The 103635-nt window shown below is 33.1% G+C and overlaps 8 protein-coding genes across 16 annotated transcripts; 4 read left to right on the top strand and 4 right to left on the bottom strand.

Moving 5' to 3' along the window:
* Window positions 1-21523: 21523 nt before the first annotated feature.
* LOC117932556 lies at window positions 21524-22852 on the bottom strand. The gene is made up of 2 exons (XM_034853833.1): window positions 22429-22852; window positions 21524-22365 (listed from the first exon to the last, which is right to left on the bottom strand). Exons 1-2 carry the CDS (start codon window positions 22850-22852, stop codon window positions 21524-21526), a joined length of 1266 nt encoding a protein of 421 aa, XP_034709724.1.
* Window positions 22853-23940: 1088 nt separating this feature from the next.
* LOC117932555 lies at window positions 23941-25200 on the bottom strand. The gene is made up of 2 exons (XM_034853832.1): window positions 24519-25200; window positions 23941-24443 (listed from the first exon to the last, which is right to left on the bottom strand). Exons 1-2 carry the CDS (start codon window positions 25198-25200, stop codon window positions 23941-23943), a joined length of 1185 nt encoding a protein of 394 aa, XP_034709723.1.
* Window positions 25201-42318: 17118 nt separating this feature from the next.
* Window positions 42319-51484, top strand: LOC117932221 (putative disease resistance protein At1g50180). Its single transcript, XM_034853347.1, has 2 exons — window positions 42319-42435; window positions 48544-51484. The coding sequence occupies exon 2, from the start codon at window positions 48612-48614 to the stop codon at window positions 49215-49217; it is 606 nt and encodes a 201-aa protein (XP_034709238.1). The 5' UTR covers window positions 42319-42435; window positions 48544-48611; the 3' UTR covers window positions 49218-51484.
* LOC117932219 (putative disease resistance RPP13-like protein 3) lies at window positions 44398-86017 on the top strand. Of its 5 annotated transcripts, none has more exons than XM_034853342.1 (4): window positions 44398-45342; window positions 79827-79987; window positions 80136-80197; window positions 83065-86017. In XM_034853342.1, the coding sequence occupies exon 4, from the start codon at window positions 83134-83136 to the stop codon at window positions 85945-85947; it is 2814 nt and encodes a 937-aa protein (XP_034709233.1). In that variant the 5' UTR covers window positions 44398-45342; window positions 79827-79987; window positions 80136-80197; window positions 83065-83133; the 3' UTR covers window positions 85948-86017. The 5 variants fall into 5 exon arrangements, with proteins under 5 accessions (XP_034709233.1, XP_034709228.1, XP_034709231.1 ...); XM_034853341.1 differs by lacking the exon at window positions 44398-45342 and adding an exon at window positions 79670-79740; XM_034853337.1 differs by lacking the exons at window positions 44398-45342; window positions 79827-79987 and adding an exon at window positions 79668-79740.
* On the top strand, window positions 45271-64847 carry LOC117932220 (putative disease resistance RPP13-like protein 3). Of its 3 annotated transcripts, XM_034853345.1 has the most exons (3): window positions 59040-59132; window positions 59521-59582; window positions 63481-64847. In XM_034853345.1, exon 3 carries the CDS (start codon window positions 63494-63496, stop codon window positions 64355-64357), a length of 864 nt encoding a protein of 287 aa, XP_034709236.1. In that variant the 5' UTR covers window positions 59040-59132; window positions 59521-59582; window positions 63481-63493; the 3' UTR covers window positions 64358-64847. The 3 variants fall into 3 exon arrangements, with proteins under 3 accessions (XP_034709235.1, XP_034709237.1, XP_034709236.1); XM_034853344.1 differs by lacking the exons at window positions 59040-59132; window positions 59521-59582 and adding an exon at window positions 45271-45346; XM_034853346.1 differs by lacking the exons at window positions 59040-59132; window positions 59521-59582 and adding an exon at window positions 45276-45346 and having other exon boundaries at window positions 63484-64847.
* LOC117932554 (disease susceptibility protein LOV1-like) lies at window positions 49235-51399 on the top strand. The gene is made up of 2 exons (XM_034853830.1): window positions 49235-50305; window positions 50761-51399. The coding sequence occupies exons 1-2, from the start codon at window positions 49235-49237 to the stop codon at window positions 51397-51399; spliced, it is 1710 nt and encodes a 569-aa protein (XP_034709721.1).
* Window positions 54118-56982, bottom strand: LOC117932222. Of its 2 annotated transcripts, XM_034853348.1 has the most exons (3): window positions 56614-56982; window positions 55964-56035; window positions 54118-54585 (listed from the first exon to the last, which is right to left on the bottom strand). In XM_034853348.1, exons 1-3 carry the CDS (start codon window positions 56810-56812, stop codon window positions 54383-54385), a joined length of 474 nt encoding a protein of 157 aa, XP_034709239.1. In that variant the 5' UTR covers window positions 56813-56982; the 3' UTR covers window positions 54118-54382. The 2 variants fall into 2 exon arrangements, with proteins under 2 accessions (XP_034709239.1, XP_034709240.1); XM_034853349.1 differs by lacking the exon at window positions 55964-56035 and having other exon boundaries at window positions 56614-56979.
* A 2554-nt stretch (window positions 86018-88571) lies between the features above and the next one.
* On the bottom strand, window positions 88572-91519 carry LOC117932395. 2 transcript variants are annotated; one of them, XM_034853639.1, is made up of 3 exons: window positions 91152-91519; window positions 90487-90558; window positions 88572-89041 (listed from the first exon to the last, which is right to left on the bottom strand). In XM_034853639.1, exons 1-3 carry the CDS (start codon window positions 91390-91392, stop codon window positions 88842-88844), a joined length of 513 nt encoding a protein of 170 aa, XP_034709530.1. In that variant the 5' UTR covers window positions 91393-91519; the 3' UTR covers window positions 88572-88841. The 2 variants fall into 2 exon arrangements, with proteins under 2 accessions (XP_034709530.1, XP_034709531.1); XM_034853640.1 differs by lacking the exon at window positions 90487-90558 and having other exon boundaries at window positions 91152-91516.
* Between the last annotated feature and the right edge of the window lie 12116 nt (window positions 91520-103635).

The raw sequence follows: 103635 nt of genomic DNA, 5'->3' as shown, positions 1-103635 counted from the left end.
AATTTCTAGTATAATCTTATTATCTAACCTATAAATTAATTTCACCCAATTACACTTCATTTTCTAGATTAGCATTGTTTATATACGTTAGTTATAACCCCATTGATTTCATTTATTCATTTACATTAAAATTTTGAGAGCTCCATTTATCATATTGTTAGGAGAAATAATCCTACTATTAAATTTGGATTTGACAATTTCTATAAATATTAATCAAATACAAACAAATATCAATAAAATAATATTTAAAAGAATCAGCTGGGTCAATCCTTTTAATATGTATAATTTTATTTTAATATATTTTTATATATTATTTTATTTGATTTTAGTACAATGAGGAGAAAAACAAGTTTCAATAACAAAGTGCTTGCAAGGTTAAAATATAGTAAAATGTGAAAAAATCAAAACAGTAATTATTATTTGTGATTGTGTAATTGTTAAGTAAATAATTTTCCTAAAAATTTAAGCTGTGAAAATACAAATTGATAACATATAACAAACCATCCAAATGTTATTGGGACATGGGAGCAACCAAGCAATAGTGAGGGACCAATGCATAGCCATACTTGGGATTGAGGAAGAGCAGCACGAGGCGGGGATGAATTTGTTGTTAAAAGGTATCCTCTTTAAGCAATTAAAGAATCATAAATAGATGGTTGGTTAATTGTTTAAAAGATCATGTCATTCAATAAATCTATTTATTCACTTTTATTTTAAATATTTCAATTATTGAATTAAATAACTAGATCTAGAGCACTGAATGATAGATCGAATTTAGATTATAAGTGAGAAGCCTTCATTTCTTCATCCACCAAACTTATTCTAATGTTATAATGTGCATGTATATAGTTTAGGCCAAGAATTTTAATCACCAAAAAAGTAAAAGAAGAAAGAATATATGTGTGGACCTCGCATTTCTGTACATGCGTTTCCACTCGATGACATGACTTATTTTTATTTTTTTTTGAAAACTTTTTGAAGTTGTCACTTATTTTTGTTTTATTTTTAAAGGGAAAAATAAAATAAGAAAGAAAAATCATAAATGTGACTCCTAAAGGAAAAGTAAGTCTGTGAAAAACCGAGTTTAGGTCCGGGATTCAAGTTACCTATTTGGAAAAGTACAGTGATAAGGCATAGCACCCCTTTAAGCCCCTAAAAATTGGTCTCTACTAATTAGTTAGGGCAAACATGACAATTGATTGGGAAATCGTGGATACCAAATAATGATCAAATAATAAAACAAGTCATGCATGATAATGGATAAATAAATAAATATGATTGGGTACAAGGCGTACCTTAGTTGCAAGTTGAATGCTATCATGGGAGATAAGGTTAGTGCACAAATATAGAATAATCGCATGCATGTTAGAGTAGGGCAAAGTCAATCAAGCAATCAATCACATATGTCGGGCCCCACCAATGCTTGATTTATTTTAACATGAATTAACTCCATAAATTTTATTACTTGAAATTATAGAATTATTCATACTTATTAAAAACGTGAAAATAAAAAAAATATTAAAAATCAAGGAGAAACTGTGAAAGGTGCTTGTCGGAAATAAATGGGACAACAAATTTTATTAAAAATGGAAAATATTTAAAATCAAGGAAAAAAAGAAAAAGAAAAAGTGCATGCCTAGTGGAAAATGGTAGCAATTAATTTATTAAAATTGGATTTTTAGTGACTTAAGACTTTAAGGATGAAAGAAAAAGTCATGGAATCAAAACAAAATTTTTGAAAATCAATTTTTGAAGGCATGCGTGAAAGTGAGGAAAGAGAGGAAGTACGTGGGCTTTGACAATGAGTATGGGAGGATGGCCACACAAGGGATCGTTTGCACTGGTGGTCAGATATGAGGTGCCAACAACAGAGAGAGCCAAGGTGACTATTGTGGGTTCAGATGGTGCATCAAATAGAGTGTGAAGCATTGAAGCAAATGAGTAGGCAAGGCATCTATTCAGTAGGATATTGGTGTGGTTCTGATAAGCCATAGCGCATGGTACCCATGGCACATAAGTTAAAAAAATCCAGGCTCTTCATTATATTCTCCTTCTTTAAGACATATGCTTCCATCCCAAGCCTTATAATGTTCTGCTTTGAAAACCTTTTCAAACTCAGTAGATTTTCTAAATCTCTCAGCAAATACAAGCCCATTCCTACTATAATGAGTCATGCTCAGCCTGAATCCGGAGTGAAACACCTTGTTTTTTATAGACATTGCTTTGAGCCAAGCCCTCATCTATTTGACTGTCATAAACATGAACACTGTCGGATTCAAAAGGGTTATGTGCTCTTGGGTGGCGCTTCGAAAGATAACCGTGCATGCAGAAACTTCATGCACGTGGGGCCATTCTCAGTCTCACAACTTATTGAAATTGTGTCACCTTGGATCGTCCTCCAGGCTTTCTGGATGTTGGGAAAGAGAAGAACTAGATGACATTACAGCCTCAACTGAAGGTGGCATCCAACCTTGTGCTTCTTCTTCAAGTGGTGGACTGCAAGTTCTTGGAGAGGTGTTTGTAGGGGCTTCCCCCATGTGGCAGGCTACTCCTGGCCTAAGTAGCACCCTTCTGTCTCTACCCGGACGATCATCATCAAACCCGAAGAACTCTATCTGGTCTATGTATATTAACAATTGGCAATATTGCGCTCCTCTAAACTACATGATGCATTCCGGATAGATAATCTGACCCACTCCTACAAACAATCATTCCCTTTTGTCAGGAGTATGAATGATAGGATGTTACCCTGTCTTCACAAGCAAATTGCCACACGCTGCACCATACCTTCTGTAGATCGAGGTGACAAGAGAACCATCATGACATCCCCATTGGTAGCCTCTGTCAGTCGCCTAAATAGTGTTGATGACCCTGCCACATACTATGCTGCCATCATGACTGCGAAAGTCAAGATGCCAACTCAGCACAGATGTGACTTCGCTCCAGACATTATAAAAACCCTCCAAAAACCAGAGCCTAGGTACGCAATATAAAGACTTTCCTTGTTGCGCTTAAAAATGCAACTCTTCTTGAGGAGATGGGATTTTCTCTGTGTCCGACTCTTCCAATGAGCCATGATACATACATTTTTCTCTTCGTTAAATCATTCTTGCTTCACCGTGCTTTGTTCGGCTAACTTTTGTAAAGAACAATTTTTCATCAATGAATGCAAGTGCAACATTTCACTATCCTTTGTGCTTACTTTACTCCTTTTATTTTATTGGTAGTATTGCTTTAAATTAGATACATTCCATGGGTAGAGCAGGGGTGTTCCGTCCAGCATTTGCAAATGGTAAGCCCCAGACTCTCCGGCCTTTGAGACAATATAGGGTCATTTCCAGTTCGCTTGGAGTTTCCCGACTCCCTTCTTGGTCGTGTTTTCAAAGACCTGTCTGAGGACTAGAGTCCCAACCTTAAAGGCACGAGGTCGGGCTTTTTGATTGTAGTGGGTAGCAACTCTTTGCTGATATGAGGCCATCCAAATAGTCGCACTTCCTCTCACCTCGTCTGCCCAATTCAAGTGTTTTTCAAGTTTTTGACTCTCGTCCATCTGGCCTTGAACGACGGTTCAGGCTATGGGCATGCCTATTTCTATTAGGATAACTGCATCTATTCCATAGGCGAAAACGAAGAGAGTGTTTCCTGTTGGTCGCCCGGGTGTTGTTTGGTAAGCCCATAGGACATCGGGTAGTTCCTCCACCCACTTCCCTTTGGCTTTCTCTAACCTTTTCTTCAATGCTGAGAGCAGGGTTTTGTTCGTTACTTCCGAACAAAAAGTCTTGAACATGACGCTATCAAACTGTGGCCCATTATCAACTATAATTGTTTGTGGAATTCCGAACCGACAGATGATATTTTTCCAAACAAACTTTGAGACGTCTCTGTCTTTGATGTTGGCATAAGCTTTTGCCTTTACCCATTTGCTGAAGTAGTCTCTGGCTACGAACAAGAATTTCTTTTGAGCGGCCGCGACGGGCAAGGGCCCAACTATGTCCATCCTCCATTGCACAAATGGCCAAGGGCTTGTAACTGGATTGAGAACTTTGGACGAAATGCGAGGAATGGGTGCGTGTCTTTGGCACCGGTCACATTGCTTAACATAGTCTTCCATAGCCTGTTTCATGGTGGGCCAATAGTATCCTTGTGAGTGAGCACGATGCGTTAGGGTTCATCCCCTGTGTGATTCCCACATGCACCCTCGTGTAGTTCTGCCAATGCATACTGAGCCTCCACATTGTTTTAGCATCTGAGGTATAGACCTCCAAAGGAATGCCTGTAGAGGCAGTCCTCGATCAAGGTGAAGCAGGTGACTTGCACCCGGATTTTATGTGCACGCTTGCTTTCTTCAAGCAGATTACCTGACCGGAGGTAGTTTTCGATCTCATGTGCCCACCCAGCACTTGCCTCGTTGGCGTTGCATACGGGTGTGACTACAATTGATGAAGTAGTTTGGAGGTGGATGGGTAATAATATTGCTTCCTTTACGAGGAGTGTAGCAGCTACTCTAGCCAAGGTGTCAGCTTGTACATTCTCTGTGCGGGGAATCCTCTTGATAGACCACTTGCTCAATCCATTCAGGGTATCGCGCACCTTAGACAGGTATTGAGCCATGCACTCGTCTTTGGCTTCATATTCTCCTTGAATATGGCCAATAATTAGTTGAGAGTCACTGCATATTTCGAGCTTGGATGCTGAAAGAGCAATAGCAAGGTTCAGTCTGGATAGGATGACCTCATACTTGGCTTCCTTGTTGGACGTTGGGAACCCGAGTCGGATAGCCTATTCCAATTGTTTCTCGGTTGGTGATTGTAAGAAGAGGCCTACTTCGGATCTCGAGATCTGGGAAGCTCCATCAACGTGGAGAATCCACCATCCCTCTTTACTAGGTTCCGCGAGTTGAGAGGCCTGCTGAGGGATCTCAATTATGAAGTCAGCCATGACTTGTCTTTTTATGGATAACCTGGACTGATATTTGATTCCGTACTCACTCAATTTTATGGCTCATTTTAGCATTCTTCCATACAGGTCGAGTTTATGCAAAATACTTCTGAACAGTTGGTTTATGAGCACAATTACTTGATAAGCCTGAAAGTAGGAGCGGAGTTTCTACGCGGCACTTCTTAAGGCCAAGGTTGTCTACTCCAATTTTTAGTACTGGGTTTCTGCATCGACCATTGCTTTGCTAATGTAGTAGACATGCCTTTGTTTCTTGTCTATTATGCAGCAAAACAAAACAGTGCTGACAGCACAGTCGGATACTACTAAGTACATGTACAATTGTTCGCCGGGTTGAGGGTTGCTTAGAATTGACGGTTGTGTGAGGTAACGCTTGATTTCTTCAAACGCAAGCTAGCAGTCATTCGTCCATCCTGTCATGTTAGCCCTCTTCAATGCAAGGAAGAAGAGCCTCAATTTGTCCGTAAATCGGGCTATGAAGCACCCTAATGCAACGAGTCTACTAGTGAGGCGTTGCAACTCCTTTTTACTGCTTGAGGTGGATGTCTCCATGATAGCTTTGATTTGATCCAAATTGACCTCTATACCCATTTAAGTGACCATGAACCCCAAGAATTTGTCTGCGCTTACCCTAAATGCGCACTTGGATGGATTGAACTCCATGTTGTATTCTCTCATCAAGTGAAAGACTTCTTCTAAGTGTTGGTCATGTTCAACCCTGGTTTTTCTCTTTACTACGATGTCATCAATGTATACCTTTACCGTGCATCCGATTAGAGGTTTGAAGATCTTAGTCATCAGCCTTTGGTAAGTGGCTCCAGCATTTTTGAGTCTAAATGACATGACTTTGTAGCAATAGAACCCGTGTGGTATTATGAAGACGGTATTTTCTTCATCGGTTGGTACATGGGAATCTAATGGTATCCAGAAAAGGCGTCCAGGAATGAGAGCATTCTGTGTCCTACGGTGGAGTCCACTATTTGGTCTATTTGGGGCAATGAAAAACTGTCTTTTGGGCTGGCATCATTTAAGTTAGTGTAGTCGACACAGATTTGTCATTTCCCCCTCTTTTTCTGGACTACGACCATGTTTGCCAACCAATCAGGATACTCAACTTCTCTAATGAATCCAGTCGCTAGCAACTTGTCTACTTCAGTCTGAATGATTTTTTGCCTATCCGAATGGAAGCGTCAGACCTTCTGGCAAACAGGTCTTGAGAATGGCAAAACTTTAAGCTAATGGAAAGTTATCGACAAGTGAATCCTGAGCATGTCGAAGTGTGCCCACGCGAAGACATCTTTGTTCCGTTGAAGTACTCTTTCAAGGCCCCACACCTCATCTGGTTCTAAAAGAGAGGTAGCATAAGTAAAGTGATCATTTTCCCCTGAGATTTGTATGGTCTGTAGGGGGTCAGCCACCGGTGGATCCTTCTTCGCCGGATACTGTAATTGCTATTAATTAGCCGCGTATGCTGGTTTTGTGGAAAGCTTATTATCGCTGTTGGATCCGACTTCCCGTGCCACCTGGTAACACTCGCGAGTTGCCAACTGGCTCTCATAGAGGTTAATCTGCTCGTCTTCAGTGAGATAACTCACCATTTGGTGATATATAAAAGGAATAACTTTCATGTCGTGCATCCATGTGCGCCTCATTATGGCATTGAATGGAGATAAGTCTTCTACTACTGAAAATTGCAAATTTAGGGCAACAGGGCCAGCCTGGACGGGCAACACGATGTTGCCTAGAGATGTTGTAGAAGCTTCGTTGAATCCTTACAATATCCGCCCAGGATTTTCCAGAGTTGACGGTGGAAACCTCATCTGTTTAAGTGCAGACACCTGTAAGAGGTCGGCTGAGCTGCCCAAATCAACTAAGATATGTCTTACATTGAAATCACTGATTCCCAATGTTAGGATGAGGGCGTCTTGGTGCTGTTGTAACACTCGGTTAAAGTCTACTGGGGAAAAGGTGATTATTCCATTTATTAGGTGCGTGCTTCTGTTGGCTAATCCGGGTTGGATGGAACTAACCCTCTCTCATACGGAGACGGCTCGAAATAGCCTTTGCCTCTTTCGCTTAAAGTTATATTCCTCATCAACGGGTCCACCATGAATGTAGTTGATTACAACTCTAGGAGCTGCTGAAGTTATGGGGGCCGTTGTGGCTGGACTTCGGGATGTCTCCCCACTTTTCCCTTCCTAGTGGACGTATTGTCTCAAATACTCGACTTTTACTAACTTTTCCACCAAGTAATGGAGACTTCTACATTGTGTCATAGTGTGAATGTGCTCTTTGTGATAGGCATATTTTCTGTTGCGGTCTCTCTTAGTCGGATTCGAATTTATGGGCTCTAGCCATCTGAAGTCAAACAGCTCGTGGATCATGGGGAGGAGTTTCTCGTATGAAATGTTGAAAGGGGTGAAGTTGGGCTAGTCTGGCTGGCATTGTCCATCATGCCCCTGATTGGAGCCAAAATATGTGCTTTAATGGCACATATTCGATATGATTTGTGCACCAAAGGACATTCAAATCACCCAACTTGACCTAAATCAATGCTAAGGCCCTAGCCATGAGTTTAATCTATACTTTGGAGATTTATCTCAGGTTCAAGGGAAGAAAATTGTGCAAATTGAATGACTTTAGATTTTGAAAGATCAAGAAAGGGCTAAATGAGGAAATAAATGAGTCAAGACTCATTGAATGTAAGGAAAGGCAAAACAAGGATATCATGAGGTTGGAGGATGATAAATGACCATTATGGAGTAAGAAAGAAGGCAAGAAAGCATGAGAAATGAGGCATGAAGCAAGATTCAGCTGCATGGAAATTTAGAACTAAAAAATCTGATGGCATTATATACTCTGATTTGAGGACAAATTTGGAGCATTTTCTGGAGTCCATTATATACATACCATATATCATTTCGAATCTCGGGAAGTTAAAAGTCCAACGCTTCAAACGGTTTGCAAATCGAAGCTGAAATGAAGAAGTTATGGCCATTTAAAGACAACTGCACCAAGCTGGAGGGTCATTTCGAAATGATTTCGAAATTCAACTTATGATTTCGAAATTCAACTTATGAATTCGAAATCCACTTCGAAATGACACCAATTTCGAATTCACCCACTGCCACTTTGATGTTCCACCTCCTCTACCTCGGGAATTGCATCTAAAGCACTCCATCCATCCCTAGGTGGACCTCACACGACTAGATATCACCATTTTATTATTTTTTAATCATTTTTAGGAAATTATTTTGTAATAAGTGGCCAATGAGAGTGTGCCACATGTTAGGTAATTGAGGATATTATATAAACTCTCTCAATTCTAGGTTTGAGGGATCTTGGATTTTTTTCTGGAGAGTTTGACATTGAAAGTGGAAGAAGACGAGAACTTTGGTTTGTTTTCTTTTTCTTCTCTATTGAATATATTGTTTTTAGTTTCTTTTTATTCAAATTATGGATTTTTACCCTATTATGGATTGTGAATGTGACATCACCCCCATGAGAGGCTAAGAGCTAACTTGGAGCATGAAGCATGAAAACCTAAGGGTTAAGAAACCTATAGGGACAATGGGTAAATTACTATAACAATGAGATTAATTATTGGTTGGGTGACAATTTATCATTTTTTTTTATCCTATCCTTGTGAGTTCGTTTAGGGAATGATACGGTAGGTTATTACTTGATACTAGTGATTCTTGGTAATTCTTGATCATTAGTTATCCTCGTCTTCCCTACCGTTATTTGCCCCTAAACAAAGTTATAAGGAGTAGGAAGGGTTAAAAAGTCAAATCTTAAATTAATAATCAACCTCATTCATTTGATGGTTTTAGGAATCTGTTTTAAAAAGGAAAAATTAGGTTTCGGATGCAATCTTGAGTTATAGAACTCAACTATTGGTAGGTCGATTGGTAACCAAAACCTATTGGGTAGCTGCGCGGACATCGTCCTCGAGCATGGAATATTTGTTTGCCCGTTTGAACAGATCATCCATAATTACAGGGGCTTTTTGGGGAGGGATTCAAAGAATGGTGTGTCTGGGCAGATACTCCTTTTAAAGATTTGGAGAACAACGTTCATACTGTAAGATTCCACTTGTAGTACAGCTTGCACGAACTGTTTCACAAACTTCATCAGCGATTCATTCTCCTGCATCTTTATGTTTTGTAGGGTACTGATGTTTTGTTTATGTCATGTTAAGCATAGATATTATCCCATAAAGGCCTACAATAGATCCTGGAAGTTTTCAATGAAATTCATTGGGAGGCGGTAAAACCATGAGAGTTCTTGACCTTGGAGGCTGGCCATAAAAACCTTGCACAACAACGTGCCATTCCCTATGTCAAGGGTCATGAGTTGTTTATAGTGCATAATGTGATCAAATGAATCATTGGACCCGTCGTACGCAGAGAATTTTGGTACTATGAACCCTTTTGGGGGTTCGTAATTGATAATGCGAGAGATAAAAAACGTGGAGAGCATGTTGTCCAGTCGCCTGCTAACAGAGTCGAGGGGACCTCTACTTACCATATCCCTTCCCAGTTGTTGTAGTGGTGGGTGTGGGGGCCATTCCTCTATGATGGGTGCAGCTGAGGGACCAAGATATACCTCGTGGGTTGTCACTGCACGCGGTTTCTCCACACCGGGTGCTTGAGGCCCTAATCTTGTGCGCATCGCATCCGATAGTTGGGATTTCCTATCGCGTTTCCTTCTTGATGAGACACAAGTGGAATCAGAGTTTTCGTCCTATGGCGCGTGACAGGCTAGTAGGGGTCTTTCATCAGGCTGCATATCATGCTCATCAGATGGGGACTCTACATTTCCAAGGTACGTTGCCTCCTCGTTTTTCCTAGAGTTCATTCGCTAACTCCTTGGTTGCAACCTACGAGGAGGGCTTGATGAAGACACTTGAATTCACAATACCTCGTTCTCCTCTCTAAGTCTCCTTGTTTCTTAAAGTAGGGCTTGCACTTGTCGTTCGCTCTCTCGCTAGCGTCTTTCCATACTTTCATGCCAGTCAAATTAACCCTCACTACTCCTAGTTAATGAGCGACTCCTTGAGGGTGTTGACATTTTTATCCCGAGGTTCCCACAAACGGTGCCAATTGTAGGGGCTTCCCCCACATGGTAGGCTATTCCTGGCCCAAATAGCACCCTTCTATCTTTGCCCAGATGATCATCATCAAACTCGAAGAACTCTATCCGGTTTATGTATACCAACAAACGACAACATTGCACTCCTCTAAACTGCATGATGCATTTCGAATAGATAATCTGACCCACTCCTACAAACAATCATTCCCCTTTATTAAGAGTATGAATGATGGGATGTTACCATGTCTTCACAGGCAAATTGTCACATGCTACACCATACCTTCTGCAAATCAAGGTGACAAGCGAACCATCATGACATCCCCACTGACAGCCTCTGTCAGCCACCTAAATGGTGATGATTACCCTGCCACATATTGTGTTGTCATCATGACTGCGAAAGTCAAGATGCCAACTCAGTGCAGATGTGACTTCGCTTTAAACACTATAAAACCCCTCCAAAAACCAGAGCCCAGGTACGCAATATAGAAGACTCTCCTAGCTGCGGTTAAAAAGGCAGCTCTTGCTTACTCTAAGCAACTGACTTGGGTTTCGGAGAGTGTGTCCAAACAACCTGTCCGGACATCTTTTTGCAGGAAAGAAAGGAGAAGCTAGTTTCTAGCAACTGGATCCAACCTTTCCATGCTACGACGAGGAGAAGTATCATCCCCAATTGATTCATCATCAACAATGTTCAGTTCATTTCAACAGCAAGAATGCTTCCCAAACAAGAATTTAGCATAACTCAACTTAACGATTTAACATATATTGTCATCAATTCAGTCTTCACCTCTGCATGATTGTATAGCCAAAGAGCCTCGGAAAAACATTACTCCATCATTAATCGTTAATTGGTAAGCCGAATAAACTCATCAAAGACTACTCCTTCTCTTTGCTTCGTCACATGATTTTCTTGCAAATGGGACAATTGGACTCCTTCGAGTTCTTGCGGGTCTAGCTAAAATAACCTCTAAGTAAATATCGGCGATATTCACTTCGGGTTCTCATGCATGTGTAGCCAATTTCGATTTTTTAGCCAAAATATCGGCGATATTTCACCCATTTTTTTATTTTTATTTTTTGGAGATTGGTCGATTTCATTTCAGCCACCTTCACTATTTGATATTTCCTCGATATTTCGACGAAATATCCCAAATTTTCAAACCTTGGTTTCAAGCCATATATGGACTTGTGCAACTTACAAACGACATTAAAAGGCAAAGTCTCTCCTTTTCAACAAGTGTAACCAAGTGTAATAATCATATAAATTTCCTCAATTAGATCACCATGAAGAAAAGCGTTACTAACATCAAGTTGAGTAAGAAACTAGTCATAAATAGCAACCAAAAAGAGTAAAACTTTAACAATAACAAGTTTTGCTACAAGAGAAAAAATGTCCAAAAAGTCAATACCTTCTTGTTGTGTATAGCCCTTAGCCACAAGGTGGACTTTATGTCTTTCCACTGTACCATTAGCTCAAAACTTGATCTTGCATACCCATTTACAACCAACAGGGTGTTTTCCAAGGAAAAGAGAGAGTATAGACCAAGTTCCATTGTTTTCCAAAGCTTGCAATTCAACATTCATAGCATCATGTCACACTTGACATTCAATAGATTGGGAAAAGGTTTAGGGTTCAATGTCAAAGGTAATGGCCAAGATGAATGTTCTGTATGGTTGGGTAAGCTTTTGATGGCTTAAAAAGAAAGAGATGGGATAAAGTGAGGAGTGGATGACATGATAAAAGAAGTGGAGAATGAGTGTGTAGCTAAGTAACAATGGTAATCTAATAAATAAGTTGGTTGTTTAGTGATACGACGTGGACGAGAGATGGATTGAATAAGAGAAAGAGCATGGATAGGATCTGATTGTGTTGTCGTTCTTCTTGAACGACAAGATTGAAAACCTTCGCAACGGGGAGTAATAGGTCAAGCGTCAAAATTTGTCTATGCATCCCCATAAAGGATTCGTTTAAGCCCATGAAAAATTACATCACATACTCTTGTTGTTGATACTCCATCCATGTTTTCATGCCACCACATTGACATATGGGAACGAGTTGAAAATTCTTGAGTTCGTCCCAAAGAATTTTCATATAAGTATAATAAGTATTGATATCGAGGAAACCTTGAAACAAATCATGCAACTATTGCTTGATCTGAAAAATGTGTGGAATGTTGCTCTAATGAAATCGATCGTGTAAATTTACCCAAACAACTTGAGCATTATCAAGGTAGAGGAGACTATCAGCAATCTCTTTGGAAACAACATTGAGAAGTCAAGAAGTTACCATATTGTTACATCTTAACCAAACCCCAACAAAATGATCATCTAGAGGTGGTTGTAGAATCAATCCATCAACAAAAACCGAGTTTATGATTAGCATTGGAGCCATGAGCATGGCTCAACTCTAAGTATTATAGTTGGGACCAATGAGGAGATGAGAAATGAGAACCAATTCAAGATGATCACCATTGTGCAAGAAAAAAGGATTGAATCATATTGAGCCATGGTACTAGTGAAAAAAAAAATGTGAGTGGCTGGAATCAGTTCATGTTGTTACCAAAAGCCATTTTAGCAAGAAGATGAAACAGCAATGGAAAAAAAATTATATGATACCATATCACAAGGAGGGAATGGAAAAGAGAAAAAACACATTCTCATTCTATTGGCTTGAATTAATTGTCTAAAGGTACTATATATATAGCAGAGTGCTCTACCTAGTGCTCTATTTAGTGCTATGCCTTACATTACCAAACCAGGTTGTACAGCTCAGCATTTATTCTAACAAACTATATCTAGAATATTCTATACTAATATAGTTGTTATAATAGACAAAATAAATGCTAGTATACTAAAACATGACTTAAGAAAATGATAGAATATTCAACATTTAATAAATTACATGTCTTATTTTTACGTTCAAAAATAAATAAATAAAGTTGTAATCTTATATTTTAAAAATTATTTATATATATTTTTTTGAATTTTAAGTCAATGCTCATATTGTTTTAAACCATTTATAAAAAATATAATATTTTTTTTAAAGAAAAGTCTTTATTATTTATACAAGAGTTTCTACTATTAATAATATTATTTTCTATTTTTTAAAAATAGAAAATAGAAAATGTATCTACACTACATTGTGGTAATCCATATTGTTGAGGCCTTGCGTCCCAATGATCCACGTAGCTGCCAAGTGGACGCACGCTTTCAACCAAGATTGAGTTCTAGTTTAGTCTTCCCTGCAAAAGATGTCTATGCAGGATGTCCGGACACACCCTCCGATGGTTTTGTTAGCCATGGCTCAAGAGATTAAGCTATCAGACTTTTTCAGGGATAGTCAGCTTACCTTCCTCCTTGTGTGAAGGCTCTTTTATATAGTGTTAGAGGCTCTGCCTCCCTCTTTAATGGTGGGAAGACTTTTTGGCTCGTCATGATGCCTCTAGGTGGTGGCAGGGCCATCATCACCTTACGGGCGGCTGTTAGAGATCGTGGGAAGCGACTTGCCATCATTCCTGTCCTTTCGCTCTGCAGGCGGCGGAACGTGGGCTGTGGCAGGCTGTCGGAATGACGTAGCAAGGCTTGCTCACTTTAGTCAGTAATCCGGACAACATATCTGAATAGGATATGCTATCGTCCGGGTGTGATGTTAAAGCTTTTCCCTGAGGGAGTCCGGATAAGGGAGCGCGCCATGTGTCCTCTTGGGGAGTTCGGATGGAGTTTCTCCGGATAGCAATGCGCGCCACGTGTCATCAGGGGGAGGAGTCCCTACAATGCCCCCCTTTTAACCTGCCGATTTTGCCCGGGCAGAATGGGCGGGTTAGAAATGATTGTTTTTGAAACTTAGGTTAGTTTTTGCGCTTATTGGGCCACGTGGTGCGAGGAAGCGAAAAGGAAGAAGAGCATTTATGACGAGCCGTCGTCTCTGGGAATTCCCAGGCAGCGTGTCTTTTCAATAACGGCGCAGTTGGGCGGTTAGAATACTGAGGGATTGTCTCTCTTAAATAGCAAACCGAGCCCCCTACTCATGCATTTTTTTCTTCTGCATTTTCTGCTGGTAGTGCTCTCTCTTCAGCTCTCTGTGTATCTTCGTCTGCAAGTGAAGTTCTAGGGTTTCTGTTGCCCCCCTACACCTTTTGTGGGTTATCGACCCTTCTTTGGGGTAGAGCCAAGACGTTAGGTTTTGTGTAATCGACGATGTCTTCGAAGAAGGGAAAAGAGACGACTGGCGCGGCCGGGCAAGGCGGTTCGGGCGGGCGAGCCAATCGTACTGAGCTCCTAAATGAGAAGGAGTTCCGAGATTGCTTCGGCATCCCAAACGGAGTGTCCATTCAGCTGCTGGAGGGCGATGCCATGTCTACCGCCAAGTCGGGGGACAACTCCATTTGCTTCTCCAAGGAGCAGTTCAATGCGGGACTTCGTCTTCCGCTTCCTTCACTTTTCAAGCAATTCCTCCACTACACCCAGATTCCCCCGGCTCTAATCCATCCCAACGTTGTCCGGGTACTGATGGGCTGCAGTGTTCTGGACATGCTGTTCAGCTTGGACCTATCCCTGCTGGAGGTCCTTTTTGCCTACTCCATCAAGAAGGGGAAAAATGATATCTATACCTTTGTCGCCAGCTGATTCATGCCTAATTGGTGTCTCAGCTGATGAATGTCCAGCTGGTGCTCCTTGATGGCAGGTGTAATCAACAAAATTTTTAACCTATAACACCATGAACTAGGGTAGCAAATACAAAGCTACTATAGCATAGTGGCTCTAGGATCGTTCCACTGGGAAGGGTACTCAAGATTGAAAATGATACCAATTCAAAGTGAATTGGTGCTGTTTCATTTCAAGATTAGCTTAAGAAATAAAACACAAACTTTGGTTTGAAAAAGGTTTGGACTTAGATTAACAACACAACAAGTGATGAAAATAACTTAAGAAGAAAAGCATTCCTTGGAGATTTAGGTATACAGGGGAGGTTCCTCATGCAAAAGCATAGCTCCGGTCACTTGGTTCAATTCCTCACATTAGAGACTTAACATTAAGTCAATTCTCTAACAGGTGCTGCATAAATGCATCCCTCAATTGGATTTCAGCTTTAATTCTCTCACTGATGCAACTTGCAATGGTTCAAGCCTCTCACTTAGCTTTTACCATTCAAGGTGATCTTTAACCTTGGATTACCCGTCAAAAGCTCGCAAGAGGTAACTAATGGATGTCTCCTAAGAGTCCAAAAGCTTACCAAGTGTTGGCTATTCTAGAAAATCCTACCTTCAAGTCACCTACCAGAGGCTCGCAAGGGGTAAACTAGTGCATCTCCATGGTTGAAGATCACTTGCCTTACCAAGTGTTGGCCCAGGTGACTCCAAGGTGTTTTAAGTTAACTAAAAACATTAAAAACCATTCACGGGACACACTTACTCTTCATTCAAAGCTGAAACCACAAAGCTTCTGATTCTTGCACTTGGAACCTTTCCCGGCAACCTTAACTCCAAGGAACTAAGAGGTTTAGCTACTCATTCTCTGGGGAAAACTCCTCAGAGAGTGCATAACTTCATAAAAATATTAAAAATACAAAGTGAGAAGGTAAGGCAGTAAAGAGCTAAAGCTCTTTGTATTTCTTTCTTTTGAACTTACAAAAGGTTCAACAACCAGAACACCCTCAGAACAGGCTCCTCGGGCTCAATTTAAACCAAAAAAATACAATTACAGCTATCCCATGATATTTTGCCAAATTCCTAACTTAAAAGCTAAGGAAATCTATCATTGGTGACTTACAAGGAGAATTTAGGCATTTAGGCAACAAAAATCTAATGAAAAAATATCTCCAAGAGTCGGTTACAAATATCAGGAAGCACTAAGGACCACTTCGCAGGTGAAAGATGAGGTCTGCGAAATTTCGCAGGTGCACAAGAGGAACTGCGAAATTTCTTCATAGCAACCAGCTGCTTCAACACCTTTGCAAAGTGGACTTCCATCATGTGGTGTTTGGCTTCCATCGCGGCGTGAAGCTTCAGGGGAACTCCATAGCACTGTGCAAAAAGGCTGCGAAATCACTTCGCAACAAAAATGGTGATTTCGCAGCACTTTTCTGAAGCCTTCCTTCCTTCAGCTTGGAGCAGTTATCTTGCACAGGCTGTAACTTCCTCATTTCAGCTCCAAATTGCACACGGTTTGAGGCATTGGATTGTTGACTTCCCAAGCTTTCAAATGACATATTGTATGCATAATTTGGACTCCAGGAAGTGCTCCAAAAGTGGCTGCAGTGACTGTCATCAAGAGTGCTCCACGGCTGAATCCTCTTTGCTTCCCCTTTTGCACTTCCACTTTGCTTATGGCAAAAGAGCTTCAAGGCTTTGATTCTTCATTCCTCTAAGCTTCCCATTGCTTGCCAAGGATTCCATATAACTCTCCTCAATCTCCTAATGCTTTGGTGATCAAAATACTAACAAAAACACCAAAACTTACACAATTTGATTAGAATTGATTGAAAGGGGCCTTAACATGCTAATTGGGTTAAAAGGCACTAACTACTACTCAAAAGTGTTAAAAAGGATTAATTAGAAGCTATCAAATAGCACTTTTCGAGTAGTAATCACCAGCCTTCCATCCCTTCAGTTGGTGATCGGCCTTCCTGACTCGACCTAGGGGGTCGCCAGAGGCCACGTGCTGGTCAAGGGCCCATGGGCGAGTTTGACGGTGCATCCGGACAAGCCGTTCGCTCCCAACCAGTCATTGAAGACCCCAGGTATGAATAAGTTGCTCCCTGTCCTCCCGCGGTTGCGAGTTAGGTCAGCATTATTAGGTGGCTGACATGCTTTGTTCTCTTGGGTGCAGGCAAGGATAGAAGGGGGAAGTTGGTAGAGTGGGTGGAAAAAGCCTCGTTCAACCGGTTGAACAAGTTATTTGAGATTGCGGCGGATGAAAGGAGCTGTGAAACGCTTCTCTCCGCGCAGAATCTCCGCTTGGTTATCCAAGAGCCCCAGCCGTACGTACTCAACATACTTCCGAGGCGGCTGCCCAAAAAGGTGGTGGCCGGAGAACACTTTGTTCTCAAAGATCTCCCATTCTACACGGAAGTGCGCGAGGCAGACGCCCAGGCACGCCGAGCACTTCTGAACTAACGGGAGGAAAAAAGGCATGAGGGAACTTTGCGGAGGGCCCCTGGTGATAAACGCCCCGCACCCTTTCCTCCCGCTCGCAGCCCAGCGGGAAAGAAGAAGAAGGTTCCCACAAAAGGAATAATAATAAGATCTCCAGCTTCCTCCGGCTTGCCCTCTGTTTCAAGCGATTCCGTACGTATCCCTGGTCAAAACGGATCAAGGCCTTCAATGCCAGCGGCTGAATGGCTGGCTCTTCTGGCTGGGGCAGAAACCTCAGTGGATCAGCCCGACTTTCCCCACCCAGACGCGGATGTAGCCGGACCCTCTTGCCCTGACCCGTTGCCTCCTACGGCCCCTCCGATGGAAGAAATGGGGGTCGAAAGGTAGGGTTTCTTCTTAAAAAAAAAGCTAAAAATAGTACAGGTATCCACGGATACATACTTCAATAAATGGTTCATCCAGGGGATGAAGTTGGTAAGGTATACATCCTATACAAGGTCTCGCTTATACCCCTTATCCACGCACGATATTACTATTAGAACTGCTAGTTATTAGCTACCGCTCGTTAACCTCAAGAACACTTTCTAATCTCCTTTCTCTTAGCCCTTATATTCTTTCTTTTCTGGGCCATATGGACTTATTGGCTCAGTGGGGGGGGGGGGCTTTCCCCCTTGTGAGTCGAGTTCCCTTGCACTTGTATCGGTGAAGAGGGCGGCTGCGGGGAGGTCTCGTCCAGCCCGCGATTTAAAGTCCAGCATCAGCGGGCGGCTTTAGGATCGTCTTCTGGAAACCATCGAAATCAGCTACTCATCAGCCCAGGAGAATCATCCGGAGGGGTCTGAGACGGAGATAGCAGAAGAGAGCCCAACCGACCCGGTGCTGGTCCCGGATGAGGGTTGGCCCGAAGAGATCCAGCCGGCCGTGAATGATGGGGGCCCGGATCCGGAGGAGGAGTCACACCATAACGCCTCGTCAGGGGGGAGTCCAGTTGATGATGCGGCTTGCACCTCCACTAGCCTTTTCAGCTATGCGGAGTTGGGAGAGATGTTGAAACAGATTCCACCCGACTCAGATGTTGCTCTGCCTTCAGAAAAAATGTTTGAGGAGGCGGAAATGGTATAACTTACTCCTCTTGATTTTTCTTGCCATACTGGTGTGTTTTTCCCATGGCTGGTAATTGAACTTGTTGTTGTGGGTTTTTCTACAGCTGGTAAGCGGTATTCGCGGCATGGTTCAACAACGCGATCTTTTTTCAGACCTGCTGCGGATTACCGATCACATGAAGGCCTTCGTCTCCCAACGCATGAGCGGTGAAGAGGAATTGCACTCGAAATTGGGAGCTTTGACCCAAAATAGTGCATTTAAAAAAAAAATCCAAAAAATAAAGTTGTTTTCAAAATAATGCCCGATCTAATGCGTCTGTGCCACATAAGCTGCCATGTCATAAAACCGTAGTTGGTGACTACGGTTTTATTTTTCTAAAGTGGCTAGAAATCGTAGTTACCAACCACGGTTTTAACTTTAAATTTAAAGTCGTAGTTGGTGACTACGACTTTGACTTTTTTTTACAATGGTCAAAGCCGTAGTCACCAACTGCGGTTTTAACTTTATATATATTTATATATAACTTTAATTTTTTTAATAAAAATATTATATTATTTTGATTTTAAATATACTTATTTCATTATTTTAAAAATAATAATATATGAAATTAAATAATTGATATTTTTAATTTGATACAAAAATATATTTTTAAATTTTATTAAAACAATAGGCACTAGATTTAATATAAATATAATTAATTAATTAAAATAAAATATAATAAATTATTTTTATTTAAAATAAATAAATTATAAATGCCTATTTAGAAAAATAAAAAAGTAATATAAATTATTATATTAATTAATAATTTTTTATATATTATATATAAGTGGTATATAATACCTCACACACACACATATATATATATATATTTAAATATATAAATAAATTTTATTATAACAATTGATACTATATTTAATATAAATATAATTATTTAATTAAAATTAAATATAAATAAAATATAATAAATTATGTTTATTTAAAATAAATAAATTATAAATGCCTATTTGGAGTAAAAAATAATATAAATTATTATATTAATTAATAATTTTTTTATATATTATATGTAAATAGTATATAATATCACACACACACACACACACACACATATATATATATATATATATATATATAAAAGTTTAATTTAAGTTTAAAATTTAGCATATTTATTTAAATATATAAATAAATTATTATCATATCGATATAATATTATGAACTTAAATTAAAATATGATAAATTTTAAATTTAATTGAACTTATATACATGTGACATTATATACCACTTACATATAGTATATAAAAAATTATTAATTAATATAATAATTTATATTATTTGTTTTTTAATAGGCTTTCATAATTTATTATATTTTATTTATATTTAAATATAATTAACTAAATATATTTATATTAAATATAGAGTATATTATTTTAATAAAATTTAAAAATATATTTATATCAAATTAAAAATATCAATTATTTAATTTCGTATATTATTATTTTTAAAATAATGAAATAAGTATATTTAAAATCAAAATAATATAATATTTTAATTAAAAAAATTAAAGTTATATATAAATATATATAAAGTTAAAACCGCAGTTGGTGACTACGGCTTTGACCATTTTAAAAAAAAGTCAAAGCCGTAGTCACCAACTACGGCTTTAAACTTAAAGTTAAAACCGTGGTTGGTAACTACGGTTTCTAACCACTTTAGAAAAATAAAACCGTAGTCACCAACTACGGTTTTATGACTTGGCAGCTTATGTGGCACAGACGCATTAGATCGGGCATTATTTTCAAAACAACTTTATTTTTTGGAATTTTTTTTTAAAACGCACTATTTTGGGTCAAAGCTCCGAAATTGGAGCAGGCCGAAGCCAGCTTATCCGCTGCCCAGAGAGCCTCTGAAGAGAGTGTCGAAGCTTTGAAGAGGTCCCAGAACGACAACGAGGCTCTCCAGATAGAGCTAGCAGAGGCAAGGAGATGGGAGGAAGCTACAGAAGCCCGCCTGCACGAGGTGGAGGACGAGACGGCCCAGCTAAGGGGGGAAGTGAGACAACTCCGGACAGAGGTGTCAATTGAGAAAAAACAAAAAGAGGACTTGCAGTTGCGTTTATCAGCACAAAAAGAAGAGTTGGAGGCTGAGTTTGCCGCGCAAAAGGAGGAACTCGAGACGGAATACCAGAAGCAGGTGGACGAGATGTATTTCTTTGGCTACCGTTGCTACATGAAGAAGCATGGTATCAAACGGGACGTCCCTTCGATTCCCCCGGGCGAGGAGAAAAAGTTGAGCCGCAAGCCCTCCCAATGAGAGCTTTTCTTTTTGTAACTTTTACTGCTATTTCTCTCTGTATTAGTAGTCCGGAGAACCTTTCTGTATACAATTTCACAATTATTAATAAAACATACCCATTCACATTGTTCTTCTTTCTTTCATTGGTAATACTGCTTTAGATTGGATACATTCCATGGTCGGAGCAATGGGGTTCCGTCTAGCTTCTGTAGATGATATGCTCCACTTTCACTTGTCTTAGACACTATATAGGGGCCTTCCCAATTGGCTTGAAACTTTCCTGCTCCTGTCTCAGCAGTGTTTTCGAAAACCTTCCTAAGGACCAGCGTTCCACTTTTGAAACTCCTGGGCCTTGCCTTGCGATTGTAGTGAGCGGCTGCCCTTTGTTGATAGTTGGCCATCCGGATGGATGCGGTCTTTCTTACTTCGTCTGCCCAGTCCAAATTTCTTCCTAATTCCGCATTTGCAACATCCTGCCGTCTTGCCTCGGTCCGGATAGTGGGTAGCCCTATTTCTGTAGGAATGACTACGTCCATACCGTATGCGATGGCGAATGGAGTGTTTCCTGTCGGACGTCCGGGTGTGGTTCGATAAGCCCACAGGACGCCGGGTAGCTCCTCCACCCACTTCCCTTTGGCTTGCTCGAGCCTCTTCTTTAAGGCAGTTATTAGGGTCTTGTTTGTGGCCTCTGCTTGCCCATTGCTTTGAGGATAACGCGGTGTGGAGTATGAATTCCGGATGTTTAGTTCTGAACATAAATTCTAGAAAGTTTTGCTATCAAACTGTGGACCGTTGTCAGCTATAATGGTTTGGGGGATTCCAAAGCGGTAGATGATGTTCTTCCATACGAACTTGATGACATCTTTGTCTTTGATGCTAGCGTATGCTTCAGCTTCCACCCATTTACTGAAGTAATCCGTAGCGACGAGCAGGAATTTCTTCTGGGCAGCTACGGCTGGTAGGGGTCTTACTATGTCCATGCCCCACTACGCAAAGGGCCAGGGGCCTGAAATTGGTTTCAACGTCTCCGACGGTACATGTGGTATGGGGGCATGCCTTTGACACTTGTCACGTTTTTTTACATAGGCTGCCGTATCCTTTTTCATCGTGGGCCAGTAATACCCTTGCGAATGGGCCCTGTGCGCCAGAGATCGACCTCCGGAATGGTTCTCACATACCTCCTCATGCAACTCAGCTAATACATACAGGGCCTCTGAGTGGTTTAGGCACCTAAGATAGGGACCTGTAAAGGACCGTTTGTACAAGTGCCCCCTGATCAGGCTGAAACGGGCATATTGTACCCGGGTCTTATGTGCCTGCTTGGGCTCTTCGGGCAGAGTGCCTATCCGGAGATACCTTATTATGTCTTCCGCCCACTCTTGGCCGTCAGCTTGGTTTGCCTCAATGGTATTGCAAGTGGAGGTTTCCGTGACGGAAGGGTTGGTTTGCACATGTATAGGCAATAATATGGCTTCTTTGATGGGGAGGGAAGCAGTTATGCTTGCGAGGGCGTCGGCACGTCCATTTTCAGTCCGTTTAATTTTTTCGATCGTCCATTCGGTGAACTGTTGTAAGGTGTCCCTTACTTTAGTCAGATATCGCGCCATGCGCTCATCCTTAGCTTCATATTCCTTCTGGACGTGCCTTACCACGAGTTGGGAATCACTATAGATCCGGAGCCTGGAGACGGATAGAGTCAGGACGAGGTCCAACCCGGATAGGATGGCCTCATACTCCGCTTCATTGTTAGAGGCGGGGAATCCCAGTCGGATAGCTTGCTCCAAATGTTCTCCTGTTGGGGATTGCAGCAGGAGCCCTACACCGGATCCTGATGACCGGGAGGCTCCATCAACCCGCAAAGTCTACTACTCCACTCCGCTTGGTTCCTTGCGTTGGGTAGATCTTCGGGAGTATCCCAACACGAAGTCAGCCATCACTTGGTCTTTCATGGACAACCTGGGTTGCAACTCGATTCCATATTCGCTCAACTCTATGGCCCATTGAAGCATTCTTCCGGTCAAGTCCGGCTTGTGCAGGATGTTGCGAAGGGGTTGGTCGGTTAGCACGGCCACTAGGTGGGCTTGGAAGTAAGGGCGGAGCTTCTGGGCGGCACTTCGAAGGGCCAAGGCCGTTAGCTCCACCTTTGAATACCTTGTTTCTACGTCCGCCAACGCTATGCTGACGTAGTAAATAGGTTTCTGCTCCTTGCACGAGGGGCATCGGAATAGAACAGCGCTAATTGCCCACTCCGATACAGCCAGGTAAATATACAATTTTTCTCTAGGGAGAGGGCTGCTTAGAATGGGCGGTTGCATGAGGCAATGCTTAATTTTTTTGAAAGCGCTCTGACAGCTGTCCGTCCATCCGCTCGCTCCAGCTTTTCGTATTGCCAAGAAGAAGGGTCGCAGTTCATCAGTGAAGCGGGCTATAAAGCGTCCTAGCGCGACGAGCTTGCCTGTGAGGCGCTGTAATTCCTTTTTGCTCCTGGGGGGTGGTGTTCCATGACTGCCTTAACTTGATCCGGGTTAACCTCTATCCCCCTTTGGCTGACCATAAATCCCAGGAATTTGCCAACACTTACGCCAAAGGCGCATTTAGAAGGATTCAACTTCATGTCATACTTCCTTAAGAGGTAGAAGCCCTCTTGCAAGTGGACGGTATGTTCCTCTCGGGTTTTGCTTTTGACCATGATATCGTCAATATATACCTCCACTCTACGGCCGACCAGAGGTTTGAAGATCTTCGTCATTAGTCTCTGATAAATGGTGTCAGCGTTTTTGAGTCCAAACGGCATGACTTTGTAGCAATAAAGATCGTGTGTCATTATGAAGGCTGTCTTTTCTTCGTCGGCCGGGGCCATGAGGATTTGGTGGTATCCGGAAAAAGCGTCCAAGAAGGAGAGCATCCCTTGCCCAGCAGTGGAGTCTACAATTTGGTTTATCCGTGGCAAAGAGAAACTGTCTTTTGGGCATGCATTATTGAGGTTGATGTAATCGACGCACACCCGCCATTTGCCTTCCTTTTTGGGTACCACTACTACATTTGCCAACCAGTCCGGATACTCCACTTCTCTAATGAATTCGGCTTCCAGCAACTTGTCAATCTCATCCCTGATAATTTTTTGTCTGTCCGGGTGAAAACGTCTAACCCTCTGTCGGACGAGTCTTGCTGTTGGCAAGACGTTAAGTCTATGAGAGACGATGGAGGGGTGAATTCCCTTCATATCAGAATGCGCCCATGCGAAGACATCATGGCTTTGTCGGAGGGCGTCTTGGATGTTCCGGGTCTCTTCAGGCGTCAAGAGGGAATTGATATATGTAAGGTGAGTACCTTCTTCCGAAATTTGGATCGTCTGCAAGGGATCCGCTGCCGGGGGATCTTTGTCCGCCGAACTCAGTAATTGCTATTGGTCAAGTGCATGGGTGGACTCAGGGAGGGGTTTATCCTCCTGGCTGGTCCCTACTTCTCGTGTTATCTGATAGCATTGGCGAGCGGCTAACTGGCTGCCGTATAGGTCGATTTGCCCATCCTCGGTAAGAAAGTTTACCATTTGATGGTACGTAGAGGGGATGGCTTTCATGTAGTGCAGCCATGTGCGCCCCAAGATGACATTGAAGGGTGATAAATCTTGTACCACCGAAAATTGTACGTTGAGAATGATTGGGCCAACTTGGACCGACAGTACAATATCTCCCAAGGAAGTAGTTATCGCTCCGTTGAATCCGGACAAAATTCGCCTAGGGTTTTCGAGGCCTGTGAGATTGCGTCCCATGTGGCAAATTACTGATGCTTGCACAAGATCGGCCGAGCTACCCGGGTCAACTAGGATGCGTCTCACGTCGAAGTCTCCCATCTCCAGGGACAGGATGAGGGCGTCGCGGTGCGGCTGCAATATCTGTGTGGGGTCTACTGGTGGGAAAATGATTGTCCCATCTATGGGGCGAGGCCCCCCCCCCCCCCCCCCCCCCAGCTATCCCAGGCCGTATGGAGTTGATGCGCTCACGCACCGATGCTGCTCGCAACAGCCTCTGTCTATTTCGTTGGAGTTGTATTCCTCATCCAACGGGCCTCCGTTGATATAATTTATAATGGCTTTGGGGGCGGCTGGAACCCTAGGGGTTCCAGAGTGGTGATTTCGGGAAGCATCTCTACCTCTGGCATCTGAGCGGAGGTATTGCTTCAAGTGTCCCGCCCTTATGAGCTTTTCAACCAAATAATGGAGGCTCCTGCACGTCTCCGTTATGTGACCATGTTCTTTATGGTAGGCACATTTTTTACTATGATCCCTTTTGAATGGGTCCGTTCTGAGGGGTCCGGGCCACCTGAAGTCGAACATGTCTTGGATCATAGGGAGAAGCTTCTCATAGGATATGGAAAGGGGTGTGAGGGGCGGCAGTTCCGGGCGGCCTTGTTCTTCCTGCCTTCGACCGGACGGCCTTGGCTGGTCCGGAAGTTTGGCATTTCTTTCCGCACCACTTCTGGATGCCTGTCTGACAACCAAGATTTGTTGGGTGGCTGCTCGCATGTCATCTTCGAGCATTGAGTATTTGCTCGCGCGCCGGAACAAGTCGTCCATCGTCGTAGGAGGCTTCTTAGCTAGCGATTCGAAGAATGGGGTGCCTGGACAGATGCTTCGCTTGAAGATCTGCAGGATAGCATCCATGCTGTAAGCCTCTACTTGTAACACGACCTAACCAAACCGTTTCACGAATTCCCTCAAAGACTCGTTCTCCTGCATTTTTATGTTTTGCAGAGTGCTGATGTTCTGTTTATACTGAGTGGAGCATAAGTATTGTCCCACGAAAGCTTCTGACAGGTCCCTGAAATTATCAACAGAGTTAGGAGGTAGGCGGTGAAACCATGAGAGGGTCTGCCCTTGTAGGCTGGGGAAGAATACTTTGCATAGCAGCGCGTCGTTTCCTATATTGAGAGTCATGAATTGTCGATAATGCATGATGTGGTCGAAGGGGTCGTTGGACCCATCATACGTGGAGAATTTAGGCACGATGAATTCCCTTGGGGGGTCGTAATGAACAATATGAGAGCAAAAAGGCGTGGAGAGCATGTCGTCCAGTCTTTTTTTATGGAGCCAATGGGTGGCTCGTTTGGGAGGTTTCTCCCAGCTTGGCGTAATGCTTGGTGCAGGAAGACGTTCTGCACCATGGGAGTGACCAGGGGGTCAGGGTGCGCTCCCCAGGTTGTGGCTACTGGTGGCCTTGTCTTCCCAGGTTCTTGTGGGCCTAGCCTCGCGCGCATCGCGTCTAACAACTGGGGTCTCTTGTCACGCTGTCTCTTTGACAAGAGGCGAGTAGAGTCTGAGCTTTCCTCCTGGAGAGCTTGGTGCATGGGCGTGTGTCGCTCTTGTGGCCTAACGTTGCATGTTTCAGGGATGGCTCCTGTTGTTCCAGGGTATATTGACTCTGGGTCAGGCCTTGAGTTTGCTACCTGGCCTCTTGAACGCTGACCACGATGAGGCCCCGTCGATGAAGCCTGGATGCGCAACATAGCGTTTTCTTCTCTCAATCTCGCTGTCTCCTAGAGGAGAGCCTACATTTGTCGCTCGCTTGCCAACTGTCTTTTCTCGATGGCTTGGCGCCATTCGGAATGACCTTCTTCTCCCCTAGCAGACGAGCGGCTTCTGGAAGGTGTGGACATTTTTGCCGGCGACTGAATCAACGATTTCCCACAAACGGCGCCAATGTTGAGGCCTTGCGTCCCAATGATCCACGTAGCTGCCAAGTGGACGCACGCTTTCAACCAAGATTGAGTTCTGGTTCAGTCTTCCCTGCAAAAGATGTCCGGACAGGATGTCCGGACACACCCTCCGATGGTTTTGTTAGCCATGGCTCAAGAGATTAGGCTATCAGGCTTTTTCAGGGATAGTCAGCTTACCTTCCTCCTTGTGTGAAGGCTCTTTTATATAGTGTCAGAGGCTCTGCCTCCCTCTTTAATGGTGGGAAGACTTTTTGGCTCGTCATGATGCCTTTAGGTGGTGGCAGGGCCATCATCACCCTACGGGCGGCTGTCAGAGATCGTGGGAAGCGACTTGCCATCATTCATGTCCTTTCGCTCTGCAGGCAACGGAACGTGGGCTGTGGCAGGCTGTCGGAATGACGTAGCAAGGCTTGCTCACTTCAGTCAGTAATCCGGACAACATATCCGGATAGGATATGCTATCGTCCGGGTGTGATGTTAAAGCTTCTCCCTGAGAGAGTCCGGATAAGGGAGCGCGCCACGTGTCCTCTTGGGGAGTCCGGATGGAGTTTCTCCGGATAGCAATGCGCGCCACGTGTCATCAGGGGGAGGGGTCCCTACACATATTATTATTGAATTTTAAGAAATTGATTATTGAGTTGAAGTTGTGTTGGGTGATTTGATCGGGTCAATGAGAAAGGTTGATTCAATGGTGGAACTAATAATATGAAATCCATCTATAAAGCCATTTTATTTTTCCCTTTCAAAATAAAATTTCATGGGAATGGTTGAAGAGAAAGCTAAAGGCTTCTTTGGGAGCTCTTCTTAGAATAATTTTATATTTGATAAAATTCGTTTTGAAAAATGTTTTTTGATAATTGATTCCTAAAACAATTTGTTATAACAAATTTGAGAGATCAAGTTTTAAAATAAATTTGAGGTATTTTTAATTTTTTTATTTGTTTTTTATAGAACATTTTAAAAATGATTTAAAGTATATAATATTTTCATAAAACATAATATTTTTTATTTAAGTTTTTAAATAAAATTTATTTTTAAAATAATTGAAAACTGCTTTTAAATACTAGAGTTTGTGGAAATAATAAATTTTTAGAAGAAAAAAAAAACTATAGGAATAAGGTAGCATTGAAAATAATTGTCACTTTCCTCACATGCTCATATGCTCCCCCAATTCGCAGATGACGTAATCTTTGCCATTTTCTCCCCAATTTCTTCATATGCTCTCTCCCTCTCACGAACTAATAACGTCGGTTCTTTATTTTATTCATATTTACTCTAAAACTAGCATTAGCATATACAATTTTATTTCATATACTAAAACCATTGTTAGTTTATAAAAGTTTGCACTAAAACCAACATTGGTAGATGCATTTTTATTTTATATACTAAAACCACTTTTATTAATGTTGATTTTTCGTGTATAAAATTCCATATTAAAACAAACATCGAAGATTTTGGTTTTATGATGAAGATTAAAGAAAAAAAAAATTTCTGTACATGTAAGTAAGAAGCAATACTTTGATAATTATTTTCAAAACCACCTTCTTTTTATATTTTTTCTCACATTATTTCTTTCACATGCTCTAAAAACTGTTCTTAGGTGTAGCTTTTAAAAAGTGTTTTTTAAAATGACACACGTGGTATTTTTTTTTTCAAAGAACAAGGTTGATTTTAAGATTCTCTAAAGAGAACCTCAAATATTCGTTTAGACGAGGAGTTAAAATAAACTAAACTTGTTTACTAGTTTAAAAGATATAATAATAATAATAATAATAGAAGATGTACATTTTGGTATGTATATTTTTATCATACTTAATGTATCCTCGTTTAACCAAATATGAATATGAACATGAATTTAATTAACCTTCATGTCAAATTTTCCCATGAAAAAGTTTAACAAAAACTAAAATATATATAAAATAAATTTAAACATAAAATATTTATATTTTAATCCTTCTTATTTAATATAAAACTAAAATATTTAAAAATATATAAAATTTTAAATAATGTTTATTAAACATGATTTCCCTTTATATTTTTCACTTTTGTATCATCTCTTAAATGGTAGATATGTCTTAACTCTTTTGTATTTGTATTTGTATTTTTTTTAATAAAAAGAATAAATAATTGCATTTGTATTTTTTTTTAATAAAAATTATAAATCATTTTTTTAATTAAAAGTATAAAAAAAAATTATTTTCGTGATAGATGTACTTTCTTTTTCAACTTTATTTTCTTTGTCTTTTATGTTGATATTCATCCCCAAAAGTTCAAACTCACTTTTGAAATAACTTGAACACATTACCTAATGCTTGTTTTGTTATATCATCAAAGATTATTTGGAACAGGTTCTTAATGAAAATTTTCAAATTGAAAAGTCTTTTATTTGATTAAATATCCGAGTTTAGTAATATAATTAGTCTTTATTATCTTCACCAATTATCTTCCCTCCAAATATTTCTTATTTTAATTCTTAATTTATATTTTTGAACAATACTTTTTACTCTTATTTATTATATTTTAATTTTTCATACAATTATACTCTTTTATGTTCCGGTATTCTTTCTTGAAAACAACTAAGATTCAACCTCTCTTTTTTTTCCTTTTTTTTTTTTGTCCTTAAACATTTTTTTTCTATATTTTCCCCTATCATCAAATAGTTGAATACTTTATATTAAGTTGACAAGTCAATTTTTCAGAAAAAGCTACCAAAAAAATGTTGATTTTTCAATGATGGAATAGGATATGATGAACCATGCATCTTTACTTCCATTTTCTTCTCGACCAAAGGCAAATCTTATCATGTGAAATTATCCAGATTTTATTTTTAAATTTTCTTGACTTCTATTCATTTGTAATGCTATGTTTGGTTAGGCGAATGTAACATGAAATAAAATAAGAATATATATATATTATTTCATATTTGATTGATGATAAGATAGTATAAGTTATGTTTCATATTCTTATTCCTTGTACAAATTAATAATAAGAACATTTTTCATTGTATATACTACTATCTTATGATATTATGTGATATAATATTTAAAAATATCATATTTTATTGAAAATCATATCTTATAACATGTATTTTCAATCAATCATATTTTATCCTATCATCCAAATTTAGTCCAATGAAATCTTATATTCAACATCCTATCCCGTCAATCAAACAAAGTCTAATGGAATCTTATATTCAAATAACCCGACAAAATCTTGTTTTCAACATCCTAACCCATCAACCAAATGAAGTAGAATGGAATCTTATCTTCAAACATGAGTTGCCACAAGATCCTATCATCCAAATTTAGCCCAATAAAATCTTATCTTCAACATCCTATCTCGTAAATCAAATGAAGTCCAATGGAATTTTGTCTTCAAATAGCCTTGAAATCTTATCTTTAACATCCTATCTTCCATTCATTCCTAAGGGAATCTTTTCTTCATACATGAGTTGCAAGATTGTGCTTGCCCCCCAAAGGACAACTAAAGTTTAATGGACAATAATCTTCCCTCTTTTACTTAGATTGTGAATTAGGCATATGATTTTAGAAAAATCAATTTTGGAATGTACGTATTCAAAATAAATGGATAAAGAAGACTAAATTTGTGGGGTTGGAATTTGGATGAAATATTTATAGGGAATTGTTGAGAACCAATCCCACCCGGAAAAGAGAAACCGAGTCTTTGTGTCACTGTGGAGAAGTTGTGAAGAGAATGGCAGAATACAGATTCAAATTTTGCTAATTTGAAAATAAAAAACCAATCAAATAATTCATAGACCAAAACTAATAATTTTGCTAATTTTTTCTTTAAATATAATTATATTATTATGATTTTTTTTATTAAACAAATAAAATTCAAATCCAAGAAGACTTGATAGGATTGATTTATTAATAAGTCTAATAGCTTTTAAAAACGATTTCAAACTCAAATACTCATTTTGTTGATATAAAAGAATTCATGAATAAAAATGGAATACCATTTCTCTCTTAGGATTTTGTTTTTTTTTTTTTTAATTTTATTATTAGATAAATACATTTTAAATCAAACCAGACTTGAAACTTGAAAGGATGAATTCGTGAACAGGAATTATTTTAAAGAAATAATTTAGAATCCAAACCCAACCAATTACCCTTCTGAAAATGTTTTATTATTCACATTGCCCGGATTTTATTTTTGAAATTTCTTGGCTTATATTCATTCCAAAGGCATCTTCAAGACATGAGTTATGACATTGTCCCTCTAACAGGACAATTAATTAAAGTCAAATGGCCAATAATTAGTCTTTATTATCTTCACCAATTCTCTTCCCTCCAAATATTTCTTATTTTAATTTTTATTTTACATTTTTGAACAATATTTTTTACTCTAATTTATCATACTTTAATTTTTCATAAACTATACTCTTTTATATTCATAAAGTAATATTATTCCTTCGAAACAACTAATACCCAACCTTTTTTTTGTCTTAAACATTTTTTTTTTTCAAAATTTTTCCCCAACATCAAATAGTTGAATACTTTACATCGAGTTGATTAGTCAATTTAGAAAAAACTATCAGAAGATGTTGAGAGGGGTGAAGTTGGGCTAGTCTAGCTGGCGCTATCCACCATGCCTCCTGCTTGATTGCCTTTGTTGACTTACGGTTATGGAATTCCTAGTCGCGTCGTTTTTGGCAAGTTGATTGGTGACCAAGACCTGTTGGGTAGCTGCGCGGACATCTTTCTTGAGCATGGAATATTTGTTTGCCCGTCTGAACAGATCGTCCATAGTTACATGGGCCTTTTGGCGAGGGATTCAAAGAAGGGTGTGCCCGGGCAGATACTCATTTTAAAGATTTGGAGGACAACATCCATGCTATAAAATTCCACTTGGAGTACAGCTTCCCCGAACCGTTTCACAAACTCTCTCAACGACTCATTCTCATGCATCTTTATGTTTTGCAGGGTACTGATGTTTTGTTTATGTCATGTTGAGCATAGATATTGTCCCACAAAGGCTTCCGATAGATCTCAAAAGTTGTCTACGAAATTCATCGGGAGGCGGTGGAACCACGAGAGATCCTGACCTTGGAGGCTGGCTAGAAAAACCTTGCACAACAGCATGTCATTCCCTATGTCAAGGGTCATAAGCTGTCTAAAGTGCATGATGTGATCAAATGGATCACTGGATCCGTCGTACACGGAGAATTTTGGTATTATGGACCCTATCAGGGGTTCGTAATTGATAATGCGAGAGATAAAAGGCGTGGAAAACATGTCGTCCAGTCGCCTGATGACAAAGCTGAGGGAACCTCTACTTACCATATCCCCTCCCAGATGTTGTAGTGGTGGGTGTGGGGGATAGTCCTCTATGATGGGTGCAGCTGAGAGACCAGGATATACCTCATGGGCTGTCGCTACACGCGGTTTCTCCATATCGAGCACCTGAGACACTAATCTTGCGCGCATCGCATCTGATAGCTGGGATTTCCTATCGTGTCTCATTTTTTATGAGACATGAGTGGAATCAGAGGTTTCATCTTGTGGCGCGTGATAGGTTGGTAGGGGTCTTTCATCAGGCCGCATATCATGCTCATCAGATGGGAACTCTACATTTCCAGGGTAAGTTGTCTCCTCGTTTTTCCTGGAGTTCATTCGCTGACTCCTTGGTTGCCGGCTACGAGGAGGGCTTGATGATGACAGTTGAATTCGCAATACCTCGTTCTCCTCCCTGAGTCTTCTTGTTTCTTGGAGCAAGGCTTGCACTTGTCGTTCGCTCTCTCGCTAGCGTCTTTCCATACTTTCACGCCAGTCAAAGTAACTCTCACTACCCCTAGCTGATGAGCGACTCCTTGAGGGTATTGACATTTTTATCCTGAGGTTCCTACAGACGACGCCAATTGTAGGGGCTTCCCCCATGTGGCAAGCTACTCCTGGCCCACATGGCACCCTTCTGTCTCTGCCCGGACGATCATCATCAAACCCGGAGAACTCTATCCGATCTATGTATACCAGCAACCGGCAACATTGCACTCCTCTAAACTGCATGATGCATTTTGGATAGATAATCTAACCCACTTCTACAAACAATCATTCCCCTTTATCAAGAGTATGGATGATGGGATGTTACTTTGTCTTCACAGCCGAATTGCCACACGCTACAGCATACCTTCTACAAATTGAGGTGACAAGCGAACCATCATGACATCCCCACTGCCAGCCTCTGCCAGCCGCCTAAATGGTGATGATTACCCTACCATATACTATGCTACCATCATGACTGCGAAAGTCAAGATGCCAACTCAGCGTAGATGTGACTTCGCTCTAGACACTATAAAAACCCTCCAAAAATCAAAGCCCAAGTACGTAATATAGAAGACTCTCCTAGCTGTGGTTAAAAAGGTAGCTCTTACTTTAGGCAACTAACTTAGGCTTCGGAGGGTGTGTCCGAACAACTTGTCCAAACATCTTTCTGCAGGAAAAAAATGAGAAGCCAGTCTCTAGCAACTAGATCCAACATTTCCATGCTGCGACGAGGAGAAATATCATCCCCAATTGATTCAACATCAACAGTGTTTAGTTCATTTCAACAACAAGGATGCTTCCCAAACAAAAATTTAGCATAACTCAACTTAACGAATTTAACATATATTATCATCAATTCAGTCTTCACCTCCGCATAATTGTATAGCCAAAGAGCCTTGAAAAAACATCACTCCATCATTAATCATCAATTGATAAGTCGAATCAGCTCATCAAAGACTACTCCTTCGCTCTGCTTCGTCACATGATTTTCTTGCAAATGGGACAATTGGACTCCTTCGGGTTTTTGCGGGTCTAGCTAAAATAACCTCCAAGTGAATATTGGCAATATTCACTTCGGGTTCTCACGCATGTGTAGCCAATTTCGATTTTTTGACCAAAATATCGACTATATTTCACTTTCTTTTTTTTTTAGATTGGTCGATTTCATTTCAACCACCTCCAATATTTGATATTTCCTCGATATTTCGACGAAATATCCCAATTTTTCAAGCCATATATGGACTTGTGCAACTTACAAACAACATTAAAAGGCAAAGTCTCTCCTTTTCAACAAGTGTAACCAAGTGTAATAATCATATAAACTTCCTTAATTAGGTCACCATGAAGAAAAGTGTTACTAACATCAAGTTGAGTAAGAAACCAGTCATAAATAGCAACCAAAAAGAGTAAAACTTTAACAGTAACAAGTTTTGCTACAAGAGAAAAAATGTCCAAAAAGTCAATACCTTCTTGTTGTGTATAACCCTTAGCCACAAGGTGGACTTAATGTCTTTCCACTGTACCATTAGCTCGAAACTTGATCTTGCACACCCATTTACAACCAACAGGGTGTTTTCCAAGGGAAAGAGAGAGTATAGACCAAGTTCCATTGTTTTCCAAAGCTTGCAATTCAACATTCATAGCATCATGTCACACCTAAGATTCAATAGCTTGGGAAAAGGTTTAGGGTTCAATGTCAAAGGTAATGGCCAAGATGAATGTTCCGTATGGTTGGGAAAGCTTTTGATGGCTTAAAAAGAAAGAGATGGGATAAAGATGAGGAGTGGATGACATGATAAAAGAAGTGGAGAATGAGTGTGTAGCTAAGTAACAATGGTAATATAATAAATAAGTTGGTTGTTTAGTGATACGACGTGGATGAGAGATGGATTGAATCAGAGAAGAGCATGAATAGGATCCGAAGGTGTTGTCGTTCTTCTTGAACGACAAGATTGAAAACCTTCGCAACAGGGGGTAATAGGTCAAACGTCAAAATCTGCCTATGCATCCCCATAGAGGATTCGTTTAAGCCCATCAAAAATTACATCACATACTCTTGTTGTTGGTACTCCATCCATGCTTTCATGCCACCACATTGACATATGGGAATGAGTTGAAAATTCTTGAGTTCGTCCCAAAGAATTTTCATATAAGTATAATAAGTATTGATATCGAGGAAACCTTGAAACAAATTGTGCAACTATTGCTTGATCTGAAAAATGTGTGGGATGTTGCTCTAATGAAATCGATCGTGTAAATTTACCTAAACAACTTGAGCATTATCAAGGTAGAGAAGACTATCAGCGATCTCTTTGGAAACAACATTGAGAAGTCAAGAAGTGACCATATTGTTACATCTTAACCAAACCCCAACAAAAGGATCATTTGGAGGTGGTTGTAGAATCAATCCATCGACAAAAACCGAGTTTGTGATTGGCATTGGAGCCATGAGCATGGCTCAGCTCTAAGTATTATAGTTGGGACCAATGAGGAGATGAGAAATGAGAACCAATTCAAGATGATCACCATTGTGCAAGAAAAAATGATTGAATCATATTGAGCCATGTTACTAGTGGAAAAAAAAATGTGGGAGTGGTTGGAATCAGTTCATGTTGTTACCACAAGCCATTTTAGCAAGAAGATGAAACAGCAATGGAAAAAAGATTCTATGATACCATATTACAAGGAGGGAATGGAAAAGAGAAAAAACACATTCTCATTCTATTGGCTTGAATTAATTGTCTAAAGGTACTATATATATATATATATAGCAGAGTGCTCTACCTAGTGCTATGCCTTAAATTACCAAACCAAGTTGTACAACTCAGCACTTATTCTAACAAACTATATCTAGAATATTCTATACGAATATAGTTGTTATAATAGACAAAAAAAATGCTAGTATACTAAAACATGACTTAAGAAAATGATAGAATATTCAACATTTAATAAATTACATGTCTTATTTTTACTTTCAAAAATAAATAAATAAATAAAGTTTTAATCTTATATTTTAAAAATTATTTATAAATTTTTTTTTTGAATTTTAAGTCAATGCTCATATTGTTTTAAACCATTTATAAAAAATATAATATTTTTTTAAGAGAAGTCTTTATTATTTATACAAGAGTTTCTACTATTAATAATATTATATTCTATTTTTTAAAAATAGAAAATAGAAAATGTATCTACACTACATTGTGGTAATCCATATTATTATTGAATTTTAAGAAATTGATTATTGAGTTGAAGTTGTGTTGGGTGATTTGATCGGGTCAATGAGAAAGGTTGATTCAATGGTGGAACTAATAATATGAAATCCATCTATAAAGCCGAATTTTTTTTTTTTTTCCCTTTCAAAATAAAATTTCATGGGAATGGTTGAAGAGAAAGCTAAAGGCTTCTTTGGGAGCTCTTCTTAGAATAATTTTATATTTGATAAAATTCGTTTTGAAAAATGTTTTTTGATAATTGATTCCTAAAACAATTTGTTATAACAAATTTGAGAGATCAAGTTTTAAAATAAATTTGAGGTATTTTTAATTTTTTATTTGTTTTTTATAGAACATTTTAAAAAGGATTTAAAGTAAATAATATTTTCATAAAAAAATAATTTAAAAAATACTTTTTATTTAAATTTTTAAATAAAATTTATTTTTAAAATAATTGAAAACTGCTTTTAAATACTAGAGTTTATGGAAACAATAATTTTTTAGAGAAAAAAAAAACTATAGGAATAAGGTAGCATTGAAAATAATAACGCTTTCCTCACATGCTCATATGCCCCCAATTTGCAGATGACGTAATCTTTGCCATTTACTCCCCAATTTCTTCATATGCTCTCTCCTTCTCACGAACTAATAACGTTGGTTCTTTATTTTATTCATATTTACACTAAAACTAACATTAGCATATACAATTTTATTTCATAGACTAAAACCATTGTTAGTTTATAAAATTTTGCACTAAAACCAGGTAGATGCATTTTTATTTTATATACTAAAACCAATATTATCAATGTTGATTTTTCGTGTATAAAAGTTCATATTAAAACAAAGATCGAAGATTTTGGTTTTATGACGAAGATTAATGAAAAAAAAAATATATTTCTATACATGTAAGTAAAAAGCGATACTTTGATAATTATTTTCAAAACCACCTTCTTTCTATATTTTTTCTCACATTATTTCTTTCACATGCTCTAAAAACTATTCTTATTCCTTGTACAAACTAACAATAAGAACATTTTTCATTGGATATACTACTATCTTATGATATTATGTGATATAATATCTAAAGATATCATATTCTATTGAAAATCATATAATAAAACATGTATTTTCAATCAATCATATTTTATCCTATCATCCAAATTTAGTCCAATGAAATCTTATCTTCAACATCTTATCCCGTCAATCAAACGAAGTCTAATGGAATATTATCTTCAAATAACCCGACAAAATCTTGTTTTCAACATCCTAATCCATCAACCAAATGAAGTAGAATGGAATCTTATCTTCAAACATGAGTTATCACAAGATCCTATCATCCAAATTTAGTCCAATAAAATCTTATCTTCAACATTCTATCTCGTAAATCAAATGAAGTCCAATGGAATTTTGTCTTCAAATAACCTAATGAAATCTTATCTTTAACATCCTATCTTCCATTCATTCCTAAGGGAATCTTTTCTTCATACACGAGTTGCAAGATTGTGCTTGCCCCCAAAGGACAACTAAAGTTTAATGGACAATAATCTTCCCTCCTTAGATTGTGAATTGGGCATATGATTTTAGAAAAATCAATTTTGGAATGTTCGTATTCAAAATAAATGGATAAGGAAGACTAAATTTGTGGGGTTGGAATTTGGATGAAATATTTATAGGGAATTGTTGAGAACCAATCCCACCCGGAAAGAAGAAACCGAGTCTTTGTGTCATTGTGGAGAAGTTGTGAAGAGAATGGCAGAATACAGATTCAAATTTTGCTAATTTGAAAATCGAAAACCAATCAAATAATTCATAGGCCAAAACTAATAATTTTGCTAATTTTTTCTTTAAATATAATTTTATTATTATGATTTTTTTATTAAACAAATGAAATTCAAATCCAAGAAAACTTGATAGGATTGATTTATTAATAAGTCTAATAGCTTTTAAAAACGATTTCAAACTCAAATACTCATTTTGTTGATATAAAAAGAATTCATGAATAAAAATGGATTACCATTTCTCTCTTAGGATTTTGTTTTTTTTTTTAAATTTTATTATTAGATAAATACATTTTAAATCAAACCAGACTTGAAACTTGAAAGGACGAATTCGTGAACAGGAATTATTTTAAAGAAATAATTTAGAATCCAAACCCAACCAATTACCCTTCTGAAAATGTTTTACTATTCACATTGCCCGGATTTTATTTTTGAAATTTCTTGGCTTCTATTCATTCCAAAGGCATCTTCAAGACATGAGTTATGGCATTGTCCCTCTAACAGGACAATTAATTAAAGTCAAATGGCCAATAATTAGTCTTTATTATCTTCACCAATTATCTTCCCTCCAAATATTTCTTATTTTAATTCTTATTTTACATTTTTGAACAATTTTTTTACTTTAATTTTTCATAAACTATATCTTTTATATTCTTAAAGTAATATTATTCCTTCGAAACAACTAATACCCAACCTTTTTTTTGTCTTAAACATTTTTTTTTTCAAAATATTTCCCCAACATCAAATAGTTGAATACTTTACATCGAGTTGATTAGTCAATTTAGAAAAAACTATCAGAAGATGTTGAAAATTTACAAAAAACTGTCAAAAAGTATTAAAAATATATTATTTTATTTTCAAAGATAGAATAGAATATCGATGCACATGCATGTTTACTTTTATTTTCTTATTGAATCCTCAACCAAGACAAATTTTATCATGTGACAAAAAGCATAAAAGTTATTTAATTTAAATATGATCTATTGATTCATTTTATATCAAGAAAAAAAATATATAGAATTTACTTAATCTGAATAATAATCGTGTTAAATTTCTTTAACAAGCATACCTATTTACTATGTAGGTAAAATGATACCAACCATATAACATATTTGATAAATTCTTTGAATTGAATTAAGTTAAAATACAATAAATTAAACTAAATGATAGGAATAATCTTTCTATGAAATTTAAAAATAAAAAAAGGACTTGAAATATAGTGAAAATGATTTTATATTTTATATACTTTCAAATTATTTTATAAAAATAATTCTGTACAGGAAATATGGAAAAAAAAAATTCAGGTCAATTAATTTGACTTTTCTTTGGATGAAACTAATTTTAAAACAAATAATAAAAAAATAAGATATTACAATGAATGTTTTGGTTGGATATGAGCCAATCTTTGCAAGGATTGGGTTATCCATATCCATGACCCAGTCAAGTTGATTTGACAGCTCAAGCTAAGTTCTACCAGGTCAGCCAATCTAGGTTTGGAAGATACTGCCAATTGCTTTACGTGTTTGTCAGCTCACACTTATTTCTATTCGGAGGTCACAATTGGGTCACATCATGGTAGGTTCATGTCATGTCAATATAAAAATGCCAAAAACTTATTCAATCCAAATATGACCTATGGATTCCTTGTCGCTGTCACATGAATATAACTCGTTTGTAACATGGTTAAATTGACATGAATCACGTCGGTTGAAGTATATTAAATTTAAATTTTAAAAAAATAATAATGACAAGAATAACCCATTTAACCTAAATATAATTACGACCTACTTATGATTATTATCCATTTAACTTATTCCAATTTTTAAATAATTAGCTTGTTTTTTAAATTAATTTATTAAAATATAATAAAATTAATTAATTTATTAATAAGTCTTAGGAAATATTTGATAAAACTTAGTACTTGTTATTTAATAATTTAATTTGATTTTAAGTGAAATTATATGTAAATTATTAATTTAAAACTTATTATTTAATTCTTATTTTCAGTAGTAAAGTTATTTGATAAAATGAACTTAAAATTTATTTTAAATCATCAATTTGATATATTTATCCTCATAAATTATAATTAAGGTAAAGAAGGTCTAGTAACAATGAAGATTGTGAAATAATAAAGAAGATGGTGGAGATAATTAGGATAAATGGTGATAAAAAAAAAACTAAATAAAGATATAGATTTAAAAATAAATAAATAAATTATTTTTATTTATTATTTAAAAGTACTTTTAACTTTAAATTATGTCATTAAATTATTTAACAAAATATATTTAATTTACTTAATAACTTAAATTAAATTATTAAGCCACTTTAAATTATTATATTTGTTTATCAAACATCCACCTAGTTAAACAAAATCTTATTATTCGTGATCATATGAATAAGTGAGAATATACATACAATAACTTTCTTATCACTTTTTTTTTACTACCTTTTAATTTTATTTCTCTATTTAATATATGTATACGGAAGTTAGCCCAATGAGTTTAGAAGAGGAAGATCTATCATTATTGGGCATACTTCAATTTGCTTGAAATTTATTTTTCTTTACTCACCATGTTTAAGAAAAATTATGCATTGGTATTTCCATAAAATTGAGAGAATGAAATAAAAAAAAACATTTTAAAAATTCAAAATTTCTATATCATGTAAAATCTCATGTTTCATTTAAAATCAAGTACTGTGTTGAAAATTTCCCATTTGCAAATTACTGTTTATATAGAAAAAAAAAAATTTTAAAGACAAATTTGGAGATATATTTGAACATAATTTATTATCTTTAAGGTTTTGTTTGGATTTTAGAGAGTTTAGGAAAGTATAAAGTAAAGAAAATAATACAAAAAATACAAAAGAATAAAAATTACAAAAAATAAAAGTAGAATCAAACTTAATAAATGCTCTCACCTTTTCCTAAATATAGTTTTTTTCTCTTATATAAAGAGTGAAAATTTCGAAAATATACAAGTTTAAAGATAATATTTATTGTATTTGAATTTTTTAATGGTAAATCAAATACGAAATTTTGGATTTCCCGTTTACTTTCTTTCCTTGCCTTTAAACCTCAAGAAAGTTATGGAAAAAGGAAAATAAAGTAAAAAAAAAAAAGAGAAAAAAAAAACCAAATCTAGAAATAGAAAAAACAATTGAAAAGTAATAAAAGTTATTTAAAAGTTGGTGCATTTTCAAATTATTTGGTAAAAAAAAAAAAAAGCATATGAAAAGTAGGAAAAAAAATTCAAACAAATTAGTTTGACTTTTCTTTAGTGGAAATTAAATTTTAAAAAAATAATAAATAAGATATTACAAAATATTGGTGCAAGGTGAGCTCATCTTTGAAAATTAAATTTAAAAATAATGATAAATAAATAAGATAATACAAGATATTGTATCAATGTGAGCCACTCTTTGCAAGGACCACGTTATCCATGACCAAGTCAAGTTGATATGAGAGCTCAACTAATTCTTCTACATGCTAACAAACTTATGCTTATCATACTTATTTTGTGTCGTATGATAAGTATATAAAATTTTATATACTTATGACAGGACTCATATAACTTATTTGATAAATTGGTTGAATTGAGTCAAATTGAAGTACATTAAATTCAACTAAATAATAGCAATAACCCATTTAACTCAAACATGATTATGACACACTTAATATGATACTAATGATTTATTTCACTTGATCTAATCTTTAAATATTAGTTTATTTTTTATAAAAAATTTATAAAATTAATTAATTTAATAATGAAAGACTTATTTAAAAATAGTCTTAAAATCTATAATTATATAAATAAGTGAGACATATATGCTCCATTCATAATCATATTAAGATAATATGATAAATAAACATATCGAAATAGATTATGTTTGAGTGAAAGGTTCTAATAGTGATAAACTTAAATATTGGTTAACATAAATATAATATAAACATGATTAGTTTAAACTCAAATCCAGTAATTTCACATTACTTTTTAGTCTTGTTTGCTTATCATATTTAAATATTACAATTTTTTATTTCTCTTGACATTTGCTTTAAAGCTTTATTGGTAGAAAAGTATTTTGTTTTTCATTAAATTTCAACCATAAATGTTTATTTTTATTTTTTTAATTTAAATAAGCCATTACTCCTTTAGAAACAAGAAAATAAAAGGAAAAATAAAGATGATTTCAAGCTTAACGACCTTTTTCCGTCTTTTTTAATTTTATTTCTCTTTTTAATACATGTATAAATAAGTTAGATCCATGAGTTCAGAAGGGGGATATCTATCATTGTTATGCCTAATTTTTTTTCATTTTTTTATTTTACTTTACTCACCATTTTTAAGGAAAATTATGTGTTGGTTTCTCCATAAAATCGAGACACACAGAAAAAAAAAAAAAACATTCAAATATTTCAAAACTTCTATATCATGTTTAAGGTCAAATTTAGACATCGACCTCCAAAAAAATAAAAATAAAAAACTTTATATATATATATATATATATATATATATATATATATATATATATATATATATATATATATTGTGGACTTCATTTATCTAGTTAGTTGCTAGTCCATTGTCATTTTGGAAATTTTAAAAGGTGACAAGTAAAGCAACAAAGAATTCATAATTTGAGTCATGGACAAGTTTCCATGACTCCAATTACCCTTTGGATGATTTGTTGACGTTATATCTGGATTTTTAGTGTATGAAAGACGAAAAAAAAAGTAGGAAAGAATGTAAAATTAAGTAAAATAATAGTTATTTGATTAAAAGAAAAAGGAAAACATTTATATATATGTTCAGAAATAACATTCAACATTTAGAAACTTGACATATTACCTATTTTGTATAAAAATACCATTCATCAATATTTTTAGAATAAGTATAAATTTTCTTTTTTATAAAATTTTTATAATTAGATTAATTAAGATATTACAAGATATTAGATCAATGCGAGCCGAGCTTTGATATGACCACCTTATCCATGTCCATGCACTTCCAATGGTTAAAAAAAGCATTATCATTAAAGCATAGAGACATGGACCACAAAAAATTGTTGGACTTACAATATATTTTCAAATTATCCATATTCATGTACTTCCAATGGTTTAAAAAAGCATTATCATAGAAGCTTAGAGACTACGGACCACAAAAATTATTAAGTTATACCATATTTTCAAATATTGTGAACTCAATAAAAAATGCCAAAGTATTTGCCTTTTTAAGTACAAAAAGTTGTTTTTCTTATTAAACCTACAATTCACGATCCTGACACTCGACCCTCATACTCAACTCCTTTCTCACTTGCTCACAAGACTACTATAATTGCATAGTTTATTTTTAGCCTTCTTAAGGTGGATTTCTTCTCCATTTTCTCTCTTCATTAAGGTTTTATTGAGGTAGATTTCTCAATCTTCTTCACTCTTTTATTATCAAATTAGTGAGCTTGTTTTGTTGAAGTTTTTTATGATTTATGGTTTATTTGGTTGTTTGATTATCATGATTGTTATAGTTTGTTTAATTGTTGAAACCTAAAAGAAAAGAAGAAAATTTTGGGTATTTGTTGTCTGTGGATTTCTTATTAGTTATAAAAAGAAAATAAAGTAAAATTCAGTATATTTCCTCTTTTTTCATCTTTCTCTACCATTTTATACCTAAAATTCTCAAATATAATCCCCTAAATTAGACACCTTTTTTTTTATATATTTTTTTGGTTGGTTTGTTTAGCCTTTTTTGTTTTTTTTTTTTAATTTTTTTCTTAATTTTCAAAGAAAATAAAAAACAAATTGAAGAATATGTTTGGATACTTTTTTTTTTTTTTTTAATTTTCTAAGAAATTGAATTCAAAAAATGGAAAAAATTGAAAATATTAATTTATGTTTTCAAAATTTTCTTAAAAAAATGGAAACAATTCACTGAAAGTCAAAAACATGGTGATGAGTAAAATAATTTAAAACACATGAAAGAGATATGAATATTTTCTAATAATATTATAATCTTCTTCTTTTTTAAAACCAATAATATTACATTTTTGTACTAGAAAATAATTCATTTTAATACATCAAAATATTCACAATTGATTAATTACTTTGTTGATTATAGATATATTAAAATTTTCAATTATGCTATTAAAATAACTCATAGAACAAATAATATAGAAAAATAAATAATAAACAAGTATAATTTAGTTATTTAACTTTTTTCATGTAAAAAATCAATACCAAACAAAAAAAAAAATAATTGGGCAATTCCTTAATTAATTGTAAATATACTATACTTTTTATTATACTATCAGTATTCCATTAATAGAGAAAAGAAAAGAAAAAGGAATATTCAACTATAATAATTTGATTATTTTCATTATTTTTTATGTAAAAAAAAATTCAATAGCAAGCAAGGTTTTCAATTTTCATTTTTAAAAAAATAGTTTCACTCCGGTCAGACAACCATACATATTTTCAAGAAAAGAAAGCATATAAAATGAAAACCGTTTTTAAAAAGTGAAAATAAAAATAATAACTACAAAACATGTTGAGAGTTGAGACCCCACCTTAAATTCTTATTTCAACTTTTCTTGGTTCCTTCTATTGAAGGGAATCGTATTATAAGGCTTGAGATTGTACCCCTAAAATAAAGAAAAGGCTTAGAACTGGTGGATTTTTTTGGATATCAGGACAAGGAAGAGAAATCCAATCCTTTGGCATCAAAGGAAGAGAAGAAAGAACATTTATTTTCAGAATAAAAGGAAAATATGAAGAAATGAATAAAAATTAAAAATATCATAAATAAAATAAAAACAAAGAAAGTAGGACTAGAACTCCTTCTTTTTTTTTTCATCTCTTTTACCACCTCATTCCTAAAATCTTTAAATATAATCCTTTTAAATTAGATATGTTTCTTTAAATTTTTTTATTAAATAAACATGTTTTATATTTGATTATATTGTTTCGATTGAATTTTTTTTATTAATAAAAAGAAGTCACTTACCCATAATATTGTTGAATGATTTTATTGAATAATTTTTTAAAAAGTTAATAGATTCAATTCACTATTATCTAGAAAATTTTAAAAATAATTTAGAGTGTGTTTACAATTATTTTAGGAAGTAATTTTAGTGTTTTTAATACTTGAAAGATAAAAATTTTTAGGCATTATAAATGTTAAAAACGCTTCATAAAATCATAGTTAAACACATTCTTAAAATTGAATATTAACTTAATTAAGACAAAAACTTCTTAAACAAAAATTGATCATAAATTATTTTAGATAAATCGATTTTAAATCAATAGTTGTTTGTATTGTATTTGTTAATAAGCTTATTAATTTTTAAAAATAATAATGCTTTCTTATCACAACTTTTTTGCTTTTTTATTTTTCAAAATAAAAGTAGAATGAAACCATTATTTTATTGACAAACAAGTTTTTTTTTTTCTTTCTCAAATTTTATTTCCTTAATGTCTTTTCTATTTTTTTTTTTTTAAAGAAACAACTTAAAACACACTACTATATACACGATCTTCTTGTGTAGTCAAAGATGATGTGAAACAATTTTTTTTTTTTAAAAAAAAATTCTAATTATTGTGTTTATTATTTGATTAATTAAGTATCCAATTCTAATCAAATACTTTTTTTTTTTTTTACCTTTGTGGGATGTTTATTATCTTCTCTTGAAATATCTCTTACTTTAATTCTTAATTTGCATTTTGAAGAAGTATTTGGACACTCATTTATAATACTTGTCATATAACCGTACACTTTCCTATATCATATTCCTTTTTTGTTCTTCAAAGATTTTGTTATACCATCAAAAATTATTTCTTATTATCTTCTTTGAAGATATTTTTTAATTTACATTTCTAAGCAATGTTTCGACTCTAATTTATTATACTTTAATTTTTCGTACAACTATAATTTTCATGTTCATACTACAATATTCTTCCTTGATAAACAACTAATATCCAACTTTTCTTATCTTCAAACATGAGTTATGACATTGTCCCCATAAAAGGACAACTAAAGTCTAATGGGTAATAATTTTCCCTCCTTTACTTAGCTTGTGAAAGAAAAATCATTTATGGGAGGTAGGTATCCAACATAAATAAATCAGGAAGATTAGATTTGTGGGGTTGGATGTAATATATAAAGGGAACTGTTGGGTGCCCAATCGCTTTCGGAAAGAAAAAACCAAATCTTCTCGTCACTACAGAGAAGTTGTGAAGAAAGTAGCAGATACAGTTTCGATCTTTGTGAAGAGGTTGAGCAACTTGGTTTTACAAGAAGCTTTTCTGTTTGGACAAGTAGAAGGGGTAGGTGAAACTACTCATTCTTATCTCACTTTCTTAAATAGTTTTTAAAACTCATTTATTGTATCCTTAATTTTTCATGGAACAATATAGGCAACGAGGCTTTGTTTGGCTCATGGAATTGAGGAATGGGAATAGTTGCTATATTCTTACCCAAACAATTTTCTTATTTGTGAAGTTTTTTGACATGGGAATCATTCCTGATTAGAAATTTTAACCCACAAATTATGGGTTTTGAAAAGTCAACAAAGCAGGTGGGTTTTCAAAAAATATTTCAATTATGTGTTTTGTGATAAATAAAAATTTCATGTTTACCATTTGTTTATATTTTTAGAAAAAAATTTAATGACAAGCAATTTTTATATGAATTTTATAAATTATCAAAGGAGGCTTATTTTTGCAAAAAAAGTGAAAGGTTGACATTGAAAGATCTGCAACAAGGAGCATAATCAATCTTAAAATCAAATTAGATCTACAATTTAATTTACTCTTGATATTTTTTATATTTGATTTCTTTTTCAAATTTTTTCACAAATTTTTTCTATTTAGTTGTAAGATATATTTTAAAAATAGAACTCTTATAAGCTTTTCCTATTGTCTTATTATATAAATTTGATTAATATGATTATCAAATGTTAATTGTACTTGGAATAAATGTATTGTTATCTTTTTGGTCATGTTATATTACATTATTGTGTTGTTGCATTCTGCATTCTATTAATATGATTATTGAATTCTTATTTTATTTCATTAGAGATTATTTTAGTTTTGATAATTTTATTTTGATTTTGTCTTCAATTTTACTGATAGTTGTATTGTTATTGGAAGTTCATAAAAATATGGAAATTGAATAATATTTTTAATTATTATATCATTATTTTTCTATTTATATGAATCACAAGAAAATATATAAATAAAAACAAAATATTAGTGTAGAGTTTGTTTTATTTAAGGATACTTTTTAGTAACAATTTCCTATTCCAGTTCCTAACAATTTCAAATACTAGACCAATAATAATTAATTATTTAACTATACATTCCTAACTAATGGGGGAGCTAGGAATTTTTCTTGGGGGCAAGCATTAAATGTGCATAATTAAATAAAATTTTATCAAAAGTTAAATAACATATAATTTGATATAATTATATAGTTTAATTGTAAATTAGTTTTTATTTAATTAAATTTCAAAAGTAAAAAATTTTAGAATTTTTAAAATTAAAACCAAAGGCAACCATACATTAAGAAATTTATCTGATAAATATCAAATAAAAATTAAAAAAAATCATGAAAAATAAATGGGGATACTGGAGCAACCTTAAATTCCATGTGAAATCCATTCCTATTCCTTCTATTTTGAGAACCAAACGAGGCACGATAATCAACCTTGGGAGTGTTTTAACATCATTGTTTTTATTTTCTATAGTTTTTCTCACATTAAATCTTCTCTAAATTTTAGAATTCAAAAATATATCAGCAACTTCATTTAATACCCTTTTAGGTTGTTAACTATTCTCAATTCTTCTTATTTAATATAAAAATAAAATATGTAAAAATATATACAATTTCAAATCATTTTTAAAAAGTTGATAATTCAATATCTCATGTGTTCATTTATTTTCTTATTAATAAAAATGAGGTAAAATCATTATTTTATTAATAATTTTTTTATACTAAAAACACTATTAATTAGACTCTTAGATGGTATTTATGTTCAACTAAAAGTAACTTATTGATATCAACCAATATAATAACTAAAGTATCATTTTAATTATTATATCGGTTGATATCAATATATTACTTTTAATTTAATAAAAAAAATTAAAAATTTTAATTTTTTTTATTCAATTAAAAAACAAATACTACCTTTGTTATCTCCATCTATTATCTTCTCTTGAAATATCTCTTATTTTAATTCTTAATTTACATTTTAATATTTGGACACTAATTCATTACACTTCAATTTTTTATTAAACCACACTCTTTCATATTTCATATTCTTAATTTTTCATGAAAGAGTGTTCTCTCTTCACAGACACTTCACATTCAACTTTTTTTATATCCTAACAATTATATATATATATATATTCCACCTTTACTTCTTTTTTTTCTTTTTTTCTTTTTTAATTTTTCTTGGTTTTCCCTCGTCATCCCAAAGCAAATCCTTGTCTTCAAACATGACACTGTCATAAAAAGACATCCAAAAGCTAGTGGGCAGTCATCTTCTCTCCTTCACTTAATTAGTTAATTTTCTTTTTAAATTTCTTTTGAATTCATCACAATGTAATTTTGATTAATATAATACCCAATATTATATTGGTTTGTTTTTTAAAATAAGATTTTTAAATACTTCAGAGTTTACTTTTATTCAATTTCAAAACTAGAGTATGAGGGTATTTCATGAATCAATTTAATTTAAATTTAAAATAATTTAAACTAATAAATTTAAAATAAAGCAATTTAATAGTTTGAAACAAATATAAATTAATCTTAATGAATAACCTTAATATTTATAATTAAAAATAAATAAATAGATTTAAGCAAATAATTTAAGGTTAATTTATTAAGTCATTAAATATTAAATTTTATCAAATTGCCACTAAGGATCACCTTTATTTTTATTTCTAACTTTTTTCTACTTTTATCTTTTAGCTTTCTCTCCTTCGTCCAAAGCAAACCTTGGAATATCCAAACTGCAATTATCTTTAGTTTTTAACAATTTTTTTCTTATTCATCTAAAGTAAACTTTGCCTTTATACAAAAAATTGTGGGGAAATGACAACTCACTTTTTTGAAAAATATTATCGTCCTCCATTTAATTTAACAATAATTTAGTAGTATTGAAATATTTTTATTACTTTGAACACTTTAATCATTCTCAATCTTTCTTATTTAGTGAAAGCCTAAGATATTTAAAAACATATAAAATTTTAAATATTTTCTTCTACTTTTTACTAAATATTTTTTACAAACATGTCAACTTTTTTTATTTTGTATTTTTCCTAATAAAAGTGGGATGAAATCATTATTGATAAAAAACGCCTTATTAATATTAATTTCATCAAAAGTTCAAGCTCACCATTACCATTTTTTTTTTTTTTTTTTTAAGTAATAATCATTTAAACACATTACCATATACAGGATTTTTAACTTGGAGCAAATCTCAAGTTGATCCCTGTCTGAGGAGAGATTTTATTTTCTTCTAGGTACACACTGCTGCTCCTTGGCCTGTTGAAAACACCAAAGAAGAGGAGGAAGAAGAAGTGCATCAAAAATGGCGGAGAGCAGTATCTCGTTTTTCGTAGAGAAGCTGTATGACTTGGTTTCACAACAAGTCTTGCTCTATGGGGCAGTAGAAGGGCAGGTCAGGCTGCTCCGAAACGAGCTGGAGTGGATCCACCAGTTCCTAGAATATGCGGATGCAGAGCGTAGATACGACAAAATGTTCAAGCTGTGGGTGAATCAGATCAGGGATGCAGCCTATGATGCCGAAGATGCCATTGATGAATTCATATTCAAAGTGGAACGCAAACGACAGCAGAGATTCAATAATCTCAAGTTCCGCAACTGGTTACCCGCATGCGTGGTCTTGCCTGACAAGTTACGGCTTATGAATGAGCTCAATGGGCGTATCAGTGAGACCAATATCACACTTGAGAAGATTTTGATTAATAAACGGAGGTACGGCATGGAAGATCTGAGAGCTTATGAACCTGGGAGCTCTTCCGGTATTGCAACTACTTCTGAACGGTACTCCAATCAAATGGTGGCCAGGAAAGAGAAGAGGCTTCCCACTGTTGAAGAAACCAACGTAGTGGGGATGAAAAATGATGTGGAAGCTGTAAAGGGAAAGCTGTTAGGGGAGCAATGGAAAGAGTAGTGGTGGCCATCTGGGGAATGGGTGGCCTTGGCAAAACAACTCTTGCCAAGAAAGTTTCCAACGACACCGATGTTCAGCACGACTTTAGTTGCCGTGCTTGGGTTTATGTATCTCAAGAGTACAATATCCGGGAGCTTTTGCTCGGGATCGCCAATTGTGTCACGACTCTCACGGATGAACAAAAACGTAAAAATGAAAATGAGTTGGGAGAAGAGGTTAAAAAATGTCTCCAGGGAAAAAGGTACTTGATAGTACTTGATGATGTATGGTTCACCGACGTTTGGCAGAGCTTGAGCCAATATTTGCCTGAAGAATTAAATAAGAGCAGAGTGTTGATCACTACTCGCAATCAAGGAATTGCTCTTTATGCTCATTCAGATTGCCATGAACTTCAAACTTTGGGTGAAAAGGAAAGCTGGGAGCTGTTTCTCAACAAAGTAGGGAGTGCAGCAGTACTGACATGGCCAGGATTGGAGGAATTCAAAAAGGAGATTGTAGCAAAATGCAAAGGTTTACCTCTTACAATTGTGGTGCTTGGAGGACTTTTATCACTGAAAGATCTGACACGAGACTCATGGCTGAAAGTGCTTAAAAGCATGGATTGGCATCTAAGTCAAGGACCCGACTCCTGTTTGGGGATTCTTGCACTGAGCTATAACGACTTACCCTCTTACTTGAAGCCCTGCTTTCTTTACTGTGGGGTTTTTCCGGAGGACTCAGAAATCAAAGCAAGTAAGTTGATTCGCTTGTGGGTTGCTGAAGGATTTGTACAAAAAAGGGGAAAAGAAACGCTGGAAGACATTGCAGAAGACTATCTATACGAGTTGATTCAGAGAAGCATGATTCAGGTGGCTGATACGAGAGCCGATGGAAGGGTGAAGTCTTGCCGTATACACGACCTGCTTCGAGATCTAGCCATTTCAGAAGCTAAAGAAGAAAAACTTTTTGAGGTAGATGAAAACATTGATGTGGACGTGCCTCCTACTAGTGTTCGTCGACTCTCTATTTATCAGAACATCTCTCCGCATTTGCAAAATTCTAATCTCCGATCTTTGATCCTCAATAAATCCATTGATGAAGGAGATGAGGTATGTTTACATAAATACCCTAAATTGCTCCGGGTCCTGCACGTGGACTCGGTGCAGGATAGAGGACTTTATGATCTCAAACTATCAGGAAAAATAGGAGAACTCATCCACCTAAAATATTTATGCCTAAGCGGAATTGAGGGGACAATAAGGCTTCCACCATCAATCGGTGGGCTTGTTAATTTACAAACCCTTGATTCAGGAGAGGAGTTCATCCGCATACCCCATACAATTTGGAAATTGAAGCAAATGAGACATCTAAATTGTTGGGAGGTACGATCTCATCAAGGCAGTCAATGAGAGAGAGGTGGGTGGAAGGCCATTTGGGTGTCCATCAAATGACCAACCTTCAGACATTATATTTAGAGGGTGGCGATTGGTTGAAGGATAACAACTTGGGAAAACTGGCCCACCACCTAAAGCAATTGAAGCTAAACCTTTATTTTCACCCAAAGTTGAAGGAGGGGTCGTTCCGATCTATAGCCCAATTAACTGGGCTGCAAAAGCTGAAGTTGGTTACTGATAATTTTATAGAAAGCGAGGGATTGCCAACATCAAATGCTGAAGTTGAATCTACAATAATTCTATTCCCAGGTCTGGAGTGCCTCTACAAATTGCATCTAGCTGGAACCATCCGAAAACTACCCATGGAAACAACACTCTATCCTCCGAATCTCAAGCAACTCAGACTGTTTGAGACTAAAATGGAGGAAGATCCAATGCCAATACTAGGGAGGCTGCCAAACTTGAGGATTCTCATATTAGTATATGATTCTTATTTGGGTAAGGGAATGAATTGTCCTCATGGAGGGTTCCTTCGACTTGAATTCCTACAAATGCAGTTGTTGGAGAATCTAGAAGACTTGTCAGTGGAGGAAGGAGCAATGCCTAATCTGAAGACATTGAAAATTGAGTATTGTGACAAAATGAGGAAGTTCCCACATGGATTATTGCAGCTGAAAAAGCTCCAAAGACTAAACCTCTATCTGGTATCCCAAAAATTGGTGAGCGAGGTTTTAGAGACACAAGGAGAAGATTGGAATAGGATCCATCGTATAATCACCTCCCAGGTACCTCGCTGTAGCCTTCTATAAGATATTAATTTGGTTTTAGATGCAATTATGGTTAATTTAGAGCTTCAAATTCTATATAATCAGGTGAAAGTCGTTTTATGTTGTATATTTCAATATGCTCAGTTGATTCACCATGTGAAAATGACCAAATTACTCCTTTTACTTTATTTTATTTTTATCATTTCACCTTTAATATTTGCGTTTTCTCTTCTTTTTCTACTTTCATGTTATTATTATTATTATTAATGAAATAATATTACTAATACATTAATATCAAAATTAATTTATTATTGTTATTACATATGTCACACTATTGCTTGGTAAATATAATTTAATTGTTTTGCACTGAGTTTGCATGAAAGGTGTATTAGGCTTGTAATTAACGTTAAAAGTGATTGTATGCATCATAAAGTACCAAAGACAAATTAAAGGTTTCATATATATATATATATATATCTTATTTTGACCAAAAAAAAAAAGCCAAAAATTGGCACCCTAAAATACCAACACATTGGAATTTGATATCATCAAAATTTTCAAATAATCTATGATATGGCTAGTTAAATTATAAATTTTTTGCTATTTTTCAGAAAAATGGCTGATAATTTCTTCTTCTTTTTTTATTGTATTATCAATTTAACTTTTAATTTTAAAATTTTACAAAAAGAAAGTTTCAAATAATTATAACTTTATTTTAAAATTGTTATTATAATGACCACTTTAAATTTTTGTAAAATATTTTGAAAAGATAAAATTGTCATGAAATTGCTCACAACTAAAATATCTAAAACAAACTAATAAAATTAAATTAAATATTTTTAATATTTTATAAAATATAAATTTTAAATAAAATTAATTTCATAAAAGAAATTATAAATGCAACTTTTAGTAATTTATATAATTTGAATAAACTAATAAGAAAAAAAATTAAACAAATTTTTTAAAAAAGAATTTTAAAATAAAAAAGATTTGATATCAAATTTTATTTAAAAAGTTTGAAGGATTTAATTTTTTATTTAAAATATTTTTTTTAAAAAAAATTGTTTCCATAAGATTAATAATTTCATTAGGAGGTTTTAATTGTTTTCAAATAAAGAATATAAATTACCGGAAAGAAATTGAAGATAATTTTAATAAAGTTTAGTAAATATAGACTAATTAACAAGAACTTTCTTAATTTTAATTTAAAGTTATATATATATATATATATATATATATATATATATTATAATATTTCTAAGATATTTTTAATATAGATATTGTTTTGTAAAACTTAAAATATTTTATAAATATGATGTGATTTAAATTATGAAATATAGTATGTTTTTAAATAATAAAATTTTATCCTTACATTAGTATTCATTATTCATTATTTGAAGGAAGGTTATATTTTTTGAATGATAATACAATAATAATAATATATTAAATAACAAAAATAATCATGAAATAATAATATTATTACTGTTATTAAAAATAGCAGTATTAATGTATTACAATAATATTAGATATGATAATATTAAAATAAATATTTATATTTAATAATATAATATTAGTGACTAGAATAATAATTATAATAAGAAAATAATAAAATGAGTAAGCTCAAGGAAGAAGAAAAAGAGAGACAGAAATAAAATGACTTCCCATTGATTCTAAAAATTTTAAATCCTTTACCACATATTTAAAGCATAATTCTTATTCTTCCTTTCTTGAAATTTTGTGCATTGTTGGAGGATTTTACGATTTATACAATTTGTTAGAAAGAGAAACTAGATTATCTATGATATTACCTATCATATTTGATCAATTAAGAGTTTAAGATTATATTTGGTTATTAGAAAATACCAAAAAAGAAGAATAATAATAATAATCTCATATGTGATTCTTAGAAAATTCGAGGAAAAATATAAATTAAAGAAAAAAAATGACAAACAAAAATAGAAGTAAAGAAAACGAGAGATTAGATTTAAAATTAAAAATTATTTTTATATATTTTTTAAAACTCATTTCACTTTTTTTTTCTCTTTCATATAAGATTAAATTATTTAAAAAAATACAAGTTTTTAATATATTTTAATTTTCTTTCCTATTTTTCATGATAAACCAAATACAAGAAAATCATTATCCTTAGCATTCTTTTTTTCCTTTATTTACTAATTTCCTAGAACCAAACATAGTATAAGGAAAATGATATTATATTTGAATGTCATAAAAAAAAAAAGTGAAGAAAATACTAAGAAAAAGAGGAGGAAAAAAAGTTTAAGAAAAGTGCATTCTTCCACAATTTAATTTTTTTCCCACAGACAGCTATATTAGTTGTTACAAAGAGCACATGATTCAAATTTGTGGCTGAATTAAGATCATTTAAATAAAAAGATGTAAAATAAGCTAATTTAAACAAAAATTATGCACTTAAATATAACATTAAATAAAAAGATTTGTGCATTAAACAATAAGAATTGGATTAAACTAAAAAGAAACCGGAGGATGCAAGAAATAGATATAGTATAAGAATTGATTGACTCTGCTTTCTATAGTTGGATAAAAGTTGGAGATCGATGGAGTATGAGACTTTTAATCAAGTGTGGGGAGGAGGATCAAGGGGAGTCATCATTGGGTGGCACTTCTAAGCTTGGAAGTGGTGTAAACTATACAAGGTTTTGGTTTATCTATCAAACGGTATGAGTAGCAGCAACAAGCAATAACAGATGCAGAAAGAAAAATCAGAACACACAAGCAATATACCATCTTTCTCTACTCATTATATTCAATGCATCAACGAACACTTCTAAAAAAATATCAACACATTTTCACGTTATGTTAGACAATATTATGCCACAACAAAGGCTTCCAGTTCTAGGATAGGAGACATAATTTTGGTTCAGAATTTCCTTGGAGACCTAGATTCATGGTACAAATTGAAGTAGTCAATCATGCAATACACTATAGGGGTCTTCATCGAGTGAACCAAATAACAAAATTAATGCAAATGTGAAACTAAACTAGGTCAGCTAGTCCTTCTCCTTTTGAAGGCAGGATGCATAATTCCATTGTTTAAAAAATCAAGTTTGTCAACCATTGACATACATTCATTCAATCTTTTCAAGAGGACTGGAATGGTAGAGACGTTACTCGAAATATTTTGTTTGAGCAACTGTATTTTCTCTGAAGTCTCATGATCTCCTTGAGCTAGCAAAACCCTGCTCTGTCCTGCATTTGCAAAGCACAAAAAGGATCAATCCTTCACCAACAAGTGAAATAAATAATAAACCCAGAATAACTTAGAGCTGAGAGGAGCCTTGAGTGTGAACTTCACAAAGTTTTTTGTTTAATCAGATTAAACATTAAAGAAGAAATGAAATACCATACAGATAAAGAGTTGTTCAACAGTATTTTGAGAGTATTTCTCTTGCTTCATGAAAAGAAAAAGGCTAAAAGATCATGCTTGGTAATGTTGTGTCAAGTTAAATCGTTGGGAGCAAAAAAATCACATGTGAGGGAAGAAAACAAGCATTCATTTTTCCCTGCTAGGTGGGAAAAACTTTTCAGCCACAGCAAAGTGATTGCTCCCACCTGATTAAATGTTGCCAAATAAACAAGCCCTGATGGATCAAAATCACAAAGTTTGCTTGCTCTTCGTTCTACCACCATAGTCCTCACCATCACCCCACTACTACCATATGATCAAACCACCAACACTATCACACAAACCACCTCAACCACTAACTGCAGAAGCATCGCCACCAACACCAACAATCATAAGCAATATCCCACAACCATAAATATCAGATTATTCACTAAAGTTATGTTTGGTTCCTCGAAAATGTGAGGGAAAATACAAGGGAAAGAAAATAAATAGAAAAAGTGAAGAAAAAAGAAAAGAAAAATTCAAAATCAATAAGTTATTTTATATGCTACTTCAAACTCATTTCACTTATTTTTTTTATGAATAAAAAGCAATATATTAAAAGAAAAAAGGCAACAAGCCCCAAAGTATACAAGTAGTATACAAGAGAGAATAAATAAATAAATAAAATAAAAATAAAAAATAAAAATTTTAACTTTTCTATATAAAGATTAAATAATTTTAAAATGGATAAGTGTTTAATTAATTAAAAATTTTACTTATATTTTATTCTTATTTGATACTTTCCATAGTACAACCAAACATGAGAAAACTATTTTTCTTAACATTTTTTTCTTTCTTTAAGGTTATGTTTCATTCCCAAAAAATACTAGGGAAAGAAAAAAAAATGTTAAGGAAAATAATTTTCTCATGTTTGATTTCACTATAAAAAATATAAATAAAAAAAATCAAATATAATTATAATTAATTTAAAATTTATATATTTTTAAATTATTTAATTTTGCTATGATAAGGAGAAATAAGTAAAATGAGTATGAAGAAATATATAAAAATAATTTATTAAATTTAAACTTACTTTTTATTTTCCTTCGCTTTTTCTTTCCTTCTAATTTTTCCTCACTATTTTCTCCCTTCTATTTTTCCTCTCTATTTTCTTTTCTTTGCATTTTTCCTCAAATTTATTGGAAACCAAACATATCATAAAGCACCACTACCACTCACCATCACCACCACATCCACTATTGTCCCCATTTCCTCTACCCCTGCAGGCTCCACAAATGCACCCACCGGAAACTGCAATTGCCACTCCATCACCAATACATTATTGCCATGGTACAATTAATCATTACAAATTTTTTCTTTAACATTTTTTTATTTCCACAGTACTCTCTGGAACCAAGCATAAGCTAAGTTTTAAAATTCAATATCAATAACAAAGCAATTTAAAGCTCTATTGGACAGCAAAGAAAAATTAGAAATATTATTCTGAAAACTATGTTTCTTTTTTATTTCCTGGAAGCGGAAACTCACTTTACCTAAACCAATTTGTTTTTCTCAGGACCCAAGTAACAACAAATCTAATTCCAAGACATTCCGATGGCACAACAAGAAAGTGAAATGAAATAAAATAGAGCCAAAGAAAAGAAAGATCTTTTGCTCTCCAAACCCACCTCAACTAACCCAAACGCTTGTATTAGCCTCAATTAAACGTATATTTCTGTTTTCCTGATCTCTCAAACAGTGAAAATCTCGGGTTCAAGCATTTACTTTTTATTTTTCTTTTTACCATATTTTCTCAGCAACCAAACAGGAAACGAAAAACAGAGAAAAAAAGAAAAAGGGGTGGGGGAACCAAAAACCTCGAAACTGACCTGGGTTAGGTTCTCCGGAGGCTTCAGGTTCGGATCCGGACACGAATTCGAGAAACGGAGGTCGCTGAGAAGATAAAATCGAAGTGAATGTGGCCTTAAGCTGATCTGGGAGAGTTGTCCGGTAATGGCGGACCTTCTGAGCCATTTCCTTCACATCATCCTCCAACTCCTCTAGTTCTTCCGCGTCGGATCCTTCCATTGGGTCCCCGGAGCTCCGGAGTTGAGGATCTTTCAGAGCCCTGCGTGGATCCTACTGGTCTCTGCGAGAATGGGTGTAGTGCGGTGTTTCTAGGGTTTTGAAATTTGACAAGGATACGGGTAATTGAGGAGCTGAACTGGGATGGCCGAGTGGGCTGGTGATTGGACGACTTACAGCAATTTAGCATCAATTTATGTTGATGCTGGAAGATTCTAAAATATTTTCTCTGATATTTTCCTTTGAAAAAAAAATTTGGGAGAATATATTCACTAATAATAATTTTCTTCCTCTTCAATTTTTCATCAATAACCAATTAAAAAAGTTTAATTCACTATTTTATTTCTTTCTTTTTTCTCTAATTTCTTTTCTTCAAACCATCCCATAATTAAATATAGTGATTTTAAATTAATATATAATAAGAAATTCAATTAAAATGAATTATAGAGTACAAGATTGTTACAGATTATTATTTTTATCAAAATCATTGAACAAATATAATCATAATTTTTTAAGGTTTTCATTAACTCTTTAATGAAACATTGGTACTTAAATTAAGTAAAGTTTATTTGGAATTCTAATTTTGTTATATTAAATAACTAAAAAAGATTTTATTTTAAAAAAAATTCAATTCAATTTTGTGTTAAATGTTGTATCTTAAATTAAAAATTAAAAAAAAAAGTAAATTCAAATGAACACTCATAAATCACTTCAAATTATTATCTAAATTTTTATAAGTGATTTTTAAAAGTTTACTAAACACTTCACAGCTACAGCCATTAATAGTATAACTACTCAAATATGAATAGAAGTGTTAAATTAAATGAGTACAAAAACGCTACTATGGACTAAATGACTAAAAGCAAGTTGTAGCCCAAGAATGCTTCCAAAAGCTCTTCGAACTTGTGCTTCCTCGTCTGCTCAGGCAACTTGGGCCATTAGCACGCCACGCAAAGCTTGGAGAGAAGATTCAACGGCCGTGGAGCAAGAACTGGAAATCCCATTTATCTGAATTAGACACATTTGAGTGGATTAGGCATTTGCCTGAAGATCTTGAATCAATGTGGACTGAGAACCCACATCTTCAATAGTCTCATGGATTGTCTCCTCCTGAATGGCCTCTCTGTAACATGGTCTTCATTAAAATTCTTAGCACAGCTGTTTTCCCTAACTTGAGCCCCGTTCGACTGGGTGTTTATACACTCATTGCTGTCTAGAGGTGAGTTTGACTGATCGTTATAAGGCTTAGAATCTACAGAAGGCTCTAAGAGAGGGGACACTCTAGGAGATAAAGTGAAGAGCCTCACTAGGAACACTCATGAACAAGTGCAAAAGCATGGAAATAAAACCCAAAAGGAACAGAGAACAGACAGACAAAAAAATGGGTAACCAAATGAGCCACATTTCATGATCATTTAATGGGCTTATGGTGGTAAAATTAAATAAATAAATAAACACCAGCAGATTCAAAGCGAAATGCAGTCAATATGAAACAGCTCACTCGTTTCTTTCTCCGCTCTATGAAGTTTCTTCTTTCCCCTTGCTCCTTCCCCCAGCTCACTCGTATTCCTCTTGTTCTTTCTTCTTCCCCAAGCCTCTCCCCAACGGCCTCTGAATCTTCCTGGTACGTGTCTTCCCCTAATTCCCTCAACATGAGAATTCCTCAAAACGTATCACCATTTGCTGTGTCCCTGCCAGCCCACTATCTCACCCACCTGCTGCCAAAACTTCCTAAAATGTGGTAAAAAAATGTGCTCCAAAAATATCTCCAACCTATAAACCAAAAATGAGGGTCTACAATATGTTTTGGCCAGAAAATATGGTATGTGTTAATGTATTAGGGTTAGTAAAAAATTTTGTTTTATTTCTTACTAATAAGATGGGACATACTTTTTGGGATTTTTTTTTGTTGTAAATAAAATTCTTTTATTATGATAGACTTGTAACTAATTATATAATTACAATACCAAAAGTGGAAATAATGTGAAGACTTGGAATGAAGTTTGGGTGTTAGAAGAAAGAAAAGAATAAGAACTTAAGCTTTGTATCAGTTTGAGGCAAAGACCCTCTATTTTTTGCCATCAAAGAAAAGAATAAAAAAAGGAAGAATGCTTCCCCTTTTAAATGAAGAGAATTTGTTACTCCTTGATTGTGGAAACCATTCATCTTCTTTCTCCTTAATCATCTTATTTGCACCCAAAGGGGAAAAACATTTGTGATTTTGAAAAAAAAATAAAAAGTTAAAGAAATAGCTTCATCTTTGTGGAGAAGTTGAGCAACTTGGTTCTACAAGAAACTTCTGTTTTTGGACAAAGAAGACCAGGTGAAACTACTAATTCTTATCTTACTTTCTTAAATAGTTTTTTAAAATCATTTATGGTATCATTAATTTTTCATGGAACAATATAGATAACGAGGCTTTGTTTGATTCATGGAATTGAAGAATGGGAATGGTGTTATATTCTCACTCAAACAATTTTCTCATCCATAGAGTTTTTTCATGTTTGGGAATCTATCCCATTTGGAAACTGTAACCCACAAAGTGTGGGTTTTGAAAGGTCAACTAGGTGACCGGGTGTGTTTACAAAACATATTTCAATTATGTGTTTTTGTGAAAAATCAAATTTTCAATTGTACCTTTGGTTTTTGTTTTGAAAAAATATTAATGACAAACAATTCTTACATGAATTCAATAAAACTTATCTTGGCAGAAAAAGTGAAAAGTTGACACCGAAACATCTACAACAAGGAGTATAATCAACCTTAAAATCAGGTTAGATCTGCACTTTAATTTAGTACTCTTGATATTTTTTATATCTGATTTCTTTTAAATTTTTTTATTTAATTATCAAATATATTTTAGAGAATTAAATTTATATAAACTTTTTCTATGTCTCGTTATATAAATATGATTAATATGATTATCAAATATTAATTGTATTTGGAATAAATATTGTTATTTTGTTGGTCATGTTTTAATACATCATTGTGTTGTGTTACATTTTGATTACCGAATCCTTATTTTGTTTGATTAAAGGTTATTATTTTAGTTTTGATAATTTATTTTGATTTTATTCTTCAATTTTATTGACTACCATGTTATTATTGGAAGTTGATAAAAAAATATGAATGTTAAATAATAATTTTAAAAAATATGAAAAATATAAAATAAAATATTAGTTTAGCATTTGTTTCAGTTTAGTGATCCTTTTTTATAACAATTTCGTATTCTAATCCCTAACAATTTCAAATACTAAAATTAGCAATGAGTAGTTATTTAGATATACATTAAATTCGTGTTAATATCTATTCCTATTCCTTCTATATTGAGAACCAAACAACCTCTAATATATAAACCTTGAGTATGCTTTAAGAATTCAAATCTTCCCCAACTTTCCAAATTCAAAAATATATCAATAACTTCATTTAATATAATATTGAGACCGTTAACTATTCTCGATTCTTCTTTAATATAAAAATAAAATATGTAAAAATATATAAAATTTTAAATATTTTTTATCAAAGTTGATAATCCAATATCTTGCATTCTTCATATATGTTCTAATAAAAGTAGGATGAAATTGTTATTTTATCAATAAAAAAAAAATCTTTCTTTCTCAAACTTTACTCCCCATGTGTGTCTTCTATTCATATTTATTTTACCCGGTGTTCAAACTCACCTTTACCTTTTATTTTCCTTTTTTTTTGAAAAAAAAAGAAGAAATAATTTAAATACATCATAGATTATTTGAAATTAAATTGATGGAAAATTTCAGGTTAAAGAATCTATTGTTATTTCAGTAAGTACCTAGGCCTAGTAATATAATTAATCTTTATTGTCTTCATCTATTATCCTCCTTGAAATATCTCTTATTTTAATTCTTAATTTACATTTTTAAGCAATATTTGATTACTAATTTATTATACTTTAAATTTTTTTTTATACAACTATACTTTTTCATGTGTCATATTCTTAATTTTTCATAAAATAGTATTCTCTTCTCATAGATATTTAGTGGGCGTTTGGTAAAATTTAATATTTGTTACTTAATAACTTAAATTGTTTTTAAGTTATTAACTTAAAATTTATTACTTAATTTTTACTTAAGTATTAAGGTTGTTTGATAAAATTAATTTAAAATTTATTTTAAGTTATCAAATTGACATATTTATTCTTATTAGTTATAATCAATATTATCATCATTAATTTCAATTAATATTTATTTTTATTAATTTTAAGTATTATAAATATATAAGACAATCTTGAAATATATGTATTATAAAAAATGAGTCATGAACATAGATTCATGTTGGTTAAATATATTTTCATTAGATGTGGGTAAATAAAACAAAAATTATTTAAAATTAAGAATAAGTTAACTATTTTGACTTAATACTTAAAGTCGTTTTTAACTTTAAGTTGTAATATTAAATTATTTTACTAAATATACTTAACTTGCTTACCAACTAATTAAATTAAATTATTAAGTCATTTTGAGTCATTAGATTGATTTATCAAATACTCTTTTAACATCTAACTTTTTTATATCTTAGTACTAGTTCCAAGAAATTAAAGTAATAATAAAAGAAAAAAATGTTAAAACAATGATTTTGTCATATTTGATTTTATTATAAAAAAAATACTAAAGAAATTCAAATATAATTTAAATTAATTAAAATTTTGATATTTTAAAATTATTTAATTTTTGTATAGAGCAGGTAAAATATTAAATAAAATAAATTTAAAATAGTATATAAAAATAATTTATAAAGTTTATAATTATTTGTTATTTTCCTTTCACTTGTATATTCATTGAGAAAGATAAAAGATTAGGATCCATCTTTACTTTTATTTTAACTTTTCTTGGTTTTTCCTGAATAGAAGTGTAAAAGCTAGTGGGCAATTATCTTCCCTCCTTTGCTTAACTTGTTTACCTTTTGTTTTTTTAATTCATCACAGTTTGATGACTGTATTTAATTTTAGATTTTAGTGCCTTTTTAATTGTTTTTAAATCCACCATAGTTTAATTTTATTCAGTTTTGATCCAAGACGAAACACTTAATAGTTGTATTTTTGAGAATAAATTATAACGTATTTGATAAATTAATATAATCACTTAATATGACTTAATAACTTAAATTAAGTCATTACATATTTTAAATATATTTGATAAAATGACTTAATATTATAATTTAAAATTTAAAATGATTTAATTTAATAAGTTAAAATAATTGACTACTTTCAAATTACAAACATCCTTTATTTTAGTAAATCATGTCTTTTTTTTCTTTTTTCTCCCTTTTATCTCTTTATCATAACCTTGTTACTTAATATCAATCAAGTAAATATATCAATTTAATAGTTAAAGAAAAATTGAAGTTGATTCTAGTGAATAACCATAAAGTAAAAATTAGGTAATAAATTTTAAGTAAATAACTTAAGCATAATTTGACTTAAAAATAACTTTAAGTAATTTATTATTAATAATTTTATTCGACATTTAAACTTAATATTCATTATTTAATGACTTAAGTTGATTTTAAGTTAAATTATTTTTAACTTGTTGATTGTATAAAACTTATTACATACGTTTTACTTTAAATATTAAAGTTATTTAGTAAAGTTAGCTTAAAATTTATTCTAAATAATTAAATTAATATATTTATTCATGTTAGTTTTAACTAATATTTATCTTAATTGATTTTAATTTATATTTATTTTCATTAATTTTGAGCATTATATTTATTTATAAAATATTCATATTTAAAGTATTATAGATACAAAGATAATAATAAAATATTAATTATAAAAAATGAGTCTTGAATGTAGATTCATAATTTTAAATATACTCTCATTAATATAGATAAATGAGGTAAAAAATATTTAAAATTAAAAATAAGTCAACTATTTTGACTTTACTTATAATGAAAAATACATTTAAGTTATAATATTAAATGATTTTAGCAAATATGTTTAATCTAATTAACGACAAAAATTAAGTTATTAAATTAATTTATGAAAAGTCCTCTTAAAATCTACCTTCACTATTTTACTTTTAACCTTTTTAAAATTTTTATTTTCATTTTTTGATTTCTCTTCTGCGTTCCAAGCAAACTTTGTCTTTCTATGTAGATTATCCAAACCACAACTGTCTTTGATTTTTCAACTAAAGTAAAGTTTGTCTTAATACAACAAATTGTGGTGAAATATTTCCGTCACACTCAATTCAACACCCTTTTACAGCATTTTACCATTCTCAATCTTCCTTATTTCATATAAAGAGAAGATATTTAAAAATATATAAAATTTTAAAATACAATAAGAATGTTTATAATTTACCTAATCTTTAATTTGGATACGAAATAAATTATTATCTCTTTATATTTTATATTTGGTAGATATTAGTCACATTACACAAAAACTAGGATAGTTATTGCGTGCGTAATGTCCCTACCAAATATAACATATACAAACATAATAATTTGCTAAGAAAAAATTTTAAAGCATAGGTTTGGTACTACGCCAAACTTTCAACTTTTGTATCACATAATGAAGTACCGATGTGGGACTATACGTGATAAGCAAACACGCACAAAAACATTAGCCAATAAGTCTTCTTCTCTAGATCATCCTCGACTCTGGAGAGACTTTTTCTTCTTCTTCTTGGTAGAAGAGTAGCAAAAATGGCAGAGAGCAGTGTCTCTTTTCTACTACAGAAGCTGTATGACTTGGTTTCACAAGAAGCCTCCCTATTCGGGGCAGTAGAAGGGGAGGTGAGGCAGCTTTGTAAGGAGCTGGAGTGGATCCGGCTCTTCCTGGAATATGCAGATGGAGAGCGCAGATACGATAAAAGGTTCAAGCTGTGGGTGAATCAGGTCAGAGATGCGGCTTTTGATGCTGAGGATGTCATTGATGAATTCATGTTCAAGGTGGAACGCAAACGGCAGCAAAGACTCAATAATCTCAAGTTCCTCGACTTCTTGCCCGCATGCCTTGACTTTGTTGACAAGTTACTGCTGGCACATGAGCTCAGAGGTCGTATAACAGATATCAATACCACACTTGAGAAGATCTTGGTTAATAAAAAGAGGTACGGCATCGAATATCCGAGAGCGTCTGAAGCTGGGAGTTCATCTGATCCTTGGAGCTACTCCAATCAAATGGTGACCAGGAAAGAAAAGAGGCTTCCCACTGTTGAAGAAACCAACGTAGTGGGGATGAAAAATGATGTGAAGGCTGTAAAGGGAAAGCTGTTAGAGGAAGCAATGGAAAGAGTAGTGGTGGCCATCTGGGGGATGGGTGGCCTTGGCAAAACAACTCTTGCCAAGAAAATTTACAACGACAGCGATGTTCAGCAGCACTTTGATTGCCGTGCTTGGGTTTTTGTATCTCAAGAGTATAATATCCGGGAGCTTTTGCTCGGGATCGCCAATTGTGTCCCGACTCTCACGGATGAACAAAAACGTAAAAATGAAAATGAGTTGGGAGAAGAGGTTAAAAAATGTCTCCATGGAAAAAGGTACTTGATAGTACGTGATGATGTATAGTTCACCGATGTTTGGCAGAGCTTGAGCCAATATTTGCCTGAAGAATTAAATAAGAGCAGAGTGTTGATCACTACTCGCAATCAAGGAATTGCTCTTTATGCTCATTCAGACTGCCATGAACTTCAACGTTTGGGTGAAAAGGAAAGCTGGGATCTCTTTCTCAACAAAGTAGGGAGTGATGGTTTGGAGGAATTCAAAAAGGAGATATTAGAAAAATGCAAAGGTTTACCTCTTGCGATTGTGGTTCTTGGAGGACTTCTATCACTGAAAGATCTGACACAACACTCATGGCGGAAAGTACTTCATAGCAAAGATTGGCATCTCAGTCAAGGGCCCGACTCCTGTTTGGGAGTTCTTGCGCTGAGCTATGACAACTTACCTTCTTACTTGAAGCCCTGCTTTCTTTACTGTGGCGTTTTTCCGGAGAACTCAGAAATCAAAACAAGTAAGTTGATTAAATTGTGGGTTGCTGAAGGATTTGTACAAAAAAGGGGAAAAGAAACAGTGAAAGACATTGCAGAAGACTACTTAAACGAGCTGATCCAAAGAGGCATGATTCAGGTGGCTGATACGAGAGCCGATGGAAGGGTGAAGTCTTGCCGTATACACGACCTGCTTCGAGATCTTGCCATTTCAGAAGCTAAAGAAGAAAAACTTTTTGAGGTAGATGAAAACATTGATGTGGACGTGCTTCCTGTAGGGACCCACCCCTCCCCCCGACGACATGTGCCACGCACCGCTGTCCGGATCAACTCTATACATGGCGCGCGCCTCCATCCGGGTTCCCCAAGGGGGGCACACGGCACTCGCAAATATCATGCCCGGGCGATGCTCTATCCTATCCGGATATATTGTCCGAACCGTTGACTGAAAGGAATAAGCCTTGCTGAGTCATCCCAGACAGCCTGTCAGAGCCCACATCCCGCCACCTGCAGAGCGAAAGGATAGAAGCGATGGCAAGTCGCCTCCCACGATCTCTGACAGCCGCCTGCAGGGTGATGATGACTCTGCCACCACCTTGAGGACATCATGACGAGCCAAAAAGTCTTCCCACCATTAAAGAGGGGAGCAGAGCTTCTGACACTATATAAAAGGGCCTTCACACAAAAAAAAGAAGGTAAGCCTGAGACCCCAAAAAAAGGTCAACAGCTTGATCTCTTAAGCCATGACTAACAAAACCATCGGAGGGTGTGTCCGGACATCCTGTCCGGACATCTTTTGCAGGATCGACTGAGCTAGAACTCCTTCTTGGTTGATAGCACGCGTCCACTTGGCAGCAGCAGGGATCCCTGGGACACGAGGTATGAACACTTCCTACTAGTGTTCATCGACTGATCGGTAATATTAATCAGACCAACTCTCCGCATTTGAAAAATTCTAATATCCGATCTTTGATCCTCAATAGATCCATTGATGAAGGAGATGAGGTATGTTTACATAAATGCCCTAAATTGCTTCGGGTCCTGCACGTGGACTTGGTGCAGAAAGAATTTTTGGTCCCGAACTATCAGGAAAAATAGGAGAACTCATCCACCTAAAATATTTATGCTTAAGCGGAATTAAGTGGGGAATAAGGCTTCCACCATCAATCGGTGGGCTTGTTAATTTTCAAATAATCTATGATATGACTAATTAAATTATAAATTTTTTGCTACTTTTCATAAAAATGGCAACATAATTTCTTTTTATTTATTTTTATTGTATTATCAATTTAACTTTTAATTTTAAAAATTTACAAAAAGAAAGTTTCAAATAATTATAACTTTATTTTAAAATTGTTATTATAATGATCACTTTAAATTTTTGAAAAGATAAAATTGTCATAAAATTGCTCACAACTAAAATATCTAAAACAAACTAATAAAATAAAAAAATATATATATATTTAATATTTTATAAAATATAAATTTTAAATAAAAATTAATTTCATAAAAGAAATTATAAATACAACTTTTAGTAATTTATATAATTTGAATAAACTAATAAGAAAAAAAATAAAACAAAGTTTTTAAAAAGAATTTAAAATCAAAAAGATTTGATATCAAATTTTATTTAAAAAGTTTGAAGGATTTCATTTTTATTTAAAATATTTTTAAAAAATTTCATGTTATTATTATTACTATTATTATTATTATTATTATTATTATTATTATTATTATTATTATTATTATCAATGAAATAATATTATTAATGTTATTACTAAGATATTAATATCAAAATTAATTTATCATTACTAATTATTGTGATATTATTATCATTATTGTATATGTCACACTATTGCTTGGTAAATATAATTTAATTGTTTGTACAGAGTTTATATATAATTCATGGTACAAATTGAAGTAGTCAATCATGCAAAATAACAACCGAGGGGTCTTTTTAAGTGAACCAAATAACAAAATTAAAGCAAATGTGAAACTGAACTAGGTCAGCTAGTCCTTCTCCTTTTGAAGGCAGGATGCATAATTCCATGGTACGAATCAATTGTGTCAACCATTGACATACATTCATTCTATCCTTTGAAGATGACTGGAATGGTAGAGACGTTACACAAATCTTTAGTATTTTTCACAATGCAATCAAACATTAGTTTATTTATTTTAATTTTTTTTATTATTTTTCCATAATCAAATATAACCTAAAAGAGCACCCTGACCAATCGCCATCACCGCAAAATCCACGATATCCCCATTTCCTCTACCTCTTCAGGCCCCACAAATGTACCCACCGGAAACTGCTTCTCATTGGATGAGGCCTGCAAATTTAAGTCCAATCTGCTTCAGCCCCGACATGGATAACCATAATTCTTGGTTCAGATGAGAGGTTTCTATTTTTGTTTTTTGTTTTCTTTTCCTTTGTTCCTTCCTATAAGTTTTAGAAATTTTAATTTCCTTTGCTTGTGTCTCTCTAAATTGGTATCTCATTTTTTTCTTATAATTTATAAATAAATTCAATTTTATAAAGATTATAGGAGGATTATTATAAAAATTTTCATTATTTTATAAACAATCTTAATCAGATAGTAACATAAGGTAAAAACCATAAAAATTTCTCATCTTTTAACTTGGATCAAAGAATCGTAAATAAGTTCCACTTTGGCTATTCATTTAATTAAATATGATTCATATTTAATTCTCAAGTTCACCCTTGACTGAGGAGAGATTTCATTTTCTTTATGGTACACAGTGCTTCCTTTGCATGTTGAGAGCACCAAAGAGGAAGAAGTGCAACAAAAATGGCGGAGGACAGTATATCGTTTTTGGTAGAGAAGCTGGGTGCCTTGGTTTCACAACAAGCCTCGCTATTTGGGTAGTAGAAGGGCAGGTGAGGCAGCTCCGTAACGAGCTGGAGTGGATCCACTAGTTCCTGGAATATGCTGATGCAGAGCGTAGATACGACAAAATGTTCAAATTCTGGGTGAATCAGATCAGATGCTTAGTTGAATCTAGAACAATGCTATTCCCAGGTCTGGAGTTTCTATCACACCACAAGTGCCTCTGCAAATTGTTTCTAGGAGGAACCATCTGGAAACTACCTGTGGACATAACACTCTATCTTCCAAAACTCATGCAACTCAAACGTTCGGAAACTCACTTGGAGGAAGATCCAATGGGGATACTAGGGAGGTTGCCAAACTTGAGGATTCTCAAATTATTTGAACATCCTTATGTGGGGACTGTAGGGACCCCTCCCCCGATGACACGTGGCGCGCACTTTTACCCGGATCAACCCTGGCCGTACCCCCCAAGAGGACACGTGGCGCACACCTCTATCCGGGTCCCCCAGGGAGGAGCACACGACACTCGCAAGCATCATGCCCGAACAATAATATATCCTATCCGGATATATTGTCTGGATCATTGACTATAGCAAGCAAGCCTTGCTGAGTCATCCCCGACAGCCTGCCACAACCCACGTTCCGCCGCCTGCAGAGCGAAAGGACAAGGGCGATGGCAAGTCGCCTCCCACGATATCTGACAGCCGCTTGCAGGGTGATGATGGCCCTGCCACCACCTTGAAGGCATCATGACGAGCCAAAAAGTCTTCCCACCATTAAAGATGGAGGCAGAGCTTCTGACACTATATAAAAGGGTCTTCACACAAGGAGTGAGGTAAGCTTGCTATCCCTGAAAAAAGGTCAACAGCTTAATCTCTGGAGCCATGGCTAACAAAACCATCGGAGGGTGTGTCCGGACATCCTGTCCAAACATCTTTTGTAGGGTCGACTAAGCCAGAACGCAATTTTGGTTGGAAGCGTGCGTCCTCTTGGCAACAACGTGGATCCCTGGGACGCAAGGCATCAATATTGGTGTCATATGTGGGAATTCCCAAGGACGGCGGCTCATCATAAATGCCCTTTTTCCTCTTCGCCTCCGTGCACCACGTGGCCCAATGAGTGCAAAAACTAAACCTAAGTTTCAAAAAACAATTATTTTTAACCCGCCCATTCTGCCCGAGCAAAATCGACAAGTTAAAAGGGGGGCATTGTAGGGACCCCTCCCCCGATGACACGTGGCGCGCACCTCTACCCGGATCGACCCTGGCCGTACCCCCCAAGAGGACACGTGGCGCACTACTCTATCTGGGTCCCCAAGGAAGGAGCACACGGCACTCGCAAGCATCATGCCTGAACGATAATATATCCTATCCGGATATATTGTCCGAATCATTGACTGTAGCGAGCAAGCCTTGCTGAGTCATCCCCGACAGCCTACCACAGCCCACGTTCCGCTGCCTGCAGAGCGAAAGGACAGGGGCGATGGTAAGTCGCCTCCCACGATCTCTAACAGCCGCCTGTAGGGTGATGATGGCCCTGCCACCACCTTGAGGGCATCATGACGAGCCAAAAGTCTTCCCACCATTAAAGAGGGAGGCGGAGCTTTTAACACTATATAAAAGGGCCTTCACACAAGGAGTGAGGTAAGCTTGTTATCCCTAAAAAAAGGCCAACAACTTAATCTCTGGAGCCATGGCTAACAAAACCATCGGAGGGTGTGTCCGGACATCCTATCCAGACATCTTTTGCAGGGTCGACTGAGCCAGAACTCAATTTTGGTTGGAAGCGTGCGTCCTCTTGGCAACAGCGTGGATCCCTGGGACGCAAGGCATCAACAGGGACGAAAATGAATTGTCATCATGGAGAGTTTCTTCGACTTGAATTCCTACAAATGCAGCAGTTATGGAGTCTAGAAGACTTGTCAGTGGAGGAAGGAGCAGTGCCTAATCTGAAGACATTGAAAATTGAGTGTTGTGACAAAATGAGGAAGTTCCCACATGGATTATTGCAGCTGAAAAAGTTCCAACGACTAAACCTCTTCGATGTATCTCAAGAATTGATGAGTGAGGTTTTAAAGACACAAGGAAAAGATTGGAATAGGATCCGTCTTATCATCTCCCAAACACCGGAAACTTATCTCGGGACAAAAATGGTTTCATTTGTTGTTTATCTTAATCTAAGTCTAATTTTGTACCAAGATCCATTTGTATCATAAATGATCTCATTTATATATATAATGATCCTTATCATTATATAAAAAGGGCCTTTATCCTTATCATTATCAAAAACTTCACACAATAACACTTTTTGTGACTTGGTTTTTTTATATTCGTTTTTTCTATTTTCCATGGATAAAAAGGATCTTTTCCTTTTTTTTTCTTTTCTATTTGTTTCATAGAGTAAGAGGCCAGGCCAGGGTAAGCTCTGAAAGTTATGGGTTGGGCCTCATTTTTGCAGTCCAGTAGTCCAGTTTTATTTTTCAAAAAGAAATTTTCAAATATCAATTTCGCTGCATGCATGCACGGCCACAATGTAGAATTACTCTGAAGCTAGGACATTTGGGTTCTAGAAGAATGCAAAAAACTATGAACTTGTGCTTTGTTTCATTTTGGGGACAATGAAGCAACTTCCAATGTTTCGCATAAAAAAAGAAAAAAAAATGGGAAAAAGGAAGAGGGCTTGTCTTTCTTTGTTCTTTTAAACGAATTGAAGAGAATCCATTCTCCCTGAGTGTGGAGACAAATCATCTTCCTTCTCTTTGGATCACAAAGGCTTCTTTTGCATCTTGTTCACAACCGAAGAGGAAGAACAACTGTTAACGAAATGGCTGAAAGCAATGTTTCATCTTTCCTTAAGAAGATGAGTAACTTGTCCTCAAGAATTAAAGGAGTTGGGAAACAAAATTGTAGAAGGATGCAAAGGTCCCGATTCATGCATGGGAACTCTAGTTTTAAGTTATAATGATTTACCCTATTATTTGCATCCTTGTTTCCTCTTATAGACTCCGCATTTCGGCTCATGCGTTTTCCGCTCAATGGCGAGCTCGATTTTTATTTGAAAAATGATTTATTGTTTAAAAAAATGACTTGGAGTTGCCACTTTGTGGACCCCGCATTTCGGCTCATGCGTCTCCACTCGATGGCGAGCTCGATTTTTATTCGAAAAATGATTTATTTGAAAAATGACTTGGAGTCACACTTAGGGTTTTCTTTCTTATTTTGTTTACCCTTTAAAAATAAAACAAAAATAAGTGGCGACTCTAAATCATTTTTCAAACAATAAATCATTTTTCGAATAAAAATCGAACTCGCTATCGAATGGAAGCGCATGAGCCGAAATACGGGCACCTCTACTGTAGTCTTTTCCAAGACTCCAAAATCAGTGCAAGGAAGTTGATCCACTTATGGATTGCAATGGGTTTTATACAAACGCGGGGAGAAGAAACTATGGAAGACATTGGCAAGGATTACTTGGAAGAATTGAATCACAGAAGCACGATTCATGTGCCTGGAAGGAGGTTAGATTCATGATCTTCTTCTAGAGCTTGCCATTTCAAGAACCACAAACTCAAAATTTTTTGAGGTAGACAAAAACATTAATTAATCTCATCTCCTATTGGTGTTAATGCAATCATACAAATATAAATAAGACAAAGATAAAAGATTTTATCGTGGTGTGACAATCAACATGATTTCTATGTTCATAAAACATACCAACACTCAATAATCTATTAATCAAATGAAGATAAAGGGTTACAACGATGAAACTCTCCATATTTTCTCAATTTTGGCCATATTTTAATTTTTCACACTCTAACTAAGCTTTAAATCATAAAAGGTTGGTTAAAATACAAAGGGCAACCTTGTTGATCAACAAATAAAAAATGTCTCCCTTCAGCTCCCACAAGCCTAAATCACAAGCTCAACTCCTGACACTTTTTGCATGGTGCAATAAAGTTGAATTCATGTTTCATAATCCAAAATTCATGTTCATCATCTTGTAGTTCATAGCCAACTTCACAAAACATTGCTTCTCAATCTCAACATAGTTCACTTGATCGATCTTTGATTAGTTTTACTCATGGTTTTGGAGAAACAATTTTATCATCTTTATTAAAAGACTTCAAATTTCTCGTTGTTTTGGACCTAGAGGGAGTAAAAAAATTATTCATACTCTCCCACATGAAATTGGAGGAGCTTACCCACTTCAAGTACTTGTGCTTAAGGAATAGTAGCATAACAAGACTTTTACAGTCGATAGGCAAACATGAATCGTTGTAACATTCGATGCCTTTCCTCTACAATATGGAAATTGCACCAATTGAGACATCCATATGGAAGTTGGAGTCGCTTGAAATTAAGCCAATCTATGATGGATTTGTGTGTGTGGCTACCTAACCTTCAAACACTAACATTTTGGGTTGATGATAGTGGAAAGTTAAGGGTAATTATTATGATTAATATACTTTTTTTTTTCTTTGAAATTTGGGATGGATTCTGGGAGATTGTATTATTCCATCACAATTATATATACATAATTAATTTCAAAAAATAGTTTGATTTAATTTTTTTATTTTCCAATTTTGAACACACATAAAATAATAAAAAATTACTTTTCATTAAAATAAGTTACAAAAATTATAATACTTGCTTTATTTATAAAATATATTTATTTTTAATGTAATTAAAAAATTTTAAATCTAATTTAAAAAATTTTTAAAAAAAATTAAATGGGGTGAGAGGATATAGGAACTAATTTTTTTTTTTTTTAATCAAGACGAGATGAGAATTATTTGTATATATGGGACAAAATCAAGAGAATCCATCCCATTGTGATGCCCACATGTAGGTTATATATTTTTAAAACAAAATATATATAAGTTATAAATTAATGTTTGGTGCAACTACCGATATAAAATAATATGAAAAAAGAAAGTTGAATAGTAACTTAAGTTGATAAGGTATAATCTTTTTATTTTAAAAGATAAAAAATAGATATAAAGTTATAAGGTATTTTTAGTAGTAGGCTAAGTGTGCATCATGAAAAATATTGAGGAAAGAAAGAATAGAAAAGTATTGGAGAGAATTTGTTGTTTTATTTGGTTTATTGTGAAAAGTATAAAAATTCCAAATAGAAATAAAAGTTATTTAAAAAATTACACCCTTTTCAAATAGGCAATCTTATATGACTCCCGTTTTCTTCAGATCCAATTTTTTTTTTTTTTTGTTATTCTTATTATTATTATTATTATTATTATTTAAGTTACCTTCATTTCAACTTCATGCTCAGCTTACCCAAACCCTAACACTATACTCTTTTCCTTTGGTATGTTCCTCCTCCCTGCTTCCCTCCCTCTTTCTATCTTTTTCTTTTTGTTTCTGGGAAAGAAAAATGGAGTGAATTGGAGGGAAAGATGAGGTCCTTGAAGAGGAGGATAATGAAAAGAGAATGTGATTAGAATTAGAATTTGAGTAGATTGAGTTTGAGGTTGAAGACAACGGTTGTTTGAGATATTTTTCATATGATTAAAAAATAAATTTAAAGAAATGTGTAATTAGAAATTTCTCAGCAAGTTAAAGTCTATTTTAATCTTTTTTTTAAAAAAAAAATTCTCTTTTTTTAATTTTTTTCTTTATTTTTATTCTTTATATTTTTTCTCAAACTTTTATAAAATCCGAAGTAGGCTTCCGCTCTTTCCTTATGCATGAATAAAATCCATTTACAGCAAGTTACCTGGATGGAGTCGGTCACAACCAATTTAAATTTGGTTAAATTAGATTGTCACATATTTTGACATATACTCAATAAAGGAAAGAAGCATTTTGGTTTCCCTGTCAAAACTTTTCTTATTATAAGAATAAACAAAAATTATTAAAAATTATTACACCACATATAAATTTTTCAACAAGGTCAAAATCTAAGTTCACACCTAAATTTAAATTAAGATCTTGTAAGTAAACAGGCCACAAATGAATTCCATATAACAAATCCAAGCATGCAAATAAAATTATACAAAAATATAATAATAAAAAGGATAAATTTTAGGCTGGTGTGACATTAAAAGTAATATGCTATGCATACATCTAATACGTATTAATAAACATTAAAAAAAAAATTAATAAACATGCTGGGTTGAATATGTTTTACTCCCTCATCACGTAATTCATATTTTATACCATCATATTACATTACATTTATAACTCAATATTTTACCCTTAAATTTATTAAAAAGTAATATTTTGTCCATTCAACTTATTAAAAAAGTTAATGATCAATAATTTATTAAGTAAAGAAACATGGTTGGAATGTAAAAAAATAAAAACAGTTATTAGTCAAGTTCAAAGTTATCCAACTCCATAGCTATATGAAAAATATCACAAATAGTCAATGTTTTAAAAACCGGACCGGACCGGGCGGTCCGACCGGTTGAATCGCCGACCGGTCAACTTTCCGGGTCGGTCCGTCTCAATGAACCGTTTTATGGTCGAACCGGCATTGAACCGTTCAAACCACCGGACAAACCATCCGGTTTTTCACGAACCGGCCAAGCCTTTTTTTTTAAATTCTACAAAAATTTGTTTAAAATTAAAAGGCCCATTATTCATTGAGCCCATTCCACACCCATAACTTTTTAAACTCAAATTAATTATAAGCCCATAACTAGTTTAAACAACTGGGCCCAAACAAATAAACCATTAGCTTATTAACATGCCCCTTGGGCCATGCCTTTCAAGCCCAATTTGTTGGCTTGTTTAGCTTGGTTTGCCTGTTGCAACTTGCAAGGTATTTATAGAGCACTTGAAGCACATGGAATTCATGTGCTTCTGATGTGGGACTGGGAATAGGACTGCCTCTTTGAGGGCTGGACGCATGAACCATATCATATCATTGCAATGTTGTTAAAAAAAAAAATATATATATATATATATATAATAAGACTTAACATTAATGTTTTTATTTCAAATTTTATCATATAAAATCTTTAAAGAAATGTAAATATTTAAATTCCTGTTTATTTTTATAACAATTATAAAAAATAATATAAATTAATTAATAGAATAATTTTAAAACAATAAAATACAAAGACAAAAAGATAAAATTAAATATATAATTTTTTTCATCTTAAATATATCTTCATTCTTAAATATTACATTTTTCTATTTAATAAAATTTAAAATATTAAACTTTATCATTTAATTTAATATACCAAATATAAAAATCAAACATTATTAAAATTTATAATTTTATATATTTTTAATTTTTATAATTATTTTTAATTTTATATAATATATAAATTATATATTTATTACATCACCGGTTCAATAGCGGTTCGACCGCCGGTCCGACCGGTGAACCGTGAACCGGTAATTTTTCCGGTTCAATCACCGGTCCGGTTCTGAAAACATTGCAAATAGTTATGTAAACATGTTACTAAAATAAAAAATAATAAAAATTTGATGGTTGTTATATTTTACAAGCATTTGGGAAATTCTATTTAAAGTAGTTAATTCAAAGTTAGTTCTATCAAAGTGTGAAAAAAATAATTATTTTTTATAATTTTACGGAGAATTTGTAATTAGGGACAAATCTTTAATAAGTTTAAAAGACAAAATGTTGAGATTTGAATGTAAGGGATAAAGAGTAAAATTTATAAAAGATTGAACGATAAAGTATATGTAACCCTTTTTTTTAAATGAATGTGTAAAACTCATTTATTTAAAAAAAAAAAAAAACTCAATTTCCATTTAGACAATGATCATATGATCCAAGTTTGTCTTAGTCAAGCTCATTCATTTTGAAAAAACACAGAAAAAGATATGTTAACAAACTTATATATCTAATTAATATTTCTCAGAAAAGACAAGTTTGAGGTGGGTGAAATTTTGACAATTAGCATGGTTTGTCATATTTTAAATGAATGTTAGAACACATTTACTATTAAAAAAGACCTTAATTTCTATGTAGACAAGGAGCATATGACCCAAACCTAAATTTGTCTAAGTCAAGCCCATTCAATTAAAAAATAACAAAAACACATAAAAAAGATATGTTAACAAACTTATATACACATTGAATATTAATTATAACAATGATTAAAAAAATATATGTACATTTTGGTCCATCTACTATCTTACTTAAACTAAGCTCATTTAACCAAATACATGAATATGAACCTACTCTTTAGACAAAATACTTTTCAAAAATAAAAAATCAAAAAATAAAAATTATAAGTTCATATATAAATTTTTCAACAAGATGAGAATCTAAGTTCACACCTAAATTTAAATTAAGATCCTTTAAGTACAGAGACCTCACATGAACTCCATATAACTAATCCAAGCATGCAAATAAAATTATATAAAAATATAATAATAAAACTGTTAATTGTATTAATAGTTGCTAACTGGAGAATCCAAAAGGACAAATTTCAGGCAGGTGTGACATTAAAAGTAACATGCTATACATAATTCTAATATGTATTATTAAACATTAAAAAAATAAAATGAATAAAATTAAACTTTAAAAAGAAAAAAAAAAAGAGGAGAAAGAAAAATGGACAAATCTAAAGGTTATATTGAGGAACAAGTTGGCCACCTTTTGGGGAAAACCAAAAAGATAAGTTTGAGGGGGTGAGATTGTGACAATTAATTGGCCTGGTTTATCCATTTTAAAAGGGTTGAATATGTTTTACTCCCTTATTACATAGTTTATATTTTATACCATCATATTACATAGCATTTATAACTCAATATTTTACCCTTAAATTTATTAAAAAGTAATATTTTGCCCACTCAACTTATTAAAAAGTTAATGATAAATAGTTTATTAAGTAAAGAAACAATGTTGAAATGTAAAAAAATTAAAACAGTTATCGGTCAAGTTCAAAGTTATCTAACTCCGTAGCTATATGAAAAATATCACAAATAGTTATGTAAACATCTTACTATAATAAAAAAGTAAAAATTGATGGTTGTTATATTTTACAAGTATTTGGGAAATTCCATTTTAAATTAGCTAATTCAAAGTTGGTTCTATCAAAGTGTGAAAAAAATTATTATTTTTATAATTTTACGGAGAATTTGTAACTAGGGACAAATCTTTAATAAGTTTAAAAGACAAAATGTTGAGATTTGAATGTAAGTGATAAAGAGTAAAATTTATAAAAGATTGGATGATAAAGTATATATAATCCTTTTTTTAAATGAATGTGTGGAACTCATTTATTTTAAAAAAAGACCTCGATTTCTATTTAGATAAGAAGCATATGACTCAAATTTGTCTTAGTCAAGCTCATTCATTTTGAAAAAACACAGAAAGAGAAATGTTAACAAACTTATATATACAATTAATATTCCCTGGAAAAGACAAGTTTGAGGTGGGTGAAATTTTGACAATTGACCTGGTTTATCATTTTTTAAATGAACGACAGAACTCATTTACTTTTAAAAAAGACCTCAATTTCTATGTAGAAAAGGAACATATGACCCAAACCTAAATTTGTCTAAGTCAAGCCCATTCAATTGAAAAATAAACAAAAACACAGAAAAAAAAAAGATATGTTAATAAACTTATATATACATTGAATATTAATTATAATAATGATTAAAAAAAAATATTTACATTTTGGTCCATCTACTATCATACTTAAACTAAGCTCATTTAACCAAATACACGAGTATGAACCTACTCTTTAGATAAAATATTTAAAAAATAAAAATAAAAATAAAAATTATAAGTTCATATATAAATTTTTCAACAAGATGAGAATCTAAGTTCACACCTAAATTTAAATTAAGATCTTTTAAGTATAGAGACCCCACATGAACTCCATATAACTAGTCCAAGCATGCAAATAAAATTATATAAAAATATAATAATAAAACTGTTAATTGTATTAATAGTTGCCGACTGGAGAATCCAAAAGGACAAATTTCAAGCAGGTGTGACATTAAAAGTAACATGCTATGCATAAATCTAATATGTATTATTAAACATTAAAAAAAATAAAATGAATCAAATAAAACTTAAAAAAAAAAAAAAAAAAGGAACAAATCTAAAATATGTATTAAGCAAGAAGTTGGCACCTTTTGGGTGAAAACCAAAAATACAAGTTTGAGGTGGGTAAGATTGTGATAATTAATTGGCCTAGATTATCCATTTTAAAAGGGTTAAATATATTTTACTCCTTTCATTAAGTGTTTTATATTTTATCATATCACATCACATTTAAAACTTAATATTTTGCCATCAAATTTATTAAAAAATTAATGAATAGTTTATTGAGTAAAGAAACAAGGTTGAAATATAAAGAAAAACATTTATCGTCTAAGTTTAAAGTTGTCAAACTTCATAATCGTATGGAAAAAAAAATCATGTATAGTTAGATAAAATATCTTTTTAAAATAAAAATAAAAAAATAAAAATTATATTTCACAAGCATTTGGAAAATTTCATTTCAAAGTAACTAAATCAAAGTTGGTTCTACTCACGTTCAAACCAATATTCTAACCGGTAATAATAATAATAATAATGGCATTCTTATAATTTCAAGGGGAATTTGTAATTAGGAGTAAATCATTAGCCTTTAACAAGTTTGAAAGGCAAAATGTTGAGATTTAAATGTAAGGGACAAAATGTAAAATTCACAAAGGATTGAGGTGATAAATGAATGTGTAGAACTCATTTATGTTTTAAAAAAGACCTCATCAATTTCTCTTTACACAAGGAGCATGTGATCCAAATTTGTCTTAAGTCAAGTTCATTTAATTAATAAAAAACATAGAAAGAGACATGTTAACAAACTTATATACACATTTAATATTTTTCCAAATAGACAAGTTTGAGGTGGGTGAGATTGTGACAATGGGCCTGGTTTATCAAATTTTTAAATGAATGGTAGAACTCATTTAGTTTTAAAAAAGACCTTAATATCTTTTTAGTTTTAAATGGTAGAACTCATTTAAATGAATGGTATAAGTCAAGTTCATTCAATAAACAAGAAAAAAAAGAAAGAGATATGTTAACTGAAATATGAGAAAACCACTTCCTTTCTTTAATACTTTCCGGGACAAACATAACTGAAATATTATTCTCAGACATGGCATTGCACCCTAAATGAACAACTAAAGTCTAATAGGCAATCATCTTCCCTCCTTCACATAGCTTTTGAATTGACATGTGATGTGTTACAGATTTAGAAAAATCATTTCTGGGAAGACTGTATTGGTGGGTTTAAATGAAATATTTAAAGGAATTGTTGGGAACCAATGGCACCCGGAAGGAAGAAACCAAATCTCCTTGTCATCGTGGATAAGTCATCAAGAAAATGGCAGATACCATTTCCATCTTTGTGGAGAAGTTGAGCAACTTGGTCTTACAAGAAGCCTCTCTTTTTGGACAAGTAGAAGGGCAGGAGAAGGTGCAATGCCTGAGCTGAGGGCTCCACAAATTCAAAACTGCCCTAGCTTGAAATTGTCTTCCACCAGGTGGTGATGGTCGGCACTGAAAAGTCTTGAGAAAGCCGAGGTGGTTGATGAGAAGAGATTAATCAAATAGTAGGGAAAGATTGGGATAATGTAATTATTACGAGTAGCGTACATGAATTCAGGTATTACTTTATTCCAACTTAATTATATATATAATTAATCTTAAAAGATAATTTAATTTTGACTCTAAATTATCATACTTTAATTTTTCATACAACTATAATTTTCATGTTCATACTCCAATATTCTTCCTTGATAAACAACTAATATCCAACTTTTCTTATCTTCACACATGAGTTATGACATTATCCCCTAAAAGGACAACTAAAGTCTAATGGTCAATAATTTCCCCTTCTTTACTTAACTCGTGAAAGAAAAATTATTTGTGGGACGTAGGTATCCAACATAAATAAATCAGGAAGATTAGATTTGTGGGGTTCGATGAAATCTATAAAGGGAACTATTAGGTGCCCAATTGCTCCCAGAAAGAAGAAACCAAGTCTTCTCGTCATCGTGGAGAAGTTGTGAAGAAAATGGCAGAAACTGTTGGATCTTTGTAAAGAGGTTGAGCAACTTGGTTTTACAAGAAGTTTTTCTATTTGGACAAGTAGAAGGAGCAGGTGAAACTACTCATTCTTATCTCATTTTCTTAAACAGTTTTTTAAACTCATTTATTGTATCCTTAATTTTTCATGGAACAATATAGGCAATGAGGCTTTGTTTGGCTCATGGAATTGAGGAATGGGAATAGTTGCTATTTTCTTACTCAAACAATTCTCTTATTTGTGAAGTTTTTTCACTTGGGAATCATTCCTGGTTAGAAATTTTAACCCACAAATTGTGGGTTTTGAAAAGTCAACAAAGCAGGTGGGTTTTCAAAAAATATTTCAATTATGTGTTTTGTGATAAATAAAAATTTCATGTGTACCATTTGTTATATTTTTTGAAAAAAATTTAATGACAAGCAATTTTTATATGAAATTTATAAATTATCAAAGGAGACTTATTTTTGCAGAAAAAGTGAAAGGTTGACATTGAAATATCTACAGCAAGGAGCATAATCAATATTAAAATCAGGTTAGATCTACAATTTAATTTACTCTTGATATTTTTTATATTTGATTTTTTTTCACAATTTTTTTCTATTTAGTTGTAAGATATATTTTAAAAATAGAACTCTTATAAGCTATTCCTATTGTCTTATTATATAAATTTGATTAATATGATTATCAAATGTTAATTATACTTGGAATAAATGTATTGTTATCTTTTTGGTCATGTTATATTACATTATTATGTTGTTGCATTCTGCATTCTGCATTCTATTAATATGATTATTGAATTCTTATTTTATTTCATTAGAGATTATTTTAGTTTTGATAATTTTATTTTGATTTTGTCTTCAATTTTATTGATAGTTGTGTTGTTATTGGAAGTTCATAAAAATATGGAAATTGAATAATATTTTTAATTATTATATCATTATTTTTCTATTTATATGAATCACAAGAAAATATATAAATAAAAACAAAATATTAGTGTAGAATTTGTTTTATTTAAGGATACTTTTTAGTGACAATTTCCTATTCCAGTTCCTAACAATTTCAAATACTAGACCAATAATAATTAATTATTTAACTATACATTCCTAACTAATGGGGGAGCTAGGAATTTTTCTTGGCGGCAAGCATTAAATGTGCATAATTAAATAAAATTTTATCAAAAGTTAAATAACATATAATTTGATATAATTATATAGTTCAACTGTAAATTAGTTTTTATTTAATTAAATTTCAAAAGTAAAAAATTTTAGAATTTTTAAAATTAAAACCAAAGGCAACCATACATTAAGAAATTTATCTAATAGATATCAAATAAAAATTAAAAAAATCATGAAAAATAAATGGGGATAATGGTTGCATTAGAAGAAGAAAAAAAAGATGAAAATAAAATAAAATAAATTATAAATATTAAATCATTTTTTTGAAAAATTATATTTTTGTTTTTAGTTTTATTCCAAATTTTCTTCCAAAAACCAACTAAAGCAACCTTAAATTCCCTGTGAAATCCATTCCTATTCCTTCTATTTTGAGAACCAAACGAGGCACAATAATCAACCTTGGGAGTGTTTTAACATCATTGTTTTTATTTTCTATAGTTTTGCTCATATCAAATCTTCTCTAAATTTTAGAATTCAAAAATATATCAGCAACTTCATTTAATACCCTTTTAGGTTGTTAACTATTCTCAATTCTTCTTATTTAATATAAAAATAAAATATGTAAAAATATATACAATTTCAAATCATTTTTAAAGAGTTGATAATTCAATATCTCCTATGTTCATTTATTTTCTTATTAATAAAAATGAGGTAAAATTATTATTTTATTAATAATTTTTTTATACTAAAAACACTATTAATTAAACTCTTAGGTGGTATTTATGTTCGACTAAAAGTAACTTATTGATATCAACCAATATAATAACTAAAGTATCACTTTAATTATTATATCGGTTGATATCAATATATTACTTTTAATTTAATAAAAAAATTAAAAATTTTAATTTTTTTTATTCAATTAAAAAAACAAATACTACCTTTGTTATCTCCATCTATTATCTTCTCTAGAAATATCTCTTATTTTAATTCTTAATTTACATTTTAATATTTGGACACTAATTTATTACACTTCAATTTTTTATTAAGCCACACTCTTTCATATTTCATATTCTTAATTTTTCATGAAAGAGTGTTCTCTCTTCACAGACACTTCACATTCAACTTTTTTTATATCCTAACAATTTTTTTATATATTCTCCACCATTACTTCTTTTTTTTTCTTTTTTCTTTTTTTTTTAACTTTTCTTGGTTTTCCCTCGTCATCCCAAAGCAAATCCTTGTCTTCAAACATGACACTGTCCTAAACAGACATCCAAAAGCTAGTGGGCAATCATCTTCTCTCCTTCACTTAATTAGTTTATTTTCTTTTTAAATTTCTTTTGAATTATCACAATGTAATTTTGATTAATATAATACCCAATATTATATTATTTTGTTTTTTAAAATAAGATTTTTAAATACTTCAGAGTTTACTTTTATTCAATTTCAAAACTAGAGTATGAGGGTATTTCATGAATCAATTTAATTTAAAATTTAAAATAATTTAAACTAATAAATTTAAAATAAATCAATTTAATAGTTTGAAACAAATATAAATTAATCTTAATGAATAACCTTAATATTTATAATTAAAAATAAATAAATAGATTTAAGCAAATAATTTAAGGTTAATTTATTAAGTCATTAAATATTAAATTTTATCAAATTGCCTCTAAGGATCCACCTTTATTTTTATTTCTAACTTTTTTCATTTTATTTTATCTTTTAGCTTTCTCTCCTCCGTCCAAATCAAACCTTGAAATATCCAAACTGCAATTATCTTTAATTTTTATTTTTTTCTTATTCACCTAAAGTAAACTTTGCCTTTCTACAAAAAATTGTCGTGAAATGACAACTCCCTTTTTTGAAAAATATTGTCTTCCTCCTTTAATTTAACAATAATTTTACAGTATTGAAATATTTTTATTACTTTGAAGCATTTAACTATTCTCAATCTTTCTTATTTAGTGAAAGTCTAAGATATTTAAAAATATATAATATTTTAAATATTTTCTTCTACTTTTTACTAAATATTTTTTACAAGCATGTCAACTTTTTTTTTTTTTTTTTTTGTATTTTTCCTAATAAAAGTGGGATGAAATCATTATTTTATTGATAAAAAAAGGCCTTATTGATATTAATTTCATCAAAAGTTCAAGCTCACCGTTACCTTTTATTTTTAAAAAGAGTAATAATCATTTAAACATTACCATATACAGGATTTTTAACTTGGAGCAAATCTCAAGTTGATCCCTGTCTGAGGAGAGATTTTATTTTCTTCTAGGCACACAGTGCTGCTCCCTTGGCCTGTTGAAAACACCAAAGAAGAGGAGGAAGAAGAAGCGCCTCAAAAATGGCGGAGAGCAGTATCTCGTTTTTCGTAGAGAAGCTGTATGAATCGGTTTCACAACAAGCCTCACTCTATGGGGCAGTAGAAGGGCAGGTCAGGCTGCTCCGAAACGAGCTGGAGTGGATCCGCCAGTTCCTAGAACGTGCGGATGCAGAGCGTAGATACGACAAAATGTTCAAGCTGTGGGTGAATCAGATCAGGGATGCAGCCTATGATGCCGAAGATGCCACTGATGAATTCATATTCAAAGTGGAACGCAAACGACAGCAGAGATTCAATAATCTCAACTTCCTCAACTTCTTACCCGCATGCGTGGTCTTGCCTGACAAGTTACGGCTTGTGAATGAGCTCAATGGGCGTATCAGTGAGATCAATATCAGACTTGAGAAGATTTTGATTAATAAAGGGAGGTACGGCATGGAAGATCCGAGAGCTGATGAACCTGGGAGCTCTTCCGGTAATGCAACTACTTCTGAACGGCACTCCAATCAAATGGTGGCCAGGAAAGAGAAGAGGCTTCCCACTGTTGAAGAAACCAACGTAGTGGGGATGAAAAATGATGTGGAAGCTGTAAAGGGAAAGCTGTTAGAGGGAGCAATGGAAAGAGTAATGGTGGCCATCTGGGGGATGGGTGGCCTTGGCAAAACTACTCTTGCCAAGAAAGTTTACAACGACAGCGATGTTCAGCACCACTTTAGTTGCCGTGCTTGGGTTTTTGTATCTCAAGAGTACAATATCCGGGAGCTTTTGCTCGGGATAGCCAATTGTGTCACGACTCTCACGGATGAACAAAAACGTAAAAATGAAAATGAGTTGGGAGAAGAGGTTAAAAAATGTCTCCAGGGAAAAAGGTACTTGATAGTACTTGATGATGTATGGTTCACCGATGTTTGGCAGAGCTTGAGCCAATATTTCCCTGAAGAAAATAAGAGCAGAGTGTTGATCACTACTCGCAATCAAGGAATTGCTCTTTATGCTCATTCAGATTGCCATGAACTTCAAACTTTGGGTGAAAAAGAAAGCTGGGAGCTGTTTCTCAACAAAGTAGGGAGTGAAGCAGTACTGACATGGCCAGGGTTGGTGGAATTCAAAAAGGAGATTGTAGCAAAATGCACAGGTTTACCTCTTGCAATTGTGGTTCTTGGAGGACTTCTATCACTGAAAGATCCGACACCAGACTCATGGCGGAAAGTGCTTACAAGCATGGATAGGCATCTAAGTCAAGGTCCCGACTCCTGTTTGGGAATTCTTGGACTGAGCTATAACGACTTACCCTCTTACTTGAAGCCCTGCTTTCTTTACTGTGGGGTTTTTCCGGAGGACTCAGAAATCAAAGCAAGTAAGTTGATTCGCTTGTGGGTTGCTGAAGGATTTGTACAAATAAGGGGAAAAGAAACGCCGGAAGACATTGCAGAAGACTACTTATACGATTTGATCCAGAGAAGCATGATTCAGGTGGCTGATACGAGAGACGATGGAAGGGTGAAGTCTTGCCGTATACACGACCTGCTTCGAGATCTAGCCATTTCAGAAGCTAAAGAAGAAAAACTTTTTGAGGTAGATGAAAACATTGATGTGGACGTGCCTCCTACTAGTGTTCGTCGACTCTGTATTTATCAGAACATCTTTCCGCATTTGCAAAATTCTAATCTCCGATCTTTGATCCTCAATAAAATCATTGATGAAGAAGATGAGGTATGTTTACATAAATTCCCTAAATTGCTTCGGGTCCTGCACCAGGATAGAGGAATGTATGGTCTCAAACTATCAGGAAAAATAGGAGAACTCATCCACCTTAAATATTTATGCTTAAGAGGAATTGAGACGGGAATAACTCTTCCACCATCAATCGGTGGGCTTGTTAATTTACAAACCCTTGATTCAGGAGACGATTACATCCGCATACCCCATACAATTTGGAAATTGAAGCAAATGAGACATCTAAATTGTTGGAGAGGTTGGATCTCATCAAGGCAGTCAATGAGAGAGAGGTGGGTGGAAGGCCATTTGGGTGTCCATCAAATGACCAAGCTTCAGACATTATATTTAGAGGGTGGCGATTGGTTGAAGGATAACAACTTGGGAAAACTGGCCCACCACCTAAAGCAATTGAAGCTACACCTTTATTATCACCCAAAGTCGAAGGAGGGGTCGTTCCGATCTATAGCCCAATTAACTGGGCTGCAAAAGCTGAAGTTGGAAACTGATAATTTTATAGAAAGCGAGGGATTGTCAACATCAAATGCTGAAGCTGAATCTACAACAATTCTATTCCCAGGTCTGGAGTCTTTCTCACACCACAAGTGCCTCTACAAATTGCATCTAGAGGGAACCATCCGAAAACTACCCGTGGAAACAACACTCTATCCTCCGAATCTCACGCAACTCAAACTGTTTCTTACTAAAATGGAGGAAGATCCAATGCCAATACTAGGGAGGCTGCCAAACTTGAGGATTCTCACATTATTTCGAGATTCTTATGTGGGTACGGAAATGAATTGTCCTCATGGAGGGTTCCTTCGACTTGAATTCCTACAAATGCAGTTGTTGGAGGATCTAGAAGACTTGTCAGTGGAGGAAGGAGCAATGCCTAATCTGAAGACATTGAAAATTGAGCATTGTGACAAAATGAGGAAGTTCCCACATGGATTATTGCAGCTGAAAAAGCTCCAAAGACTAAACCTCTATTATCTATCCAACGAATTGATGAGTGAGGTTTTAGAGACACAAGGAGAAGATTGGAATAGGATCCGTCGTATAATCACCTCCGAGCGACCTACTTCGTTTTATGTTGTATATTTCAATACGCTAGATTGATTCACCATGTGAAAATGACCAAATTACTCCTTTTATTTTTATTATTTCACCTTTAATATTTGCGTTTTCTCTTCTTTTTCTACTTTCATGTTATTATTATTATTATTAATGAAATAATATTACTAATACATAATATCAAAATTAATTTATTATTGTTATTGAATATGTCACACTATTACTTGGTAAATATAATTTAATTGTTTTGCACTGAGTTTGCATGAAAGGTGTATTAAGCTTGTAATTAAGGTATTAACAAGATACGTTAAAAGTGATTGTATGCATCATAAAGTACCAAAGACAAATTAAAGGTTTCATATATATATATATATATATATATATGATTTTGACCACAAAAAAAAAGCCAAAAATTGGCACCCTAAAATATCAACACATTGGAATTCAATATCATCAAAATTTTCAAATAATCTATGATATGGCTAATTAAATTATAAAATTTTTGCTATTTTTCATAAAAATGGCTGATAATTTCTTTTTATTTTTTTATTGTATTATCAATTTAACTTTTAATTTTAAAAATTTACAAAAAGAAAGTTTCAAATAATTATAACTTTATTTTAAAATTGTTATTATAATGACCACTTTAAATTTTTGTAAAATATTTTGAAAAGATAAAATTGTCATGAAATTGCTCACAACTAAAATATCTAAAACAAACTAATAAAATAAAATTAAATATTTTTAATATTTTATAAAATATAAATTTTAAATAAAAATTAATTTCATAAAAGAAATTATAAATGCAACTTTTAGTAATTTATATAATTTGAATAAACTAATAAGAAAAAAATTAAACAAATTTTCTAAAAAAGAATTTTAAAATAAAAAAGATTTGATATCAAATTTTATTTAAAAAGTTTGAAGGATTTAATTTTTTATTTAAAATATTTTTTTTAAAAAAATTGTTTCCATAAGATTAATAATTTCATTAGGAGGTTTTAATTGTTTTCAAATAAAGAATATAAATTACTGGAAAGAAATTGAAGATAATTTTAATAGAAAGTTTAGTAAATATAGACTAATTAACAAGAAATTTCTTAATTTTAATTTAAAGTTATATATATATATATATATATATATATATATATATATATATATTATAATATTTCTAAGATATTTTTTAATATAGATATTGTTTTGTAAAACTTAAAATATTTTATAAATATGATGTGATTTAAATATTGAAATATAGTATGTTTTTAAATAATAAAATTTTATCCTTACATTAGTATTCATTATTCATTATTTGAAGGAAGGTTATATTTTTTGAATGATAATGCAATAATAATAATATATTAAATAACAAAAATAATCATGAAATAATAATATTATTACTGTTATTAAAAATAGCAGTATTAATGTATTACAATAATATTAGATATGATAATATTAAAATAAATATTTATATTTAATAATATAATATTAGTGATTAGAATAATAATTATAATAAGAAAATATTAAAATGAGTAAAGAGAGACAGAAATAAAATGACTTCCCATTGATTCTAAAAATTTTAAATCCTTTACCACATTTTTAAAGCATAATTCTTATTCTTCCTTTCTTGAAATTTTGTGAGTTGTTGGAGGATTTAACGATTTATACAATTTGTTAGAAAGAGAAACTAGATTATCTACGATATTACCTATCATATTTGATCAATTAAGAGTTTAAGATTATATTTGGTTATTAGAAAATACCAAAAAAGAAGAATAATAATAATAATCTCATATGTGATTCTTAGAAAATTGGAGGAAAAATATAAATTAAAGAAAAAAATGACAAACAAAAATAGAAGTAAAGAAAACGAGAAATTAGATTTAAAATTAAAAATTATTTTTATATATTTTTTAAAACTCATTTCACTTTTTTTTTTCTCTTTTTCATATAAGATTAAATTATTTAAAAAAAATACAAGTTTTTAATATATTTTAATTTTCTTTCCTATTTTTCATGATAAACCAAATACAAGAAAATCATTATCCTTAGCATTCTTTTTTTCCTTTATTTACTAATTTCCTAGAATCAAACATAGTATAAGGAAAATGATATTATATTTGAATGTATAAAAAAAAATGTGAAGAAAATACTAAGAAAAAGAAGAGGAAAAAAAGTTTAAGAAAAGTGTATTCTTCCACAATTTAATTTTTTTTTCCCACAATTTTTCTATGGACAGCTATATTAGTTGTTACAAAGAGCACATGATTCAAATTTGTGGTTGAATTAAAATCATTTAAATAAAAAGATGTAAAATAAGCAATTTAAACAAAAATTATGCACTTAAATATAACATTAAATAAAAAGATTTGTGCATTAAACAATAAGAATTGGATTAAACTAAAAAGAAACCGGAGGATGCAAGAAATAGATATAGTATAAGAATTGATTGACTCTGCTTTCTATAGTTGGATAAAAGTAGGAGATCGATGGAGCATGAGACTTTAATCAAGTGTGGGGAAGAGGATCATGGGGAGTTATCACTGGGTGGCACTTCTAAGCTTGGAAGTGGTGTAAACTATACAAGGCTTTGGTTTACCTATCAAACAGTATGAGTAGCAGCAACAAGCAATAACAGATGCAGAAAGAAAAATCAGAACACACAAGCAATATACCATCTTTCTCTACTCATTATATTCAATGCATCAACGAATACTTTTAGAAAATATGAACACCATATATTTTCACGTTATGTTACACAATATTATGCCACAACAAAGGCTTCCAGTTCTAGGACAGGAGACATAATTTTGGTTCAGAATTTCCTTGGAGACCTAGATTCATGGTACAAATTGAAGTAGTCAATCATGCAATACACTATGGGGGTCTTCTTCGAGTGAACCAAATAACAAAATTAATGCAAATGTGAAAACTGAACTAGGTCAGCTAGTCCTTCTCCTTTTGAAGGCAGGATGCATAATTCCATTGTACAAATCAAGTTTGTCAACCATTGACATACATTCATTCAATCTTTTCAAGAGGACTGGAATGGTAGAGACGTTACTCGAGATATTTTGTTTGAGCAACTGTATTTTCTCTGAAGTCTCATGATCTCCTTGAGCTAGCAAAACCCTGCTCTGTCCTGCATTTGCAAAGCACAAAAAGGATCAATCCTTCACCTACAAGTGAAATAAATAATAAACCCAGAATAACTAAGAGCTGAGAGAAGCCTTGAGTGTGAACTTCACAAGGTTTTTTGTTTAATCAGCTTAAACATTAAAGAAGAAAAGAAATACCATACAGATAAAGAGCTGTTCAACAGTATTTTGAGAGTATTTCTCTTGCTTCATGAAAAGAAAAAGGCTAAAAGATCATGCTTGGTAATGCTGTGTCAAGTTAAATTGTTGGGAGCAAAAAAAATCACATGTGAGGGAAGAAAACAAGCATTCATTTTTCCCTGCTAGGTGGGAAAAAGTTTTCAGTCACAGCAAAGTGATTGCTCCCGCCTGATTAAATGTTGCCAAATAAACAAGCCCTAATGGATCAAAATCACAAAGTTTTTGCTCTTCGTTCTACCACCATAGTCCTCACCACCACCCACTACTACCATATGATCAAACCACCAAGTTCCAACACTATCACACAAACCACCTCAACCACTAACTGCAGAAGCATTGCCACCAGCACCAACAATCATAAGCAATATCCCACAACCATAAATGTCAGATTATTCACTAAAGTTATGTTTGATTCCTAGAAAATGTGAGGGAAAATACAAGGGAAAGAAAATAAAAAAAAAAAGGAAAGAAAGAGTGAAGGAAAAAGAAAAAAATAAAAAAACAGATTCAAAATCAATAAATTATTTTATATGCTACTTCAAACTCATTTCACTTATTTTAACTTTGTTGTTTTATGAATAAAAAGCAATATATTAAAAGAAAAAAGACACATCAAGGACTCGTCCCAAAGTATACAAGTAGTATACAAGAAAGAGAATAAATAAATAAATAAATTAAATTAAATTAAAAAATATATTTAATTTTTCTATATAAAGATTAGATAATTTTAAAATGCACAAGTGTTTAATTAATTAAAAATTTTAATTATATTTTATTTTTATTTGATATTTTTCATAGTACAACCAAGAGAAAACTATTTTTTTTAACAGTTTTTTCTTTCTTTAAGGTTATGTTTGGTTCCCAAAAAATACTAGGGAAAGAAAAAAAAAATTAAGGAATATAATTTTCTCATATTTGATTTCACTATAAAAAATATAAAAAAAATCAAATATAATTAAAATTAATTTAAAATTTACATATTTTTAAATTATTTAATTTTGTTATGATAAAGAGAAATAAGTAAAATGAGTATGAAGAAATGTATAAAAATAATTTATTAAATTTAAACTTATTTTTTATTTTCCTTCATTTTTTCTTTCCTTCTAATTTTTTCTCTCTATTTTCTCCCTCCTATTTTTCCTCTCTATTTTTTTTCCTTTGCATTTTCCCTCAAATTTACTCGAACCAAACGTAGCCTAATAGTTTTCAGGAACCAAACATATCATAAAAGAGCAACACTACCACTCACCATCACCACCACATCCACTATTGTCCCCATTTCCTCTACCCCTGCAGGCTCCACAAATGCACCCACCGGAAACTGCAATTGCCACTCCATCACCAATACATTATTGCCATGGTACAATTAATCATGAGAAATTTTTTCTTTAACATTTTTTTATTTCCACAGTACCCTCTGGAACCAAGCATAAGCTAAGTTATAAAATTCAATATCAATAACAAAGCAATTTAAAGCTCTATTGGACAGCAAAGAAAAATACAAGAAAGAAAAATTAGAAATATTATTCTGAAAATTATGTTTCTTTTTTATTTCCTGGACGCGGAAACTCACTTTACCTAAACGAATTTGTTTTTCTCAGGACCCAAGTAACAACCAATCTAATTCCAAGACATTCCAATGGCACAACAAGAAAGTGAAATGAAATAAAATAGAGCCAAAGAAAAGAAAGATCTTTTGCTCTCCAAACCCACCTCAACTAACCCAAACGCTTGTATTAGCCTCAATTAAACGTATATTTCTGTTTTCCTGATCTCTCAAACAGTGAAAATCTCGGGTTCAAGCATTCACTTTTTATTTTTCTTTTTACCATATTTTCTCAGCAACCAAACAGGAAACGAAAAACAGAGAAAAAAAGAAAAAGGGGTGGGGGAACCAAAAACCTCGAAACTGACCTGGCTTAGGTTCTCCGGAGGCTTCGGGTTCGGATCCGGACACGAATTCGAGAAACGGAGGTCGCTGAGAAGATAAAATCGAAGTGAATGTGGCCTTAAGCTGATCTGGGAGAGTTGTACGGTAATGGCGGACCTTCTTTGCCATTTCCTTCACATCAGCCTCCAACTCCTCTAGTTCTTCCGCGTCGTATCCTTCCATTGGGTCCCCGGAGCTCCGGAATTGAGGATCTTTCAGAGCCATCCGTGGATCCTACTGGTCTCTGCGAGAATCGGTGTAGTGTGGTGTTTCTAGGGTTTTGAAATTTGAAAAGGGTGGGGGCAATTGTGTACTTCGCACCGTGCTCATATACAGTTGCCTCCTCCACTGTGGGTATTTTGATATTTTCACCTTTTTGCACTTTTTTTTTCTTTTAATTTACTGGAGAGAGCATGATTTAAAAAAAAAAAATTGTTTTTTTCCTTACAAATTATACAAGAGAGAATTGTGTTTTGGGCCCATCTGGGCCCAAAAATTAACATTTGGTCCTCCAACCACTCATATTTAAACCCAAGGATATGAGATAGTAATTGACAAAAATACCCACTTGACTCATTTTTGTCTTTATTCTACTACTTGCTACTCTTCTTTTTTATTTAACCATTTTTGGATTTTTTATTTTTTTAAAACTCTTTTATAAATAATTGAAAAATTACATTATTTTTTATTTTTAAATTATAAATAAACAAAAATTATATTAACAATTCAAAGACTATTTTGGAAAATATTTTCTAAAAAAATATTAATTTAAATAAATAAAAATTATCTTTTACATTTATTTTTATAGTTTACATTTTAGAAGTAAATAATTTAATGATTAAAATACCATTTAAAATAAATATATTCACTATTTTAATTTTTTTTTATACTAAAAAGTATTTTAAAGTTTTTTTTTTTTACTATTATAAAATAAAAAGTTCAATTTTTTTTTTATTCTTCTTCCTTCCTTATTTTAATAACTTTTTGAACATGACTTTTAGTAATAAGTTATATGAAATGCTACAAATTTGTTTATTAAGGATTTTTTTAATGATTTGAATTAATTGAAAATTTATTAAAATAAGAAAAAGAAAAATAAAGAAAGTGAATGGATTGAGAGTTTTTATTTTAAGTACTCGATTAAAATGATGATGGATGGAGAGTTTTTATTTTAAGTATTCAATTAAAATGTTTTCATATGACCTAATTTTAGAAGTAGATTATATCAATACATAGTAAAGATTTATTTATTTATTTTTATATAAAAATGGATGAAAGGTATATTTACTTGTTTTAGATTAAAACAAATAACTAAAAATTATATAGATTATATTTGAGTTTGGTTTTAAAATATTTTTCTAGTTTTTATTTTTATTTTTTTTTATTTTCTATATTGTCTCTTTTTGAAAATACGTTTAAGTTATGACAAATATGAAATTTGTGTCATTATACAAGGGTATTACACTAATTGTACAAGGGAAATGTGCTAAGTGTACAAGGGTGTACAAGGCTCCTAATAGGTTTTGTACGATTTTTAAACAACTTGAATTTGATATTAAGACGATTATTGATAGCTTTTTTTTCTTTTTTTTACCAAACTATTTCATTAAGACATTCCCTACAAAAATTAACACATAAGAAATAAAATTTTGAGTTATTTAAGTTATTGTACAAGGGCATTACACTAACTGTACAAGACAAATTTATTAATTATACAAGGGTGTACAAGATTACTTTTTGTTATGGATTTCAAGTGATTTTGAAAAACTTTCCTATTTTTTTCCACTCAAAGATTTTTCCCCCACTCAAATTCTCTCACTCAAGAATTGTTTTGAATTTTATTTTTAAATTTCATCATCAAAATTTTGTAATTGCATATTTTGTTTTTGTAGTTTTAGCAATGTTCTTTCTTTTCACTATTTTTATTTTTTTTTGTGAAATTTTATCCAAATGAATCTATATTTAAAACTATAATCATATTTATCAAAAATTTTACTTAGATTATCTTTAATTCTTTTAATATATTTATACTCATTTATTTAAAAAATGAAAAACTAATTTTTTTTTTTTTTTTTGTAAACATGTTTTATTGCCTTTCAAGTAAAAAATTAGATAAGTTTGAAAGTCAATAAATAAAAAAAGCTTTTAATAATTTTTAGATAAAATTTTATATAATATATTTTATTTGAAACTTAATTTTTAAAGTTTAACTAAAAAATTGTATTGACAATTTTCTTGTTGTGGGTCAAAATACTTTACATTAATCTATCTAGATAAGAAAAATTATTAATATAATATTAGAACTTCATATCTTAGTTATTTTTTTTCAACAAATTTATTTTTTAAAAAATTTTAAAATAAAAACATTAAAAATTAAAAAGCTATATATATATATATATATAATAAAGTGAAGTGATAGTTAATTTTAAAATTTTTTAAAATATGGTTAATGTAGAAAATATAAAAAATAATTAAAAATAAGAGAAAAATATAGATGAAAGGGTAATATAAATTTAAAATAAAAAATTAAAATTAAACTAAAAGATAAATACAAAAAGATAAAAAATATTTGAATGAAAAATCCCAAAATTTTTATCATTGCTTTTAATAAGAGCAAAAATATTCAATATCTTTAAAAATGAAAAATAAAAAAATATTATTGCTTTTTATTTGACATAAAATAGAAATATATATTGGAATAAAAAGGAAAAAAAATTAGAAATGAGTAATATTTAATAGGGAATAGAAAAGGAAAAAAAACAAAAAATAAAAATAAAAAGCACACTCACTTGTAGGCATATAAGGGATAAGGGTATTATAGGAATTAATGAAAGGCAATATCCTTCATCTTAATTTTCATACTTTGTTTGGGTCTTGGGCTTAAATATGGGTGGTTGGAGGACCAAATGTTAATTTTTGGGCCCAGGTGGGCCCAAAACACAATTCTCCCATTATACAATGGGTGTATAAATATAGTTTATAAATTTAATTTTTAGAATAATTAGGCAATACGCCATATTTTTTAAATAATATTATTAATGTTTTTAAATGTATCCCTCCACTCTCTTTAATTTTTTAGTTGTTTTATTTTTTTCAATTTTATTTCACTTTTCATAACATAGGGTAACGAGCATCTTTCATTGTAATTTTGAAAAATACTGTTCATTCTAAAAGTGTTTTTTAAATAAATTAGACATTTGATAAAATTTTTAAAATGTTTTTAAAAATTACTTTTGATAATAATTCTTTAAAAAAAACAAAAAAAACCTTTTTTACTAAAAAATACTTTGAAGAAATAAATAGATCAAGCGTATTCTATATATATACTTATCACTTTTTTTAAATTGAAAAGATTATAATATTTTTTATATCAATTTTCAGTTTTTATTATTTTTAAATTATGCTCTTATATATTTCATTTTTTAACATTTTCTAATATTGTTTTAAGTTTATTTTTAAATTCATATATCATTTTGATTTTTGCTTTAAAATAATTGTTTTTCAATTTTTTTTGTAATATCTTGAGAATCATACTATTATGTATTGTTTAAGCATTTTGATAAATTACTTAATTTGTTCATAATTTATTTTTAGAATATTTTTCTTTTATTTTTAAAATATTTGTATATTTCACTTGATATAATTTTTAAGTTTTTATCTGTTGACTCTAAATTTTAAAATCTGAAAGATAGAATAACAGATGGAAAATGGTTTGGGTAATTAAGCACTACATTTTCAATATTTCCTCAATTTAATTTTAATTATTATAAAATAATAATATATAATAAAAAAAATTAATTTAAACAACAAATTTAAAGATCACATAAGATTTTTTATATTCATACTAAATAAAATATTTTTATTTATTTTATAAATCTTATGATAAAATAAAAATATGTCTCTTGTATTATTTTAAAATTTTAAATTTTCATTAGAAAACAAAAGTGATTTGAGCCTTTTATTTGATAAAAAAAATTAACTTTTTATTTATATAAAATAAAAACTTTGATCAAAAATTTAAATTTCCATTTATATATATATATATATATATATATATATATAATATTTTATACTAATTTTTAAATTTTATTAAGAATAAAAAATTTTATATATTAATCCTTCTTTCAAGTAAAAGAATGGTTCTTATAATTTTAAAAAATAAGTCAAAACTTTTTTTTTTAAATGTCTTCTATAATTTTTAAATCAAATAGTTAACCTTACTGTGGACCCTATATTTCGGCTCATGCACTTCCACTCAATGGCGAGCTCGATTTTTATTTGAAAAAAAATTATTTTTATTTATTAAGAAAATGACTTGGAGTTACCACTTATTTTCATTTGATTTTTAAAGGGTAAACAAAATAAGAAAGAAAACCCTAAATGTGACTCCTTATTTGAAAAAGGTGGTTTATGAAAATCGAATCGAGTTCGGGGATCAGGTTACTTATCGGGAAGATACGGCGAATACCGTAGTACCCCTCTAAGTCCCTAAAAATAGGTATCTACTAATAAAATGAAGCAATCATGGTATCTAATAAGGAAAACAATGAATACCCAAATCGAAAATCACAACAGAATATCCGAATGAATATGAGAGGCAAAGAATATACCTGGGCAGTGATCTATAAAGCGCTATCAAGAAGTAAAGTTAGTGCACAATTAAGAAATAATTTCGAGCATGTTATAGAGCAAAATAACATCAATCATGCATGACAATTAAATCAATCAATCAATTATAAATTCACTTATGTGGGGCCCCCACCAAAGTCCGTTTTATGTTGCATGAATTAATTCCAATAACTCCATTATTCGGAATTATGGGATTTAATTCTTGCTTATTTTAAAATATTTTAAAATCATGAAAATTTTGAAAGTGGCTCGTCAAAAAGAAAATGACGGCCAAATTTTATTGAAAATAGGATTTCAGGAACTTAATAGAAAAAAAGACTAAGGTGGCGTTTATTTTTCTGGCTTTTTGCTGAAAGCAATTTACTTTTAGAATTTAGGTTGTTTGTTTTTTTAATTTTTGATGACTTATTACTGAATTTTTAAAATTTTTAACTAAATAAAAAAAGCTAAAATATTTGGCCTTTTCTATTTAGAAAAAGCCAATTTTTTAAACCTTTACCAAATACGATTGCAACCCGATGCCCAAACCTACCCACCCATCCCTTGTAGCTCTCTGCAACAGCGAGGAGGAAATTGCCGTCAAGAGAGATGACGATGCGAGCGATGTTGGAGGAGGACTACGTAGGGAGAGTTTGGGTTTGGGATTTTAGGAGATCAATGACGGAGATACGGTTGCCAACGGAAGAGATAAGGAGAGTTTTGTTCGAAGAGGCGACGTTTCCACCTCTGTATGGAGCTCCCAAGAGGTTTTGAAACCTGAAATTCATGATTTTTGGCAGAAGAGGTCACCGGCAGTAGCAATGACGCATTCTGTGAGTCAAACCCTGGTAAAACCCTAAGGTCCTTATTTGGCTGCAAATCCGTGCTAGTCCCAACCTTGGCTCAGATAGGAAGTAATCCTGGAAATAGCTCGTCCTAGTCACGTTTCTTCCAAATTTTGAAGGCCTTGGTTTAAGAATCTAAGATGCATTAAGATGAAATAATTTGAAGTTATTAAATTAATTTGAGATTGAAGATGGTAACCTTAGCAATCCAATCTAAAGAAATTGAAAAACAATAATTACGGCTCCAAAAAGGGGAAAAAAATAAAGAGACATTGGAGATTCCTAGTTTAGTATTTAAGGATAGAAGGAGATTCCTAGTTTAGTAGTTAAGGATAGAAGGGTGTTTAATTGGAGATTGTTTTAAAATATAGTAATTTTTTAAAATAATTTTTAAGAACAGTTTTTAATTATTCTCAAATATACAAAATAGTTTTTTTTTTGTTATTATTCTTCATGAAGGTAAAAGTTAAAAAAAAAAATTATTTATTTTTTCAATACTATTCATTATTTCCATTGTTGATAATAGCACTCTCAAATAAAGTTTTAACACACCTTAATTGTTTTTAAATAATTACGTATTTACAAAAAAAATTCTTAATAAATTGTTTTCTATCCAAAATTTATTTTTCAGGTTTTATCAATCTATTATTTTTAGATTATTAAGTTTAAATATTTTATTTTAATTACATAAAAAATAAATATATTAATTATATTTTGTAAGAATGATAATGATAAATTATTTATTATAACAATTTTATTATTTTGAACTTTTTAGAAATACGTTAAATTTATATTTTTTTAATACATTAAAATATTAAGATATTGATTTTTAGTATATAAAAAAACAAACGCCACCTAAGAATGAAGATGTAAGAAGTTAAAATTAGTTGGAAATCTAGAAATCGGAAAACAATTGGAAAACTGGAAATTGGGAAATTATTTTAAAATCAAAGAGGATTAAAATAAATAAAAAAAATAGGACAAGTGGCCCGTGGCCATGCAAAAGGTGTTAAAAGAAAAGAAGAGAAAAGAAAGGGGAGGTGGCCATCTAAGTGTGAAGCTGGGAATGCTGCTGCAGCTGCCCTAGTAGTGTCCATTCTGCCCAAATTCTCACCCGCCAGTCCTGCAAGTAATGAATCAAGATCCGGCAAGTATTTCTCTGACTTAAACATGCCCATAATCCCACCAACTTCATGGACAATCCTGACCAGCTTAGGATACGCCACCAAATGACTCAATTTTAACTCACTAATCAACCCATCAATCTTATTAAGGACAAGACAGGGTAAGAGCCGCTCGGTCCAGGCCTGGTAGAGCACGGCGTGGGTCTGGATGTGAACGCCCTCCAAGGCGTCCACCAGCACCAGAGCGTCGTCGCTGAGGCGCGCTGTTATGGAAACCTCGCTGCTGCAGGAATCCATGTGACCCGGAGAGTCGATCAAGCTGATGTGGTAGATGTCGTCGAAACGCAGAGTTACTGAGGAGCGCTTCATGGTGATTGTCTATCTCCTTGTCAAAAACAAGTCTGACTAAATCTCCTCTAGATGCCACACAAGTTCCCGCACTTCTTTACCTGGGATGGTACCACACTAGCCAGAAAGCCTTTTCCAAATCTGCTGGGAGCAAAACACTTCTGGACGTCCATGGCAAGCCTCTACCTAAGTCCAACATCCTCATCCTCTGGGAGCCTTATACATGTAAACCATATGTCAAATATTTCATCAGCAAACATCTTGATAGCTTTATTAGGTTCAAAAATGGGAAGCCTACAAGCACGGCAACGAAAACATTCTGGATGCCAAACAGCACCCATGCAACTCAATCTTCCATGACCAATCTCGCGGTTGCACCCAGCGCAGATCCCATAACCAGGTGAAAAGAATGATGGAAAAGGTTGAAATATATTTCCAGCATCATGTCCAGGAGGAGACTCTACGTTCAAACTCTCTTGAAGAGCTCTAGCGAGTTGTTCATCTTCCTCCAATTCTTCACCTTCTCTTCTGCTTCCTCCAAGGTGAGTTGTTTATACTGAGCAACTTTGTCAAAGTTGTACCAAGATCCAGTTGGAATTGCAACAAATTCCTTTCCTTGCATCATTAGTAGGTAGTAAGTTGCTGATTGTGAACCCTTAAGCTGACCATGATACTGATATTGACCTGTTTCATCCTCCAAAAGCCAAGGTTTATTCTTGTACTTCTCCCATGGCCAAGCCCGAAAATGGTGCTCCATTGAAACAAACTCAAGATTCTTCGTCCAACACTTGAAGATAATGATGATGTCGGGTGAGGTGATGTATATGGGATGAAAATGAAGAGCATGGGGATGAGTTTGATGCGTGCAAAGGTTGAGGTGACAGATTGGGTGACGAAGGGTAGTGAGAAGGGTGCACTTAATGGCAGAATGGATGAGTGAGAGAAGGTAATGAGGGGAGTATCGGCCATGAGCAGTGGGTTTGTGGGTAAAAAGAGTAGTGGCATGCATGGGAAGGTTTAGAGAGGAGTGGGTATGAGGATGCAGAGAGAATGAAGGCTACGACGGGAATGGCTTTGCTTGAGTCGTGATTGATAATGGGATGGTGCTGCCTTCATAAGATGCATGGAAGGTGGCGAGATGATGAAATGGGTATGGTAATTGAGGATGCGAGTGGTAGACGGAGTCGCAAGATTGAACGCGTCCTCCACGTCATCCCATGTCCATTTGACCGGTAGTGCTCACCATCTGAAGGAGTGTCATCCACCCTCAACACTCATGCGGACAGTGGACCCATGCAGAAATGATGAAGCTGTAGGGATTTTAACAAGGCGGCATTTCATCCACCTAAAAGTCACGTGATTTTCCATAGCCTTGAGAGTGACATTAAACCCATCAAAAGGAATCGCTGCATAAGACAAGTCAAAGCAGCCGACCCATACTGTGCCCACCTTTAATGCGTGCGTCAGGATGTTGGTTGTATCTAAGCTCTGGGCAAAGACTCCAACTGTTAACTCATAGTGAGCAGCGTTTGTCTTTCCGATCACCTCATCCAGGTCCTTGAATTTCAAAATGAACTGCACTGGTATAAGAATCTTTTCTGTTGCTATCAACATATTACCACGGACATTTGAGAAGTCGGTGGATTGGATATAATAGCCTTTAGAACCGAATTTTCCACCTCTGACACCAAAAGTTGCACCAGCTTCAATACCAGATTTTGTGTAACCAAGGATCCTATGAAATTGCTGATGATTAACACGATGTCCTTATTCCACTCTTTTCTTAAAAGGATCATCGACTATGCGTTTTAGAGCATAAAATCATCATTTTGGATGCGAATATAGGTGATCCATTACAGCAACAATGTCTCAGCACCAATTGACCCTATGAAAGCAAGCCTTCTCACATTCGTATGACCAGAAAGAGTGCCCTAGCTATATGACCAAAACCAGAAACCACCTTTAAAGCACCATGAGGGAATTTCGCTTTGTGAAAGCCCGTTTTATATTTTCTGATCACCTCGCATGGCTCTGTTTTAAATCATTATTTCGTCTCCTTCTAAGAATGGTTGTATAACATCATACCCTTATGTCTGAGTAGAACATCTATTAGCTGACTTTTCTAGTAGAGACCTTCGTATTTCCATATTAGAAAATAGGCAAAGACAATGGACATCAAGATCCCTATGCTGTAAAGCAGGACTCTCCATTTTTCCTGAGCAAACCCCAACTACATCAAACTCGGTGAACAGAAAACAGTCAACATCGGGATGACTAATAATGAGACTCAGATCGAAATAACATGGGGTGGAACTTCAGCCTGGAAACACTCTTCACAAAACCATCTTCTGGTCCCAAACTTTAGAAGCTGTGCCCATATAAAAACCAAAAGCTCATGCTGGCCCAAAACCCTTCTTCTTGAGGGTATGAATGGCCATTGAGAACAGAGTGTAAACAAATAGGAGAGCAAGCATAAAAAGAACAGATCATCCAGTGAACAGGTGGGAAGAATACTTACATTCTATATGCATTATGAATTGCTTACATTTGGTATCAGAGCATTGAAAATTCTTATCTCTGCCTTGATATTTATTTTGCTGGAGTTTATGGTTTCTCTTTTGGTTGTAAGATACAATTATACAGAAACATCCATAAGTTGATAATGTTTTAAAAATGAAATACCCATAAATCTATGAATTGATCATGCTATTAAAAAGACAAATAGCTTCAGCCTTGCCACTACAGATCACAGGCCTTCATGGCACTGATCATTGCCGCCATTTAGGCGTCATTTTAAGGCATTCCAAAAGCGCATTTCCGGTGCTGTTGGGGCTGCAGTTTCAGCCACTACAGGCCCCACATTCAAGCGACATTAAAACGCCGCTGCTGGTGCTGGTCAAAGGGGCTGCAAGCGCCATTTCCGAACGCCATTCAGGCGCCCATTCTGAGCATCATTCAGCCCCATTCTGAGCGCCATTCAGGCACTCATTCCAGCATCATTTAGGCACTCATTTCAGCGCCATTCAAGCGCTGATCTTTGCCGCTGCAAGTCCCTGTTACGAGCGCCATTCAGGCGCTATCCAAGCGCCACTGCAGGTGTAGTATCTATATGCTGATGATGTGTTTTTCACCAGCGAGAGAGGGAGTCGGGCTGCACTCCGGTGGATGCAGCCCGTCCCAATTGTGGCGACGATCACATCCCTACTGGAAAGGATGCAGCCCGTCCCGTTGGCCGCGGCATGCATGGTGCTGTTGGGGATGAAGTAGTCCACGGCTGAAAATTAGGAAGATGGTTTGTGATATTAAGTGGATGGAGAACCTAAAGTCAGATTGGGTTTCCAATGAAGCCCACTAAAGAAATTGGGCCATGGGAATTAAAATGTAATTGGGCCCATTAGGCTTATTACATGTGCAGTGACCCAATAAAATTATTAAAGGTCTTTGTGTATTGGGTCATGGGTTAAATATGGTATTTGGGTCAGTTTAGGTTCTAATGGCCCGGTTTGAATTATTTTATTGGATTTGAATTAATTGTTTTTTATATGGATTTAGGCACCCTTTCATAATATGAATTCCTTTTAAATTATTCTAAATTATGTGTGATTTTTATACATGCAAATTAAATTATTTATTTTAATTTATATGCTTGTATGTGTAAAAATGTAGCCTAAATTTGAGTTAGATAAATTAAAAGTTGTAGCTATTGATGCATGCAAATTTTATCTAAATTGTATAAGATATATTAAAATATATATATCATATAATCTTAATGTCTAGTGAACCATATAATTTTTTAATAATTAAGGAATAGCCACAGCGACCTTAATTATATAAAAATTATATATTAAGTAAATCTGGATCACATTATGGACATTAATTGTAATTAACTATATAAATATGATAAATTACCCCACAGGGTTTTCATTATGTTTATATAATTAATTAGGATAAAATATTAAATTTAATTTTTCCTAATTTACCCACAGGAGTTAGGAATAATTAATTTAATAGGTTTATCATAAAGATTATAGACAGAAAATATCAAACTATATTCATAATAAATTTCATAATTCAATAGTTTGATAAAGTCTATCATAAAGATAATTAATCTGATCGAATTAAAGATTTAGCCCATAGGCAATTTTTAATAAAATTAGATTCAATTTTAAAGCATGTTCTACATTGGTAAAGCATGAATTTATATTAAAGCCTCAAATTTTTAATAAGCTTGTAATCCTTTTGTGCAGTTTTACCTAGCATATCTGATATTCGTTGTGAGGTTCCCGAACTTAGAGGAGATAACTTTAAGATATGGAAGGAGAGAATTCTTCTTCAATTAGGGTGCATGGACATAGACTATGCCATAAGGAAAGATGAACCACATAAGATCACTGATACCAGCACACCTGAACAAATTTTGTTGTACGAACGCTGGGAGAAATCTAATCGCCTTAGCGTGATGTACATTAAGACAAAAATCAGTGCTGGTATACGTGGTTCAATCGAGCAACATGAAAATGTTCGTGAATTGCTAAAGGCTATTGACGAGCAATTCGTCACTTCAGATAAAGCCTTGGCAAGCACCCTAATTATGAAGTTCACATCCTTGAAGCTCACCGCTATAAGAGGTGTGCGTGAACATATCATGGAGATGAGGGACATTGTGGCTCAATTGAAGAAACTCGAGGTAGAAATGTCTGAATCTTTCTTGGTGCACTTTATCCTTAACACTCTTCCACCTCAGTATGGACCTTTCAAAATCTCTTACAACACACATAAGGATAAGTGGTCTATCAATGAATTGATGACCATGTGTGTTCAAGAGGAAGGAAGGTTAATGATGGAACAGGGAGAAAGTGCCATGCTGGTGACGCAAAGGAAAGGAAAGAAAGGTAAATCTCAAGCTAGTCAGAAAGGGAAGCAACAAATTCCTCCTAAATCTGACATTAAGAAAGACGAAAAGTGTTTTTTCTGTAAAAAGAAAGGACACGTGAAGAAGAAATGTCTGAAATTTCAAAATTGGCTTGAGAAGAAAGGTAACCCTACCTCATTTGTTTGTTATGAATCTAATATGGTTAATGTAAACACTAACACATGGTGGATTGATTCTGGATCTACAATCCACATTTCAAATTCCTTGCAGGGTATGCAAAACCTAAGGAAGCCAGTGACAAGTGAGCAATTCATCTTATCCGGAAACAAGATGGGCTCGCATGTGGAAGCAATAGGGACATGTTATTTAACTTTATATGGTGGTTTTATTTTGGAATTGCAAAGGACCTTTTATGTACCAAGTTTCTCACGAAACTTGATTTCAGTTTCTAGACTTGTACCGTTTGGATATTCCTTTCATTTTTCAGAAACATCTTTCAGTTTGATTTATAAATCTGAATGTGTTGGGAATGGTATCTTGTCTGATGGTCTTTATTGTATATTCTTACAAAATGATACCGCTCATAATTCATTACATGTCCAAACTGGCATTAAGAGATGTGTTGTAAAAGAGGATTCCTCTACATTGTGGCACCGGAGATTAGGTCATA

This window comes from Vitis riparia, chromosome 15 (genome assembly GCF_004353265.1).
Source record: "Vitis riparia cultivar Riparia Gloire de Montpellier isolate 1030 chromosome 15, EGFV_Vit.rip_1.0, whole genome shotgun sequence".
Lineage (NCBI taxonomy): Eukaryota > Viridiplantae > Streptophyta > Magnoliopsida > Vitales > Vitaceae > Vitis > Vitis riparia.
The sequence above is the reverse complement of the archived record's forward strand: the minus strand, read 5'-3'. Positions and strand labels throughout refer to the sequence as shown.

Coding starts and splice junctions, on each gene's coding strand:
- LOC117932556 (XM_034853833.1), bottom strand. CDS start 22,852: ATGCAACCGCCCATTCTAAGCAGCCCTCTCCCTAGAGAAAAATTGTAT. Junction 22,366..22,428: donor CTCCCGAAGATCTACCCAAC/GCAAGGAACCAA, acceptor CCCGGTCATCAG/GATCCGGTGTAGGGCTCCTG.
- LOC117932395 (XM_034853639.1), bottom strand. CDS start 91,392: ATGGCTCTGAAAGATCCTCAATTCCGGAGCTCCGGGGACCCAATGGAA. Junction 90,559..91,151: donor CTCCGGAGAACCTAAGCCAG/GTCAGTTTCGAG, acceptor TGGCAATTGCAG/TTTCCGGTGGGTGCATTTGT. Junction 89,042..90,486: donor TAGTGGATGTGGTGGTGATG/GTGAGTGGTAGT, acceptor TTGCAAATGCAG/GACAGAGCAGGGTTTTGCTA.
- LOC117932219 (XM_034853342.1), top strand. CDS start 83,134: ATGGCGGAGAGCAGTATCTCGTTTTTCGTAGAGAAGCTGTATGAATCG.
- LOC117932555 (XM_034853832.1), bottom strand. CDS start 25,200: ATGGATGCTATCCTGCAGATCTTCAAGCGAAGCATCTGTCCAGGCACC. Junction 24,444..24,518: donor GAGCGCATCAACTCCATACG/GCCTGGGATAGC, acceptor TCCCACCAGTAG/ACCCCACACAGATATTGCAG.
- LOC117932222 (XM_034853348.1), bottom strand. CDS start 56,812: ATGGAAGGATCCGACGCGGAAGAACTAGAGGAGTTGGAGGATGATGTG. Junction 56,036..56,613: donor CTCCGGAGAACCTAACCCAG/GTCAGTTTCGAG, acceptor TGGCAATTGCAG/TTTCCGGTGGGTGCATTTGT. Junction 54,586..55,963: donor TAGTGGATGTGGTGGTGATG/GTGAGTGGTAGT, acceptor TTGCAAATGCAG/GACAGAGCAGGGTTTTGCTA.
- LOC117932554 (XM_034853830.1), top strand. CDS start 49,235: ATGGGTGGCCTTGGCAAAACAACTCTTGCCAAGAAAGTTTCCAACGAC. Junction 50,306..50,760: donor CCATTGATGAAGGAGATGAG/GTATGTTTACAT, acceptor TTTCACCCAAAG/TTGAAGGAGGGGTCGTTCCG.
- LOC117932221 (XM_034853347.1), top strand. CDS start 48,612: ATGGCGGAGAGCAGTATCTCGTTTTTCGTAGAGAAGCTGTATGACTTG.
- LOC117932220 (XM_034853344.1), top strand. CDS start 63,494: ATGGCAGAGAGCAGTGTCTCTTTTCTACTACAGAAGCTGTATGACTTG.